At 47.4% G+C, this 144,179-nt stretch overlaps 3 protein-coding genes across 3 annotated transcripts; 1 reads left to right on the top strand and 2 right to left on the bottom strand.

Annotated features, from left to right (window-relative positions):
* Positions 1–370: 370 nt before the first annotated feature.
* LOC128272472 (MICOS complex subunit MIC27) lies at positions 371–1,379 on the bottom strand. Its single transcript, XM_053010290.1, has 3 exons — positions 1,312–1,379; positions 907–1,230; positions 371–836 (listed from the first exon to the last, which is right to left on the bottom strand). The coding sequence occupies exons 2-3, from the start codon at positions 1,226–1,228 to the stop codon at positions 469–471; spliced, it is 690 nt and encodes a 229-aa protein (XP_052866250.1). The 5' UTR covers positions 1,229–1,230; positions 1,312–1,379; the 3' UTR covers positions 371–468.
* Positions 1,380–13,281: 11,902 nt separating this feature from the next.
* Positions 13,282–80,962, top strand: LOC128275454 (amyloid-beta-like protein). Its single transcript, XM_053013954.1, has 11 exons — positions 13,282–13,391; positions 24,441–24,611; positions 45,837–45,975; positions 48,770–48,991; positions 76,092–76,582; positions 76,627–76,800; positions 77,668–77,817; positions 79,051–79,778; positions 79,890–80,034; positions 80,113–80,283; positions 80,368–80,962. The coding sequence occupies exons 1-11, from the start codon at positions 13,323–13,325 to the stop codon at positions 80,467–80,469; spliced, it is 2,562 nt and encodes an 853-aa protein (XP_052869914.1). The 5' UTR covers positions 13,282–13,322; the 3' UTR covers positions 80,470–80,962.
* Positions 80,963–86,782: 5,820 nt separating this feature from the next.
* On the bottom strand, positions 86,783–89,050 carry LOC128269914 (tRNA-dihydrouridine(20a/20b) synthase [NAD(P)+]-like). Its single transcript, XM_053007317.1, has 5 exons — positions 88,893–89,050; positions 88,689–88,810; positions 88,558–88,633; positions 88,093–88,490; positions 86,783–87,312 (listed from the first exon to the last, which is right to left on the bottom strand). Exons 1-5 carry the CDS (start codon positions 89,048–89,050, stop codon positions 86,783–86,785), a joined length of 1,284 nt encoding a protein of 427 aa, XP_052863277.1.
* Positions 89,051–144,179: the final 55,129 nt, after the last annotated feature.

Here is a 144,179-nt window from a genome sequence, read left to right on the forward strand (position 1 = left end):
AACATGCACCTTGTCTAAATAAATTTGTGAGCCTCTACGGAATTGATACATGTAAATATTTAAATTCAAATTCAGGCGCAGACTCTGCTATGCTGTCTTGTTGAATTTCTCAGTTCAGTAACTAGTTAATTATCAAGCGAGCATTTTAAGCAAGTATTTGAATGCGGCACAAATCTTGCTCACTCAACATTGCGGTATATAAAAGAATAGAAATAAAATATGTCCTTTTTTTGCGATGGTTTATTTGAAGCTTTCGTGCAGATTGGATTGAAAACGTTATTCTACAGCATTTACGTTTGGTTGCCGTTGGCCTACACCAGAGGAACTGTTTTGTAATTTTCTAAGAGTAAGTAAAACGCATTGGGAGAGCTTCATCTACAATGTACCGGTATTGTATTTCACATTAACGATGGAAACGATAACAATTTTGTTATGTTACGCCGCTCACCACAAAACGCTGCCATTAGTTTACTTTTTCTCCGGGAATACTGCGTCGTACGCCGACTTTGCCAATCCGGATACACTGTCCTTCAGGTCACCCAGGTTCGTTGGAATCTTGGGCAGTTCCAGCTGCTTGTCGCCGGGTTTGACGCCGTACACGAAGTTGTAGCCAATCGTTGCATACTTTTTCGCCTCGACTAGTCCATGCTGAGCGTACATTTCTGCCTCCTGCGGGTAGCACACGGACGCAACACCACCGGCGCCGATCGAGGTGTAAATCACGCGCTTGAAGAAGCCTCCGCGAAGACCGAAAATCAGACCCGCCAGACCACCGATGGCAATGGCACCGACCCGGGGCATCGTGTTGTCCTCCTGGTTCAGATAATCGTGGACGACTGTAAAAAGCGATGTTATTACCGAGATTAGTGCTTGGATGATTTTACGGGCCCGATCCGGATCACGTACACTTTGTTTGTTTCTTTCCATCCTCGTAAAGGGTGACTAGTTGCTTTTTCTGATCGGTGACTACCTTCGAGGCTTCCTGCACTTGGATGCGCACCGACCGGAAACTCTCCTCAATGACACCCACCGAACCGGAAGTTTTGTCCTCCTTCTTGTGCTGACACTCACAAGCTATTTTCTGTGTCAGCGAACGATACATTGGCAGATCAGATGGTTTGCAGACCAGTTTGTTTTCGGTGGCCGGTGGTTTCTTCGAATCGGAACTCGCCACAGCCGTAGCGCCGAGCAGAACCGGCATTGTTTTCCTGCTCACGTTCCGGATCATTGCTGAAGAATGAAAAGCAAATTATGGAATACACTAATGGGACACGGATTCAACCGTTTCACTAAACAATAGATTGAACTTACGGTCACAAAATTATATAATTTTCACCAACAACCACCAACCAACAACAGAATGAAATGGACAAGACAAGTGGTGGTTTGTTTACAAAAATAATACGTCAAAAAGTGCGTTCAATTCGATTGCACAAAATCTAGATCAACATTGAAACGATGAAATTCCTTACTCGTGAAATATTTCATGACGATAATTTGTTTACGGAACAAACAAAAAAATGCGCTAATCTAGCTCAAACAAAATATGGCCAAACCTGCTCATGTAAAGTACGGCTAATCTAGCTTATGCAAAATATAGCCAATCTCGCTGAAAAACAAAAACAAAAAACTTCCCGATTTGACGTTTGATTCCACGCCTGGTCGAAATATTTCAGTATAGGGTTTAGATAGGTGAAGTATTTCAATGGCAGCTTCACCACTAACTACTTTCAAATCAACAGTTGAAATGCTGATTGTGTCCCAATTTTTAAAAATAATTTTGAATTTACTCAATCGGTAAAATAATGTAAATATCCGATGTGTTTTATTTCTTTGGGTAAATTTAACTCTCTCTATTTAAATGAACTTGTAAACAGTAGCACCGAATAGTTTATGAATGCTTTTTCTTGTTGGAGGTAACGTTCATCGCCATATATTGCTTCCAAAGCACGGGAATGGCTCCTTTCAAATGGGCTCCTAAACAGACACAAACGAGATTCCCTTCAAACAGCGTCAAAACAACGAGACAAATGAAGCTTTTTTTCCAAAGCTTCAAGTGCGCATGAGCTCAGAGAGCTCTGATCGATCGATTTTTCCGATATGGACATACCACATCAACACAAGTCATAGCCCGTGAGAGTAACAAATATCGCTGCCCTAAAAGCACGTTAACGTGAGTTAATTCGCAGTAAGAAACAGTTTTTCATTTCGGTTAGTCGGTTTAGGCTATGGTTGGCTGAACAATCGCTAACGCAGTGCACTTCTTTCGCAGTGCACTTCTTTCGCAGTGCACTTCTTTCGCAGGCAGTGAAGCTTCTGTACAGAAGCTAAATTGTTCGGCATGCTCGACCAGCATCACAGAAGGTCATCACAGAAGGATGAAATCGATTCTCCTGAGGGAAGTAGGGCGTTTGTAGATCATTCGTAGCCAGCAGATTATGGTTACAAAACAGTTATTGAACCACATCTCGGCCATTTGTCGTCGTGTGTTGCAGTTAACTTAAAAGTTGTATCATTTCAGCTCCACGTTCCAACGCGTCATGAGTTCTGTGTGAATGTGTGCGAGTGTACGGACAGAATGTAGATGTGATGATAATTAGCTTAGACATAAGATGGGGCTGGGCAAATGAATGTATCAATTTAAAGCAAATCTAGCCCATCTGCTCCTGGCACGGCCAAGAAATGATGGCAGCACCGGTCTGAAACTAATCGCCATTTTTGTTCTGCTTTGTTGACGCGTTGCGAAATTACAGCAAAGTTCCTTCGCCTGCTGGCTACCGCTGCAGAAGCGCATCTACATGGACGAGACGGGCTGGACCATCCTGCGCATCCTGTCGCAGCGAAATAACGACGAGATCGCGAAGGAGTTCGTCAAGCTAAAGTCGGAGGCACGGCAGGAGATTGCAGCTCAGGGTTAAAATGGCAAAAGTTAAACAAATAAGACAAACCAACAAACAAAAGAAAACAAAAACAAACTTGTCAGTGTTGCGTGGACCGAACAAATAATAATTCGTTATAACTATTCGTGCAAAAAGGAAGGTGAAAAGTAAACAAAAAAAATGACAAAGCACACTCTATCCAACTAATATGAAACGTAATCTTATCAAGCAGAAAGTGGAAGGCAATCTTCACATGAAGAGTAGATACAGGAAAGGAATGGATGCACTAATTGTAGTGAGTAAGTGACCCACAGCACTGGGCCAGCGGTTTGGAGAGACCCAAAGAAGAAAAAAACAGAAATAATGGAACACAGAAAGTGAGAGAGGTCATGTAAATCAAGCAAAGCTAAACCCTAATCTCTAAATCTCGACTATATTTCTATTCCTAAAATCGAGTCGTCACTGTGTGTATCCAAAACCAAACAAAAAATCGCAAATGTATTGTCGTCATATAGCTCTATACAAAGTTATCGTCTCTAGGCGCGTCTCTGAGGCGGAAGGTCCGTCCGTTCCGTTTTCGATTCCCGTTCCGGTTCCGAACCGCTGTCTCTCTCGCTCTCTGTATCTCTTTCTCTGTCTGTCTATTCCCCAACCAACACACACACACACACGCACGCACACAAACACACACAATTTCTCCCGCCAATCATTCAATCAATCGATCGATTTTAGGAGTGTTGTGCCACTGGCGCCACTTCCGGTCACACCGTTCGTTCTAAAAGTATTCAAACTGAGACCTTTATCTGCGTTCCACGTTCTAAGTTCGTTCCTGTCGAACACTAGGTGGTTCCAGGTGTTTCCGTTCCGAGTAGAATGGTTTTTCCAGATTAGGCAGTTTTACGCGGTAAACAATAAAAAAAAGCAGTAAAAAAGAAAACAATACAAACGCCAAACAAAATCCGATCGAGAGTAGAAACAAGTAGGAAGCGAAAAAGACGATATTCGTTCGTTAAGTATTACTATTGTTTTTTGGATTCGATGTACATGTACCCGTAGTGCGGTACGTTTGTTGGGCGGCCTCGACACGGGTGAACAAACTATTAAAAGACTTGTTGTTTTCCATTCATGCGCACAGAAACATACAAACATATACATACGGAAAGCCGCCGAAAGGAGGAAAGGAAGGACAGTGGACACAATGAATAATCTACTAACAAACAACTATTATAAACGTAAACACAAATCAATAACAACTATCGTTACGATATAATACAAAACATATACAGTCATCACACTCGCGCACCACATTGTCGAGAGCATCACGTATAAATATCATTAATCGCATACGAAACCTACCTAACAGTCCTACCTACCTACCACCCAACAACCTACCTTAAACGAACACGTACATATGCACGTAGAACAAACGGGGGACATACCAGCGGGCCAAGGGTCCCGGATCAAGAGTAAAAGTAATACAACTGTTGAGCAACATTATTACCGAATATCCTCACAGCCTCTTACCATGTAGCCACGTAGCATCAGCCACGGAACAAACGGTGTGTACGAAACCCGGCATCATCATCAAGCGTCAGCATCATTGTAAGCTAGGATATGTAAAAATGTTATGCACTTAGCAAAACCAGTTGATAGAAGCTAATACAATTTGATTGTTTATTAACATATTTTCTAACAATTCCTTGCTTATAGTAAGATACAAATTCCAAATAAAGAAACAAAAAAACTTTTGCAAAAACAAAACAAACCACCCGTGTCAAGATTGGGGTTCTTTTTCAGCGGCTTGACAAGTCGTATTGTTCTTCCTGATGCTCGAACTTTCACAACATTTCAAATCATAGTAATTCTCCTAATTTTTCTTCATCTTTTGTACTGTTTATACGGGATTTTATTAGTTCAATTTGTTTGTTTCGCAATTCGGAAAGATTCGGAAAAGCCTTCCTTATTTCATTAGAACATTATTTAGAGCCACCCAGCCACCCAGCATCGGAGCATCGGAGCGGGAGCATCGCGCGCCCCATAAATAGAGAAGATTAAGTTCGAGCGCACATAATACCGTTATCGCGCTGCCGGAACGCAAGAGGGCACGTTGCAAATAAAAACCCCAATTCCATCGTTATCGAAGCAATTCCAGCGCCATATTGCACATTGCTGGCCCCGTTCTGCGGGAACTGGGAACCGTGTCACGAGCTCCGAGATGCGGGCCTCGTGGGCTAATGCACGAAATGGACCAAACGCTAGGCAGGTCTCGGCTGGGCCTGGTTTTCCATTAGAAAATTGAATTAAAAATCCGAAACATAAAATAGTCCAGCCCCGGTGTATTCTGTCCCGGGGCAGACATCAGGACACCAAATGGACTCGCAAATCGAATCGAACTCTCGCGGCGACCCCATCAAGCCCGCCAGCCAGAGAGCAAGAGAGAGAGAGAGAGAGAGAGCGATGGCGTGGACTAAAGTGTGGATGAAATGAAATAAAAGCGAAATGCCAGCACGTATCACGGCGGCAATTAGGATGACGGCGACGGCATGTACCCGTATTTGTGTCCCATTATTGCGTACGCTCGCTGTCCCGCCCGGCGACTGACACCCGGAAGCTGGGGCCACGTTTGGTCCCGGAAATACCCGGCTGAGTGGTCAAGACATGGCCACAGCACTTTTATAGGGCAGACATCTAAAGCGCCCAAAGATGCCGTGGCCGAGGGCCGTAACAAATGGACGGACGGAACTGCATAGCAAACCGCTCCGATGGTTCCATTCCATTCCGTTGGTGCAACTCAACCATCCTCGACAGCGTTCGAGTGAACCCCTTTCAGAACACAGAACAACGGCAACGAAAGTTCTCTATCTCTGTCTCTTGCACTGGCCGTCGAGGTCACAGAAGATATGTCGACGATGGTGGCGACGACGGGTCGCTCCAAGACATTTTCCTTCGGATGAAATATGCTCGCAGCGTGACGAAGATAACTATCTTTTCATGTTGCTGAAAGTACTGCCGCAGGCTGGCGCAAGAAGCACTGATGGGGCGTCGAGTCAGCCACAATGGTCGGTCAACGACACATATGATTGGTGTGTGGGGACAGAGTAAACTCTCCGATAGGTGGTGGTGCTGGCGGACACGCGGGAAGTAAAAAGTTCCGAACCCAATTTACGCTCCCGGCAATTGTCAGCATCAGAGGTTCCGGTTTTTGCCCCGGCAATGTCCTGGTGTCCTGACGAGGATCGACAGGAAGACAATGATTCAATAGTTTGGTACTCTATGCAACAGAATGCAAGGATATGGAGAGTAGATGGTTTGGACGTCTTTGAAGATTGTAACTGAAGTAGGTCGGTTGAATCAAGTTGAGTATTTTGAGTTGAGTCTCTGTTCAGTTTTGTTTCTTATGTATTGTTTATGTGACGTTGAAAACAGAAACTAGAAGATCTAGAAACAGGACGACAGGTACAACATTAGCACACAAAATAAAAAAAGAACAGATGTAAGCATAAGTGACACCATAGAACCGGACACCTTGTCTCCATGAAGGTTAACTAACGCCGACACACAAACACCTGGCGTGACTTTCGTTAATTATACCGTAACGGGGCTAGATGCGTGCTTCAAAATCTGGGAGCTGGCTCCAGGATGTTTTACACTTCACCTTGAACGCATCAAAGCGCACACACAGACGTGAGAGGCCAACTGGCTTGCATGGCTGAGAGTTGTTAGACTGTTTTTGCTTTTCGCTTTCCCAGCATGTGGCTGAGTTTTCGCACTTGGACTGACGACATGTTGCGCCTGGTCCTCGAGAGTGGCTCAAAAAGTTACTCGAAACACCAAAGTTGATTGCCAAACTTGAGGTTCGCTCACTCGGAACTTTGCTCCCACAAAGTACAATAAAAAATGCGATGTGCGTGCGTGGAATCGGATGGGTGTGCTGTCAAATGACAAGACAGTCGAATTGAAATCTGCAAAAGGACCGCTAAGGTTGCTCAAAATTCCAGTTATTTTTGGAAGAAAGAGTAAGGTGGCTTTTGTACTGAGTCATCGACAGCTTGTGGGAGGTCGGTTCGAATGGCTAACGTCAAACTTAATCCGCTTCCGCTTAGTCCAACGACACCCGGTTCCCCGCAGAGCCTCAGCCGGGTGGAGAACGGACAGGATTGCAGGAATGGTGATGCCAGTGATGCCTGCCAACGCCCAATCCGGATGGTGCTGTAAGTCACCCAGCTTTTGGTTGAAACATTCGAAACATTACCTTATTTGAATCCAATTAACATAAACCGCCGTAAATCTTTGGGAAGGCTAGCAATCAATAGAAATCATCCATTCGGATTTAGTTTCGAATTCGCGGGCGGGTGACTCTGCAGCACCGTTGCTGGGTGGGCCAAAGAAATCGCTAATAAATTGAGCTTCGAGTGACGCTCTACAAAGTTTTCCAGCTGCAAAACCCAGACTACGTGTGCGTCTGTGGAAAGCTATCGTCAAGTTAATAACTGGCTCAAACTGCAAGGCAAACAACAGTCTGTCTCTCTGCCACGCTTTCGCTCTGTGTCTGTATCCTTTTCCGTAAAAAGCCATCAACGTGCTTTATGTCTACTTCCCGCCTAGCTTCTGCTAAGCTTCCTGCTACCGGTCTGGTCTGGGAGTTATGATTTGGCAGGTTTTGTGTATGGTGCTGGCTGGTCTTGGCGTCGGGATGGTTGCGGACTGTGTGGCTATCGATCACAGTGCTAGCGTCTGGACGACGAAGTAGCTGGAAGAGAAAAAAGCAATCTCTAAAGAGACATGGCATGATTTGTGGAACATGTCGAAACGTTGCCAGTGGAGGAAGTATGCACGGGTTGTCTAGTCTGGTTTAAGAGTCGGACGAGCTCTAAGTTGTGGAAAAACATTTTATAACGTTTTCTGGTTTCCTTTTCCCTTACTATATGGGGTTGTATTGTTTCAAAAGTAGTTTGTTGCTGAATTTCGTGGCTCATCCGTGTTTGAGTTGGAATACGGATGATCTTTATAATGTTTATTTCAGTTTGGCATTTTTTACATTCACCATTTCTTCAACTATTTTCTCAAAAGAGAAGCGCTTGAGCTATATCAAGATGAAGAATATTGTATGTGGGAACCGACTAATGAAAATCATTCGAAATAACTAATTTGGAGAAAATTTGTTCCAACGACAGATGTGTCCCTTTAATTGGTGGACCAGTATTAACAACATAAAATTTAGTATTATTGGGTACCAAATTGTAAGTGACACTTTGCAGATCGGTAACTACACGTCGGACGGTGGCAGGATTAGGAGTGGATTTGAAATTTCAGTAATGAAAGTCTTCTTTTTGGGCTTATGCTTTGGAATGGAACTTAATTAAGAGTAGAAACCAAACCGTTGCCAGTCATCCTAAATAGGTCGCGGAGCTCCAAATCAAAGCTGCCAGTCACAGGGTACAAAAATCTCCTTCTCCGATAACATGATTCGACATAATTATGCCCTGCTCGAGTAAACGTAACGTGCGCATTGTTGGAGTAATTATTGTCCCTCTCAAAACCATTAGTTAGGTAGCCAAATAGTAGAAAAAGCGAAAGCCCACGATCGGAGCTTAGCGCCGGTGCGGCCTGTCGGGATAGTTCCGGGAGTACATTTCGTATTCCACCGGTGCCCCATCGACCCAATCGCCTTGCGAGGAGCGTGTTATAATTATAGCCGAGGCTACATTAGCATTTTCCTGGCTCCTTCCGGGGCCAGCTCCGCGCCGAGGGCGATACACGGCGACACCGTTTGTTCGTTTCCGGGTGTTGTGCTGGGTCCTGACAGGATTGTGTCGGGATGACTTCTTCGCCATCGGGGTGCCGATAGCGCTACCCAAATCCCACCAGTCACCCACCACCTTGGGTATCAGCTGAAGTTTAAATTAAGTTACTCCTCGGGCGCGGGTCGGAACGCCACCCGTCCTCGGTGAGTCCTTGCCACAGGCAAATGGGCGATTTGTTTGTTGGCTACAACAAACCAACCGAATCAAACAGGACGGGTTCGAACGGATCCGAAGGTCGTGGCACGGCACGGGAATCGATACATGACGTCGAGGCTCGGGTGACCATAAAGGCGTTCGGTTTTATTTACTGCAAACCACCACCCCGGTGGCCCCGGTGACCAGAGCCAGAGCTGGAGGTTGTCTGTTGGGTTCAATTTCCTGACAAATCCTTTCAATACGGCATAAGCGCCCTGGGGGTAGTATTGCTGTAGCTTCGCCACATTAAGTTCGCCCCAACGTTCGCCAGTGGGCCATGCCCAACCCCCTTTTCTAGTTCCGCCGGCGGATCCCACGGACGTTTCGACATCCATTCCGTATTCCGTGCACGATCGACCACGCCGAGGACGACGTCAGTGGGGCTTGCAGTGTGTAGTGTTATATCGATATTTGCCCGATGCTTTGGCGACTCTCACCTCGAGCCCGGTCCGCCAACTCCAGCGAGCGAGTCCAGAAACAACGAGAACTGTGCTGTTTTATGGTCTACCAGAGTCTTTTATAGCTAGACAAGCAGTTCCATATAGCGCGTTCAGATAAGACCGCGGGTTTCAGCGTTATTTGTACGGTTCCTTTTTGCTCGCAAAACGACGGCCATTGTGTTGGACTTGAAGCAAAAGTTTCCACCAACCAAAACACCCCTCGGGAGATGGCTTCATCCGGTTTCGCAGGAAGCGAACCGAGCGTCTCGCACGCATATTCCATATGCCAGCGAGCGTTCGAGTCCGGTTCCGATGCGAAGCCACGCGCTAAAGCTTATCATAATCGTATCCTGATGGCCGCATTGGTCGGCGTCGGCGAATTCTCCGCACCGTGGCGATGGGTCGACGGCAACGAAGACCAACGGAAGTGCTCCGTTTGGGCACAGGAAGAAAACGAAAAGCACAAAGGGAAAAGGGCGACGAAAACGTCGATGGAGTTTTCCGGCAGAACCGGGAACCAGCGAGAGGGCGCTCCTGGGAAACAAGGAAAACCCGAAGCCGAGAGCGGCGTAGAACACATGGAAATAAAATGGAATCGCCATAACGCAACCGACGCCCGTGCGCATGCCCTTATGCTAGAGTTTCGAAATTTCATGCTCTATGCTCTGGCCATCCTTGCGCTCCTTGCGGATCGCGAGAGTCTTTCTCGCTCTCTCATTCTCTCTTTGGTGCCAGAATTCTTCTCTTAATTCTTCCTTCGGAGCCTCTCGCAAAAAGGTCCTCCAATGCTCGGGGCAGTGGGTTTGTGACTCATCAGCATTTCCCACTGCCACAGGATTTCCACCACCCGAGTGAAACGATGTACCAAACATTGTTCAAGAGCCTTGAAGGTAAAAAATGGAAACAAAGTTTTATCGAAAAAATGTAGATTTACTTGGAATAATCGATAAAACCAACCGAGCCTTTTACTAGAAAAATATTTGTTACTTAACTATAAAAAAATTAAGCAAAACCCTTATCATACACTTATCTTATGTTCCTTAAATTCAAACAAAGCCGTTGCACTTAGGACCGAACCAAGAAAATGTTGGGTTTTGTGGAAGTATTTCAAATCAATTGCTTAACCAATTGGTGTCATCATGTTAGGCAAGTTTCATAGTATGAAAAACTACACTACAATACGGCAGCCATCCCGAAAATAGAAACAAATAGAGCGACTTTCAAACTAATTCGTGAGATTGTAAATGAAAACACATGGTGGGCGCATTGGGCATCGGCACATCCGTCGACTCGGGCGCGGTTCCACGCTGTCCGCTCGTTCTCCACCAGAGTCCTCCGCAGCGGATCAATGGTTACACCTTTGTTGTGCTGCCGACACACGGGAGAGCCGCCCCAATGGCCGGTCCGGTTTACACTTTCACCTCAGCCGAACGGGCTCCAAACGCACGACGGCAACGGTCAGTCTGTCCCCGTTTGGCGTGTACGGTCATCGAAGCTTTCTGAGGCGTCTCTTGCTCTCCATTGGTCTCTTTCGTTAACCCTCTCTCCCACAGATACTCACGCGTCCGTTGACGCATTCTCTCGCCGCATTCTTACCGTTGCTTCTCGCGCTACATCGAGTGGCCGCGAGCCGCGAGCAGAATCCCGAAGAAATCCCGTTTTCGCCGTTCGGCGACAGTTTCGATTCGGTGCCGTGTGCCGTACGCAGTCAGATCGGAAATAGCTGCCCAGTTCCCAGCAGGTGGTGGTCGTCGGCTCCAGCGCAGGTATCACTTTCTCGAAGCATCCACTTTGGTCACTGTGCACGCTCCAGCACTGATGGCAGAGCTTTCCCTCGGATAGACGGCCCAAAGTCCGTTGCGTGATTGCGCCGTGAATTACGTGCCAGAAGACTTGGAAGTTTGCAAAACGTGGTCCCACTAGTCCACCGTGTTGGGGGCTCGGCTGACGGTAAAGGCCGATGGTGTGATGGTGGTAGGGTGAACCAGTTCGTGCGACAAATGCACAACTGCACCCGGTCCGGAGTTCGCGATAGTGTGACAATCCCGCGGAGTGTGGTGTTTATTGTATTAGAACAACTCGAATTCAGGAGATCCTCAGGAGTTATCGGGTCGGACTTGTTCCAAAATCAGTGGACAACAACAGCACACATACACACACGCCAAAAGTGTTCCTAACTTGACATTAGCGATGTTCGGTCGCGGTTGCAGTTCGCGGAGTGTGTGCTCGAATAGAGCTACTGTTTGTACAGGCAAAATAATGCGTTCCTTATTAGAACGCTGTGCAGCAGAGTAGTGCGGCCATTCTTAGTACACAAATCGATAGGCGCTGCATGAATCATCGTCGGAAAGTACTGCTGCTACTACTCCTCGGCGCCATTGCGCCATCGTGTGCGTGTGCGTGTCTGTATGCGTGGTTTTATACACGAATGTGTGCACGCTGGCGTACATGTGTAGGTGTGCGTGCGTTTGTAAGCCGCTGACTCCGTGCGCAAAAGTGTGGCAAAGGAACCTGGCGTACGAAATACGTGTGTATGCTACGAACGTGACGAGTATATGCGCAGCAGTTGAGAGAGAGACCGAACACGAGAGAGCGAGACAGCTGCTGTGTGTTTGTGTGTGTGCGTGTGAGAGAGAGCGAGAGCAGCGCCGAACCAGAACGAAGGACGTCAGGACGTCAGGACACACAGTGTGTGCATGGGGGGGTGTAGTCAGGTTATTCTGTGCCCCCCGCCAAGGATAACGGCATGAAAGGATTTAATATCAATCGACCCAAATCGTGGTGCTTGCCGCCGTCCACCCGAATGCCGAGTCCGGTGCGGCGGACACCATCCGGCGGTTAGGGATTGTTTTTGTGCACACATACTCCCACACACACACACACACACACACAAACGTTCAGCAGAATCGCCTGTACAAAGCGGGCCAATAGGTGGATGTAATTTTTATCGATTTAGACAGTGGCACGTCCAAAGGCCGGGGGAATATCGGGAACGGATCGTGCCAGAAACGGGAGCAAAAAAAAAGGAAAACCTAAATCACCATTACTACGGGGCAGCGGTAAGAGTGTATGTGCGCCGAGGCCGTGGAAACAAAAACCGAATTGTGCACCATTAAGGTGGGATTAAGATATTGGATTACATTCGATTTGGGTTCGGTGATCGAATCGGGTTCCATTTTTGCAATTTCAACGCTTCCATGATCCAGGCCATCAGCGCCGAACATGATGTGCCCGTGTGTGCTGGGCCCGGCCATCGCCGTGACACGCTTCATTGCACTATTTATTTTGGGTTCGGAAGATATGCGGATCCCCAAATCCTACGGGTTCCAGTAGATTTAGTTCATGGATTTGCCATACATCCTTTGCTCGTCTTTTTGCTAGCCCACCAACCAGGTTCTGTTGATGTTTTATGGGCTACTGCGACACTTACTGTCACCTTTTTGGGCTGGTTTGCGTAACGTTGGTGAAATGGTTTGTGGTGGATGCGTTCAGAAGAATTGGCGTGAAAATAGAGAAGCACACAGAATCTGTTGTGTTGTATTCTGTTCTTGCCAGGATAGCATAGCTCCACAACCGGGATGCGGCATTTCAAAGGTGCTGATGTTAGTGTACTTGTATGTGTGTGTATGTGTGTGTGGGTAAACGCAGGATGCGACGACAAAACAACGTAGTAACGCAAGGATATACTAACCACCTTTTTCACTGACTACAAATCGATCCATTTTAGCTGAAGTAAGTTAAACAAGTGTTAAAAGTCACGAGCAGGACAACTTCGTGGTCCGCTACGTTTGCACTCGTGTTGCATCGTATGCACTGTTCGCTTGTCGCGTAAAACCGTGTGTGTGTTTTTGTGTCCGTGAACTGAGAGTGAATCATAGTGACCGTTGCGAGGCTTTCTGCCGTAAGCCGCGAAAACATAGTTGGATAAAACTCAAAGGATCTGCTGAAGTCAGAAGTCGAGTGGAAAGTTCCAGGCGGAGTTGCCGAAACAGAAAGTGTTCAGAATGGTATCGATTTGGCCGGTGGCGCTCGCGTGTGCCCTAGTGGTGCTCTGCTCCGCGCATCAAATTCAGGTAGGTACCCGTCAGGATGCTAAGATTGCACCGTGAAAACGATCCTTGCTTTCTTTGTGCCTGCGCCGACTCCAACATGGGGTAAAAATAGCCCCCATAAAGCTGCAAGTCTCCGATGACCCTCGGTGGCAATACCATAAATTAAGACAGTAACTACCGCCGTATTGTGCAAAATTTGAACTTCAGGAAAAAGGCTTCTTTCCGTCGCCGGATAGACTTGGTTGGGGTTGCCGTGCCAATCCGTTTCCCCCCCTAGGGGGACTTTCGGCGGTCACGCGAACCGCCCCCTCCAATAGGGTCTCGCATTTCAAATTGCATGCAAAAGTTGAAATGTCAACTTAGTTTTTATTCGCTCGCCCACCGCCATCTGCCGCCCGTCTGGGCAGTCTGTGGCAGTACAGGCACGGACGGTGGCGTACCCCACGTAAATACCGAGGTGCACATGCAATTGTTTTCCACTTTATGCAGAACATCACACTTATGGTACGCTTAGCAGGATCGAATTACGCCGAAGGAAACCTTTCCAGTGGTCGCCGTCGGCGGGAATCGATCAATTCGTCGGAAGTATCGGGTCGCCGAACGTTGCTTCTGACCTCTCGGAATTCTCGCCAGTCACCTAAAGGAAGAGTTGTACTGGGTCGGTTAAAAAGTAGTGAGAGTTAACTGTAGTCGGGCTTTAGCCATTTGATGTTCAGATGTTTCGCATTATGATTTCAGGTTGAGTTCAATGTTGACTGTTGGCGAACGAATCTCTTGTTTGGAACCAGTTCCTTTCGGTTTAAACATAGTTAATAGTTAGTATAATCAAGGAAAAATGTAGCTGATAAGAGAACAACGCAGTGAATCCTGAACAAAAGGATATCGCGCTACAGTTTTCTCCCATTGCAATAGGTTTTCTGCTCCGGAGTGAAGAAATGAGTTCTTGTTGACGTGATGAAACGAATAAACAGTCATTCTGTGTCGTCCTTGTTCCTAAAACCTTCCACCGACCGTACACAAACGTTCTGAAGTTTTCGGCGTTCTGAATTTGAGACAAAAAATGGTATGTTTGTGTTCAGCATACCTCTAGGGGAGTTTCCTAGGCCATCAGCGTTAACCCCTAAACGGGCTGTCGATGCGTACGGTGAACTGAAATGGAAAAATCGATACCGAAGCAAATTATCTTCGTGGGTTTCGCTGCCACACAGCACCGGGCGCGGTGCTGGAAGGATCTGCCCCCCGCCGCATACCTCACCGCTCACACCTTGGCACTCGCGTGGGGGTGTATGTTTACAGGCCGCTTGTTTATTTTTTTGGCCACCATGGGGACACGCACACACAAGCGCGCCCCGGAAAACTGATACACAACGTTCACCCACACCATCGACTGGTCACCACCACTTGCCGCCGCCGATGGCCCTGCGCAAAAAGAATTTATGCTTCTTCGCCACCGGGCAGCTGGCCCAGAACTTTGCCCACAACTGACAGCCCGACGAGGGGGGCCACCCTCTTGGCTGTGTTTCGAAGAAAGTTCCACCCCACGGCGCGGTTTGGTTCGTTCGCACGGTTTAGGTTCTCCCCTCCTTCGGCCACGGAGCCTTCGCATTTTTGGGGTGACGAAGGATTTTAATATGCAGCGTGAGTCATACGGCAAGGCCGGCCCGGCCTGGCAGCGGCGGCGGCGACGGTGTGTCGCTCGCCCGCAAAAAAGTGCCTTCCATGGGCACGGACAGCAGCACAACCACCTAAGAATTGTAAGACGGGGCTTTAGCATTCAGCTTTCGGGCCCGGCTAGCTTTGGGAGCCGTTTGCCGCACCCCTAAAACCCGAGAGTTATGTAACAAGGCGGCCGGCAGAATGTTAAATAATTTCGACCACCGAAAGCTCCCAGCATTCCACTGTCGGCTTTAGACAGCGATCGGAGGCCAGCGACGACGGTATCAGTGAATCGGTTGAAATGCGATTGCCAAAATTGATTCTGTTGGATCCGTTTGCGAGAATGTTTTGGGGCACGTTGTTCAAAAGAAGAACGATTAAGGACGCGCGTGTTCAACGGTCACTGCGTTAGAATTGGCCTACGGAAGGCCTTCTTTCAGATATGATGATCTTCGATTGAGACGTTTAGTATTAGGTGATTGAACCTGAACAATAATATCATAATTTAGGGTCTCAGTAAAAGCTGAACCACAATATGATAATAAAATGGTAGGACTAGCAAATGAAATGCAATGGAAAAGGGTGGGAAGGACACAAATGAAACGCCCATCAAGGGAGCGCGAAATTAAATTACAAAACTGTTCAAACCCGGGGCTCCATTTTTGGCAAACTGTTCAACGGAGGGATGATGAATAAAGAATTAAGTCAGCAAACCTTGCGAGCTGTGGGGTGAATACCGTTGCACCCTCGGCTCTCGGCGGTCGTGTCCACACCATCGGCTCGATAAGGCGTGATGGACGAGAGTTGATAATGAAAAATCAATGATTCCAGCGAAGGTTCGGTTCGTCAAAAGCGAAACCCCGTGAGGAAAAATTAAGGTATCCAAAAAAAGGAGGCAAAGTTGGTTGGTGTTGTGGCAAAAAGGGTATTCTTTTCGGCCGAAAAGAAGGGCCACCGAAACAGCAACCGTGCCCCCCCCCCCCCCCCCACGAGGGAAAGGTCCCGAAGGGTGTTCCGGACGGACGGGCGCCTACAGGCGATAACGGGCCAGCCCCACGTTTCGGTCGTTTGTAAAACGGAAGTCATTTGACAACCGACCCGCCGGCAATGTTGCCGCGGCTTTTTGTAATTTCTATATTTCTACACATTTTTCTTTTCTTTCGTTTGGGCGACTGTATTTTTTGTGTTCCGTTCACTCGATGAGAAAGTATTGTCAAATGTTCGGCGGGTTCGGCCACAGGAGTTGTAGTCTTGGATTTTCGCGAAGCCATCGCAAGGGTGTAGTGTTCGCGTTTCGAGCGCTGCCGCGCGTTAATGTCGTGCGATAATGAAAAAAATACGGCGGTACACGACCGAAGAACACACCATTTTGTGACCTCCTCGCGGTCACTTCCGTTTTCCGATGGCACCGCCCCTGCTCGCTCGGTGGGCGCCACAAATTTTATCGCCGAGAAAAACTGTCCCTTTGAATAAATTAAAATCTGTCACGTGATAGCGAGCGCTCACGGACGGGAAGGACTCACGGGAGTGAAGCTAAAAGCGAAAAAAAAAACCGGACCGGAAAGGACCGCTAAGGCAGAATGCAAATTGCCAAGGGCCTGCCGGCGGGTGTGTGTGTGTGTGTGATCAAACCGGTCACTCTACTTCGTCCCACCTAAAAAGGGCGAACATCTCACACCGAACTGATGCGTGTTTATGGGAGCTCTGGATTAAAGGAAGCAAAAGTTTCCACTCCGCTGATCTTCATAATTCAGTTCGGATCGGACACTCGCCCGTCCGTCCAACAACAAAAAAATAGGAAGAAACGTGACCCAAGGAAATGCGTAGCAATTTTTCCGTTTGTTTTACAACCACGCAATCTCGATCGGCGAAGAAAACGGGACCTTCAGGCGGAGGGGCTTCTCCGTTGCGTGGGTTCCGATTCTGCCCGCGAGCCGTCAATTTCGTCGGGGGGTCATTTGCAGCTTAGCAAAAAAATATCCTTAAGACCCCGAGACCGAAGCGATACAACTACATCATCACCGGGCGCAGCGGGAACCGGCCGAAAAAGGACCAACTTCTTGGGTTACTTAACCGCGGGCATCGAGCGTTGAAGCCAAAAGCGCCGCTTCCACTGCACTCGGCTCGGCCTTACGTTGTGACAAAGTTGTAATGAAAATATAAATAGCCATCATCATTCTCTTAATGTTATCTTTGATGAAACTTTCGTCTGCCGCACTCGGCCAGCCCGCGGTGGAGGCACACCTGGGGACCACGGGAAAGTGCGGGCGTCCAGTGTGTTAAAGGCGTCCCCGAAGAAAGCGTTTTGTCACCGGCTCCGGTGGTGGCTTCAAATTGGAGTTAAGGTCCCAGTGGAGCCACAATAGCCGGAGTTATTCAGACTGGCTTCTGGACCATTGAAAAAAGGGTGCCTCAAGGACATGGCACCGTTTCGGAAATGGAAACGGAGCACGCAAAAGAGAGAGGATATTTCTTCTTTCGAGCCATTAATGATGTTCTAAATTAAGGCCACTATTGTGGCGCGCTTGTACATAAATTGGTTTTGATACGCATTCGCAAATTGCTTTTGCCAGAGCCTCAACGAGGGAACAAGTCGAGTGAGCCGTCTAACTTTACGCCACACTCTCCGAAGAATTCGCCGAAAGAAATTTGCTCATTTATTAGCCCTCCGCTAAATGGATCACCGGGAACGGAACCGAAAACGATAAAAATTCTTCGAACACAAGCCCATTTAATACAAGCGAGCAAGAGAGAGAGTGCCAAATAAATTGGCTTCGCCATTCTGGAGATCAAACGGAACGTATCGTTTCGTTGTGATGTATTTTCGGCAAATTTCCACCAGAAACTTTAAGACTTGGGCGGTCTCCTCGGGCACCGGCTGAAGCTGGCGTTCCTATCGCTCTGTTGTGCGTGAAGAACCTGCCAGGTTCTCCCAATTAAGGCGGACGGGCAGGCTTTAAGGACACTCCGAATCCCCTGGCTGCCCTCGGCTCGGCTCGGCACGGCATATCGGAGCGTGAAATCGAAACCTGGGACAAACATTTCCTGGCACTTGGCCTTTCGCTATGCGTACCCCTAGTCCTGCCGCTAGGTTCTAGACAGTCTCTCTCTCGGTATGTGTTGTATAATAAACCTCTTCTCGGAAGTTGCGCGCGCCTTGGGCACACGATATCTCCGTAACGCCCCGTGAACGTTCCGGCACCGTTATGTGGCGGTATGAATTTCTTCCATTCCGAGTCGAGCCGAGCGCTTTAATGTTCTTTATTATTCCGCCTCGGGAGTTATCAGCCGCATGGGTTTCCTTCAGCCGCGGGGTTTTTGCCCTGACGGTGCGGTGCCGGGACCTTATCATAGGCGAGTGTAGTTACGGATGAGGTTTCCCTGCCGAAGGGACACTATTATGGGAGCCCCCAAAACTATCGTCCCCGAGCCGGTCGGAACCCGGAATGGCTGCGCGGATATTGCACGCGGAACCAAAACGAAATCTTGCGCGCCTCACCGTTGGGCGCTGGCTGCCAGACGGGCTGTGAAAACTAATTGCAAATGCGTGTGAGGAACCAACGTCGCGTCAGGGACGACCGTGAGCTAGAGGAGAGGCAAAAAAGCTTAATATCAAGACACCATTTCATATTATAGCTAAACGAAATTACCTCCACAAAAGGATCCGCAATGGGACGCTAAGCCTGCGAAGGAGAGTACGTACCAGCACGCGGCGTAGGAGCATCGGATGTGGGCCCATTTCTGACACTTACTCCGTTTCATTGCCGATTGGTCGTAAAGTTCACTCGCTTTCGCCGCCCAGCCAAGGGCCACGGCATTTGCATAAAAACGGGCGGCGTATGCTGCCAAACTTCGGCACTCGATCCACTTTTCTGTGTGTGTGTGTGTGTTCGAATCGTGGGCCGCCCCGAAACGTGACCCGGGATGGGGAATGTCTTTCGCCGAGCACCATTGGTGTGTCCCAGGAGAGTGAAACGCGCGAACATCGAGCATATCCGTCGGGTTCGTAATGATTGTGGGCTCAAGATGACTCTTTCGTTGCGCGACGAAGGTGTACTAGCCTAGATACGCTTGTTGGGGGACGCGCGCGGGGGATCTCCCCAACGGCCTCTAGCTGTTTGGTCCTTTGCATAATATTCTCGACAAATACCGCAAAAACATATTCCGAGTCAAGAACTAGGTAAACTCAAACAATAACCCGCTTTTTAAACTGTTTCGTGCTGCAACTGTTGGCAAGAGTCTCCCGGAGTCCGCTTTCGAGTTGGAGCACTTTTTTTGGATCAAAACACTCAAGAATTGGGCACAATGTCGCACAAACGACATTCTAGCCGAGAGGACTGCAGGGATTCTGCTGGAGCCTCTCAAGGTATCCAGGATACACGATGGCCGTAGGCGCGCCCATCCGAAAGAATTCAATCAAAGACCGGTCCGGTTCGGTCTTTGGCCCCCCGTGACCCACAAGTGACATTGCAGGCACAGTGTCAGAGATTCAATTAATTTCCTCTGTCAGTTTTTCTCTCTTTCGAACCAAAAAGAAGGAAAAAAAATGAATATACCAAGTACGGAGAAGAACCATAATAGAACTCTCGCTCTATCGTTCCCGGTGGGGCTATATCGTTGGAACAGTAATGTCCGACTGTCACACAACCACACACACACTTGCGCCATTAAGGAGCCAGTGCTTTTTACCAACGCTTCACGCTTCACGAACCATTAGCCAAGCATAATGTCACAAAAAGTCCCGTGGAGAGCACCGTACGCGGAACGGCTAATTTTTCAGACCCAACTGAACCTGCCCACTGGCTTACTGGATCTCGTGCTCGTGCGGGCTGGAGTGGCTGTGGCCATCGGCTCACAAAACAGAACCGCCCAGAACCGCACGACGCATCAAGCAGCACCGTCAACCTAAACGATCAACGTTGGTCATTAGGATTTCCATAAGCGTCATCGTTGTGGTCGTCGTCGTCATCGGGGCATCGCACGGCGTGAGTCGGATACGAATGCGAATTTAATGGGCACCGTTGCCGATAATCGATATTTACGTCACGCACTGTAGGCCCACGGGCATATTATGGTGTGCTGTGATGTCTCCGGGAAGTGGTCTATCAAAGGTTCTTGCGCAGTTTTTCTTCACTGGATTGATAACGTACGGTCACTTCGCCCAAGTGGCCATGTGAGGTGTATCCAAACGTCATAAGGTCATAGGAAATGCTCTGTTGTCTGTTGTCCTACATAAAATCAATGGTCACAAGATCAAAAAGGTTCTAACAAAATGTCAATTAAAACCTTCCAAGAAAATGTAGAAAATACAAATTACGGACCTCAGAAGACAAGTGCTTGAGAGGAAAAGGGTGTGCCGGCACTGGCGCTCGTAAATTGCTTCAAAAATTGAAGATAATTATAATAACTTGCTCACCTTTGCGTTTGATGCCTACGCGAAGGAATCAATTGGGAACCACAATGGTGACGCTCTGGTGACTCTGAGTTTCCAACCTCGCTGCCGCGAACGTCTGCGGACGATCGATCGCCACATTTGAAGAGCAGGGCGTGCGCGTATGTAAAGAAGCCACTCAAAGCCACGCTCTCCTGCCTTCGGTGTGTGTGTGTTAGGCGGGCGGCAAATACGCAAATATTGTCGCCCATAACATACAAACGTAAAGAAAACAACGAGCCGGAACATAAACTGCAGACCCAAATCGGGACCCCGCGTACCTCGTGGACACGATTCCGGTCGGCACTCGCAGGTGGTGGCCACCAGAGCCACACGCTTCACGCCACGGCAGCGGCTTCCGGCCTACGCCGCACACCAGGCCAACCGGCATCCCCGGACCGGCAATCGATCTATTTCTTCCCACATCAATCAGGTCCACCGATCCGCCGCCAGTGGGCTTCACTTTTCGATTTATTCCAGGGAAATTGTTTGAACGTGAAAAATGTCCTTCAAAGCACCATTTGCCTGCCAGAGTGCGCGTGTGAGTGAGAAAGAGAGGCACACATGAAAGCGACGAAGAAAGAGATTTGTTTCTTTCGCCCGGGGCTCGGGGGGCGACATTCGAGGACAGCCGCCCACCGCCAATCCTTAACGTGTGTCGTGGGCCCAGCTGAGCAGAAAATGATCACTTTTCTTCGCATCAAGTCCCCGGCTCTTCAACATCCCGCGCCGCGCGGCGAACACGAGTTCCACCGCAGCATAAGGGCAACCGGAAGCGCGTGCGGGAAGCCCGTCAACAGCGTGCCACTCGTGGCGTGTAAATATCACACACACACGCACACTGGGGCGGCGGGCAGATAAAGCGTTCTCCCGAAAACGCACACGGATCCTTTCATCCTTTATCCTTTCGCATTTACTTGCTTTTCTTGCTGTTGTTGTTGTTCAGAAACCGCACGGGAGTTTTTGTGCCCGTGCGGTGCCGTAACTGGCGCCACCGACAGTGACGCGTTGCGTGAGTGATTTCCGGTTTCCGCCCGGGTTTCGTTCTTCTGCTTACGTCAAAAAATCACCTTTTTCACTCTTGCTCTCTACGTCATCGGTCCCACCAGCCCACCTCAGCATAAATACTGTGCACACACATACACGCAATGTATAATCCCTTTGGCACCCGGAAAGGGTGCCGGCTATGGGGAACATCCGGAGTGGGGTGGACCAAGGATAACACCTACCCTACCGCAGCCAGATGAAATGGGAACGGGTCCTACATTTCTCTCGGTCCAGCATATTGAAAAATGCTGGCAGTTTCGGACGGCTTACGGTGTGACCCCTTTCCGTTCCGACGACAGCCGACGGCCGACCTACGTCTTGTTCGCAGGCGACGGAGCAGGGCACACGAATTATGATGTACACAATTGGGAAGAGGGCCGTTGTGGGAGCGATAGAATGGACCAATCATTGGCTGTGGGCCCTCTTTTATGTAACACAATCTTCCGAAAATACTTCTTTCACTTTGGACCGGTACGGGAGGTGTAGTAGGTGTCCGCCTCAACACGGGACGTCGGCCTTTCTGGGCCACTGTTTGGAATGTAGGACACCCGTTCCTGTTTTGCGTAAGCGGTGCGACTTTTGCACCGAACCGTAACTTTTATGGACCCGGATCCGACTTGAGACGACGATTGACAGAATGCCACCCGGAGCCGGACGCGGGGAGATATCGAGGCTCAGGCTCAAAGCCCACACACCGAGTACGGCGAACGCTGCAGCGCGCCCCGGGCAAGGTAGAATGTGGTATCCCGTGAGGTTCAAAATGTTACAGGCATTCATATCCGCAAGCCCTCCTGAGACCATGATCTTCTCGGGCTCGAGTGTGAGTTATCTGTCGCCCTTATTCGTACGCTTTGAAAAGTCTTCCCTCGGTGCCGGTGTCGTCACTGTTCGGCCTCGTAGGCACCATTGGAGCCAGCACGAGCCAACCAGCCACCCAAGCGGGACGACGAGTACTTTCGAGAGTGTTCCGTCCCGTGCCGAAGTTAACTCTCCAAGGACCTTCCGGCGGGTAATCTATCCGGGGCGTCGTTCCACAGTTGCGCTCGCAGAATGGGAAGAGTTTTAATTAAAAAATGTCAAGACTTCATTCTCCATGGATTTCAACGTCCTACACGTGTCTAGGCGTCATCACAGTTCAAGTGGGGGTTTCATATTTTTAGAATGGCCCCGTGCTCTGAAGGGCGCATTCAAACGGAGACCTGCGAAGGAGGGCTTGAAGCAGTAAACTATTGTGCCGGAAAGAGGCCCGGGACCTTTCATAGCTGGCATAAATGGTGGGCAACATCGGAGCATGTCGAACGGGGTTCGGTTGACTATCGATTGCAGTGTTTATGATTTATCCTCACTTTTAGCTATTGAACCCAGAATTAAGAAGGTACCCAGAAGGTATTGGACCTAAAAAAGTCTTAACTATCGCAATCAAAACTTTAGTAATTTAACAAAATAAGTTTTACTATGCGGCCTTATCTCTTCTAAGCGTGAACATTGTTTGGTTACTTCCTGCAAAATTATTCTTGCGAACCAATTATTTAATTACTATTGTTTTTCAGAATTATCTTTGGCAACACAAGTGAAGGTGATATTCTTCCATTATTTCGATTTATTCTTCAATTTACATCAGCGAAACATTACTCAAATAAAAAGTATCGCACATCAAACAGTTGCAAAAGTGAAACATAACGAGTCAACCGTATTTGTAGATGTATTGCCAGGACTCAACTTTCAGTGGCCACTCGAAACCATTTCAGTTTATTTTTCCTTATTACTTTCGCTGATGCTCCATTCCGGGTGCCATTCGCCAAATTAAATAATCACAATGATGAGCATCTGGCATTACAGTAATGGCGAAACATTGAAACGAGAAACGAGATCGGTTGCAATTGGTGGTGCTGGTGACCCACAAAAAAACCCACCGACAGCCGACGTCCGGAGCAGCCAGCCATGTTGTTTGACAAGAAACAGCCAAACCCCTCAAGACTCCGGTAGTCGTCCGATAGTTACCGGGCCGGCGAGCACTCCGACGCTAGGGCATTCCGCAAAATAATTCCGAAAAACATGCAAACATGCCATTACAGAATTAAAAGTCACCGACGAGCCGGGTGGATAGAGCCGGGACGACGGCACGATGGCCATTGCTGCCGGCTGGCTGGCTGGTTGGCTGGCTGGCGTTCCAGCTGCTGAGTTTTCTCACTCAAGAAGATTAGTTGCTGGCCTCGGCACTGAAGCAGCCTTAGCAAACTCAGCTGCGAGCTGTTTCTAGATGGTCCTGTTTCTTGTTTTCTACCCTCGGTCGCCGGTCGTTGGAGAGTTATTGCGCGACTGTTTGACGGTTCTGTCACCCGCCATTTTGTGACATTTTCGGGACCCTTGTCAATGCTTGCAGGACCGTCAGACAAATAATTAGTGACCATTAATCATAGGCCGTTCGTTTGCCATTCTGGAGGACGGTTTTGGAGTTTTAGACCAAACAGCGAACGTGTCAGCCAAATGCGCGCTGTCGAGTGGCGACGTGATGACCTGCGGAATGGCGAACGGTGTCAATCATTACAGGCCATTACGAGTCCTGGTGGAACAATTGGTGGAGTACCGGGTGATGAGTTTCACCTGCTCCTCGGTGGCCTACAACTTACTTACTGGTTTCCAAATCGATCGTAGAGCGATTAGGGACGACCGCCCGGTTCGGGTCAATATTTGCGTTCAATTAATCTCTGGCGCCGCTCCTCAAGTTCGCCCTCGCCAAGAAGGGATCAGCTTTCGCCAAAGTCCCAGCAACATCATGTGGATTCATCCTACTGCATGTTTAATGAATCCGGAGTGTGGCCTACGGCCGTGTTTGCTTCCAAAAATCATCGGCCGCCCGTTGCGTTAATGAGTCGTTTACTCCAGCCACATCCTGTACTTACCGGCCTTGCGCCATCCATTTGCTTCATCCGCAGGCGGCCTCACCACGATGGGAACCACAGATTTCGGTGCTGTGCGAAGCCGGCCAGACATATCACCCGCAGTACCTGTCCGAGGAGGGCCGATGGACTACGGACCTGAGCGTGAAGGTGCCCGGCTCGACCTGCCTTCGCGACAAGATGGATCTGCTGGACTACTGCAAGAAGGTAAGTGTGTGCGGTTAGTACAACAAAAGACTGTCGTGCGCGTGAGTGTTGGTGGCGATTGGGAACGATTAGTTCCGGCTCGTCCCAAAGTTGGGCACACCTACTTTAGCCCGCTGTTTGAGTCTCTGACGTAGGGCGCCAGCAGCGATAACCCGACGACAGTGTGGAATCCACTAATCAATGATATTGGATGCCGTTCGTGTGTTCCACCATTTGGCACCGGTCTTTGAACTATTCTGTCCAGGAATTCGAACATCACCGTACAACAGATTACGATGGCGTCCTCCGGCAATTATGGGGAAAGGGGGTCGTTCTGTGTTGCTCTGAACAGTACTTAACCCCGAACAAGGGCATGCGGCCGGCACCAGTGGACCAGAGCCCTGTGCCGGGAATTCCGGGCCAACCGAGGCAACAATGTGACGATTCCAGATTGTTTACCAATGTCAACGCATTGCAAACGCTTTTGGAATATGCCTTGCGGGAATTGTTTCGTCTGCTCGATGGCGAAGTCGCTCAGCTTCCGTTGCAGCGTGTTTTGAAGTCCAAAGCTCTCTTTCCGGTGCCCGGTACCGTGGCGTGGGTTCGGTGCCTCCGGGGCAACACATACCATGGTTGGGCTTCCGACCGATAGCAAACTTGCGTCGCTGATAGCATTACAGCAAGGGAGTAATTAGATTTTTCAATTTACCATTCAACTGCAACCGACCCGGGGCCTCAGGTCCTCTGCGGACGGTCCGAAACGGTGGACCGGTGTATCATCTGCCCGTGTGTGGCGGTGTGATTATTAGGTTACAAAGGTAGTCAACGTTAAAGGGTGGATGGTAGTTAAATGGAAAATGGATTCCCGGACCAGCAACTCTCTGTACCCTTTTTTCATTCCCCCGATGCTACCTCTAAAGTTGAGCCCGTTATTGGTCACATCGGCTCGACCTTTTGGCTCGTATTTTAATGTCCAGCTGCAGCTCGTTCGTTGTTCGGCTGCAGCCAGGAATATAATTCTTATAATTCCATTGAGGCACGGGTGTCTCTGTGTGAGCCCAGCCCAATGGCGTACGATTGCTTTCGTAATGTTCTAATTTCGAATCGGGGGTCCATTCCGACAGCCAGTCCGGTGTTGTCCAGTAATGAATTACATGTTGCAGATATCATAAATGTCAATTATCTTTCATGCTGCAGTTGCAGACTGGAGGAATCGCTTCCAGACAAAGCGGCAGTTGAAGGCGACCGAAGTAAGATGGTAGCCTCGCCATCGGGGAGCGTCTGCCAATTGTGGCTAATCCTATCGACACCACCAGGGATACATTGGGGCGTAATTGTGTCTAACCTGTCGCAATGGTTCAATAGAATGCAATCTGGTGAATTTAAAGCCCATTGATTAGAGTTTAATCGATTGAGTTGCTTGTATCGATTACGAACGTGGTACTGGAACTCGTTGAGGGGGAAGTTTTCAAAAGCAAAATAAAGTTAAAAATAAAATATTCTTTTTATTGTTCCGCATTTGAACAGATCGATTCAACTTCGGAACATTCAACCATCGAGTCACTGCTGGATAGTATAAAGCGATAATATTGTTTAAAAACCGACTATATTCAAAGTCCTTTCGAGTTCCATTCGTTCGGAATGCCAAAATGGAAGATTGTAAACTTTTCCCAAAATGGAAAGAAATCATGCGCTGACTTTTATTCACTACGCCAGACCCCGGGCCCTGGCCCTTAATTCACCACGGAGTGCCCAACAATCGCCATCTAATTGCATCGCACCATCGATAAAAGGGGCGCCGGTTTTGTGGCCCGCAAAAATAAAAAAAATGGCAGACAACTCAATTGAGCAATCAAATAAATAACACCACCATCGGCGGTATCTCCCGCGGGAGGGGCCAAATTTTTGAATAGGGCCTCCCGGTTGCGCCTCATTGAACGATTCATCTGTGGCCCCCGGGCTGCATCATTTTTTTTCCCCGGAAAGGATTCTTTGGCCCCCGGAGTGTGTCTCTTAATTGCTTGCGGGTAGGGGTAGCGCGCCAGGAGTCACGGTTTAAAAAATGAGCATAAAATGAGTGGTGTCCCGGACTTCCCGGTTCGCCGAAGGAATGCTCTGGTACTATGATTGCAGATGGCGCTAACCTCGCCAGGGAGCGTAAAAACGAAGAACGCCCCTCCGCGGTGGTACCGAATGGAAGGAAAGGTATTTCCAATCTTTATTTCGGCTCCTCACCCACCGTCCCACCGGCCATCACGCCTCACGTTGGTGAGGAATTTTTCGCTTCGCCATCTATTATTTGCAATACATTGTGCCCTCCACCGCTCCGGTGCAGGCGGCGAATCCGTGCAAACATCCGACACTGGCGCTGTTCGTGGCCACGGAGGGCACCGTTTGGGTGCATAAGCATAATGACTGCAAGCCAGCCGGTGCTAGTGGAGGCTGCACACTAGCGAGACAGTGTTGCCAGTCACGAGCCAAAAGTGTGCTCCGAAGGAACGAACCCGGGATAGCCTGGGATAGAGAAATTCGTTTCTCGTTTTCTCGGTCTTATGGCCTTCTTTTTTCACTGTTCTTCCTCTGGCCATTTTTCAACTTGTTTCGTTTTGTTTGTACTTCATTTTCTCGCACCGGTTCCTGGGGTGGTGCAGCATTATTTTGCATTCTTGCACGGCGAACACTTCGTCTTGCTACGGAATCGAGGATACCCACGGGCGCCATCTGGTGAGCGCGCTTCGGAGCTTGTGTTCGCGTTTCTCAAAATCTGGTTGCAAGGAATCGACACGGCCGAAGTCGATGGTCGTCGCCGCCGTGGGTGCGTTAAGAAGAATGGCAAGAATTTTGTATTATCAAGACGAGCAAACGGCGAGCCAGGAGCGTTCGCGTTTGGATGCGCCCTCTTCCTGTGTGCTTCGCGAACATTCCAATTTTCCACATCAAACAACGCGTCCGCCACACTTCCCAACATCGGCCCAGGTCTTCGGAGGGTTTCTTTTATTTTGCGAAAAAACTAGTGCACCGCGAAGACGGTTGTCACCTTCTGTGTGTCTCTCTCTCTTTCTACCCGAAAGCCATTGTAAACGGGTGTGGTGCAGCGTGACCTTCTGCTATCGCTTGTGCATTTCTCAACTGTCATCACAGTCCCGCCCGGAGGACCATCTTGCGGAAGTCCGGGTTTCCAGTTTTGCGCTTTGTTCGGTTTCGAAAACCGGACCGACCGAGAAAGACACCGGACCCGGAGACACTGTTGGTGCAAGAGTATCCATTCTATCACCTCGGCGAGGCGAGGACCGGGATTTTCGTTTCGGTTCAATGCAGACGCCTCGGGAAGGTGGCACAAAAACCGGGCCGAGTTCACACCCCAATCAGGGTAGCACCGGTCGGTCGGCAGCACAAGTAACACCGTCTTTGAGCAAACACTCCTGGCCACCACGCCTGGCACGCCACCTGCTGGCGCTTAGCCACCTTGTTCCTCTTCTGGGCGACCGAAGGAAGACGCCAGCATCTGGCGAATGATAAAAGGAGTCGAGACCGGTGAGCCACTACCAGCAGCATCGTAGGACAAAAGTCCCGAAAGTGCACATAAACATCGCACGAGAACGAGCGTCGCGTGGAGCACCCAGGGCCTGATTCTTCTGGAGCAGCAAACAAACGATCCCTCCACCATAATGGACGCACGCAGTCTTCGGGGGCTGGGGGTTGGCTCTTCCTGGCCACGGCCACGACAGCCCGCCACCGTACGACTATGTTTCTCGGGTGACCTCGCCCTCTCTCGGGGGGAAGGAAAAGAAAAATACCTGCATCCTGCGGGCCAAACGTGGTGTTGCTGGCCCCGATTGTTCCTAGGTAGTGAAGCGAGAAGAAGAAGCGCACACACAGGTCCTTTCGTGCTGAAATCTTAAGATATACGGTAGGCACTCGTGGCAAACAGTGGGACATATTTGCCTAAAAGAACATTAAGGTGGCGCCGAGGTGTGGTGGGCCCCCTTTTCGCGCTGCGCCTAATGCTGCTACCTGGCACACACGGTCCGAAGGCAAGGCATTACCGGAGACACCATGGGGCGACCTGTGCTCGGGCCACATTCCTTTATTTAATTTCAAAAGAAACACATATTTTCAGCCCCCGCGGAAAAGGGACAATGACGACTGACGGGGGGACTTGGCCCCACCCCCCACAACACATGGTGGGCATGATTTGTTTCCCGCGCACACAGATAGGAGGAAACTTTGGCACGCTCGAGAGACCGAAAACCATCCACAATAACGGCGTAATGCCGAAAGTTTTTGGGTCTCTTCGGAGACTTCGGAGACGCAAAACTTCCCGACAAGAAGCAATTAAACCCACGCGCTCTCTCGGCAACTTTCTGGACGATTGTGTATTGGAATTGATTGTTATTTACGCTTCGCTCTCGGTTTTCGGCGAATCTGATAGAGAATACAGAACCAGTGACACACACACTACAGCTCGAGGGTTCTGGGAAGAGATGTGCCCATCGTCGCCGCCGTATGTCGCTTGTGACGTAATGCGGGGCTGGCTCCTCCTAAGCACGTAACGGTACCTCGAGTCACGCCCATCCGACCGGGCTGCGGGTCACTGACGAGGCTAGAAACAGCGTTGGCTCAAGTGCCATTATTGAAAATGGATGAAAATCTGTCGATAGCGGAAAAATACCAAGTCACCAGCGCAGACACGCCTAGCGGTGCCAGCGTTGTGCTGCCAAAGAGGCCACACGAAGAAGCTGTGCTCTGCTGTGTTCGCTGCAGAAGTAATACATATTTCGGTTGTTTGGTTTGATGGTCGAATCAACATAAGAAATGTGTAGGCGTACGCTATCGCACTCACTAACGCGAATGGCAAGCAAACAGTACGAAGGCCCTTGGAGAAGGTCACACAATGTTGCTAGTAAACTGTAAAATACTTACCGAGTCTCATTGAATACAGTCACGGCGAGAAGCAATATGTGTAACTAAATCTTATAAAAATTGTTGGGGCTCAACTAACAGGAGAACATTAAGATTGTATTTGCAATTACATTGCATACCTTTAGGCGCCTTCATTTTCTCTTTACCTTCGAAATTTATCACACTCAACAATATACAGAAACTACAGAAAGTTTCACACAGAATTGATTAAATCTTCGTCAAGCGCGCTTTCAAGTGCAATGCGGTCTTTTTTCCAGTATGCTCTCCTGCTACTTTCTCTACAGCCGAGCACATCTCACGATTCGCGAACCCGCTCAGCGTTTCTGATAGAACAGTTTCCGATCATCCTTGTTTCACGTTTTTTTACGCACCTTTGAGTTATGTGTTTCAATTCCAAATTCCGACGAAACCAATAAACGAACATGCCGCTGAGCGCAGCGAAAATCTTGAGCAACTCATGGCGTAAATTGGTTGGGCGAAACATTGCACTCACCATCATCACCTAGCGCAGTTCATCGTGTAGTCTTCCGACGCGTAAAAGGATAGATGTTGCAGTATGCAAAGTACGCATTGTAATAAATTACACCCCAGTGTAAGCCGCAAACGAACCGAACGGCTGGCCGGCCAGTCAACCGGCGGTGTGTGGTGTTTAGTGTGCACCGAGCAGGACAATTACCGACGCAGGACGGCGTTTCGAGGGCCCGGGTCCGTTTATTGCATACCCATTAGAGTGCCTCTCGCTCAACCGGAACACCGAGGACATCATAACTCTGAATTGAAGCGAAAGACGGCCGCCGACCTCTGACCACCGTTGGCAAAGCAATAAAAAAGAAAAGTCGCCACAGTCGCGCCGGATGTTTAGTCCACGAACCTGGAACCTGGATCCCTGCTGACCGGGCAAAGACCGACTAAATTATGAAACAGGACAAAGCACCACACATACAGCGCCACGCCACCAAAAAAGCAACCACGACCGGTGCCGCCACCGTGGCCATGTTTTATCGTTGCCAGTCGATCGGCCGCGACCCTACGCGGCGGGACGACACCACTACAGCTCGGCGCAGATCTGTGGTCCCAGAAGGACCTCTCGTCGTCGTCGTCGTCGAGCGGCTTCCCCGGGCCTGGCTCCGAAAATAACTGCGGATAAATTTGTTCCTTCTTCGGTCGAGCTCTGCGCATTGAATTTTCATTGCAAAACGGGATTTCCACTCCAGGGCCCCAGTGGTGGCGCGCACTGGTGCAGGACCTCCGCCCGGCTGCCTCGTATCATGCGACAAAATGCCATTATATTTCATTCTTCGAGCCTCCCGCTCCAGCAGCGTGGCAAAGAAATGAAACCCCACGGATTTTTGGCATGCATAATAATAACTCAAACCTCAAGTACACAGCGCCTTGCTGCGCCGCTCTCTCTGTGGGCCGCAAGGACTCAGGGCCCTAAATTCGTCGCCACTAGGTACGGCTTCCAGGCGGGGAAGTCAAACGGGCGCAAGCGAGGCGTCGGTAGCGACCGAGACTTGGCACCGGATCTGGTTCCAGTGCACGTCACCGAGCGGAAAGTTGTTCTGATTCGACCAGTTTTGAAGTTGTAAACCTTTGTGTCAACGCAAGGGTCGTTTTGGTTGCTTCCTGAACTCTCGCTCTACACCATCGACAGCTGAGTGGTATTTCATTAAAAGAAGGTTAAAGTTCACCCTCCGCTGCGAAACGTCAAAGTGTCTATGAGTACATCATGGTCGAGGATCGAGATTCCACTGCGTTCTACCATCGCGATACTTGGGTGGCCATTGAGTTTATTGTAATATCGCCCAGATATTACACTCTAGTGACAATAAAGTCGGGGTCGGCCTTCCCAGCCGAGGGAACCGTGCGACGAGCCAAGACGCAGCATCCTTCCCGTTTCGGTATTTGATTGTGTGATAAACAATTTCCGGTTGAGCCGAACCAGCGAGGCACAGGAGAGGAGAGCGAGAGGGAGGCAGCAAGCGAGGCACAAAATATTGCGCCTCGTAGACCGCAGACCACCGGCATGATGAAGTGCAGTTGCCTCGCCGCTGGTCTGCTTAACTTTGCCAACATAGTACTGCCCGGAGGGGGATCCGTAGCGCTTGCGCCGGGTCGGTTTTAATGTTGTCGTCAGATACGCCAGATAGTAGCGAAATGAGAACGAAGAAGTTGAGGGTTCGAGTGAGGCCCCGTCATGAGTCGTTCGAACAAATAAAACATTGCCGGCCCGTGGCGGTTCCGAAGCGGGATCATCATCAAGATCGAGCCCTTCGCTGCCTAGCCGGGGTTTAAAAACTGCTTATCACCCTTCCACGTCAATTGTTGCCCCGGTTGTGGCAGGCATCTTCACGCCACGCAGTGGAGAAGCACTGAATTGGGGCGGATCTTTTGTGAACAGGCCCTTGTCGGGCTCTTTTGCCGAGCCTTTGCCCCGCGCGATAACGTAGCGGCAAAAAGTCGTCTGCTTTTTGTCCGATTAGTGGATGGGCGCGAGTAATTGGACGCTGTTCGCGTGCCACGGTGCTATCTTCAACTTTGGGGAAGCATGAACTCAAGGACAAAGAAATTCAGAAATAAGTTTAAAGGTTTTCTGTGACTATACAAGAACGAAGACACGCAGAGCTTACAGCTTTTTTAGGTAAAAATAAAAATTCTGTAAATTGTTAATAAAACAATTTCTCCCATTTTTTAAATTATATTTAATTATAAATTTTATTACAATAGAAAATTACCAACCAAAATTTTGACATTCCAGCATTGATCGAAGCAACGTTCTTCTAATAATACCACAATTACTTTTTCATTCTGTCAACCTTCAAATAAAATGCTGAGGGCTGTTGACAGACTTTTCTCGTAGTTTGTCGTTTCGTGCTGGCCTCAAGAGTCTTCAACATTAATATTAAATTGAAAAACCAGTCAATTAAGGGGACATCATCCGGACTACTTGTAAGATAGGATACTGACAGCAACTGATAATTTGAAAATAAGCGCAAACAATCTACAAACGTCTAATAAATAAAGTAGATCTAATGAATAAAAGTAGGACCAACTCATGAGACATTTTAAGCACCATTATCCAACTTGTGTGAAACCCGAGATTAAAGAGCTCACCCCATTGAATTCCGTAGGGTTCCGCTTTACGATCTGGCAGGACTCGGAATGTTACCAAAACTTCTTTGGAAAATTGATAGGCACACCGTAGAATATCGTCCCCAAAATTACCACCAAATCTGGAACTGTCATTGTTAAATGAAATCATTGGCCATTAACGGGCCAAGCTCTACCACAGAAACCTTAGGCCCCGAAACATTTCGTGCGTGTGTGTGTGTGTGTACAGCTCTTGGAGATCCGTCCGCAAAACATTCGTCAAAACTTTCCCCAACAACTCACCCATGGAACGATAATTAACTTTCCCGGTTATGAGCGCAATCACTAACCCTCTCGGCAGTCAGTCCCGGCACCTGCGATGAGCAGGCGGTCCGAATTACGGACCAGTTGCCCGAGCACACCGTCATTACTTTGACCGGGGTATTTCGGAGCACAACCGTATTGCGCAGCAGTTTGGCATTGCCCAAAACAAACCTACATATCCGCTCTGTAACGAGAATTTAATTGAGAGCAGCCTCGGTAGCCTTTCTCGGTCTAGCAGGGGTGTATAGTCTCATCATGATCAGCCTCCAAGTGGACAGGCGTCCTCGCGTCGAGCTTTATCACATCAGCCCCGAACCGGTTTGGAGTCTGGTGTTGGCGATATCAAACGCGCACCGGGTTGGGCCGGCCCGAGGGTTGTTTGCCCGAAAAGGGACAGCTGGAAGGACCCGGTGGGGGCAGGCACCGCTCGCCGGAGCTGCCATGTTGGACTTTCCGGCTTGCCATCGGGTGATGCGGAAGTGAAGTAAATTAACACATCACACGGTCGAATTTTGCATTTCAAATGAATGTTTGCTTACATGGATGAGCTCTCCCCGGTTGCCCATCACGTTGACCGTGTAAAGCGGAGCTGGATTTCAAGTCCGAGTTCCATATTCAACAGGGTCCGCTGCTTCTCCGCGGTGCCCACGGGGCAGGAACGGGGTTGTGATTGAGATTACTTAGCCCAGGACGGTTTGCAACGTCAAACTTGGCATCCCTGAGCTGAGCTGAGGTGTTCATATATTACTGTGTGCAGCTGGTGAAAACGAGATAAACTCCTTGGCGCGGCCGCTGTGAAGGATTGCGACTAACGCGACGCGCAAATATCACGTCGTGAGAAAGTCCTTCCAGTCATCATCACTCCGAAGATCGCGCGTCGTGCTCGGATGACGCTTTTAGCGGCCTGTCACAAATGAATGGAATGGTCCTCGCAGGCACGCGGGACGTTATTGTCAACCAAGCAACTACGGCGTCAGCTCGCGGTGCTCGCGGACCACACGGGAGGTTCATTTTTTCCAACTTTTCACATTCCACGTGGCAGCTGATTGACGCAGCGTGAAATGAAATTTCGCTCGCTACGCTCGGCTGCTGGAAGGACACTCCATGGCACACACACACACGGTGACTGTTGGCCAGGAAATTGGAATACTGTTTCAATTCCAGCGCGCAATTGCCCCTCGTCAATGGCGGTAAACGCGGCGGTGTGGAGCGCAATCTGGCACGGTTGGGTGCATCCATTTCCGCTTCCGGCACCTGGAATCGCATGCCCAAAAGCAGCGGGGTCGTGGGTGCGGGTCGGGTAATTCGAGTTCGACGCCCGAAGTGCGCGCGAGATTGATTGCCTCAGCTTTTTGTTTGAAATTGGATCCAGGCTGGGCGGCTCGCTCCATGTCCACAAATAATCCTATCGCCTGCAAGGTGGGCACCGTGGGAGTATATTATTGGCCCGAAAGCCCGCGATTGACAGGGGCAAAGTGAGCGTAAAACGAGTCGCAAAACATCGAAACCATCAAACGGGTTTCCAGGGACAGACTCTGACGACTGTTTAGGTAAGAAAAATGGCACCATCAATGTGGTGGGTCCAACAGCGCGGACTTTGTGTCGCTTACTCAAGTCGCGGACATTAACAGCCGGTAGAGCTTAAGCTATCAAAGCTGACTCCCGGCACTCCATAAACACACCCGAAGCCCGGAGTGTGAATCTCTGACAGCGATCTGTCAGGCACCTTTCGCCGGGTTGATGGTTTCACGTTTCAATAGGGTGTCAATATTTGCATATCTGCCGGATAATCACCGGGCGGCGGCCCAGACAATATGGTAAACACACGCCAGGCACTTCAGCCCGTGGCTCTGCCGGCTAGCCACCCGTCAGCCAACCGGTTCCGGTGGCGCAAGAAGCACAACAAGCGCACCCCGGTGATTAAAGAGTGCACCTTCACAAATAAAGGCCTCGACGTCTGTCAGAAGAGCGGCGCAAAGAGGAAGTAATCGAAAGCCGGTGTTTGTTCACTTCGCTTGCTTCACATTCCGGTTCCCTCCGCGAGGAGCTCAAACCTGACGACTCCATGTCGGACCAGTAAGATCCGACGGCCCATTAAAACGCAAATGAGCATTGCGTAATGCTTGTAAAAAGCTGCTACAACGGTGTGTCAGAGATAAGGTTCGCCCAAGTGCCCGTCTACTAATCCCCGATGTCGCCGTAGTTCAAGCGTAATCTCTGTCGCGCCGAAGGAACGCCATTTTCTGTTACGATCAATAAGCGCGGCAATCGATCGCGTTGTTGTTCCTGGCTAATTGTCCGTTTAGTACGAGCAGCAGCACTGGCGTTGACGCACGGTTCCCGTTTTAGGTCACCGGTAGTCAACTAGCCGGGGCCGTACGAGACCCAGGCAGGTTGTGCGGACTGGCCCGGATACGGAGTACGCGTTTAATGAAATTTAATTTGTCAAACTCAATTTATTTCCACTTAGGCGCTGGAATCGCCCGAACCACGAGGGCGATCCGGAACGGTCCGTGGGCTCGACGTTGTAATAATGGAAACAGACATCAAGACCCGACCCAAACGGACCGGTCCGCTGCTACCCTACCCTAGTGGGGCCCTCTCAGGATGACACTCCATCGCTCCATCGTGGAACGTCGCCGGCCGACCGGGAGGCCTGCCTGGACTTGGGCATACGCGGGCGTACCGGAAGGTTTTCCATTAAAACCATTACACGACAAAACGCGCTCTCGCTTCCCGATGTCTCCGGCGGAAAGGTCCAGAGTTGTCGCAGCTCTCGTCTGACGGTTCGCTTTCGCTCACAAACAACATTTTGTGCTGTCAAAGCGGATACTTCTCTGCAGTCAAATCAGATTACAAGAGCTTTTGGGTCCCTTCCCGGCGCGGTTCCACCGTTGGGCCACGAAAAGTCCACCACGTCAGAGCCAGGGGTTTCAAGCGGCGACTGTAGTAAACACAGTGCCCAAAACTGCTGAGTCCAGCTGCGGTGCGTACTTGAAAGGTAAAAATATGACAGAAGGTTTCGGAGACCTCCTTGGATCACATGGCTTTCGGAGGCTCTCTGCAGAGCAGGGACAAACTTAGTTTGCGGTGCGAATGGAATGCTGATTCGAAGCGAAGTAATTCTATTGCCGGAACAACATCAGCACACATTCTTTGCCTTAGCCTTCAAAGCATATGCTTTTCGTGGTCATGGTTCTCGCTTCAGTGGGCCGCCGGTGACAGCATATCCTTCACATCATTTTACTACTCGACACCCACACGTGGACGACAATAAACCCGAAATGTCATAACTCCATAAAGTGGACATCTTGTAAGAAACGTGGCCCAACACTGGACCCTTGGTTCCGGTGTGCTCTAGTCTAGGGTCAGGCGGCTATGTACATTAAAAACTATTTGATTCCATTCAAATTGGCCATTAAAAACCATCGGAGCATCAAAATTCAATTAGTGACACTTACGGGGCCCTCGGCCTCCGTGGGGCGTCATGTGGGGGGGGGAGTGCAATCAATTATGCATTATGCCCGGGTTCGGCGGGGGTTTTTCCTAATGCTCCCACTTCGGCTTCGGCGCTAGCTGACCCTTCCGGTGTCGGAGGTGTGAAATTAGATTAGCAGGCGTGGATCTATCGCACCCCCGAATGGCCACAGCAACCAATCATACCTCATTCGGTGGATTCAAAATTTAATAACCCATTTCCGGAAGGGTTCTGGTTGGCCGGGCCGACCGAGTCGGATGCAGCGAGTCTTCAAATTGTTGCCATTTCGGTGCCACTGCTCTCTAATTGGGGGGCGGCGATGAGAATGTAGTGCACGAAATCATTTGGAGCAAAGTCCAAGTTGTTAACCTTCGCATTCGACTCGCTAGACACCTTAGACATCCTTGACTGATGGACCCGGTTGGTTTAGAGTGAGCACTCAAGATCAATGGCGCAATGGACAATCAATGTTGGGGGAATGTGTCCGATGTGAGAAGGGAGCATAAAAGCGAACTAGGAAAGCATGTCCAAAGCAGACCGCAGAGCTGCTGGCCGCAGTGCTCCCATCGACGAGTCCAGTGGATCGACAGTGAAGTGGATCCATGAAAGCCGCGCTAAACTTCATCAACTCATCAGCTGTAAATGACATTCTCATGTTTTTTGTTGGGTCGATAATCAATGTCAGATCAGACTGGCGGGGGCACAACCACCATCAGACACACACACACAGACACGGACACGAGAGCTCGAGCCGTGCCGTGCGGTGTATGAATTCGAAATGAGTTTTCTGCAACACACGCGGCCAGTCCCGGTCGAGGCCAGATGAATAGTTCCAATTTGCATACAATTATATGCATACACCGGTGCGAATATGATTAGAATGCGCCGCCGCCGTGTGCTGTGCGCGGGCGAAATGTTCTAACACGGACCACCATTTTTCGAGCACCACCGGCACCGGTTGTCGGCTGCAGAACGGCGTCGCTCTCTCTCGGTCTCCTCCAGGAGTCTCCAACGTCTGGAGGCCGATCCCCACCCGCCAGCGGTGACCGATGGCGTGCCGATGGCGGGTTTGTAAATAATTTGGGCACTCATTAGTATTCGACGGTGGTGTCGTTCGATACTGGCGCGACGGGGCCGGAGTCGGGGCCGCGGCCACCGCCGGAAACCCCTAATCCGTGGTCGCCACGCCACGCCACGCCACGGTTGTTGAGCGCCGCCGAGAGTGCTTTTATAGTTCTGCGGTTTGCGGTACTCGTGGCGTGGCCGCTGAAATTTGCCGAAAGCATGAACCGAGGGAGCGTCCCGCGAAACTCGAGAGCCGCTTCTGCTGGCGGAGTGGTTGTGAAATCTCGATGGTTAGTGGTCGATGAAGTTGGTCCAATGAAATTTGAGGCTGCATATTTACCGCAGACTTTGCACTCGAATGCACCGATCGGTGCTGACCGATGGCGGAACGATTATCGATCGATGGTATCGAGTCGCGTAACGGCTAAAAACATAAATGCAAATTTGAACAACGAATTAACAAAGAGGAAGGAATGTTCACGGGGAGTTCGTTAAACAACTTGTCCCCTTGCTATAGTTGGCCTACCGTCATGTACTCCTTTTTTGAGTTTGCTAAATGTGACTGACAGATGAAGGGCAACTGAATGTAGGAGCACAATAATGAAGGTTACGTAAAGTAGATAAAATCCTTCCGTTTCTAGACCCGCCATTTTGACGAACCCACCGGTTCGGATGGACCCACTATGCCTACTGCTCGGGCAACGTCAATCAATGCGCCAGGAAAATCTCTGCTCGATTGCTAAATCCTGATCGATTGGAACAAATGGCTCAACAGGCAGCGATTCGTTTGGCTCTGATCTATTTTGAGCCACCCTGCTGACAACGTGTAAGCTGTTTTAAACGAGCTATGGTGGGCTCTGAGGCGCTTTTGGCGTAGGTCGCCGTTGTGAGCAACTGCTGTTAGGGACGACGGACTCGAATCTGGTTGTCGGCGAAGCGACACCAAGCGCTGGTCTAGGTTTTTCTAAGCTTCGCGATGAAATCGACTTTGGTAAGGATACAAAATCTGTGCATTAGTTTGTGTGCAGGCTTCAATTTCTGCGATAGAAAGCAACGCGCTCCAATCAATTAACCGCGCCACTGATGTAATGGCTGAAACATTGCACCGACTCCGGAGCTCTCTACATTATCTCATCAACATTTGCGACTTTCCGGGCGGATCGTTGAAACGCAGTCCGAGTCTGCCGGCTTTCGGAAGATTTGTTATTTCCTGCCCAAGGTTTGCTGCAAGATGGTGCAGCTTCGCATCAGCATCGTTCAATTACGCAGTCCGATAAGCTCTCTGCCGTTGTCTAATTTCATTGCGGAACATCACTCCGCCCGTAGTTTCCGTGGACTTCTGGGCGGGTGTACCTATCGTTCGTGTACATAAATCTTGCGATGAATTCATGATACTCTCTTGCGCACTGCCGTACGGAAGGTGTCCAACCGACTTGAAGGAGGCACAACGGGAGCGCCAGCTTCTAGGCCTACCAGCGATATTGATACATTAGCCAACAGACATCCGGTTGTGCCCATCATCCACTGGTTCCGGTGCCGGTACTCTGGTTGCGTGAACCGTATCGGATGTCCTGCAAGAGCCAGATAAAGGAAGAGCCTGATGGGCTAGCAACCCGAAGGCTAGCCGCTCTTCGCAGCCATCTGGCAATCAACAACTGATTACTGCGCCCGGGAGCAAGGATCCTTCGTCGGCTTGGTAGCAAGAAGTTGTGGTCCGGTTTGTTGTTCGGTCAAGCATCGGTTCCAGCGATTAGATTGAGAACGCTGAAGGTGCGATTGTTAACGAACGGATCTCTACCCCCCAACGCTCACGATCGACCGCAACGACGTCAGTTTAATGATTTATTACTGACCAAGTCCCGTGCGGTCTCTCTACCCGGGGGCACACTGGTGTAGCGGGTCGAGTTGTCAGTTGTGTTACAACCTGCTGACCCATCGTGGGCCGGTGATATTAATTTTCTAACCTCTACAATCGACGCCCGACGCCGTAAATGGGCAGGAAAACATCAAAGTGCGAAACATAAACAGTACGAGAAAACATGACGCCGGGCTTGATATCATGCCGCAAAATAAACGCGCATAATCTACGCTCGACACGGCCGGCCACAACCGCGCACCGTTCACCGGTGGTCCCGGACTCGTCCCGGAGGTCCCTACGACTCGGTTGATCGCACGCGCTGTGGCAAGTGTGGGTAAATAAATCATTGTTGAATTCTAATAAACTTAAACTCTCGCTGACTCGGGACCGCCCATCCCGGGCCGGATTTGCGATATTACGCGTTCCGGCTGACGGAACGCGTAACCATTGGCCCTATATTGCCCAGCTCGTTCCGGTGTTTGGCCATAGATTTTCCGATTCCGAGCAGAATGATGCCCAGAGTCTGGCGCAGGTCCCCGTCTGGCTGGCCCGTGTTTGGCATAATTTATACTACCTTCCGTTTCTGAAATTTATACCTCTCCGGACTCGAATCACCTGTGGGAAGTGGAAACGATTGAAATCGGGATAGGGCTTTCGGGAACCACTTTTATCGTTTTTTTTAACTGTGGAAAAGAGATGCAAAATTTTAGTCAAATTGCCGGCGCGATTCAGGAACTCTCAATTAGTTGCCTTCGTTCATAGTTCTGGTTTCGAAATCGGACTTTTGCCGATATTTTCATAATGTAGCACCCCCTATTCGGCTAACAATTTTATTGATAGTTATTTAAATTGAGCATCCTCACCGATTCCAATGGTTTTGGAAATGAACAATAAAGAGCATATCGCGAAAAATGGTTTGCATTTCGCAAACCGTCGGCCAAAACGCGTTGTTCAAACGAAGCGCTATAGTTTCTTCAGTTTTTCCCACCAAACATCAAATGATCCTGACGCCCAGTAATTTGGCTTGATTTCAGCGCGGGTGTTGCGCAACGAGGCACAAGGCATCGAACCGTTTATCACTTTTAAATGCATTCCATACAAATATGCAAACATATTAATCTCCTCGCACGCGCAAATATCAATTGCCATTGCGTCACTGACCCAACTACTGTGTCGCGGGGGAGGAGGGGGTGGGGCTGAAAATACTTTCAACAAATTTGCTTTCGACTCCGACGCCACGCCAAAGTGTGGGCTATTTTGGAATAAACGGCACTCCACACATAATTGCCCATCGCTGCTGGCCTCGCGCGGAATAACCAGTTCGGTGGCGAAATTACACCAAACTGCATGGCCCGATTACTGAAAAGTATCTGTGTGTGTGTGTGCGCGCTTTTTGGAGGGTATTATTTTTGCGTAAATTTGCCGCAAAATACTGCAGCACATTACATAAAACCATAAACCTGGTGCGCCTCGTGTGTGTACCGACGGTGCGCCCCTTTATTTATTTATATTTATGTGTGCCCCAAGAACCGAATGATCCAAAAATAGAAGCTCGCTGTTTGTGTGTCTGTGTGTATGGGTCAGGCTGAAGTGCCTCAGGCTCTGGATCGCACACCAACCTGGCAGGGGGCTGGATCAAAGGCTCACCGACCGTAAACTGTTCCGCATCGGACGCACACTAATGGTTCGTGTGTAAGCCTTCGTGGCCCAGTGGCTCCCTCTGGGGCCCCACGGAAACTCACACGCAGAATGTTTTCCAGCCGGGCTTTCCGAACGGGAAATAATAACTCCAATGGCGCTGCCCCAAAAACCCACTGGATCAGTGCCAGGCATGGGGCCGGCGGTAACGGTGATCGGCAGCGGAGTGTTCGTATGTGTTTTGGTGCGCTGTTTATCATAAAACAATAAATTAATCAGATTCGCATCGGATTTATGGCTTTAAAGGCTTTCATGGTCTGCGCACTGCTGCCCGATGGAAATTGACACTCTCTCTGCCTCTCGGGAGGACCCTGGAATGGACCGCATCGGTTCGTTTCTGGAATCCCGTCCTGAACCCCTGATTGGACCAAATTTAGCTAGCCACCGGGGAGGCGGCACGATTGAGCTCTCTTCCGGCGGCTTACGGGGCTTAAAAATTGCAAGACGATAGCCGCCCCGGGTCGTCCCCGAACCAAGCCCGAGCCTCAAACTCGCCGTGGTCTCGCCGAGAAGCTAAACGATGGAGCAGCATCCTAAAGTGGCCTCGATTACCCCGAACACTCGACACGTGATACCATCTTTGACCCAGCCCAGGCCCGTCCAGGGAGCGGGCACAATTTCATTTTGCTATCGTCGACCGTCCTGTGTCCGCTTTGTATCAACAACCGGGGCTTTCCTCCGGAGAGTTCCGTTCGATATGTATTAAATGGCTACATATTGTGTGCAGCTTTGCAGTGCTACAATTTGGTGTTGGTTGGTTTGGGGCAGTATCGACCGGATATTGGTCAGGGCGCAGGGAGCCACAGGCAGGGCAGGTGTGTGCTGGCCTCCGACGTCTCGTTTTTTGAACATTCCTTTCTGATACCAATTAGAGGCGACTGGAAGAGCTGCACGTGTTTGCATACCTTCGCCTAAGAAAACAGCTTTTGTTGTTGTAGGTTTTCGATTGTTTATGCATGAACCCATTGTAGAATCCATTGACTTACGGCGAACATGTTACTAACAGATTGTAAGAGGCTATTTTTGGTATTGAGCTGCCTTCTGCAATTCGCTTGATGAACGAGCAGCTGCTTTTGCATCTGTAAATCTGGGCATTGTTTAAAACGACCATAAACTTCCTGTACAGTGTTGAGTTTATGCTATCATGACACAGAAAGTCACGTTTGTGGTGCACATGCACCCGGACAGAGTAAATCTTTATCTCAACGAGCGTTAGCAGTTGCTTGACAAATTCAGAATGCTCCATTTGCAATTACTTAGACATTATCGCAGTGACAGCAACAAACCAATCCTTGCATCAGGAAGATTGGATCGTTTCCTGAGACCATTATTATCTTCTTGGCTGTCTGCTGGGGCAATCCGACACAGCCCACAAGTAACGGGATTGCCGTTGGGCGTCGAAAATGACGTGCACTGTCTATCTACAACTTTGTGCAACAGCAGAGACGAAAAAATAAGACATCGATAAGAACAGAGAAACACCGGCAGCGCATACTGGAAGAAGGACTTCATTGCAATCAGGGTGGGGTTCTTACCCAAATGCGCCACCAACACCAACAGCAGCATCACACACACCAAGTTCAATCACCTGTCGATGTCGGGGACGGTCGGCTAACAAAGCACTGTGCCACCGTGTGTCGGTTTTTTTTTCTTTTCCGTTGCCTTTTGCCTTCTTCGGATGCCAATCGTTGAGCATAGATTATGCAACATGCTTGCACAGGAAATTATTCACCAGCAAGATTAGTTTTTCTCGCCCTCGCTCGCTCTGCCACGTTCTGGCGCGGTGGGCATGATTATGAGTCTTCCGATGGCGCCCCGCAACATGTTTCGCAACATATTCATCAAGGCTTTGAATGACTATTACGGGGGTGCCGTTGGCAGCGTATCGGCCGGAAATTTGTCATATTCCGGCTTCTTCGGTTCGGTGGCGGAACCGCGCCACCTCGCGGTGAATCGACATCATCGACAGTGTGTCGACAGTCGAGGGGCAGGGGCGTCGTCGAGCAGATCGAGCCCGCCTAGCGCCGAACAATCGTTGATTAAGGAAGCGGATGTTTATTTATGTACACCGTTCCGGGACCGACCGACACGTAAGTGCTGCGCACCGGAGAGAGAGCGCGGTTCATACATAATCAAACGCCTTTCAGTGTGTTTGTGTGTGTGTGTCGTTCCCGTTGAACTCTGCTCGTCGAACGTACCGGAAGTCGGACGGGCGCCAATGGGAGTGGTGGCGGCAACATAACACCCGCAGAGCGATGCCGACCAATGATAGAGAAAATTCGCTCGTGGTGTTTGCTAACGCGCGAATCATTTGCCACAACCGGGTGGCACAAGGCACCGCGAACCAATGTTAATTTATCGACGAACTTTCGCGAGAAATGTGTAGCTGTCAGACTAACGAACAAATCAAATGACTTTGATATTTTTACGATTGCAAGAAGCAGCGGGGAACACGGGTCTCCTTTTCGGAGAGGAAGGATGGTCTCCTAACAGTATATCCAATTATTTGCTCTATTATAGTGTTATGGTACTGGCAAGTATTCGCCATTACCTGGTGGAGTTTCGTTGTTTTACTGAAAGGGCTTGAAACTCTTCTGGATGTTGTAGTAGTGGCAAACCGTCACCCATTAACTGTAATTGCCACCACCCGACGAATCTGCGTGCAACCCTTCTCCGTTGCATTAAATTATGCTCGCCGCTCAGACTTGGCAGCCGTGCCTCGGAATTTAAAGTCACTTTAAGCGAACCTAGCGACACACAAACACACACCTTAATTACAGCTCTACAGTAAACTTTTAGTGCCTGAATGTAAGCCAACTGTACGCTGAGCCCTCAGGGCGCAGACGGGGCCGGATTCCACCCGTAAAAGCATTACGTTTACGCTAAACCTCATTAGCACGTTTCCCCGTTTCCGGGAAGGTCTTCTCGGCATCCGCGAGGACTCAGCCCATTCCGATGCAGTCAAAGTAATGAAAAAAAAGACAAAAACGCGTGCTGTAGACCGGGATCCGATCCATCAGGGCGTTAGGGCGGCGCTTCCGTCTTGGATTCCATCTTTGAGACTGAGATGCAAACGGCGAAGCTGCACACCTGACTGGCTGGCTGGCGGGATATCTGTCTCGCAGGTGTGCACCGAATCGGGTCGGACCGTTTGGGCCCACTGAAGCGCAGAAAGAACGCCAAAGAGCCAAAGAAAGCACCGACCGACCTGGGTATGCCCAGTGGCAAATTGTGATTCTCTAATTATAATTGCTCATTAGCATAAATCCCGCGCCCAATCTCGGCCGGCAGGGCAACAATCGGAACCACCAGCCGACGTTACTAGGCGTAGCTTGGTTCCGGTTTTAATTTCCACTGCGCGGCGATTGCACGCGAAGAAGCTGCCGATTACCGACCGTGCGTATTTTCGCGTCTTCAGCTCTTTGACGATGTGTGATACTGGCCAAATGTGTGAACTGGAACGTCTTAATGGGACTCCTTGACTCCTTTATCGTGAGCTTTCGCACCAGATGGTTCGTGTAGATAAACGACGACCACCGCTTCGGCATCGAGCGCTCGACTTTGCGTAGGTTTCTTCTATGAACCCTTTAGAGCTTACAAGAAAACTAATAGTTAAGGAGTTATTTGATTTTTTGATGATTTGAACATATTATTTTCAAAACATAAGAAAGTTCCAGAAGTTTTGGTAAATGTTTTTAAGCAATTTTTGAAAAAGTTATAGGCTTAAACACATGAGACAGCAAATCCTTTTCACAAAACCAAAACAAATTGGCCCCCAACTAAGCGTGAACCACCCTTTATCGGTTTCACGTCATTTTTAATTATAAATGTGTAGGATTTCACAGAAATTTTATGTTCTTCTAACTTGCAATCAGCAAAGGCTGTGTTCCAAAAACCCATCGCAATCTCTAAACGTTACCTCACGGCTAAATGAACTACCATATTAACATTAACTGGCAAGTTAACTGGTCCACTGTTCTATGGCAAGTTAAAGCCGCTTAGCGTCGGCCAACGGTTGCCGGCCACAGTTTAACCATATTTCACCGCGTGCTCCATCCCTGAAGGGACCATTATCTTGACGAGAGACAGCAAGTAAAACACCATTTCGAAGTGGAAACTCCAAAATCTCGCCTCGACTTTATCGCGCCCGGTACAGCCTCGCGTAGCAATGGTGAAACGGCGGTTCACGGCGCCAAGCCGTCAAGCGGCTGATTCAATTTGAATTAAAGTGAAAAGTGGCGTGAAATTTTATAATCGCAACGACGTTACACGACGCCCGTTATCACGCGCCCACCAGGTGGGCCCAGGGCACGGAGCGAACCACAATAGACACCGGAAGTAGCACCGATTGCCATTGTTCGAATGGGGTTATAGTAAAAAAGTTGTTTCCCAGTGCGTGTGTGTGGTTCGAAAGTGTTTTTTAATTGTTCGAAACTGGATCGTGGGCGTCAAGGATGCTTCGCTGCTCGACTCGAACCCCAGGCAGCAACTCGAAACAAAACAGATCAATTAAGAGTAAATTACTCTCCAAACATTATTTTTGTCCAACGGCCGGGCTGCTCCTTACCGTTTGCAGCCCTGATTGAAACGTCTGCCGGCGGGCTACCGATGGTATCTCGGAGGAACCCGCTCGAAGGACTGCCCCGCCGGGGCTGCTATGCACAATATAGAATTAATTAATCAACTCCAGCGCCTTCGCACAACCCGGACTGCCGGTCGGGTTGCAAAAGGGTGCAACTTAATTGAGCTCATTCTTATCGTCCGTTTGTTGATTTTGCCTCCCACTTGCTTCTGGTGTTTTTCCTTCAAGGTCTACCCGGGACGGGACATTACGAACATCGTGGAATCATCGCACTACCAGAAGATCGGCGGCTGGTGCCGGCTCGGTGCACTGAACGCAGCCAAGTGCAAAGGCGCCCAGCGATGGATTAAACCGTTCCGCTGTCTCGGTAAGTACCTGCGCAATCAACAGCAACAGCCGGCGATTTATGCAGATAAACGCGACCCCCGGCATTAGTCCAATCCCGACCGACCCTTATCCTGATGCGATGAGGCTCCGCTGTTCGCTACCTCTTCAAATGGGAGTGCATTTTGGGCCCAACACACCCGACCGACCCGCCTTTGTGACGACTGGCCTTCCTCTGGTGACCGGTAAAAGAGAAACACATTTAAAATTAAATTCAATTTATCTTGCCCTCTGATCGTGAAAAACGCGACCCAGCACGCGGCAAAACGGACGGGGGTCGGTCGCTCTCCGGTGGCTCGTTCTTATCGTTTCCAAAAACTTTGATTTGCTCTCGGCCACCCTCCTGCGAAGACGCTTTCAACGCCGCCCCGAGAGTGTCCTTGCTGGCGCTCTTTGCGAAGATCCGTGGCCTTTTACGCTTTCTTTTCCCCGAAAAGCATCACGCAAGGACTGTAAATATCGTGTTACCCCTCGCGCGACCAAACGCGCTATCGTTGGGACATTAATTCTTTTGCTTTCAACGATTTCAAGCAGCGCTCCGAAGTGTTCGGATGGAAGACGGTGACCGTGTCTTGGGTAGGCAACGCGAGATCGGAAGCTTCCGGGCACCACACGACGAGATACGACGTCTGGCGTGCAATATTAAATTAGTGATCCGAGAAAAATGTACTGTGCGAGTTTCCCGAGTTTTTCAGATGCGAAGAAGGATATTTTATTTCGAATAAATTGTAGAAACCACCCCACGCGTATGCGATGTGGTGGGAATCGGGAGTGAAATTTACATCACTTTAACATTGTTCCATACTACGGTTCCGCGGTTACATTAGAGCATCGTTCCCGGCTGATTTGTGCCACTTACAGTAGCAACAGGAACCCAGTTTTGTGCCGTCTGTTGATCAAATGTGGTGAGATGGTATTTTAATAGAAGCAGCCCTATCCGGAGGCTAATTTAATTAGAGCCGATTTTTTTTGTCCAAACCGTTTTATTGACATAGCCATCAGCAAATGATTTGTACAACCCCAATCCCGGCAATGATTTTGTGATTTCCCTGGGGCGGATTAAAATTCTGGAGCGGTGTTTTATCGCGAAACATGGGAAACCGTAATGGGCGGCCGTTGTTCGCTAATTGGAAATCATAATCGCATAAACATATTAGCGTCGAAAATCACACTCGAAACATCATAATCTGAGTCGCGTCGCATGGCCCGGGGGCCGATCGCTACCAGGGCAATGTACATCGCTGTAACGGTCTCATTATGCGTTTGTGTCATTAACGCACACTTGCGCATACATTTTGTATTAAATACACTTCCGACCAAAAACAAACCCCCCGCGCGTGTTTTTGTATGGATCGTCCACGGGAACTGTTGCTCCGGCCGGGAGCGCACCGCCGCGTCCGTGGCTCATAATTGGATTTTAAACGTGTGAAATTAATTTTGCAAACACTCAAACGAACTAGTTATCCTCTTTCGCGCACGGTGACGGTCAACCGGAAACCGGAAGCCGCCCGATTGGCGCTGATGAGAGCGAATGTCGTTGACGATGGCTGACGAAAAAAAGGTAGAAGGCTCGACCGTTCGTCCGTTGCCGAGGCTTTCCGTACGCGTGTCCTATGCGCGGCACTAGCGTTGGATTTCGACATACGACGCACCATCTGTCGGCCGGGGGCCACCGATTCACACCATCGACCGGCGTCCGTTCGTCGAAGGCGATAACGAACGGCGAACGATTGATTTTTGTGCGTCGTTTTATGTTTTCTCCTGTTTTTTGGCATTCGCCACGGTGGCTAATCACTGTACGGTTCGGGAAACTGACTGGCCTGGTCGACTTGGTAATGGATAGCCGCGATTTGAGGTGGCTGCATGTGCAAGGCCCGGCGCCGGGTCAACGAGTCTACAATCGGCTCACACGGTGACCTAACGGTGCCGGGCCGAGGCTTAGCGACAATCCGCTTTGCACCGATATGACAACGGCAGCTTCAGCTGCACGTTGAATGCATGGCCACTGGGTGAGAATGCAGTGTGTCGGATAGAAATGTTAGGGCAACCCGAAAGTGGCGACTTTTTCGACGTTCGATCGAACACAAATCGGTTGAGTTGCTCATGATTTTCGACGATAACTGATTGAATTTTATTGATCTACAAATGAAAAGGCTGTCGAAACGACTTGTTTATAACGAGAGTAATAGCGTAATTAATCGGCCGCAAGCGTCATCTTGACCAGATTAAATGAAAATGTTTTACGTTGATAGAACGACAAAATAAATGACACAATAAAAACGCAACAATAATATGGTGTTGCAATCAATTTGATGATGATAATAAAATTGCTAAAAATGGTGGCAATCAAAATCGACTTCGAAATGGAATGGAATACTTTTCGGCCGACCTAACATTCAGTGGCTCACACAAAGCCCACAATTTCCGTGTTGGAACTTTCGTCCCCCCGCAACATTGTACGTGGTTCCACGCAAACCAGCCATCACCTTCTTGGCAGGTAGACATATTCAGAGCGCCTCGGAACGTGTGTTGAGAGGCTTAACGTTAAAAAACGGGTCCCATGAATTTAATATGCAATTAAAAATGTATTTCAAAAATATTCATGAACCAAATGACGCAGCTTCACACACAGACACACACACACGTTCGACAGGAACCCGTGTGGCCAAGAGTTTGGTCGGTCGGTCGGTCGGTCGGTCGACGGTGGTGCCACTTTTAATCTTACCCTTCCGGACACCCCTCGCTCACTGTTCGTCGCCTTCCTTTGCCCGTTTCAGAGGGACCGTTCCAGTCGGATGCGCTGCTCGTCCCGGAAGGCTGCCTGTTCGATCACATCCACAACGCGTCCCGCTGCTGGCCGTTCATCAGGTGGAACCAGACGGGGGCGGCCGCCTGCCAGGATCGCAACATGCAGATGCGCAGCTTCGCCATGCTCCTGCCCTGCGGCATCTCGCTCTTCTCCGGCGTCGAGTTCGTCTGCTGTCCGAAGCACTTCAAAGGTACGTACCACCGGGATCGTCACACACATTGAAACGGGTCCGACGCGGGGGGGAACGGGTGGCACAGCGCCGATGGGTGGGTCCTTTTCATCATCGCGCTCGGCGCTCCGCCTTTCAACGAATGATTGTCCACACGCACATTCCACATTTCGGGCACCGCCGGGCCGAACCGGCGTGTGTGGTGTGTGAGGAAAACCATAAAAACCGGAAAACGGACAGCGAAGATAAAAAAAAACCAGAAGGCACTCGCACATTTCATCCCGAACATCGCACATCGCATCCTGACGCATTGTTCCGCGCGATAACGCAAATCCTAACAAATTGCGCCTCTATGCCATCCGGCCGAGTTCGGTGGCGGCGCTATCGCGAAAGATGTCCTTTTCCGGTTCGCCGACGGTTCCTGGTGAACGCATGATGAAATTATTGCCGCAGGACAGCCGCCGACACGCGTATATGTGTGTGTGGGGGGTAGCGAGGTGGGGTAGCGAGAAGGTGCCAGAAAACATCCGGAACAGATTCGCCTGATATGGATCATCGTCTCGCCGCGTCCTGGCGCGCGATGTCGCGTCCTTTTAGCCTCGATCGGTCGGGTGCCACGAATCGCGCGCACTCGGGTCGAAAAGTTGTTCCCGCCGACCCGGGCCACCATCGGGGAAGGAAGCAATTTTGGAAAGGGCTCCGAAAACACATACACCGACCCGAGCCGTGAAAGTGGCTTCACCCCGGAGTCACAACTCCCAGGCCCCAACGGTGATGGCTTTTTGCGGAAGGTCCTTTTTTCTGTTGCGGAATGAAAAATCGCTACTCCGCCACGAGCACAATGGCCCATCCCGTCCCCCCGTCCCCGCGGTCGTGGGGTATGAAAAATAAAGACAAACAAGGAGCGCCCGGCCTCTCGTCTCGGAACGACAACGAAAAACTCCAAAACTCAACCCACAGAGCCACAAGACGGATTGTTTGGTAGCAAACAAGGAACGCAAACCAATTTCGGGGGCCACTCCATGAGTCCTGTTTCGTCGTGGTCCCGTTTCTCTCTTACACACACACTTTTGGGGTCCTTTCCGCCAGCGGTTGCGCTGCGGGCTGGAAAAACTTTGGACCCGCACCCGCGCCGCGGATTGTCTCTTGAAAAGTGCCTCCCTGGATTTTTTTCTGTGCCGCGCAGAGTGCATCAAATTTGCATAATATTGTTGTTGCCAGCCCGGGTGGCAGCGACATCATTTAAAATGCCTCGGTCTCTCCGGGCCACCAGCTCAGCGCGCCAGCCAGCCAGCCAGCACACGGTGTGGACTACTTCACGATCCTTCCACTCGAGCGAGCGCAAGCGGCGCTTTTGCATATAAGCGATCGTTAGCCAGCGCCCCCTGGTGGCCCGCTTGTCACGGTGTGTGTGTGTGTATGTATGTGTGAGTGCTTGTCGCCATCCACTACCACCATCATCAGCGTCAGCGTCAGCATCATGATTGTGGCATTACACTCCTCGCACGCTTTTCCATCCGCCAAAAGGCGACAAGTTCGGGGTGTCTTGTCTATCAAGGGTGGTGGGACGGAGGTGCGGTCCCAGGAGCGGGGGTTGGTGTGTTCCGGGGTGCGATTTAAATGTTATTATTATGCAAATAAATCTCTGGAAAAGCTGTTTCTCCGTGGCGTCCCTCGTCGGCGGTTGTTTGTGCGGTGCCGTAGTTCCGGAGACAACACGGACGCCACCGAGCCTCTTCCCCTTCCGCAAGCGAAAGGTCATTCGGTAGGGCAACGATTCGAAGGTGGGTGGGTGGGTGCAAACGAGTTTAAGTAATGTTAATCGCACACTTTGCGGAACCAGACGCCGCCTTCAGTCTAATGGGGCGATCTTGTCGCCCAAAAACTCGGCCTCGGAACCGAAAAGTGTGCAAGATTTCGCACCAGGAAGGAAGTCGGGGACGGGACCGGTCACGTCACCCACACGCCCCCCCACTACCGGTAGCAGATTAAATTTCGCCGGAAGTGATAGCGCCCTGAGCGCTCTGAAATTGATGACGGTTGTTTAATCTACTCACACACATCGGTCCTCGTCACAGCACACTGTCACACGGAATCAGGGGCCGGTTGGGGTCACCCTTTGCTGTTCCCAGGCCGAGCTGGACGATTTCGGCTGACTCTGACGTTACTGACCGCAGACGAGGTTTCGCTGGCGGCGGCGACCCCAGTCAGTCAGTGTCCTTCGGTGGTTCCGACCTTCGGCACGGCACCACGGCAGCGCAGAAGAACGCCAACTCAGCAATCGGACCTGTGGCCTGGAGCGAATGCAATCGATGCGGCATTTCTGACGGCATTTCTGCTGCACAACTAACAAGCGGAGGATACCCGCAGCGTGCAGTAGTGGCCAGCTGACAACCGCGCGTGAAACTGTCAGCTTGCGACGGAGCTGGGCAGAGGATGTCCAGTGCCGTGCCCCGAGTCACCAACGTTGCAAAGAAGCGCTACATGTCACGGACCGTTAACTACATTTTATGCTTTCCAGCGAGCAACCCGGGGTGATGGCAAGCGACCGTTGATTTGTGGTGCGTACGAAACCGTACAAGGGTGAACCAAAAAGTACCGTGGAACAACGTGCAGCACGGAGCGTTGTTTGGGTATTTCACCGGTGACTCGCTCACAAGAGTTTGCCATCAACCGGATACGGTAGGGAAACTCACTAGAGCGGCTTCGTTTAGTTAGGGGTTTTTTGCAATTCATTTTACATTTCAAAATGTGTTAAAACAGGAGTTGATGTCAATTTCACTCTAGGAACATTTTATGGTTTATGGTTTAGCACAAGCGTGTGCTAAATCTGCTGCGGGGGCCCACCGCGACTGACAACGCGTGTCAGTCGCGGTGGTAACGGCGGTAACGGTCAGCCGTCAGCGTAAGTGTCATTGCGGACACGCGGTGACCGGATACCGTCTGTGATAAGGCCCGGGTGAGTGCCGAGTGCCCTGCGTGGGTGACTCGGGACTCACCCACGATCGACGCCGATACCGATCGGCAGAGTGTGTGTTCTGCTCGCGACCGTTCGAGGGTCTACGTGCGAAACCTCGACGGTCGGATAATATTAGAATATTAGAATTATAATTATTAGAATAAACGTGACGTTGCTTCGTGCAAAAACAGTTTACTAGGAACAATTAAGAACTGAAGGATGAACCGAGCCATGAGTATGACCTTCCTTTTTGTCAATAAGCCACTAATTTTGCTTCCTATTTTGTGCTTAGTACACTACATCAAAACGTAGCATGTAGCAGAATATCATTCTGGAGTCACGGTCACACACACGATGTTTGCAAAAAGCCATTAGAGAACGGGGATTTGCTAACCGAAGGCACTAGCTGTCAATTGAACCCTCGTCATAATGCTTTATTGGCAACACTGCCTTGTTTTGACATCTGGCACAGAGTCTGCCTTGGGAAAGACGCCGTCCTTTGAGTGCTTTAAAAATTGTGATTTTGAGGTGACGGACAAAGACCGAGGAAGACCTCCGAAAAATTTCGAGGACTCTGGCACCGGTTAGGACAAAAATGGCATCCCAAATGCAGCAACAACTCGCGGATCAATTGAATCGAATGACACAAGAAGCCATCTCCTTACGTTTGAAGGCCATGATAAAAATCCAAAAGACTGAAACATGGATTCCACATAAACTGAACGAAAGAGAGAAATATGTTTTACGTGGTTATGGTAAAAAGACTTATACGAAAAGACATTTCTATTGCTGACTTCATCCAAACCTTCAACTCATTGGAGGGTTGCTGGATTGACAAAATGTTACTAAAATATTAAAGGCTAAATAATGCATTAGAATCATTGAAGCAAAACTCTTAACTATATTTGCTAGTGTTGTAAAAGCTCAGGGGAAACACTAGAATAACGTCCCTGGTTCACATTGTAATTTAACTAGAGTTTGATTGTTTACCTCACTGTCGTCAAGGGCCCGTGCGCGAATCATTTTGCCATTTGCCAACGGAAAATCTGACGCATTTCGCGCAACAGGTCTATTTTTACGACTGAGTTCTCGAGAAGCGCGGCTTCAGAGCGGCCACCACGCGCCTCGTCGAGCCTTTCGCCCAGCTACACAACTCCCGACCGACCCTTCGGTCGCGTAATGTTGACAAAGGACCCCAATCGACTCGATTCTCGTAATTGTGTGCCGCCGAGCCGAGGTTTTCGAGCACCCTCTCGGCGTCAGCATAAAAGCTCGCCAGACGCCAGCTCGTCGGCTGCGCGTCACCGTGGTCGTCGGCTGGTCTCAGAATCAGGCTCAATTCAATTCCGGCGCTCGGTTAAAAAATTATGGCCCCATTCAGAAACTCATTAAGCGGCCCGTGTAACCGTACACTGTGCACCGTGCGCTATGCGAGCCGGGTTCATGATTTCATTAACCCACCCCGGCGGGCGGCGAGTGGAGTCGCGAGCATAAATAGTTGGATGATTAAATTTCTCGTGGCGCATGGCATGGCTTCACGATGTTTGGCAGCCGAGCGCGCTCCGCCAAGATGCCGTCGAAAGGTCACATCTAATCGCGGCACGCGCAGCGGCGACGGTTCTTCGCCTTGCTATCTATTTCACCGCCCCCAACCGCATACCGTCCTCCGTCCTGGTCACCGCAGGATACATTCTGGTTGGGCTGCGGCGCGCCGGCCGCAGAAACCAGAAACCCGAGGGCAGATGCCACTGTTTAATTGCTCGTAATTTTCGAATCGAAAGCATCATTAATTTTATCGGAAATCTGCTTTCTTTCCCACGTGGCGCCGCCGTCGTCGTCCTGGCGATCGATTGGCGGCCCCGAGTGCTGTCCCGGGGGCTGTCCACCATCCAGTGGCTGGCTGAAGAGCTGTGGCCATCGGCTGCTCCCCGGGGACCCCAGGCACCTCCCAGGCCACGGAAGTGGAAGCTTTCAGTCGCAGGAGGTGAAAACGATAAATTGTGTGTGTGTGTGTGCGGGCCCGGTGGAAACGAGTGTCCTGCTGAGCAATTAATTTTCGCTCTGACAGCGCCCCCGAGTGCGGACACCGGAACCTTGCCGGGACTCAAGTGTGTGAGGGGCCCACCCTTGCGGCCGAGCCGGAGTTAAAAGTTTGCGAAAACGATGATGAAGCGTGTCACGCGGGGTGGGGCCGGGCCGCACGCGGATTACACGCCCCGTTCGTTTCGGTTTGAAACATTGCAATCATTAGCGGCAGGCAGATTGTTGGCAGAATGTCCGACACCGGGAGGGAATAGCCGGAACAGAAAATGAAGCCAGTTTTGGTGGGGTTGGACATTCTGTGCGGGACGTCCTTCGCCAGCGCAGCTGTGCAGTGGCCACGCGGACGCTGGTTTTTTTTAACTTCATTTTCGATGTCAAGTTCGGCGAACAATTGTGGCGGGATCAATTTATCATTTATCATCCTGTTGCTGGTGACACTTTGCTGATGGTCGGGTTCGGGTTCGGGTGCGGGTTCGAACGGTTGCTGCCACCGACAGCCGCCGTCCAGCACCGACGCACCGCAAATCGTAGCCCAATTACCCGTTTCGGTTACGCGAAATAAGAAGCATGAGCCAGCGCTTGGAGCTGCCACGTGCAATGGTTCGATAACAATGGTTCGGCCGCGTGGCTCGGTTTAGTGCGCCCGGCCGGATGTAAGCACTGCTATCGATTCCAGGGCGGCGTGCATATTTTATCACCCTTTGCAACACCTGCAATCAGCGAGGCGGAAACCTCGGACGGTGGGCATGAATAATGAACCGCGGACCACGTCAGCTCGGCCACAGCGGCTCAGCACTTTACGGCTGTCTAGTTGTCGCTAGGTCGCAGACCCCCCGGGCTCTGGCCTCTATTGCGATCTCAACGGCTTATGCACTCGGAGTCACGTCATCGAACATTTGTTCCAAGCATCGTTAGGGTGAGGACAAATCAAGAAACCCTGCACAGGCACACAACGCTTATGGACGACAGTCATGCGACGCGGTTGAATTACCCCGTGGTTAAGACAACGAAAAACGGAAGAGCCATTTAGTGTTGACGGATTACTGACAACGCGTTTAAGGTTTTCCTTTCGAGTAATCAAACTCCGGACACTAGGCGTCTCCACTGCAAGCTGAGGCTGACCTGGCGCCTCCATAATCGTTCATCACTTCGGCGCGTTCAAAGGCAAGTTTTACGGCGATTCAGATCTGGCACCATAATGTTTTAATAAAATATTCTTCTTCTTCTTCTTCTTTTTGGCGCTACAACCGCTGCGCGGTCTTGGCCTGCACCAGAGACAATGTTAATCTCTGGTGCTCTCTCTAACATTTCATTTTTACGGACGGGATTGTTAGTCCCGCGCCAACCCCCCTCTGTCACGCCGGTATCGGGAATCGAAACCATGGCCGGTTGAGTTACAACCGATCCCGGGATTCGAACCACGGCCAGCTGCGCTGACAGCGAAGAGCGTTACCGACTGCTCTATCAGCGGGGGTCAATATATATTAATATATTAATTAATATATATGTAATGTAGATCTGCTCTCTATTACGTTTCTCTCGCGACTGACTCTTTCGCGTTTCGCCAGTTCCGTGTTGCCAGTTGAACAAGCGCCCCATCCCGCCGCCGGGTTGCCAGTCCAACTTTACAATCGGCCGTCCTGATCAGGCAACAGTCCCTGATGCCTGTTCTCCCGCTTCTTCTTCTGATGCTTCTTCATCCGATAGATCTTCGTTGTTCTTACTATAGGCCCACAACCTCATATTATCCTCACTGGTTGCCGTGACGTTTGGGCCTTCACTTCCGGATTCCTTCAACCTCTCGACCTTGTACCGTCCATTCCGATTGACCTGTGTCACTCTATACGGTCCTAGGTACTCGCTTGCCATTTTTCGTCCCGCTACAAACTGCGTCCTTTTAATGGCCACTAAATCGCCTACGACGTATCCTCTAGCAGGCTTCCTTTTAGCATTGTAATATTTTTTATAACTTCCTTGAGCCCTTTCAATCGCCTGCTTAGCTTCTTGTCGTAAGGTGTCCCTCTCACTATCAAATTCTTCAAACATTTCCTGCTGAACTAATGAAGTTATCTGATCATCACTCTGATTTAACATCTTGATTCCGAATAATAATTCGAATGGAGTTCGTTTTGTTGCACTGCTTACGTTAGCGTTGATGGCTCTTTGAACTCGCGAGACGTACTTGTACCAATGGGTGGAATCATCAGCAGACACTTTAGCTAGCAATGATATTACGGTTCGATTCATCCTTTCAACCTGCCCATTTCCTCGTGGTACACCTGTAGTCGAGACAACATGCTCGATATTATTTTCTCGAATATACTCTGCAAACAGATTGGCTGTAAATGCCGCTCCTCGATCTGTTATAATCCTAGCTGGGTTCCCAAATATTGCAGACCACATCTTCAATTGCCGCAATGTCTCTTCGCAGTTCGTAGTTTTAGTTGGGTAAAGCCACGTAAATTTAGAAAACCCATCAATCATCGTTAAGATGTACTTATACTGTTTGGACGTTGCGTCCATCGGGCCAATGTGATCGAAGTGTAACGTGTTCAATGGCCTGTCGCCTTTGTCAATACACTGCAGAAATCCTTCCTTCCGCCCTAGTTTTTTACTAAACATGATGCAACGCACGCAATTATTCACTATTTCAGTGACCTTTCTTTCTAAATGCGGGATCCAGTACTTCTGCCTAATGTAATGGATCGTTTTCTTATTTGCAAAGTGTCCTTCGTTATGCGCGTCGTAAATAATTTGTCTCTCCATTTTTCTAGGGACTACAATTACGTCCTGACCTTCTACGTGCTTATATAATAAATCACCTTTCATCTTGTAAGCTTCATAGGGCCTAGTTTTAAGCATTTCTACTATAGCCTTTACCTGTTCGTCATCTCGCTGGTTTTTAATCAAAACCCCCGTTATCCCTGACATTATCGTTCCAACAAAGTTAGGGTATCGGCTTAGACAATCTACATGTTTCATTCTTGCACCCACTCGATGCTCTGTCTCAAATTCAAAATCTTGTAAGTATAGTACCCAAGGTACCACTTCCTTAGGCACGTCCGCCTTCTTAAGGGTTTGTTTGAAAGCGCTACAGTCGGTTACTAGCTTAAATCGCACTCCTAACAAATAATGTCGGAACTTCCTGATTGCCAAATAAACCGCTTTCGCCTCCAATATGTAGCTGTGCAGCCGCTCTTCCGCTTCCGTCGTTTTCTTACTCCAATAGAACACTGGGTGCAGCTTCCCCTCTGCCCATTGTAGTAAGGTGGCTCCAAATCCGTCTTTCGAAGCGTCAGTGTGCACTTCCGTCTGCGCGTCCCTGTTGTACATCTTCAGAACTGGTTCGCGCACCAGCATCATCTTCAATTGTTCGAACGCGTCGATCTCGTTTGGTCCCATGATGAATTCACAATCTTTGCGCAGCAAATTAGTCAGTGGTTTGGCTACGACCGCATATTGTTGCACGAACTTTCTAAAATATCCGGTTAAGCCCAAAAACGCTTGTACGGCTCTCACATTGCGTGGAACTGGAAATTTACTTATGGCGGTCGTCTTCTCGGGTCCAGGTGAGATCGTTCCGTTTTCCACGTAGTGTCCTAAGAAATGGATAGATCTCTGCAGGAACTTGCACTTTTTCCACTTGATTCTCAATCCAAATTCAGCTGCTTTACCAAACACTGTTCTCGTCTTCATCAAACATTCTTCGACACTTTCTCCGTGTACAATAATATCATCCATGTATAAATCCATAACATCATCATTTAGCAGTGGTTGAAACACATGGTTCACATATCGTATGAAGACTGCAGGCGAGTTGCAAAACCCAAATGGTGCGCGGTTGAATTCGTACTGGCCTCTTCTGGTTACGAATCCGGTGTATTTCTTACTGCCCTCTGCAATGGGAACATGAAAAAAATCCATTTTCCAGGTCCAAAGCAGTAAACCACGACGCCTTGTGCAATTTTCCCAGCACATCGTCCACCACTGGGATTGGAAATCCATCCTTTAGCACCATGGAATTTAACTTCCGAAAGTCAATGCAGACACGACTAGTTCCGTCCTTTTTCTTCACAACTATCACTCGGCTTGCAAAATTCGATGCTGACGGTCGAATTACTCCCGAATCTAGCCATTCATCCACCTGCCGGTCCACTATTTCCGCTTCACATGTTGCTAACCGCGATGGCGATTGCCGGAATGGTATCATCTTCTCATCCGGTATAATTTCTAATGTTACCGGGCATTCCTCAAGCGTCTTATGATTTTCATTGAATTCATCAATGATTTCTCGAATCTCTGATTTCCACTGTGGCGGTACATTCAGTTCACTCTCGTCGTTCACCATCATTATTGCCATTAATTGTTCTTTTTCCTCGTCTTTGGGGTTGGCAATCTTCTTGTTAATCTGAATGCCGTCTTCTGTAAACTGCACCTCTACTTTGTGTAGTGAATCCATACCCAATATAGCGTCATAACTCATGCTATTCGTTGGGACCACGTAAAATGGCATTTGTGGAATTATCTCGTCTTCTATTGTTATGTTCAGTTCCAGCCTCCCGTAAGGTTTGGTTACTCTTGCACCAAAGCCGCTGAATACCATTTCTGTCGTTGTCAACGCTGGCGACCCGATCTTATGATACACGCTTTTGCTTAGTAAATTGCATCCGCTGCCGGTGTCAAACAATGTACGACACTTCACCTTACTTATTTCAACACTGATGATCGGCGTTTTCCATACTGTATTTACTTGCTCCGCGCGTGTATCGTCGCGTTGGTCACACCGTTTTGCTATGTGGCCAAACTTGTTGCACTTGAAACATTTCACGCCATTTTGTTTCTGGAAGCATTCCCCTGCGAGGTGGCCCTGCTTCCCGCAACCGAAACATTGCTTTGTTGTGTTTCCACGTACTCCAGAGCCTTTGTTTCGCTGCCCGCTCTGAGTTTGGTCTTTGTGCTCGTCTTTTGCTTTGTCTGTGCGCTCGACTTTCACGTTCTCTTCTTTTGCCCGTTCGTAGGATCGCAATTTCTGTTTAAGTTCGCTAACAGTTTTTGCTTCATATAGCGTTGCGCGGTGAAATTCACTTCGCGTAATTCCATCTATGATATAGCCGCAAACACTTTGTTCGTCTAGACTAATTTGCTTGGCTATTCTCTGCATCTCGTAAACGTAGTCGAGGGTAGACTCGGCTGGTTTCTTCCGTCTATTAACCAGCATTCGGTGCACGTCGCTAGCCCTCAACCTTGGGGCAAACTCTTCAATCAGCGCCATCTTTAATTTCATGTAGCTGGTTGTGTTTGTTTCAGCGAACATGAATCGTCTTGCCGTCTCTATCAGCTTTTTTCTGCACATGATCAATTTTTGTTCCTCGTTCCAGTTGGCCGCTTTCGCAATTGATTCAAATTGCGTGAGCCAAACTCTCACATCTTGCCCGTCAGTGGCTCCGAAGGATTCTATGCTGTCCTCTACATCTCTAAATGTGTAGGGACGTCGTTCCATCTTGCTGCTTGATCGCTTCAGCGGTGTATAATATCGCGATGTACTTCCTTCCGCGGGGCTATCTTCGTCGTCTTCGTCGTCGTCTTTATCGTCGTTATTGCCCACGATGCCTCTGGAAGTACCCTCGTTCGCACTATCTACTACGCCGCCTTCGCCGTCTTCGTCGTTTCCGGGAACATCGCTGTTCACTCCCGGCTGCATATGCTGGATGATCCGCTGGGCAAGCGTCTTTTTGTCGCCGTCTGTCGACAAACCTAACCCCTCACACTTGCGAATCAATCCCATCTTCGTCATATTTTCACAGAGTTCTTTTACTTCTTCCATGATGAGTCGGTTTTCTTCTTTGAAACGCACTTCTATCCCGGCTTCTGACACCAAATGTAATGTAGATCTGCTCTCTATTACGTTTCTCTCGCGACTGACTCTTTCGCGTTTCGCCAGTTCCGTGTTGCCAGTTGAACAAGCGCCCCATCCCGCCGCCGGGTTGCCAGTCCAACTTTACATATATATTAATAAAATATTGGCATTATGAAAAACCAAATACAACATCCAAATTGTTCGAAAAACATCATCAATATACGGCGTTAGGCGTCGCTTTAAAGCCTGTTCGTGACGTTTCCATTGAGCAACCGTAACCCAAATCGCAACAATTCTCGGCATGCTGCTGAGTTAAGAAAATCCACACTTTCGCTCTTTCGTAAATTAATTTTCAACGAACTTTGCAACCTCCCCGGTTTAGCCGGATCCTTAGCTCTCCCTCAAACAGCAGCCGAATGACAGATGTCGAACCGATTTCGGTTTGGCTGTCAACCGTGTACACCTGCCCGTTGGGCTGGCTTCTCGGAAAAGCGTCTAAATTGTTTTGCTCCGTGTGTCACTCACGTGTGCTGTCGGTGAAGGGAGGCCCCTCTTACGAGTGCGAGAATAGCTTTCCGGCGAACGGCATACCGAAACGTTACGCTTTGGCAACGGAAGTACTTCTCGCTAATCAAACCTTCGCTCAGAAGTCTCGGAACCAGAACGATGTTTCGGGGAAACCGGTCTCAGCTAGCCCGCTTTTACATGGTTTCGTCCCGGGGAACGGCTCGGTTCGAACACTTAACGATCCTGTACCATGGCATCGGCATGCACTTTCGGAGTCCTCTAAATGTCAGCACTACCGGCCATCATCATCATCAGCCCATAGTGTCATATGTTTCTCGAATTAGATAATGACATAACGGGCGCCAGCTTGATAGTGCTGGCGAGAAGGTTCTTTTTTCCGAAGAACAGGACATTTGGTCGCCTAACCTTGTCCGCGTGTCGCAGCGTGTTTGGACCAAACATATTCTCCATCCCTGGACTCTGTGGGTGGAACCTTTTTGACCGCCTGCTGGTGATTTCAAATCGGTTCTCGTGTATTGCGTCCTTTTTTGTAGGTGCCGTCAGCAGTCTGGAGTGGTTCCAGCGGGGGACCACGGACACGAGGGACGGCAACCCTTGGCACCCATGCGACACACGCACCGGACATAGATTCTAAACGGAAGTCAATGAAAGTTTCATTTTACGTGCGGGATAACAACGTTTTCAACAAAAAGAAGTACGTTTTCTTTTGTGGCAAAGCGGAGCTCTTACATTCACATCTGCCGTTGCTTGGACCGAAAGACCTTCCGAGGTTTGGTAAAAAAGTTTGGCCAGCGATCCTGTACATTAGCATTCCGTTCACACAACGTCTTGAAGGTTAGGGATACACAAAAAATCCAATGTAACGGTTATGTGTTGAGAGAGTTTATGCTTAGTAGCAGTGTTTTTTATCCTGGGCCACGACTCGTTGGGTTGGTATCGTACGGTCCCTAACTCCCGTAGCCATTCAACGTCTCAAACAATAAATTGTGCTCCTATTCAACAAAGAACCTCGACGGTTTGTTGGTTTAATTAAACAGCGGCAACCGTCTCCCGGGGGAAAACTTTTAGACAACCCGTCAAGAACGAATAGCTACCGTTTTGGGGGCCACAGATGAGATGTGGCAGTGGTGTATCTTTGTGTTACTTCAACCCTTGCTCGGGCGCAACAAAGCCACAATTTACTGCAAACAGGCCCCCAACATGGAAACTATGATCCCGCGAGCACTATCAATCAGCCAGCTGTGTGGTTCTAGCTCTAGAGTTCAGCGAGAACGGCGAGCGCTTTCAGCAATGAGTGGGTCCCGCACGGCTTTACACATTTTAGTCCTTATTTTAAAACCTTCTTATGAATATTTTCTAGTGATGTTGAATCGCTACAACTAAATGGGATCCCTTGCGCCGACTTCTGAGCATGTGGCCGGCACAATATCGTGAGATGCATTTATGGAAAGTGTGAAACATTTTCGATAGTCAGTTTTGCACTCACAAACTACATTAAACTTGTTGAAAATGTTTCTATTAAACCAACCAACTAATTTAATATATACAACATTTCAAGACTAAACGACCTAATAGATGAAGCAGGTTCCTCGTTTCCACGACAGATAGACGTTGAGGGCGAAGCAACGACTGGCTTAAAGGATTTAATAACGTTCCTTCCTTTGCCCAGTCATTGGACGTGAAAATCCGTCAACCTACTGCCTTTCGCATCATCGTACCGTGAAACCAACGGAAAGCGTGCTTCTGGCTGGCCGAGCTTTCCTTTCTTCTAATTGGTTAACGTTCGCATTTAAGAGTCCGGCTGCGGCGATATCTGTCAATCGATGGGGGATCCAACACATCACAGGCACACCGACCCGTGTATCGCGCTCGTGAGGCTAAGACTGTGTCCTCCCATCGGGGAGAAGTCGAAAGTTGCCGAGCAGCTTCACTTACTGCCAGCTTAATGCCAGAACCCGGTTCACCCGGTTCGCGGAAGGACTTTAGCAACCGCCACTAGCCAACGGTTGACTGACTTGCTGACAAAAAGTCGCTTCTTCTGGTGGGCCGCCCCCGTGCCGTATCGATGGGTCGACCGACTAGCTCCTGCTGGCTGGCTGGCTGGCTGGCTGGCTGGCTGGCTGCCTTCGTCGTTTGTTAGCTTCGAAAAGCCTGCGGTGTTTCGTGTAGCGCGCAGCGTTTTAGGAGCCAAATTTGCCAAACGGAGGAGGAAGCCGGAGTCGACAGGAAAGGAGGCCGAGGAGTTAATATTATTAATGATCAGGCTTTCCGCCGTTCGCGGGGCGGATTTGGTAGCAAATTGCACCGTTTCCGTGCTTTCCTTCCGTCGGAGGAAGAGCGACCGAGCGGGACTGGTTTAAAGCGAAAGAGCGAGACAGATACTCTGGTTGGCTGCCGCGTCCTTAATTAGACCACCGAGCGTCTCGGGCCCCGCGAGAAGCGAGATGAAACGGAGAACGGCTCCACGGCAGGATCCGGGTCGCCCAGAGGGAGTGAGAGGGAGTGTCGTGTTGTGTCGTATCGTGGCAACCCACGGGACACGAAGCGCGTTACTTTTTAACTATTGAATTAACTTCCCGCCGATGGGCGTTTTCCGGGAAGGCACACGAAACTAAGTAGCTCGTTGTCTATGGTAATGGCGAAATAAAAGCGGCGTTCTGATGAAATCATTGCTCACAAATTGCCTCCGACGAAGTGTCGGCTCCCCGCCGTGGCCGTGTGGCTGCGATGGGAGCCTCCAGGAGATGTTGCGATAAATTTTCTGCGCCATCCCAACAAGACTCCGCGAGGAAACTCCACGTTTTGGTGACGGCTTCTCGTGCTCGGGTGGCCAACCGGGTTCGTTTTGGTTCTGGTGTGCGTGCCTTCAACTGGAGTCCTTATCGGAGCGGAGCTGATTGTAGCGGTGGTGCTGTGGTGATTTTTACCCAGCTCCACGTTCATCACCGATGCAACGTTCGCCAGCTTTTACGGCCGGCAACGTTATTAAAGTGGGAAAGGTATTTACGGCGTCGCCGTCAAGTCCGGGCCGCGGCGATAACAGCTGTGGTAAATGCCAGATGCAGCTCTTGCTGAAACTCCTCTCTAAGTGGATGCAAATCGGTGGACTGCCAAGTGTGGGTTGAGGACTTGAGTGGTTTTTTGGGGGCTGATTCTTCGGCACTTTTTATGCCAACTTTTCAACCACAAAAGCTTGTCAAAAATAGTATTTAAATATTAAAAGAGAGCAACGGCTTAAGCGTCTTCTTATGAAACCCAAGCAATTTGGCGAAGCGCACCTGCAAGATAGCATAAAGATGTAACAAAAGGGGTGTATCCTTTCTGGCACAATGGAAGCTTGCGAAAATAACAAGAGAACATCCAAGAAAATGCACTGTGTTTGCTCATTTGAAATAATATTTAAATTAAATCATTGGAATTGGAAGAGAATCACCATTTGCATCTTATTAATTGGAGTGAATTGCAGATGAAATATTAATAATGGATTATTCGAATGGAGTCGCTAAGCGCTAAAGCGAGCGCCTCATAAAGCGATCGGAAAATTGGAGCGCTCATTCTGAAAAGCGCCATTTATATGCCGTCGTATAAAGCCAAGTGAGTGATTTGATGACCTTACGCTAACCTTGTTCCATTTATTGGACGAACTCTAGCAGGTTAATTTTGAAACGCTTGAAACGGCCGTTGATCTAAAAAACGCCCCAGTAGCCTTCGTTGTCTCGATAGACTCGAACGCATCGGAAGAGGATGCAGCAGCCTTCGTTCGGCACACACTAATCGTCGGGCGTGAATTAATGATGTATATTATGGCGCCGCTTAAAGCCACGCCGAGAGCCAAGCCATTTTTTGCATCTGCCAACCCATCACTCAGCTCACACCGAGTGACGCCAGAATGTCATCAACCGGTCAGTGAGCGTGTGTGTGTGTGCCGGGAATTTCGAACGAAAGGGGTTTCGGGCTCGCTGAAGCTCAACAACGTCCTATCATCATCATCGTCGCCGTCCGTTTTGTCGCTGGCGAAAACCTCGCAGATGTAGTTGAAGGCATAAATAGCATCAATCACTCGCCTGGTCGACCCCTGCTCGACTCTCGGGTTAAAACGGGACCGGGACTTGCGCGCGGGGTGATATGTGCGATGGGGCAGCCTCGCATAAAGCACACATGCACACGGCGGACAGCATCCGAACGGGGCGATCCAGAGAATGGGGTCAGTTTCATCGAAGCAAGACAACACCGGCCACACCAACCGACCGACCGACCGACCGACGTTGACCGACGTGAAGCCTGGCGTGGCTCGCTCCCCACACACCCCACGTCCCATCGGGTATGCAATGCATGCGCACCAACATTATGTTGCACATTCCGTGCGGTGCCGATGTGTGGACCCTTATAATCTTGGTCCACTTGGTGGTCATGGCACTTGGCGCGCTCGTTGCGAACTAGACGCGGGATTGTGTCGCCCCTCTCTCCCCGTGTGCCCGCTTCTCCTCCGGTCTAACGGGCAGCAAACCACTCGGCACCACGTGTCTGTCGCCATCGGGCGAACGCTTGACGTGGAATGATTAATTCGAATGCAAAATGGAACATAATTGCACATTGAATGTGTCATCAGCAAACGTTCTCTCCCGCCGCACCCGCGTTGTTGTCCTCGTCACACACTCCCTCTCTCTCTCTCTCTTCAAACATAACCCACCGAACGCAGAGCTGTTTGTTTTATGGTGTGTGAGTGCAGTGCATAAAAATTGTTCCCGGCACTGGCCGTCCGCATTTTTTCCAGTTCATTTCATTTTCTCCGGATGGTTTTTTCCACTTTTTTACACTCTTTTTTTCGCTTTACCCGAACAAACATCAACCAGGAGTCTCGGTGAGACTCCGTGGACCGAGCGTGTTGTGTTGACCCATCTGGCCCGGTCGGAGTCGGCAGCACCGATGTGCCTTGAAATTGGCCGCCTTTGCTCGAGGGACACATTACGTTCGTCGGACCGTCCGGACAGCAACACCTGCAGAGGTCCCGTTTTGGGGTCGGCCAAATCCTTTTCTTCCGCTTTGTGGCCAGGCCCGAGTGAGCCCCATTGCCTATTGGACCGTTTTGTTTACGCAGCAACCCCTCGAGGGACCTCTCACCGTTCGGACGAGCCAGCAAGGACCTCTTCAAAAGGGCGCCACAGCCTTCGGAGTCTTCGGTTGTCGGTAACAAATCGGTTGCCCACCCCGAAATGGGGCTCCCAGGATATCCCCGACACTGGCGAGGTGACGATCCGGCAGCCGTAGTATGGGGAGGTTGAAATAAATAAAACAACACGGCCGGGACTGCGCCACAGCGCCCCCCCCCCCCCGATGCTGTGGCCCTCGTGCATGCTCGTGCTAAATCATGCCGTTTGCGAGATTGGCATCGGGCTGGACAAAATGTTGTTTCTGTTGCTCTGGTCCCACATCCGTCCACCGACCGGGCGCACCGTAAGGCGAGCAACAATTCTTTCATTTGTTTTCCATTAATTGTTTTTCGCCCCCCACCCCGCCCATCTCGTCCCCCATTGTAACGCGTTGGTTCTCGGTTTTGGCCTCGGCCTCCTCGGTGTGTTTGATTTATTCATTTCATGCCCTGCCGGGAACATGGCACCGACCACACACACACAACCCTGCCCTTTTGCTCACAACCCGTTTGCCGAGCTTTTGCTGCAGAAGAAACATGTTGTGTGCATTGTGCGGGAAAAACGAACTCCAAGGCGAAAGAGGCTCTTTCGTTGACTTTCGTTTGTTTCTGCCGTTTGCCATCGGTCCGACATTCGACATCCGGTTGCCGGTGATTTTTTGCCTCGCGGCCTTCGTGCTTTTCGACATAGTTTTCGCCAAACGCAAGCCACGTTTCTGCAACAGCTTTGCAGTTCCCGGGAGGAACGGAGATTATGGCTCGCCCTCGGAAAACGCCAGCGTTACGCAGGCAGCCGAGCGTGAAAATGGGCACGGGAGTTGATTTTATTTAATTCCGGTTGTTCGTTTTCAAAGCCAAGCCAGGAAAACAAAAATGAATGAATTTCCCCCCAGAAAGGTCCCGAAAGCGAAAGGCGAAACAAAAAAAAATGTTTTCGCCGCTTCACCGTGTGCGGACATTCGGATGCGAAATGACCCTGTTTTCACGCAATGCTTGTGCAGTGGCTACAATGGGGCCGACGCATAAAAAAACCGGCGATAAATTATTTTGTTGCTTTTAAATCGTTTTTAATTACCATTTTGTGCCGCGGGTTTCGGGTTTTTGTTGCATCGCCCAACGCGCTTAACCTCCATAGCATAGCGCAGCATCAGCCGGTGGTGCATTATTACGCACTTTGCTGGGTGCGACTGCCGGCCGGTCTGCCGTTAACGTACATTAAATTGAGTAATAAAAACAAGGACACAGCAACCGGGCCCGGCTGCTGCGAGAGCCGGTCCTTAGTGTGTTAACGCGGCCAGCCGGATGATTTCAGGGACGTTTCCGTCGGTCGGGGAGCATGCACAGCGAAATGCAACCATGCAAAAGGCACATCTAACCATAAGCGCGCCATAAGTGGTGGTCACAAATGGCTTATGTGCTGTAAAAAGCTTTAGCTAAACTTCATTGCCGTTGTGTGGATTTAATTACCAGTGCCGCCTGCTCGGCCACCCCGGCATTCAGTCAGTCGTTTGGTGACGTGTTTTGTTTATTCCCATTTGTTAGTTGATTAATGAATTAGGTTGTTGATATGAATCGCAGGAATCGGGAAAAAAGGCACAGATATTGTTGTTTGTGACCGTTTCAATTACTTCTAACCCGCTGCCGTTCTGGCCGTTTCTCTGCCACCGATTGACTCAATTATTATTCAATCAAATGTGTGCGAAAACTTGCACACCATTGACTCATAATGCAGGATCTGCGACAGAAAAAGGTACAAAATAGAAAATATAAAACTAATGGAGTAGATCATAAAACCGGGCGAACGTATTTAACATTTTCAGATGACGTTTGACTGGTTTTGATTACAGCCCTTGGCCGTAACGTTGAGATCCTTTCATTATGATCTTTTCGAATGTTAGAGAGAATGTTTGCAATTTATGATCCAATTATTTTTGTGTATCGATTATCGACAATTTTAGATGAGGCTCGATTCCTCGTCAGCAACTCCATTGAACTGCGTGGTGCTGAAGGACCTAATCGAAGACAAACAACCGGCCAAATGTGCAAGGCGTGAAATGTGTTAGTTTTAGCGAACAAACCATTAGCGAAGAAGCCTCGTAACGCCGTTCAAATTTGCCTGATGAAGTAGGTGGTGGCCAGGCCATATAAAATGATCCGCCTTTCGGAATGGAAATCGTCCCAGTATCTTCAGCCTCTCAGCAGAAGGCCGGGCAACCAATGACAGAGCTCAATTTCTTAGGAAGCGCCATAACGAAGCCCGGCCACCCGGCCGCCCGGCAGCTAAACGGACAGAGGCGGCACCGTAGGATGAGCGACGACAACGACGACAGGTCATCAATATTCCGAACCTAGAAACTTTTGCGCCAATAAGCAAATGAGCAAATCAGTCCGTTGCGAGATATTATGCTTGACGCAATTGAAAAGTTCGTTCGAGCAAATCAAAATCGAGCGCGCAGTTTCCTAGAAACGTTGGAGAGCTCCTCGTGCCCGATTGACGTCATAGGAATGGATCTCCGCAGCAGCACCAAGGACCGATCGGACCATATTTTTGTATCGTTTCCGGTCCACTAGACCGGTGGGGTCACTGTTTTATCTCATTTTGCACCATCACATACCTGATTATCTCACACCGAATTTGCTGTCGAGCTGCGCGAGGCTCGGCCCTACGGCTAACGTCTATAAATTGGCCCAAAATCATCGTAATCACTGCCACTGAGCACCGTGGCCCATGCCAACCACCACCTCGTGTGAGCTCCTCGAGTGGATTATGAAAACGGGCGACGGGCTACCACCGAGTGGCCACCGGCCACCGAGAGTGGGTGGGATGGAAAATCGATTCGGACCAGAGCTCATTGCCGGTATCGGTATCGGCTCGGCACTTCCCGCTTTCGCTTCTCTTCACGCTTCCGTTCCATTCAGACAAACGTTTGAAGATCACCGACACAATGGGTTGGTGGAAAGCGAAGCAGGAAAAAAAAATGGCTGCAGGCGAACCATCGGGCTTATTTTGTGTATGTGTGTCCTTGTGCTTCAATCTGCGCTCTAGAGGCGACGGGTCGCTTTACAGAAGCCTGCCGTCCGTGCCTTGGAACCAGTAATGGAAGAAGGAAAAAAAAGCGTAACCCCAGCGGAGCAAAAAGGCCGTGCATATAAAGGCCGGCCGCTGAATAGCGCGCTGGGTGCTTTCAATAAATGGATGGAACTGACGTTCATGACACTATGGCACTATGGGGTACGGCAGATAATATGCAGAGGGGGTTTAATAGCAGCCTGACAGGGGGATGGCTTCGTGGGCGCCTCCTTTTCGCTTCCTTTCTCTAGTTTTAACGAACATTTTTAGGTCACAACAGACACCGTGGTGGGCACTTCATTCATCGAAGCGCGCGCGCGCTTGTTCAGGGTCCTCTCTCGGTTGCGCCAACCTGACCGGATTGAGGCTCTTGAGCGCCGCTAGGTGCTACATTTACGCCCACTACTGCTGGCAAGAGTAGAACGTGAAGTCAACTCGAACCACCAGTCCATTGAACGCTATTGCATATTATTCAAGCCGTGTGTGATGGTGAAAAGCTCGCAAGAAAAATGGTGGATCGCGAATACCCTTTACACTGTGCGCCTTTAGACAAACAAAACCGCTGTAAAGTGTGCCAGAAAACTTGCGTCCTTGTGGGAAGAAGCGCCTTGCTATCGATTTTTATTCATGACGAGCCAGCGACCCACCTGCCGAGGTACCCTTTTGGTTTAAATATTTTTATGCTGAGCTTGCACAGAACGCGATCCCGGCGTTGGCTTCACGCAGGGCTGCAGGTACTACAGCTCGAAACATGCCACCTACCGGTCGGTGCTCAGAGAACCTTTACTGTGCCGAACTTTTCTCACCTCACCGGCTGACTGACTGGTGATGGCGATGGCGTTGGCGTTTCGTTCGATTTTGCACTCTTCATTAATTTCCACTCGCAGCCCGCAGGCAGGCAGGCAGGCAAGCAGGTCCTCAAGCCACCTGGCGCCTCCACTGGCACCGGGGCCGGAGTTTTCGCCACAAAACCACCGAAAGAGTTTTCCGATCCCGCAACTAATGAGGGTTCGAGAACGGCGAACGGGCTTCGGCAAACGGGGAGAAAGATTTGGAATACAAATTATGTTGTCGATGTACTTTGACAGCTTACTGGCACACTGGCTGCGGTTGTGGCTTCTTAATGGGTTAATTTAATTACGGCAAAACGGCATCGCCGACGCGGCCCCAAATTTGCATATTGATTGTGATTGCTAAACAGTAATTCGAACGCCGTTGGCACCGGCGAGAAGCGATCACAAGTCTCGTACGTTCGTCACTCTCTCTGGGCCTTTTGTGGGCGACTTAAGTTTTCCACTTACGGAGGATGTTATCGATATAAGTCACTCCAGGTCCATGCAAGGCCGGTTCTCTGCTGGGTCCCGGCTATCTCGCCAGGGCCATTCGCCATTCTGTCGCAAGTACATCATAGAAAAAAGTGGACACTCACAATATTGAATTCCAATCAGAAAAGTTTCTCCCAGATTCCCGGGCTCAATCGGGTGGCGCAAGTCGGTAACTATCGCCAGAAATCGTCGCAGCGCCTTTCGGTGGCTTCGAAAGTTTTCTGAACCGAAGGAAGAAAAAATAAACGGAGGAAAAACTAATTCTTAGCTCTCGGCCGTTGCTTGGGAAAAGCTCTCTCGCGCACCACCACGCCTGGGGCGCCTGGGGCTTGTGTGCTTGGCGACCGGATGGGAAGTTTTCGTGAAGCAATTTACTTGTTAATATCGGGCACTGGCACCGTTAAACGCGCCCAACTTGGCAACGAGCGATTTTTTAACGTTTACACAAAACGAATTACTCAACACGCGCCCAGGAGAAACGGCGGCGTACACGGAACACGACGGAACGTGTTGGGGTAACATTTCAAACTTCAACATGTGTACCAGCCGGCGAACGGGAGAGAGAGTGTTTGGGAACACGGACAAAACAGGGCGGAGAAAATGCAGGAAAAGTTATCTAAGTTTCCCCCATAAATCACGCACCGAGCGAGATTTTCCGAGCGTCGTTCGGCGCTCATGTGAGATTTGGAGGTTGGTGTGTGCGGAGGGTTATGGCATTTTTCATTTTCAAAAGACCACAAAAAAAACAGCACCCAAATTCACCCAAGAAACGCGGGGCCGGCTTCGGGAAGGTGAAGCGCCAAGAACCGAACAGTTTCTGGCCGCGCCTAATGGGCTTAACCTTGCAAAGATGGGCCACACGGGTGAAAATGTATAAAGTTGTAATCCACACAGACACACAGCACGGCCTTGGCCCGACGGGCCATGAATCAGGCCCCTCTGTAACTGGTGGGGTTGCCTTCCGCTGAATTGATGTGCATTTATACTTAAGAATTCATGACGCAAGAGTTCCCGCGGGGTGGTCCGCAGGTGTCTTCTGGAGGCGCTACACAGAGGGCCGCCCCGCAAAGCGCGCCCTATAAAGAGAGACGGAGAGAGAGAAAGAAAGACACAGAACATGCCTCGGAGACCCACGAAGAAGGGAACAATTTTCGTGACCATGATATCCTGAAACTACCACAACTTAGGGATGTACACACTACGACGGTGCACCTCGTCGATAATGGGGCCGCGCAGGTTGGGTTGGTGGGCGTCAACCTCCGGAAATGAGACGGTGATGGTGTACCGGAGTACCGAGGCGCACACAAAAAGGACACCCGAATGCTTCGGTCCCGAGGACCCGATATCTCATATCGAAAGGACTGGCGGGGCCAGGATTGTGGTTTCTGTGGTCGGTTGGTGCAGTAATTTAATGCCATAAATTTTTGCCCCTGACCCCGGTTCCCTCTAGGGGGAACCAGTGGCAGTGGTTCAGGATGGCAGGACGTCTTAAAGATGCTCTTCAATTCATAAGATCCGATCGACAAGCGCGGATGCAAGCGTGCGCACCAGGACACGACCATGCCGGAAAGACATTTTCCTTCTGCTGCTTCTCTGGCGTTTCTCACCCAATGGAACTTCGCCACGCACCGCGCATCCTCCGAAACCGGCGGTGCTCCTCCGGTGTGCGCCGGTTTCGCAACCGCAACACGACGCTAATGTAATCCGGAAGGTAGGAAAGAAGGAAAGCGGAAAAAGTAGCACCGGAAGGACGACACGACTGGTTCAATTATTGTCGGTTAGTTCTGCGTCGTGGGTCAAAAACGGATCGTTTCGAACAACTTAAACGGGGGCAAAATCCAATTTTAAACATTCAACAGTGACCACCGGAGCAAATGCCATACTTATCGGAGCGAGCCTTCTACCTGAGCTTTCTACGTCGCCTTCAATGGCCTGCACTAACGAGCAGCTTCGACCACCGCTGGGATTGCTGCCAGACCCGGGGTTTCCCGGGGAGCGCAACAAAACGGATCCGATAGCAATCTGCAATCCGATTTGGTCACCACCGACCACCTGACATCGGAATCAGCAGCGCACGTGACTTCGTTTGCGATAAGTTTCCATGGAGTTAGCGCGTCGCACAAAGGAACCACCCTAAAAGCGACGTAGTTGTTAAGCTCTAGACCAGTCTAAGTCTAAGCTATCAGCGACATGAAGTTGTCACGTTAATGGTAACAATAATATTCATTAATACACAAATACCTTCATTACTTGTGATTTAAAATATTTGGACAGAACGGGCGACAATCCCTTTGGACCCGTGTCATCGTATGGAAGCAAATCTTAAATTTAAATAATAAAACGCCACCCGATTCGAGCGCCACATAAACGTCAATCGGCACAACGGTTTCCGCTAGACACCAGGTTCCTTTGGAAATCACCTCCCCACATTTCCATTGAATTCCGTGAATCATGCCTGAAAGCGGCGGCAGCACCACGGGCGCCCACGGCTTCCGGTTCAACCGCGACCTCCAACGCTTCGCTCACTAACGGACCGATTTGTTGCTGTGCCGAGAACGCATCGCATTGATTTTATCACGAGCCCATTTCCATTTTCCCCTTTGGGTCCACCTTAACGTTTTCCTTGAAAAACGAGCGTAAAAATACGACGCCCCCGGATCCGGAAGTGGGTACGGAGCGCTCACCGTACGGACACTCCCGGGCACCCCGGAAGTGAAAGACTTACGTGTTTGCGGTTGTTGGGTCTTTCTTTTTCGCCCCACACGGCGGCGTAGCAAATCAAACGAAGTTTTTCCGAAGCCCAGAGAAAAGCAGGGCCCGGGAAAACTCCACCCGAGGGTCCTTGAGGTGGCCCGGTAATGGAACCGGTGCAACTTGCTCCTTTTACAGCGGTGCGCCATTTGCTCCAAACGAAGTGAAGCTCGAACGTAACTCTTTTATATTTGTTGACCCTCAACTACCCGACCCGAACTTGCCCGCTCCACAGGAACGAGAAAACGCGTGTGGCGGCATGCTATGCACCCCGTCAATTTATGTACTTTCGAAGCAAAGCTTTTTATTTTCCCGTGGCCGAAACTCTGGAGCTCACCGAAACTTCCCCCCCAATGCAGCAGCCGGGTACCGGGGTTGGTTCGTTAACCGTCAATCTTGCCATGGGTGAGGCTTACACTCGCTTCCCGTACGGGTCCGGGAAGCGCCGCACTGAAAACCGCTGAGGCGAGGAAGTAAAACTTTCGAGAACACCAGAACGCCGGAGTGGATGGAGTTTTCTTGTCGTGAGCATTACCGGAAACCGGAAGTTCCAGATTTACCAGATCGGTGCTGCAACACCCATCCGACGGGGGTCCGGTGGTGATTGTTTTTGTGCACAACCCGGTCGACCCCGCAACCGCAGCGGGGCGCTCTGTGAGCGCAGTTCAGCGCAAGGTGCAGTCCTGCAGTCCTGCAGTCGATGCAAATCAAAGCCCGGGCGGCTTTCGCTCGGTTGGGCTGTCAGTGCAGGGACTTCAAAACGTCCGGCTGACCGATGGAGCTGCGAAAGCGTGCTCCTTTCATGTAGGTAACGGAATTTTCCCCGCTTTAACCTCTCTCTCTCTCTCTTTCTCATGCCAATCGAACAAATGCTGTGTGATACCCACCGTGGTATGCAATGCAAACGAAAGTGCAATGAAAACTCCTCGACTACGATTCGACTGATGCACAAACGGAAAGCATAAAAGTTCAGATAACGAAAAAGGGAAAACTCTTGCGAATCGCACGAAATGGTGGTTATTAATTTCTTATCAATGCCATGGGGCAACCATTTCGGAAGAAGCAAAAGTCGAAAAGAATGGCATCACGGTTTTCGGTGGCACTAAAAATTAACACACCACCGCCAACGGGTGTGTAATGATAATAAAAACCGATATCCACTAACGATAGCCATTGATGACAGCACACACCAACACACCCACACACACACCGACAAACCGGTCGGTTGTAAAAGTTTGACATTCGCCCATTTGTGTGGTGGCAGATTGCTGGCGAATGTTTTTCACCTCTCGGCGGGCACCACCGTCGTTTGTGGCACACGACATCTACGCCCGCGGGAGGTCATTATCATCAGCCAGTAAAACTGTGGCACGCGAACGAACTCACCACAAGCCGGGAGCCCGTGGTTAGACACCGGGAAATCCATAAAACGGCGGATGTGTCCTCCGTTTTTTTTGACCAACCCCAAGCGCTTTGGCCTTAGCTGAGGTCCCGAACGGTCTGGTGTGGATGGCCAAACAAAAAACAACAGATATCATGTAGATTCCCTTTTCCTACATGCACCGGCAAATATACAGTGACGGTCACAACTTTCAGACCACTGCTTCTGTTGACGTAATGAACAGAGGTTAAATGCTGCAGAAGGTTTTCGTGCTAAGAAAAATTATTTACGGCTGAATATTAGTTTATCTACGTAGGAAAGTAACAAAAGGTGGCATAATTATTCCAGCCATATTCCAGCCATTCAATGCCATAAAGGACCAATTCGTAGAACAAGAAACAAGAGTGAGCATGCGGATTGAATCGTCTGTTCAATTAATTGTAGTGGAGTAATCGATATTCTTAGTAAAGATAATAATTAACGATAAATGACAACGTGAAAGGGACATCCAACAACCATTTATGCTTTGCGTAAAGAAATTCTTCCATAAAGTAATGAACCATAAAACAACCATCAAAAGCCTCTCAGATCTGAGCCTCTGAGATACAAGTGAGTTTGTAGAGTTCTGACTTTTGCTAACTGGCAAGAAAAAGCACGTTCCGTTCAATATAATTGGAAAAAAATTAAATATTACTGGGGCATTAGAGGGAATCCAGTTAAAAGAGGCTGTTTTTGGACAGTACTCCGTACAGTAAACTAACGAACAAGGAATATTCCATGAATTAAGTCCAATTTTCGTATACACATTCACTGTAAAACGGCCAAAACGTTGGTCCAAAACGGTCCAAAACGTTTGACCTCCACTGTAGGTAATCGATCGAGAAACGATTGCCCTTACCGTTTGGCGGTGCGAGGACTCTACCGAGGTCCTTGGTTCTTGCCCAGAAGCGCCCAATGATGATGGCTAAAATTCTGAGCACCACAAGAGCATGAGCACTCGGCTGCCGGCTTCATCTTCTGCCGGCCCATTTGGCGATCGTAAAACGACTCGCGCTATCAGTCAGCGAGTCTCTACCAACGGAAGGAAAAACCCACACTTTCTGGCCAATAAAAGAGGGATAAATAACAAATGTGTGTTCACTTTTCCGAACCAGCGGCTCTGGGTCCAACGAGAAAACAAAATGGACGACCATCTCTGCAGGGCACGGTTTAGTTGCAAAGGCGGACGAGCAAAAAACAAACCTATGCCAACCAACTACACGGAACCAGCAGCGCAACGTGTTCCAAGTGTCCCAAGTTGGTCAACTATTTTCTAGCCGAATGACCCGCAACCCGGGTCGCCAGGTTCGGTCGCTTCCGGTGCGCCCCGCCTTAAGCCTAACGAATCGATTGGCGATAGATGGGCGGCGAGGCTATTTGGTAGGAAAAATCGACCGATTTTCGCCCAACCTGACCTGCGTGGGTCGGTTCCTCTTTTTCACTCTTTTCCGGTTCCGGGATCGGGGGGTGAAAACGATTAATGGGCTTGACATTTGTTCGGCTTTTTTTGGGTTCGGCTTGCTCTTTGGCTTGGGATCCGCGCCACTTTGTCCGTCATTTTGCGCCAATCCACAGCCATTTTTTTTCCACCCGACGCTGACACCGCTGGGAAGGTCATTAGGAAAGGGCAAGACCTGCGGTGGAAGGTTATAAAGACATTGAATCCCCTTCGCGCCGTTCCGTGGGATTCCGCGTGTTTATGAGTATTGTGTATCAATCGTGTCAGGGTTCTGGACCCGGGGGGACTTTCGGTACCCATCCCCACCGGACGGGATTAATGACGAGCGGGTGACTGATTAATGGTCAACACTTTATCGCTTAATCGAAACCCATCATCATCATCATCATCATCATCAGCGTCTTCGTCGGTCTCGTTGGGTTCTAAATTGGGAGTGCGCTCTCCGCGGGGTCTCCTCCAAATAGTGATTTGGGCACGTGATTTTAAAAAGGGGGTTTCTGTGCCAGGCAGACCGCAGTTACTAACCGTAGATTATGTTGTCTTCGCTAACCGATCCGCAGTGCCGATGAAGGTGAAGAAGACGGATCTGCCAGTGCTGCCGCAGGACACCGATATGTTGCCACCGCTCGACGATGGGTCCGACGGTTCGGTCTCGTCGGACAACAACTCCGAGGACGAAGAAGATGACGACGATATCGACGATGAGGAAGACGAAGAGATGATGGGCGATGAACCGATCGAGAGCGATGACGACGAGTACGATTCCGAGGAGGACTTTGACAGTGGCAGCGATAAGCCATCGGACGCCGGGTCGGCCGACACTGGGTCGGCGGCCTGGGACAGTTTCACAACGCCGCCACCACCGAAGGACTCGAAGAAACAGGACATCGGTGGTCCGATCGGTGGCAGCGTGTTGTACGGTGGTGGATTGCCCAGTACGACCGAGAAGGGGTCGGCTGCTGACCTGATAACTACACCCATCACCGCCATCCCGACGCCGGACCCGTACTTTACGCACTTCGATCCGCGCAACGAGCACCAGAGCTTCAAGGTATGTGCGAGCCCCGGAGTTGGCGTTGTATATACTGTTCGTAGAATTTGCACGCCGAATTTCAGGAAGCCCAACAGCGGCTCGAGGAAAGCCACCGCGAGAAGGTGACCCGCGTCATGAAGGACTGGTCCGATCTGGAGGAGAAGTACCAGGACATGCGGCTGGCCGACCCGAAATCGGCGCAAACGTTCAAGCAGCGTATGACGGCCCGCTTCCAGGTAAGAGCTGTCGGATGTCATTCGGATTACGCCCCGGGCCGGACTTGCTGCTGTCGGCCATCATCTCGGTCCCTGCTGCATGCCTCCGAGCGCTTCCGATGGCCGATGCAGTTGGTCCGGCGTAGATTGTACACGTTGGTGTGTGTAGTTGCCAGTAAAACCATGTCATGATTTTTCATTCTCTTCTCCGATCATATGTCGCACCGCTTTTGGAGATTCGGACCGGCGAGGCGCGGATCCCTCGATCCCGTAACCTCCGTAGAGTCACTCAAAAGCGACACTTTGGACACGAGAGCATGCGACATTCGCGAAGTAGTGCACTGCCGATAGAGACATATAGAGCAATGAGCCGTAGATAGAGTAATCTGTTTGGCAAACAAACGAATGCTTCACTTGCGCGCTGTCCGTAGTCCATAGCTGGGGCTTGGGCCCAATTTATCGTCCACCGTGCGAGCTTCGCTTTACGCGAACGCCTTATCCACATCACGGATTTCGTCCAATCTAAAACGCGAACGGCGACCAAAGCTAACGATTATGTGGCGATCATATCCGAACGATTCGGTCGTGCTGGCTGAGCTTGATGGTTGCATATTTCGCACGTACGCGGCCACCGTTTTTTTTGCCTGTTTCGTGAAGTGTTCGTTCGTTTGCTCGGCATGTGCTTCGTGCTAGACATGAGCGCGGTGTGTTAGTTTCGTAGTGGTGCATTCCGTCCGACGGACCAAATAGTAGCACATCCACACAGATTTAGAAAAAAACAGAACAACCTCAAAAAAATGGTGACATGAGTTTAACGGTCCCGTTCGTAACTAAACTCTGGCCCCCCCGCAATGGTGGCCCCCTTCTGGTTTTGGTGTAATATTTTAGACTTCTGTGCAGGCACTGGAAGAGGAAGGCAACTCCGAGAAGCACCAGCTGGCGGCCATGCACCAGCAGCGCGTCCTTGCCCACATCAACCAGCGCAAACGGGAGGCGATGACGTGCTACACGCAGGCCCTCACCGAGCAACCACCGAGCGTGAGTATTACCGCACTTTCACAAAGCACCAACAGCACCAGCACCAGTCCAGCACCAGTCTTATCCCAGTCCCAGTTTTGATGAAGTTTGAAAACATGTCTCAATTCTAAGAGACAATGCCGTGAAGAAATTAACAGGAGACCAGGCTCTGTTTTTTTGCTTTTTCCCTCTGCATACCTTCAGGCGTTTTTGGGCTACGAGAAGCTTTGAGTACACTGATTGCTAAGGCTACCGGCTTCTGCTGCAAAAAAGTCGGTCCAAAAAGTTTCAGTGTTTGCAACACACTCGCAATTAGGTTCCCAAATTCAGTGACGAGTTTGTGCACTTTTGTTGACGGCGAATACATAAGCCCCTTGAACCGTGGTGCTTGTAACGGACCAAAACGTAGCCAATCAAACCTCACATAACGCTTTCCCTTGTCCTGTATGCAAAGTGTCCGTTACATTCATTGCAGATAAAAAGATGATGCTTTTCATAGATATGGAAAATCCAAGTTCGGAGCTGAGACACTTGCGATTGCAAAACTTGGTATCCAACCCGCGGTTCCCGTGGTGTTGACCAGATTTAATTAAAACTCGAAGAAACAGAAACGAAATTTTAATTGTAAAACAAATGATTACTTTTTCCGCGCCAACGATAATCTGCGGCCCTCTCAGCGCCATTAAAATGGCAACCGGTGGCGCATGGTGGAGGATTTTCCCCCCCGGGGGACTGCTAATGGGTGGCAGAAGTTTTCGTAAGCCCCCCGCTCGTGTGCGCAATTTTCATGTGACCGTCGGTGGAGCTCGTTGGGTTGGTGTTCTTTTTTTTGCGCGGCGACACCAACACACACCATGCACATGTCGCCCGTTGCATCGTCACATATGATGCAATGGCGTTTGGCGAAATTTTAATGAACTTTGTCGGTGGCCGTGTACGTGGACCACCACCGAACTTTCCGGATCGAATCCGGGTCAGATGGATGGGTCACGTTCTCCGTACGCATGCTCCCCGTGTGGCACGTGTCCGTGTGGCCGTGCCCGAGCCCTGCGCCGAGTGTGCAAACTTTGCCATTGTTTAATTATCTTCGGAGATTGTTTTTGGCTGATTGCAGGGCACCGTTGCAGGGCGGATAGCAAGATGTGGCTGCTGACATACTTTTAGACTGCAAACAGTAACGGGGTTTGCCAGGCCGGCAAGTATTGATTTTTGCTTCCTCTTTCTCGGGCCACACCACTCCAACCCCGCATCCAGTCGCATCGCGTGGAGAAGTGTTTGCAGAAGCTGCTACGTGCCCTGCACAAGGATCGTGCCCATGCCCTATCGCACTATCGCCATCTGCTGGGCTCGGGCGGCACCGGCGGGCTGGAGGCGGCGGCCTCCGAGCGTCCCCGTACCCTGGAGCGGCTCGTTGACATTGACCGGGCCGTCAACCAGTCGATGGCGATGCTGAAGCGCTACCCGGAGCTGTCGGTGAAGCTGTCGCAGCTGATGGACGACTACATCCAGGCGCTGCGCTCCAAGGACGAAACGCCCGGTTCGATGCTGGCCATGACCGAGGAAGCGGAGGCCACCATCCTCGACAAGTACCGTGCCGAGATCGAGCGTAAGGTCAGCGAGAAGGAGCGCCAGCGGTTGGCCGAGAAGCAGCGCAAGGAGCAGCGAGCGCAGGAGCGCGAGAAGATCCGCGAAGAGAAGCTGCGCCTGGAGGCGAAGAAAATGGAGGCCGCCTACAAGCAGCAGCAGCAGCAGCAACAGCAGCAGGCTCAACAGCAACAACAGCAACAGCAACAGCAGCAACAACAGCAGCTGCAACAGCAGCAGCAGCAGCAGATGCAGATGCAACAAGCGCAGCAACAGCAGTCCATACAAACCCAGCAGCCATCGCTGTCGGAGCAACCGCAAACTCAGAAACAGTCGGACGTGGACGTGCAAAAGGAAACCGACACCACGAAGGATTACAGCGAGGATGTGGTCATCACGTAAGTGCGGGGCTTGCCCCCCATAATGGGCAAACGATTGACGAACGGGATGGGGGAAGGGATTCGTCTGTTCCATATGACTAATTAATGGTGTCGATGGTTGTGTTACAGAAGCCCACAGCCGACGGCACTGCCGACCGTCGACGACGAAGCCGTACAGCGGGCCGTGGAGGAGGTGGCCGCAGCAGTCGCACACCAGGAGGCGGAGCCAAAGATGCAGCACGTGCTCGCCCACGATATCGGCCACGGTGAACCGGTAAGTTCGACGCGAGGCCAGCGAGGGCGAAGTGCGCTAAAATGGAAATTAATGATCCCTTTACACGCCCCCGGACAGAGCTACTCGGTGCGACGTGAAGTGTACAGCTCACGTGACAGCAAGAACGTCTACTTCACGGTAGGATTCGCCGGCGTCGCTCTGATGGCGGCCGTCTTCGTCGGTGTGGCCGTGGCCAAGTGGAAAGCCTCCCGATCGCCGCACGCTCAAGGCTTTGTCGAGGTTGATCAGGTAAGCTTATCGTGGCAGTCCGTGCCCGCCAGCTCACCCGACCGTCCAGTATGACCAAATTATGACTCCCTCTCCCTCCCGCAGGCTGTCGGAGCACCGGTCACCCCGGAAGAGCGACACGTGGCGAACATGCAGATCAACGGGTACGAAAATCCAACCTACAAGTACTTCGAAATTAAGGAATAAAGTGTGACACCGTCACGTCGTTACACGTGGGAAGCTAAAGCGCAGCCGGGAAGCGCCCGGTAGGTGAACATCCTGGTGAGACAAGAGCAGCAGCAGCAGCAGACAGCGAAAGACAAAACAGAACACGTATTAGAAATCAGCGGTAGGCGCGCGAACCAAGCGAACAACCAAACTACTGTGCGTAGTAGTACCGCGGACACACAGAGTTAGACAGCCGGCAGAAGAGCGTACTAAAAATCGGCTGGCTGGTCGGTACCACAAAAACTAACACAACCAACCGAACCAACCAACCAAAGTTCCAGGAAGTACCGTTGTACCCCGTGCGGGAGAGCGCGCGCCCAGCGGGTGGCAAACATTTTGACAAACGGACACAGCTAAATACGGCCATTTTTTGTATCCCCCCCCAAGCGCCGACGAGGCGAGTATAAACAAACTCTGCTTGTACTAAAAACCAAGCTACAGCAACGGAACGGAGCGTAGAATTGAGTATCAATGTGTGGTGGAGGTAATCAAAGGATGCATTGCCTGCAAGTGAGACGCGTTTGTGGCATTGTACAACAGCACACAACGAGCCGGCACACAAACTCACACAGTTATCTAAGTAATGTAATGACTAAAATCTAAGTAGCCATCGGTCAGCCTGGAACACAGGTGAAGCGGCCGACGACGCGGACGGTGATTTGGTTCCAAGTGTAGTCTTTTGTGTTTCTGTCAGTGTCCTGACACGGAAGACGATAGAACCGGCGGAGGTGAGTTGTAAAGTTTTGTGTGATGAGAGTGTGATTTTGTAGCAGCATGGGAGGCAGAACCCTGCGCAGCACCCCGTTACGATTCCGGTGCTGGTAACACCGCTGCACACGCTACTTACGCTGCTGCGTTTTCTGTTTCCTTTCCTTTTCCGAGTCTCGTCGTAATCTAAGAGCGCCCACAAACGGCTCCAGTTTTGTCTCACGCATCTCGCGGCTGTCCTCGAGCATGCAAAAATGTAGGGCCCGATGCTACCAAAGAATATGAAAAAAGTCACAGTCACTAAGTATAGTCGAAACTCTTGTGCTGCTGCTACGTTAGAGGCTCTCGTTAGTAAGGAACAATAAGGCGAACACACACACAAACACACAAACACACGCATACTCTGTTTCTTTTACTCTCTCTCTGAATACGCATCCTCTAGTCCTGAGAGCAATAGAAAGGCGCGGTTCTGTCCGGCGACAGAAGGCGTGTGATCGATGGCACACACACATACACATACACGCAAACACGATACACGGGATAGTTATATAGCTAAGTAGCTAAATAGTTATTAATTTTCTACGGTCGACTCCACACACTCACACACCTCACGGGGGTCCAGCGCTTGCAGCCGACTCTCCTACAACTCTCCGCTCTCTATAGGCAAGTTGGTCACTCGCAGAGCTCTAGCGTAACACTAGCGAACCGATTAAGGATCAGTCGCATTCGAAGCAGCAGCCGAGCAGATAATAAAAAAAGCCAACCGCAGCGCAGCAACGCTTACACACGAAGCCAACACACACACGAACACACGAACACTACTTCTCATTTGATAAGCTTGTAAGAATATACATGCATAAATAAACGTATATATACAACAGAAACCACATTAGAACATTATATATTCGCTTCACACCACGATTGACGATGCGGCCGGAAAACTCAAGGCCGCGGTGGAGGACCCTCGGGGCGACCCACTCCGGCAAGGAAACAGCAACAGTGGAAAACAATAGCAAGCAAATGCAAACCGAACAACCGCAACAACCGATAACATGTGACGTGGCGTAATAAAGCAAAACACAACTATTTGAAGTATTGTATACATATATTTTTTGTAATACACACCCGCTATACGCTTTCATGAAATTTCATATTTATACCTACCTAACAAACAAAAAAAACAATAACAAAAAGCGGACGAAGAAGAAGTGGAAGACATTTAAAGAAAGCACGAAGCACGCAGCTGCGCTACATATATATATTTACAAATGAACAAAAGTGTACCAAACAACAAAGTGGAAAGCGAACAGCACATGCAACCAACAACACATCACCAAACACACAGCACACACACTCACACAGCGAAACAGATCACCCAGAATAGTCAGCTGGCCGCGCCACGGACCGCCCGAGACCCGGGAAGGTGGTAGCCACGGCACGACTAGTGCCGTGAAACGCCCAAGCGGACTTTCGGCTTTGGCTGACCCGCAAAGCACCGTAAGGACCTCCACTCCGAGCCACCAACCGGCGGCGTGGTTTGTGTGTGCCATCCTTTCCCCAATAAAACAAACAAACGAGAGCTTCTTCCCATCAACATAGCGTAATCACATCTACACAGTCACGCATCCACACGACGGCAGGCATCACTAGCGAAGCATCACCAGCCACCAACCGAACACACCTGTCAGGTTGCCGGAAGCCAGGGCATAGGGCTTCCGGAAGAGCTAGGAAATAGTTCCACATCGCGGACAACTAGTTTTAGACCACTCTCGCGCTCGCTCTTTATAGCCCCAGGTTTTTTGCTTCCCGCGGCCCTGCATTCGTCTGCAAGGAAAATCATGCGCAGGCACAGTGGTAGAAGAAAGGCAACGGGAGAGTGAACAGGTACACGCCACAACCAAACAAACTAGGGATAGCAGAAGGAAAAGGAAACGAGGAAGAGAAACAACAACACAACCCACAATCACTCCGATCAGCAACCGGCAGGCGTGAGGAAGGTCGGAAAATTGCATTCCTAGGCAAAGAAAATTCGTCCATTTTTGTAGGATTTTGCGACGCGCGTTAAAAACATAGGTGTTAGTGAAACAAAAGAAAAAGAACAAAAAGCAAACAAATCTTATCGATAGTGTGTCATTTGAATCCCCGTTCTACCACCACCACCACACATCCCCAACACGTGCAACCGTCGTCCGTCGCGCCATTGGCGAGGCGGACCAGCCGGATGGATAGGCTGCCGACACTGGAAGCAGTCACTGCTACACGGTCAGAACTGGACGAGGTTTCCGCACATATAAAACCCCTCCATCGACACACACGCACCACACAGTGCACCATACATAGGTAGCTGAGCAGCGCTGAACAATCGTACACCGAGGCTAACGTTTAACAAACCAACATTCTACTCAATACTCAATAACATCGCTTCGAGCCAACATGCTTCGCTTTCGTTCGCACGACGCTCTCTTAGTGCTAAGGTTTAAGGGGCAGTGTCTCTCCCTGGATCTGGTTGTTGGCCTTTCCGCTGGGGTACACGCCAACACCCCACGACGTTGTTGGTCCTCCTCTCCTGTATGGGGTTCTCTGCCGCGACGAGATCACTATCCTGCTCCGGGGCGGATTGTACCTTTCCCTTCTTTTCCGAAATCCGAACATCCGCATTAATGATTAAATGAAATTTGGAGAAAAAACAAGGTTTAAAAGAAAATGCCCTCTGCAGAGTGCGAAATAAGCATAAACCAACCAAGAGACGTACTAAATGAAGCAAAACAGCAAGCAAGCAAGCAAAAACAACATATAATCTATGTATAAAAGACCGAAAACGGTAGAAAATTTAAAGCAACAAAAAAAACTAAGAAAGAAACGTAATCAACAACTACAGCAAACACTATAAAGCATACAGACACAACCACACACAGCCACACAATAATGAGATGAATCGTGGGAATGAAAGAGCAAAGAAGAACACTCGAGATGCGGAGAAGGCACCGAGAGAAGGAGAGACAGGGAGGGAGAGGGAGAGAGAGAAGAGGAAATGGGCGAAGGAAGGAAGTGGGACGAGTATGAGGGCAAAAGAACTCAGAATGGAGACATAGATTAGATTATATATCATGTAATAAGTATGGATATATTTATATACAACACATATAAGTGTAATGATGTAAACATTTACATATTAGTTTTAATAGGTGATCATACACAAAAAAGAGAGAGAAGTTATGAATAAAACTGTCCAACCGGTGTAATTAAATTAAACGGCAAGCGAACGGTGAAAGGAGCGCCATGTCAAGCCGAAGAGCCGCAGGCGAAGCAGACGTTGTTTGTAGACGCGGAGCCCGATAGTATAGTGTTTGCGCACTGTCTATAGTTAAACAATAAGGCGGGACACATGGCATGATACTCTACTTTCCACAGGTTGAGTTTTTCTCCGACGAGACCCGACACTTCGCTTACCGTCGTCAGGTCAGGCTACACACTCCCGTTCACAGCACCCGTTCTTAATCCTTTCACACACACACACAAACACACACGTGACACTCGTGCTCCTCACAGAGCCACAGGAGCCAGCTAGCCTTCTAGGATGAAAACAAAACATAATAATTGAAGTCTGCGCCATCTAAAGTGAAGTAGTGCAACGTGAAAGGTGAAAAGTAAAGTGGAAAACCCGTACGCCGGTGCTTAGTTTGTCCTTTTTACAACAATCTACAATACTCCCCGGGGGCATACGAATAGAAACCCGAACAATGGAACCATGAAACCAACTTAAGACAAAACTCTATACTCAAAAACTCAAAGTGTTTAAGGCGAACGCAAAGAAGAAGTGCATATAGAGAGCGAAAGAGAGAGGGAGAGAGCGCATGATGCTAAATCAAAATATTCCGCTTGGTTTTTGTGTTTGAGGTTGAGAAGCGCATACAAACGGCATACTAACTTTTTCCCAGTTTTTTGATGCTACACTGTTGTTACACACTCTACTACTACTACGTAAAGCGCGCCGTAAACGGTGCCGAGAGCACTTAGTATTCCCGTTTTTGATAGCCAGCAACCGAGGGGATCGAAAATCGCTGGAGCGCTCTCTATGTGGCCCGGCGCGGGCCTGACTTACCACAAACACTAGGTGCCCACGTGGCCGGAAACCGGAAAAGTGTACACGCACACACCCATACACACACATACAGATACACCCATTTTCATTCACATCTTTGACCGTACAGCAGCTACCCTCCCGGTGTGGTGTCTCCCCTTTGGTTGAGTATCCTTTTTGGTGGTGGCAAGGCAGAGCCATAGAGAGACAGACAAAAAGAGAAGGAGGGAGAGAGAGAAAGAGAAAGAAAGTTTGTGGCATGGCTCTGGAGTGAAGGGATTCGGAAAATCGTTAGGATTGCGATACACTCTCAATGGCAATCGGGTGACGAACGGAGGAAGAAAAGTCCAACAACAACAGCAAACCAATAAACAACAATATCACAACGTCCCCCGATTGGGCGTGGACGAGTGTTGCGTGTGTCCGACGATGTACATGTATGGAAACAGCAGTAAAAAAGATGAAAAACCAATGTTTAAATAAAAAGTAAAATAAAAAACCAACCGAGGTGACGCTCTATCGGATCGCTGTCGTTGTTGTGTTTGCGTGTGCGAAACTAGTTTGAAGAAAAACAAATCTTGAGTTTGTTCCAAAAGCAACAGTCATCGTGAAGGTCAGAAAAATAGTAACGTTTCAAACATTGTCGAAAGAAAAAATTTACATACATGAAGGAAAGCCGTCTTAGTTACACTATTCATATCTCAAGATCGGCTGAACCGATTTGGCTGGAAATTGCTGGGGAGGTAGCTTAGAACCAGGAGACGGACATAGGATTATCCCGTCCGACCACGTTCCCTTGAATACGCAAAAACGGAATAAGTGAAAAAGTATGGTTAAAAATTTGACAGTTATAAATTAGTAGCTGTTCTCGACGTGCGTCGCCACGCTTCATTTCATTCTCATTTATCGATGATCCGGAGTTTCAGGGGATCGGACTTCGTGGTGACGTATCCGATCGGCTTCCCTTTTCGCTTTCCGTTGGGTACATGCAAAACTCGCGATAGGTGAATTTGGCTCACATTGCTTGAAAACTATCCGAGTTTGACTGAAATGTATCCAGATTTTGTATGGGAGCCCCCTTTGTACAAGTTTTGAATGGGAAGATTTGCGTACAATATTGCGTGCAACATTGCATGCAAGTCACTACCAGTCGCTCTTGTTCTTTTCGTGTTTTTGCAGCTTCAGAAAGTCGATTTTTTTCAAGTCCGTAACGGCAGCTTTGAGGAATTTTTGGAGCGAATTTTACCGGTAAAAACGCCCAAGACACTGGAATGGCTAACAAGTGGTGCACTATGCGAAAACCTGTGCGGTAGGCCGAGAAGAAAAGCGAGAGTAGCGTTTTCCCTGAAGCTTCCGATGGGAACTGATTTTCTTTAGTGCATTGGTACGAGTCTTACCTTACCTTACCAAATGCTAATCGGATTGCTTCCTTTACCGTACAGAATGTTTTGAAGTCGCTTAGAAAATCGCAGCAACCTCGACGGTTTCAGGTCAAACAATTGTTTATTCGTCAAACAGAATACAACCTCCGTCCATAAAATCAGCACCATCATAATCGAGTGCGCTTGCCAACTGACGCTGGTGGCCCAGTTCGTCACGTTTGCTTTGGAAGAAGCTTCCATCCGTTGCATCGGCGTTGTAGTTCTCGTTGTCATCGGCGCGCTCAGTATCTTCCGCCGTCCGGGATTCGCGGCTTCGACCTCGGAACTTGTCTTCGCTGTAGGTGCAACATAGTTTGGAGGGGAAATCGAACGCACCTCCTCCGGGAGCTTCTTCTGGAAGGGATATGTGCTTCCGGATGAAATCGTACACCTTACGCTTGTCCTTTCCCAGATTGTTCAGCACCACCCGTTCCCGTTTGGCAAGCAACGATTCGGTCATGAAGGAAAAATGGTGATGCATACACTGGAACGTCATATCGGTGTCGGCTTGCTCGCAAATGTTCAGCCACCGTGCCACGCACTCGGGCGGTGTTCCTTTGCTGCCGGAAAACAGGGCCGGATTCGATAGTATGCCACGCGCTGCCATCACACCTGCAATGGGAGGGTAAAACACAACCTCGTTACACTCGGTACGATTAACAAACTGTTGTTGCTACTACGACCCGCATGTTTGCGTTGCCCCTGGAAACCAACCACACCGTCTATCGATGGCGACAATAAAAAAGGGTGGATCAGAGCAAACAATGTTCTTTGAGTCGGTGTCCCGAAGGGTAGCAAAAATGGACACCAGCAGCGAAACGGGCAAGGAAGCCTCGGTCCGTTCGCTGCTAGAATCCGGAATCGACAGTACGGGCGAAGATTTAATCCAGCAACGGATCAACGACATACGGATGCAGCTGGACGATACGTACAACATTTTCGTAAACGCCCGCGAAGTGCTTTCGTCGATATCGTTCGAAAATCTAGACGAGCATCTGGGGGCGGCCACAACACTAGCGACCCCTACGGGCACGGTGCCACAGGATTTCGTTATCGTGCGCGATGGCAACAACCGTGTCGATCTGGGAAAATCGATCAAGAAGCTTGAAACCGTGCCGCAGGAGTTGGACTCACGTCGGAGCATGGAGGACATTCCGGAGTTGGGTAAATTTTTTCAAGTGCTGTCCAATCTGAAGGAAGGTATCCGCAAGATCAACGGACACCAGCAGTCAATCACGGAGCTCAACCAGGACATCAGCACTCTCGGTGAGCCAGCGGAGCAACCATCCAGTTCGGGCCACTCGTTGGCGTCGCAAATGTCCAACATGAGCATAGATGAATAGATTGGAGCGGGTTGTTCCGCAATACTTTCCGAGTTTCCATTCGCCTTACCATCGCATCTGGTCAGTAGGTGCATTTCCTGAGCGTCCTCAAGTGTGAAGATATCACCGTTCGCTACCAGCGGCACCGTGAGCGACTGTTTCAGTTCTCGAATTGCCTCCTTGTGGACGGGAACGTTCGTTTTCTCGGCCGCCGTTCGTCCGTGCACGGTCAGGAAGTGGATTCCCGTGGCCTCCAGCTGGCGGCACATATCGACCGTGTGTTTGATCGTTTGATTCGAGAGCAATCGCACTTTTACCGAAACACTGAAGCTGTTTGGCATGTTGCGTCGTACCGTGGCGAGCAGATCGCCAATTAGTTCAGGTGTCTTGAGCATTGCACTTCCGTAACCGTCGGCCATCGCCCAACGCTGCGGACAGCCACAGTTTAGATCCACCCCGTCGACATATCTGCAGGAGAATGTAGATATTTGAGATATACGCCGAATGGGTTTGAAGCGGTTTGCCACTAGCTTACGGATAAACCATTTCGGTGGCGGACAGGAAGTCGATCGCATTGTTTGCCGCGAACTGTGCTATCAACGGAGTATCGTCTAAAAAAGGTACTATGGTAACTATCTTACGTAGGTTTTGGAATGCCGGCTCTACCTTTGTTGGTTGTGAATTCATTCAAACGCGCCTTTTCGCTCCGACAAAACGAGTCCGCCATTATCATGCTGGTGAACGCAAGGTCAGTACCAAACGAGCGAACCAGATTGCGAAACTCGAGCCTTGGGTGGAGTGCAAACTTATGTTAGATTCATTTTCCGACGGGAGAGCATCATCTTTTCCGGGGGAGCATCATCATCTTACTTGCTGTATCTTACCATCGGAGCACAAATCTTCAGAAAGGTTCGACGCTCCGCTGCCGACTCGAAGAGGTCACGAATGTTGGTTTTCATTTTATTCTGAGAAAAAAGATTTATAATCGGTAAAAGGCAAACCATTAAAATCCCATCGTTTACCTCCATCGTGCGGTTTTCGGAACGACAAATGACAGACGTTTGTTTACATCACAAAGCGTCCGCCATGCTGCTAAACCCGCGCTACCACTTACTTTTTTCTTCCATTGCGTACAACTTTGACCAGATAGTTCGGAATGCGTGCAAGATTGAAAAGAACACATAGTTTGCAGCGCCATCTACCCGTGAGCGAGTAAATCAACATTAAAGTTACCTAATTTCAAAAATGATATTTTAAATAACGGTTTAGATGAATAACGCTCTGAAGTACAGCGAGAAAATACTTTGTTTCACTCGAGAGATATCCACCGGCCATCCAGGAAAAGTTCAATAGCCTGTTCGGATCAAAAGCTTTTTTTCAGGAGCTCTTACGATACGTGAGCAGAATAATTCGCACGGCGAGCTCATACCAAATCTAATAGGTCAAAACTGTGTTGAATGATGACTACGCTTTGACAACTTAAAAGTCGTATCAATAAATATATAAAAGTTGGGGAGGTTGTGATTTAAAATAACGAAGACTTAACTAACAAAATCGTGAAGTGCGTTACCTCTACTGAAACCCCAAACAAAGCGCAGTTTAACTGCGCTACGTGAACGGAAAGTCAGATTTCAAAGCAACCGTAACGCTTAAGTGAAAGTGCCGCTAAGAGCAGCATAATTAGATAATGAGGCTGCCAAAATGTTGAAAATCCCAGAATAAGATTGATTGCTCTCCGGAGCGATAAGTGATTTCTCTTTGTCCACTGGAACTTTCCAAGCGAATGATTTGAATCGTGATTTTGAAGAAAATTGAATCAACAGGATCTTTTAGCCAGTCTATGTGAGATATTCAATTAACGACCATTTCAATGCTATCGGTTAGATCCGGACCATAACACAATTAATATGCAAGGTCCTGGCAATTAGTGATTAAGTTACTCCATTCAGATAACATTCTTAAGTTCGCTCCCGCACAATGGTTGATTAGTGTCTTTTACCGCTTGAACATGGTGCTAATGGTTGCAGCCAATTCGTAGAGAAAATGGGGAACATTCTATTGACAACAAGCTAACTAAGAATATCGTTTCATGTTTAACATTTAGCGAAAGTCTCGTACAGTGGCACTGGGCACCTCTTGCTTCCCTTTTTCCAAAGCTGGACAAGCGTCCAAGAATGGACACTCTAGTCGGTTCTCATTATTCTTCTGAAGCACCGGGAACATTGTCTAATTAAATTATGACGAGCTTTCGACAAATGCTCCCGACTTTAACAAAGAAACTCAGTGCCGCCGGCCGGAACCGTGCCCAAGGCCCAAAGAGCCTTCAAATTGATTTTGAAAACCATTATCAAACGTTTCCGTGCTGCAAAGAGTGGCTGATGGGGCTTTTTGGGACGGTGGTGTTCTTAGCATGGTCGGTTTGGCATCAAGCATAAATTAATGAGCATTAATTAGTGCGGAGGTTATGGTTGAGTGGTGACTGCAATGCAAATATCTTACGGCACGTTTACGGCAAATATCTTACGGTGGGTTTCTGAAATAGTCGTGAGGTCAAATGGGTTATGATAATGGAGTGGTTCAAGTGGAATGTTCTCGATGAGAAAGGCAGGAATTTGGGTGTTGCATCAAGTGGTTAAATCATGGTTTTGTGAGTTCAACTTTTGAGCCAAGGTTTACGAGCAAAATCAGGAAGTTGCATCAATCGTGGGCTTAAGATTAGTGAAGACTGTGTAGCTTCGATGTGAGCAGTTGATTTAAGGTCTTTCGCTATTTTGTGGAACAGGAATCTCTACCAAAATGACCACAGCACCAAAATCAAGAGTGTATTAAATGAGAAATCGAATAGTGATAGCTGGCAAGAAGCAGAAAAAAGCTTTTACTCCCAAACCCAAACCAGCATCGTTCGATGCATTCCCTGAACCGTTAAGCTAGACTGGCCAGACTGGCTAACGAGTGCATCGGGCACCGAATAAATCATGCAGGAACTTCATTAATATTTTGTAAATGGATTTTCAAACGACACTTCGGCCATCGTGGCCAAGGCTTGGAGGCCGTGGAAAAGGTGTATTTTTTAACACTGGTTGCAAAGTTGACGTTTTATTTTATGCTTGAACATTTTCGCTCTCTGTGAAACGTTAACGAGTATTGTTTTCGTGTCAAGGGAAAATTATTGAGGGATTTGACGCATTTTCCCCAATGGTACTCTCTACGAACGATCGAATAAATAAGGCTATAGCTATTTGTATGGAAAAAGTGTGCCCTAGGCAATTAATCGACTTGTTTTTTTTTATTCTAATTTGACGTGGGCGCTCGAAGTTACTGCGCGTACTTTTCACTCAGACGTGTACAAACAGATCGAACCGAACATAGATTTTTATATATTGGAGTGCCGTAACAGGTCCTCACTATAACGATATGTTTGCCCTGTGCTTTGGTGCTTGGGCACAGAACGCTACTTCTTTGGTGATTTAGTGAAATACAAGTATGAAGCATTCTATGTACTTATAGAATTCATTTTTTTACCTGTTGATCTGCGCCATCGCCGTGTTCATCCGGACTGATCGACCGTTTGGAAAATTGAACAGGGTTATTACACCATCGTTAGGGGATTGATTGATTTTCCGCACTCAACAGATCAACTTCGAATAAGCCTTCGGCCTTGAAACATCTTTCTTGTCGGTATTTTTGACGGATGGTCCCCATAACATCCAAGGTCACGGCTACCGTTGCTCCTGAAGTTTTGTCCTTGGAACGCATGAGGATGAGGATGTAGCTGTGATGGTCTAATCACGGACTATGCTGGTCCTTGATATCCTCGGGTAAGGGTATTGGCAGGGATATGAGCAGCGAACGCTGTCCTCTGTGGCGTTATTCGCTGGATCTGCGAGAGTTAAGGGAAAAATGGTAGTTATGTAAGGTCGTATGGTAGTTATCTAAGGGAAAGTAGTAAGATTTTGAGTTCCTAGGACAGAATAACCATTGAGATTGAGAGAATCGCACAATAACATTTCGAGAATGATGGTATTGCCCTGTCTCAAATTAAAAAAAAAAAAGTTTTTGCGTTGAAAAATCAGAACCTCACTAAATCTATTACTACCCATTTTCTAAACCTAATTAGAATTTTCCCTAACCTCGATACTAACAGGCAATTAAAATGAAATGTCGCATGGTTTGTACATTAGTTCTTCGTTGACCACGTAATCAGTTCTTTAATTATGATGACTTCATGGTGGCGCCTGTTGGAATAGTTCATTATCGTCACGCCATTTACATCGATTGCACCTAACGGCCAAAGAAAAGCAATAAGCTAATTCTTTCGTGCCCCGGTGTGGGGTGTGAATATGCAAAAAGGGTTCATAAAAAGGCACGGTCAACATATTAGAGCTGCTACTGATGAGGAGGTGTTGTTGCATGCATGAAACAGGCAAAAAGTGCGGCGTCCATATGACGCATTATGGCACTTTTAATTTGGCGCATGTACCAGAGCACGCGAGTGGCGAGAGTGAATTGCTAATTTTGTTTAAAAGAGCCGGACTTACGACGAATGAAACGCAACGCAGGATAGGTTTTGGTCCTTTGGATAGAATGCAATAAAAATGTTGAAACTCAAAACGCCTGAACACCTAGTCTGGACATTTTGGCACAGCCCGGGGGGACACTGTGGGTGAGAGACCATTTTTCCAGTAATTTGATTTCATTGATTCTGAAACTCGCTGGGCCGAACGTTGAAACCGACCGGTGGTTGCTTTTTTGCTACTCACGTCCGGGAATTTTATCTTTTCACACTTCCCGGGATGGTGCGAAAATGTGAAATGGTCGAGCGCGTTATTGGAGTCGGGCGCTTTTGTGGGTGACTTTGGTGATATAAATTAACATTTACATATTCATGAACCTCACGTACGTTGGAACTGTGTCCTGTGATGACCACGACCGCTATCTGCCTGCTCTACAGGAGCGGCAAATGAGCCCAGAGCCAAGGGAACCATTCATTGGTCAGCAGCATCGCGGCTTGGTCCTGACTAAAACACATCCTTTTCCACAGGCCACGTTCTCGCGATTCTTACATGGTGCGTTTGTTTATGGTTGCAGGCCGTTTCGTTCGTCCGGAAGTTGCAACCGGAAATATGAGCACAGGTAAGAGATGATCAGATAGCACAACGGGCGATGTGCACCCGCAAAGGATCATCAAATTGAGCGACGCATTTTTATGTCACTGTGGGCACCGCATTCGCATTTGACCCGCTTTTCATACAGCAAAACCCCGAACCTGGATGCATTTTGGGCGATGCACAATTGCATTTCGGAGGTAGATTTGATTGCCAAAACCTGGCACACGCGGGATTTTTAATTCGTTTTTCAGGTCATCTCTGCCGTCATGTTTATGTTGGTTTCGAGTTGAGTTGCACGGAGGGCATGTTTGGAATAAGCGCAGCACATCGTACGACTTAATTAGGATTGCGGGTGGAAATAAATTATCTCTCTGCCACGCCTGATATGGAGTTGCACGAACGAACGTGATGCGCTTGTAAATTTGATTAAACTAGGAACAATGAGCAACGCCGCAATGAATGAGGTAGGAAAATAGTAGCACAAACAGTGCGAAAATAATAATAACCGGTTTAAAACTAAATTTTGAATTCCAAACTAAGTTCAACCAATATGTAAAAGTTCATGAGAAATAACAAAAATATTTATGTTTTGCAAAGCAAAGCGCATGCCATACAAGAATAATGATAATGAAAACAGATCGAAACTTAATTAAAAATGTGTCGTCCTCCACTGCGTGTCCCGTGACGCTGCTGAGTCGTATGCTGACGAGAGGGATTTTTTCATGCTGCTAGCATCGGAACAGCAGATTACGTTATGCTGATTGTAAGGGGCGTGATCAATTAGACACTTCGATCGTACTGATAATGAGAGTCATCGGATAATTAACGGAAGAAATCGATTTCCGATTCTGAGATTCCGAGAAAGGCAGTTTTATTTGGCCACCACCATCAATGGCGTTGGTCGGGGGAAAAAGAAACGGAGATACAACATTGGGAAAAGCTTCTAAGGCATGGCGCATAATTCAAAATAATAAAACCAATGCCATATGTTTCCATTTCAGCAATCATAAAATGCTGCAAAATATGACGCAACGAGAAGTTGTGACACACGAATAGAATTTCTTTTTGATATGTTTCACAGTAATTATGATGTAGACAAAGGTTATCTGCCCAAGAACCAAAGAACCAGACTAACGTTGCTAATTGTACCTCTATCTATTTTACATTTTTATTCACCAAACCACTCGCATACCTAATGCAAGTCCGGCGTCTGGAGTCGGCCACCAACGGTCGATAGAAAATCACTTTATTAAACGAGAAAACGCGCCAAATGAACCAATCGCCGATGGGCGACCAATAACTCAGTCGATTTTATGTGCCGTGCGCGTTGTATTTGACGCAAAACAGTTGTAAATAATCCTTCGCGCGCACATCAATTGTGCATAAATTAACACTAAATTGTCTGATGGTCTATCCGAAGAGGTAAACGAGGTATGAATAGGTAAACTAACTATGGAAAACATGGCCACAGAAGTTTAAAATATTACTCCCAAAAACGTCAAAAAGGTTGCAAAAATTAAAAATAAATTAGACCTCTGCGGCATGGTTTCTAGGAACCGTGTTTTAACGGAACGAAAAATCAAACGTAGAAACACCGACGACCGAAACGCATAAAGCTGGTTGATTGACTGCCAATGGTAAGCGGTTCGGTGTTACGACAGGTGATTTGACGCTGTCTGTCAGTTTGCGAGGTTAGTTTTTTGTGTAGAGACGTATGTCGGTTTGGTAGTGCCATGTGAACATCAAGATTTGCTGCTTTGATACTTGTATAATAAGTTGCCAGAGTGTAGTGCCGATTAAGGTGGATGGGAGGGTTGAGGGGGATCGAGAGAGCGAGAGAGAAAGAGGAAAACGAGAGAGAGAGAGAGAGAGAGAGAGTGGACAAGAGAAAGAAATAGGAAGATCCTGTGGTCTAGGAATTCGTATTATGACGGTTTAGGCAGCAAAAATCGTAACTTACAGTCTCTCCAGCGATATCAGATCATGAAGAGCGTCCTTCTCGATTGTGTAAATCTGGTTATCCGTCAGTTGGCTGCAAAGGTAGATAAAAGACACTTACGTAAATGTGTTGGACAAACATGGCGTTACACAAATCATGTAAAATTATGTGATTGCTTAGACCGCGAAGGTGGCAAAATGGAGGTTGTATATTCCGTTGGATAATGAATGGTAATGTAGGCGGCGGTAACAGTAATTTATTAAGAGTGTCATTCGTTAGCAAAATTAAGTTGTTACAAGAGATTAATGCTAACTAGACACAGGACTAATCCTTGAATACGAGACCCAACCATGTCGTTAGTGAATTTGAATAAAACAAAATGAAATATTCAACCAGTTTTTCTGTTTTGGGTTCAAACTCCTGGTCTTTCAAATAAAGTAAAACAAGTAAATAGTAAACAAATGACAAAAAAGTTCACGTTTTCGAAAATGTCGACTGTCTTATCTCAATATAAAAATTTGATATTCAAATAGAAAATAATCGTCCATCAAATGGCGCTTCTCGGCGAATGGTAAAAATGAAACCAGTAACACGCTTTGCTGGATAAAAATGGCGAAAGTAATACCGCTAATTAAATTCATCGTCTCCGATATGCGATACGTTTTCACACCACATTGGGGCTCATAAGTAGCCACGATGTCGCATTTGAATTATACATTAATTGAAATTGGATCTGCAGACAGACGACGGCGACGGAAGCCCGAGCAGGGCACAGTATGGATTCGGACCAGTTCGATGATAGTAGCCTCCGGAAGGGACTATCTTTTACGAATAAAAAAGATCGTTTTAAGAGTGGTAGTGGTTTCATGTGTAAACGGGTTTACACTGAAGCTAGTCGCCGTTTCCGGTCGTAACCGAAAGGCGCCAAACGACAACGGCAAGCCTTTGACACTTTAACACTCTCGAAAAGGAAACACTAAAAGATCGAGTAAAAGCGGTTTTGGAGAAAAAAATGCATTGGTAGCCAGCTTGACCGACACCGTTTATGTTGGGTTGCGGTCGGAGTTTACTTTTTAAACAAATTTCTTACGAAATCGGACCAATAAATACCAGGAAATGGAGCATATAAAATGGCAGATAAGACCAAACTACAGGTAACATGTTCAGAGCGAGGAGATGAATCGAAAATTGAGTGTCACTCGTAACCACTTGAACCGACAAGAAGAGAAGTTCATCTGAAGCAACATAAGAGAGACACGGAAGCGACCAGAAATGTCTCATATTCCACTTATGCAAATTAATGATCCTCAAACGCGGCGCATAACACATCATCGTCTCCGCACCACTGAACGTTAGGCGAAAGTGGCACAATTGCCTTTTTGGTTTAGTTGTTGGACGCTTGCCAACGGCCAGTCGCAGCCATAATGACCCCGACTGGGACTGATTTAATCGATGAAAGTAAGGATACGATAGGAAATCGATTAAAATGATAAATAAATGAGAAGGGCTTATCCATCGAAAGCGAGAGCAGGCAGGGTGCTCTGATTTGGGATCGTTTCTCGTTTCGTTAGGTATTTAAATCACACCACAATTTGAATAATGTGGTACCGGTTTGATCGTGGATCGAAGATGAGCTGGAAAGTGAGAGCTCTTAAGCATAAATCACTGGCGCGAAGGGCGACGAGCAAGACTGGTGGTGGGACACTTTGATGGTGACATTAAACAGTGTCATTCGGACACGTTTGGATCTTTCGTCGCCTGGCTTAGGATTACATGGTGAAGGGCTGATCAACGCAGGTTGCCAACTATTACGACCAAATCCTTACCGTTTTGTTTACAAAGAAGCTTTAATTTACACACATTCCGAATCACTATGTGATGTTCAACGAGACAGTGGTTCATCCAGTTATGATAAAATCCAATCCAATAAAAAGTAGAATAACTTCGTTATCCGTCCGGTTCGAAGTTGTAGATAGAAAAATGAAATCTTGATTTGTTTGGTTCAAAGTTGCCTAAGTTGGTGCACTAACTTAATTTCCTTTACTGCTGCGCCGGAAGCCGACTCAATTCGATCGTTTCAGAGGCTGACGTACCGTGGTATACTGACAGGGACGGGCAAGTTTAGCAAAGTACTTCGCGTAACATTATTAAAACCATCCTCCGCCGGATGTAGTGCCGTCGAACGGAACGACACATTCCCATCGGTGGTTTCGCACCACACGCTCCAACCGTCAGCGCCACAACCGAACCCGTTGCCGGTGCGGTCGTTGTAATTAGTTTAAAATGTCGTTGTCGTTGCCATCCGGAAGTGGCTAGTGTAGCTGGAGATTGTGTCGAAAGAGTCGCAAAAGTCGATGCTTAGGAGAGTGATAAAACCTAGCGGCAGTAGCCCTTCGTGGCGTCCACCCCTTCTTAGCGATGAAGGTGGTGACCGAATGTCTTGAACGTGCACGGGTCTTGCAGTTTCGTGATTTTTATGAACTTTATATTTAATTGCTACTACGCGAGCGCGAGCGAAAAAGGGGCCACCGACACTTTTGACTTCATTCTACAATTTATTGAGCAACCATTAGGAAGGTAGAAGTTGAGCTTTACTTACAGTATCCGCAGTTTTGCCAGCCCCTGTAAATCGGATTCGTACACAACACTGATGTTGTTGCCTTGTAGATCGCTACAATGAAATAAGGAAGGGCGTAATGAATTTAGAGGGACCAATTGGAACCGCAGTTATGCTTTGATCTGTTCGCGTGTGAACTGTCGTGATTAGATTGGCTGAAATGATTTGATAAAGTTGTGCGTGTTTGGTTGTCGGAGATGAGGCATCTTTAGGATGCCTATTTATCGTCATTCTTTAAGTGTATACGCCAAGCCAACCAAGCATCCAGTGAAATCTTCTCCCTCCAAAGCCAAAACACAAGTCGTTGACGAAAGTGGCAAAATTATACTAAGTGGACTTGAAGGTACATCAGTCCAAGTTAAATCGAAGGTGAAGTGAACCTTGTCGCTGACGCATAAGTGCTTCGGTGTTTACATAAGGTCTATCTTTCCTTTGGGCATTGCTCGTTCTTTTCCGAAGCCCTAACAGCTTCCCATCCGATAGACGTCCATCGGTATCCCTGAAAGGCGGTTCAAACACGCAGACCGTTCGAGATATCTCGAGACGTACAGTATCCGGAAGCGGCGGACTGATTGGCTTTGAGCAAAGTCGGAAGTGAAGGCAATCGGTACCACATTCCTGCTGCTTGTCGTACACGATGGCTTATCTAGTTACCTCAGGTACCATGCAAAATGAATCCGAAGCTTCCCGATATCGGATACCGACGTCAAAGTTTGTTTAGAATTGAGGCTCGAAGCTCTCAAGGGAAAAAACTATTTTATTATCAACATTAGGTTTTCTTTGGTGATGCATGCAGAGGTATGTTGGGGCCATCTATTTGAGCAATGCTTGCAGTTGGCTTTGGCAAACTGAAGTTGCATTAAACGTAAAAAAATATTCATAACATATTAAAAACAGTACGTTAATTTAAAATCCTTTGTTGAAATATGGTCAATACTTATAGACATCGTCAATTAAAGTGCCCCATAAAATGTGGATGCCATTGACAATTAATTACTAAGCAGCAGGAGTCGGTCGTAAATTTTGTGTAAATTTATTTCGACCCCGGCGCTTCCCAGGGGGTTAAACTGAGAGCGCTCCCAGTGCACAACACCAATTAAGGAATGTTGTCAAACAAGAACCAGGTTCCAGGAGGTTCTCGAAGGATGTTTGAAGGTGCCTCTTCGGACGACACGAACCTGTTTGTTGATGGACTGGTGGTGTGTGCATCTCGTGCATGCACGTTACTTAAACTTAGCAAAACCACATTTCTACTTTCGCACTGCATCAGCTTTCAAACGTCGTTTAACGATTGCTGCCCAAATGACCATCTTCGTCGCAGTTTGGAAGATGAGTTTTGCCGCACTTTTTGTACTCTGTCTGCCCAAACATTTTGGCTGGCAAATGTAGAAATGTTTACAACCCACAGAAAAAGAAATTTCTAGTTCGCATCGTCACACATCTTTCGCCAGCTGTTACTGTTCATGACATATTGGGGATCGATAGCCATCCAAGTCATTCACACCTCGTCTGGACATGGCGCTCCTGGCTGCAACGTGCAGTTAACATGTGTTTGCCGATGTGTTGGTTTGCATGTTGCCATGTTGCCGACCCACGGGAAAGGCCGCTTCGAAGCCACGCGGGTCTAGTGAACTCTGGGGCCATTATTTAGCCGCCATTAGCATCGAACATCGAGCAGTGCAGTGCACTGTGTCACACGGCCAGTGTGCATAAACCGTGACAGAAACACATAAACGCCCGGCCAGCGTGGCCAGCCTCGCAACACGTTATCAGCACATCAAATTCCATTTTCAGTTAATTTATGAACTCATTCCGAGCCCGACTCCATTGTTAGTGTGTTGTTGGGCCGCCCTCGACGAAGCTTTTGATCAGAGGATTTGATGATCCTCATCATCCGCGACGTCGTCGTCGTCGCGGATCTAATGTGCATTAAACATGCATATGCGGCACCTGTCACTATTGGCGACGTAACCTCCATCGCGTGTTTGACACGACGATACGAAAAATTGCATTCCAGGTCGGCGAGTGAAATATGCTAATTTATTGTGGCATTGCTTAGGCGGTCACGAACCTCCCGGTTGGTCGGGTTGCATCTCCGTGGGAGGTATTTTTGAGAAAATGTCAAAAAACATAACAAACCATGGCGAATGACAATTATGGGAAATTTATACCAAAAAGGAAGACAACAGAGACAGCCCCATAATTACCTTGATTGCCTTGGACCTTACAACCATTTGTCTGACACGTGCGTCGCGTTATAAGAAAATTTCCCGAAGTATTTTGGTTCGTTCATTCATTCATTCATTTGGTACTGTTACAGAGTTTCATACGGTGTGAAAATATACTACGAACTTTGGTTTAAAATTACTCATATTTTGCTAAGTAATAAAACCAAACTGCTCTAAGTAACTCCATTACAATCACTACCGAACTTGGTTCAATTAGTATCTTTTCAAAGACGACGCAGCAAGGCTTTTAAGGGAACACACAAAGAACAATAATTATTAAAAGTCACAGCCAAGCGTGCATTGTTTCATCTTCCTTGTACACTACCACAGCCAGTTTGCCTTGTGTTTGGTGACTGCAAGAGTCAGTAGCAGAGGCTCGCCTAAAAGAGGAACGTGATAATTAGCCTCTATGTTTGCACAACTAATTAAGAGAATTTCCATTTGCCCCTTGAACGTTGTGGTCTCTCAGCGCCCCTACTGGGCCGGCGTTTACTTCTGTAAGTGAAGTGTAAAAAAATGGACGATTTTAACTCGCCTAAGAGCATGGCCTTATGGAGGGCCATCGATAGGCAATCGGCTTATGATGGCAATGGCAATCGACCCTGCCACTGATGCATTGTCACCAGAAAAACGTTGAGCAGTCTGGTTAAACAAATATGGTCCACACGTTGTAACGAAAATAGAATGTCAGCATCACCACAAACTAGGCGCATGGTGAATGGCATAGAATCAGAAGTTGATGCTGCATCTGTCTTTCACCGCGACCAAGAACTCCCCAAGGGGGACTTTAGCAAAATGCTCGTGTTATGGAGCGAGACAGGGATTGAAACGTCTCCCCTGGTTGGCTTCGGATTGCAACACGCCGCCCAGTAACTGGGGCTTTTATGAACCTGCCGCGTTGACCACGTTCTATGGACCTTGTTAATTATTTCGTTCAACAACCTGCTCGGTTTTCAAAGTTATGCCGACAGATGTGTTGAAGGCAGAGAAGCCGAGTAACCCCTTCGGACCGCGATCGTGTGATTAACGTCCAAACTATGCCCCAGAGGGAAAAATCATCACCGAGATTAGATTAATGTTTTGAGGTTTTACGTTACGACCCGGCAGGTTCCGACTTTGTAGAGAGAGCGTAGACGTTTGTTTCTGAAATCCGACTCGAAATACTAGGGACGCACTCGGGTTGTGTGTAGAAGGAATGATCAAAACTAGGAAAACCGGACCATCGGATTTACGGAAGCTCAACCAAATTGAAAGATTTGACAAACAGTGACATGGCGCGGTTCGGAGAGTGACACAAGAGTTTTGGAGACTGCCAGCAGGCCTAAGTTAAAAAGACCAAAAGAATCTGGAGGAAACTAAGGGGATTTGTTGCGATTGGTTTGGGCATCAGATTCGGGCAACACATTTTAGACCATTGACTGCTTTCGATTCGATCGGGATTGGCATGTTTAGACGCATTCTTTCGCTGCGGTTACCTTCCATAATCTCTATTTAATTTCACCAAACAATCTGGTCGGGTGCTTGATCGAAAGCTGTAAAACTCGAAGCGTCTAGATTGAGTAATCAAATTATGACATCCGCCTCCGTAATCGCTTTTTGACAGGACACAACCAGAAGGGACAAATCCATCGGCATTTACGGCGGCCAAAAGAAGGGTTATCTCCTAATGTGGATAAAAATGTGCTTTGAAATACGTTCCAAATTAGGCGCGTTTAGGGTGTTGGTGGAAAAGTTTGACGCCGTGTTCAGCTTCAAACCGGGGCAGAAGGGCTTCATAAATTAGATAACAACAATGACGGCAGGGATGGTCGTTGCAACAGCAGGACCATTTACACGCCCTATCTCCCAACACGCTAATGATGAAAGGTATCTGTAACTTTAGGGTTTTGTGTCCGCCCATTGGCAGATCGTTCGAAGCTCGGACTCCCTTGGCTAATCGACCCCGGCGCTGTGTGTGGGTTACTTCACCCGATGGTAGTCAAAACAAAAACTTTTGCTTGATAAGCCGAAGTCACAAAAACACGCACTTTACTGCTTCATCCCTTTTTGGGGCATCCTTTTGGTCCGTGAGAGGACAGCCCGGGGCGTTGGAAGCTTGGAGTATTGACCAGTGAAACATCCTACTCCTCCCATCCTACATCCTGTCCTACGAACTACAATCGTGTTTGGGACACGGTGACACGGGGCATAAGCGGACGACCCCGGGAGCTGTAAAAAAGCGTAAATTTCAAGTCAAATTGATTTCGAACTTTTCGAGAGTGTCCAAAAGAGGTTAACTACTTAATCTGATTTATGCCTGGCAGATAAAATCATCCTGTTTGCACTCCCGAGGGTAGAGATTTCAACACAGTCCTCGGTATGGCGTGTTGTGGCCGTCGCTGTGAGGGGCATCTGGTGGTTATATTTTCGGGTTTCCTTCACGTTTTACCGCAGTTCACGTGACTTTGGAAGTGGCGACCAACACTCGACCGGAAGCGGTTGTTGGTTAACGACTCTAGCAAAGATCGAAAAGGCTCATGATTTTACCTGCAAAAGACAAAGAGTGGAGAGAGCAAAAGGATACGGTTAATTGACAGATTAATTATCGCCGGTTGTACAAGGTCAACGACAGGGATACAGACATAAAATCCAGACACTACTCTCAAAGTAGTGAAGGTGAAGCTAAAGTGAAGTATGAAAGTGTTTCGGGATAATTAAGATGTTGGACAAGATTAAAAGTCCCATGTTGCCAGCGTTTGTTCTTTTCCGGTGTGGCAGACCGAAAGTAGAAAGATGGCAAAAACAGGTAGAATTAGCTTCTACACAGAAATATACGTAAACAGTAAACGTATCCATTTTTGTTAAAACTTTTAAAATCCGAAGGTCTTTTTCCTTATATCCTTATATAGAAACATTGTCGACCCGTCGTTTCAACTGTAGGTTCTGGTAAGACTTTGGCAAGGTATGTGAGTTTTAGAATGCCAATAAAGCAATTCTGCTAAGCACCATCCTAAAGTCGACAACGACAACGCAAGACAGGACGCTACAATGTTTTGGATGCGTACGTTTGGGGAATAGATCCAATAAATTACGTTCTTGCCTCAAATCAGCGCACAGCGTATCACCAAGACCATAAATCTCTGACATTTCGGAAACCTTTCTGCCCACTGTCGCTTGGCGGCCATTTATTTCACTTCCCGGTTCCGACTGAAGAATACTTCTTCCAGTATATGCGGCTGAGTGAGAAGTCACCGTCTACGTCATCAGGAGGTACCACCTTCCCAGGTAAGACATGGCATGTGTTTCGCCATCGGAGACCATTTATAAACCGATTAGGGCCTATATCCGGAGACAGCGAGGCCACACAAGACGCCACACCGTTGATTCATTCTGCCTTCTTCCGTGTTGTGTGCACATAAATCCACGGATCTCTACGCTCTCGGGCCCGATGCAGGATGTGGAAGAGACTCATCGATTCGATTTTTTGTCTTCCTCAACCATTTTTGGATCAATTTCCCCGTGATCCGGGATTTCTTCGTAGCCCACCAGCGGAGAGCCTATGGCAGCCAGTCTTCGATGAGCCACCATCGGAAACCATGCTGCATCGTTCGACGCCGACGTCGTCGCCGATGTGTCATAAATTGTTTTGGAGCGAATTTAATTTGGCTCTCTGTGTGTCCCGAAAGGGATCGTGCGGTTTGGCGGCTTGAACTTTTAATGGCCGCACCGGTGATTAATGGGACCTGGGCTACGGTTTTGAAGGGTTGGACTTTGGTGGAAAAAACCGATGGACACAGTTTCGCATGTAGAAAACTTTCCGTCCTGGAAGACGTATGCGTTTCGACTTCTCCGACGTTAATCGTCCGACGTTAATTGCTCTGGCGTTCATAAATCGTGCGACGCGTCGCAACAATAATGCGTGGCGTGCGTGCGTTGGCGTAAGGATTTTTCTCTATTTCATTTAGTTCAACGTAAGGATTTAGGTGAATTATGGACACCTTTGGTTATACAACTTTTGACCCGGCCACGTGAAAAACACAGAAGCCACGAGTAACATAATTTTTTATTGTGCGCCATTGGCTCCGCAGACCCTGTATTGCTTTTGCTGCTGGGCCCGATTCGTCGGCGAAACAATATGTCAAATTAATGGATTCTAACGAGATGATTTGATTATGCAAAATAGCAGCAACCGACGGCAACGGGAACGATACGGCTAGGTTCTGACGAGGTGTGTAGCAGCAAAAGGCGACAGACTTTGCTGGCGTATAATTGGATCCATTCTTCACAACGCAAATTAACTTGCTGCTGCTCTTGGCGGCCAAGAAGTGGAGCATTAATTTTGTCGCTGTTTGACAAGGAAAAACAATGTGCCGGATATGTTTGACATTTCTGGGAAACAAACTGCTCAAAGTAAAATGACACGTCAACCATCAGCAGCGACAAGCAGCCAGTTTCCTTCGTGGAGGCGGAATTCGTGATCAGCTGCACAGAATTAAACTCGAAAAAGTAGTGTTGATGGTTTTAATATACGATTTTATGTCGATGTAAATGTCTTGTAAATAATATGTATCAATTTAATAATTTCACCACCGATTGGAGTTCACTTCTTTTACACTTTCATTTGAAAGAACGCTACAAATTGCGCCTTCATCTACCAGGTTTTATTTCCATATCATGTCTGCACTTTATCGTGCTGCGTCGTAAGAACACAGTAAGTGATTCTCTTTGCATACAAGTCCATACACGAAACATCAAACAACAGTTTGGAGTTTCTTTTTTCGCTTCGCATTAATAAACAAGAGCATGTCCAAGCTATCAGCAATAAATCTACGACTTTGAGTACTCATCAGTCCATGCCTCGCTTAACATATCTGCGGGCGACGTGGCTCTTCTTTAAGGAGTCTGAAGTGCACTTTACAAGACTCGCAGCAGATATGAGCAGACGCCACCAGGAGGACCAAGAAAACAAATAATGCTTCGAATAAATTACTCATTAGTTTTCTGGCGGTATCAAGATCTTGCGAGAGGTTTCCCCGACTCCGATGACCAACGTAGATCGGAGCAAATGATCGCTTCCTGGCTGGAAACTGTGATCGCTTACGGATTTGGGTTCATTTTTCATAATTTGATATTTCAATAAATCTTCGCTCAAGAACATCTCACAAATCAAAGCCAGACGATCCTAAGCGGAGTTTGGTAAACCATGGGGCGCGACCGAGGAGTCCCAAACCCTTCGAAGTTGTGTCTTGAAACAAGACAAGGAACCCAAAAGGTGCCCCGAATATCTCGGATTCCGCTTGGCGAAGTCGAGCATAAAAAGGGATACGAAGACCGATGCATCTGCCATGTCGGATTTATGATAAAGACGTTAAGGACCTTTCGTTTCGGTGGGTTTCCTCTTTTTGTGCAGCAGCAGCGCAGACGCAGGAATAACACAATCAAAACTACGGAAGAAACGGTAACAGGAAGACAATTGAACTGAAAAGAGATGAGAAAAAGCTTCTTCCGTTAAAAATAAATGATCGTCGCTCTCACTCTTTCCCGAAAAGTTGATGAATAATTTAAGCCAGTGTCCGCAGAACCTATGGTCCCCGAGAAATCGAAGAGACCCATTAGGTCCCTGGCTAAGAATGACTCTATAAAAATAAAAATATTTATAATTTATGTGGTCGAAATCCTACCGTCCATGGATCGAGTGGAATGTTCGAAGATTTCGGTCTCACCAACCAGGAAGTGTGGTATACCACGAAGGACCACCAAACACAAAAAGTAGATCGCCGGAGGGGGCATTTTTCCAAGAAGCATTAGTACCAGACATTTTTCCCATCAGTTCCACATTCGAAGAGGATGCTCGGCATTTTTGGCTTCTCCGTTTTGTGACTTCGCTGGCTAGTATTGGATCAACCTTCATTTCGGAGCCGGTATTTTGGGGTGAGTTCAGGCTTTCCGAAATTTGTGAGGAGCACCAGATAGCTGGAAGACTCCTGAAGTTGGAAAGAAACTCGTTAGCTGCATTCGCCCAAGTCTCTTGAAAGTTAGTGCTAGTTATTGTCAATATATTTTCTACACATACACATAGACACTTCCGGGTGGTCCCAAGGCAGAAAACTTCAATTTTGTGTTTTCTTTTTCCTGGCGATTCTTCCGCCATTTTGCTGTTGACCATTCCTCTGTATGTTGCGATGCCTGTGCGCTATCGATGCTTTTTCTTTTCCTTTTTGCTTTTTCCGCATCATTTCCGATTGAAAATATGTTTGACAAATAATAATAAATATTGAAAATGCCTTCACCAAGAACCCCAGGGCTTTTCTCCATCTGGGTTTCCTTTCTTTCAACTGTGTTTCCACCGCATCGGGTTCAAAAAGTAAGTGTATGTCAAGAAAGAAGAAGTTTTGTGTATTATTTATGGGACAGTGCAAGTAATACTCGGTGGTTCCAAAATGCAACGGTCTGGCTTGAGATGGCCACAGAATATTGTCGGCAAATGATAAATTGATTTCGAAACGTTCCCATTGCAAATGTGTTCATGTGTATCTGGTTCGCTCACAGAACAAATGAATCAATGAGTAAGACATTCATGTCTGCCCCGAGACTTGTATGACCATCTCTAGGCTGGCTCTAGACAATCTTTTGCTCGGAGTGTGTGCTGTCAGTAGAAATTAGCTAGACCATTTATCCATTTTACGAAACCCTGCGGGGCCACGTAGTACGATGACGAACACCACCTACGGAAAGCGCTACAAGATATCCGAACGAATTGAAATCAATCTCCTCTCCGACTCCCGGCTTTTAATGGATCTGGGAGATTCATGCCCTTACGTCGTAATGTTTATGTTTGTGTTACCGACTCTCGTAATTGCTGGGCAAACATTGAATCACTTACACGAATGGCTCGACATCTCTGCGGTCGGATTAGTAGCGGTCTCAGTCCTATTATCACATCAGGCGAACGATTTCTTGGTTTCTTTTAAAGCAAATCTTGTTTATATGCCGCCCGTTCCGGGTGCTAATGCTCTTTGCACTCCGGGATGCGGCCTTTCCGGATCTTCCGGTAGTCAATTAAAACTGTATCAAAACAACGATGTTCTTGTTGGTTTTACATTTCTCAGTCTTGATTCTGACGAGGATGAAGTGCACAGGAAAACCCCCAATGTAGGGACAGATGATGATCTGCTCCGGCTGGCTATACGCTACCAGAATCAGAGACTATGATTCATAGAGGATTTCAAGTCGAACAAGTTCACACTCTCAACGAACGCTCCATAATGTTGCTGGACTCTACTTTGTGTACTTAGTCTACCAGAGATTAAGAGGGCAAGAAAATGTATTCCAACCTAAATAACGAGCTGGCTCAGTGATGCTTGAACCACTTATTCAAAATTCCGATATCCGCCTTCGCGATCTCGGAAACATCCAAAGTTCGTCATAAATTCCTCACGGTACCAAAATAGTTTACCCATTTAGGAGTCTGCCTTTTTCAGTTTTACTTTTCTCGAGTTATTATTGGAGATATAGGAGTAGAGTAGCGCCAACTCTTCGGCTCTTTCATCCACGCGGAAGATTGTCCGTCTATTGGAATACACGGAATCTTCGCACGCACTTCGTCGGTGAGAAAGTTAACTAAAGGGTCGTCTGATGAATATCGAACCCGAGGTTCTGCATAGTAGTCGCACGTAACTAAAATGAATTTCAATAACTTTAACAACGCAATGAAGTGATTCTATTAGAAATAGCGCGAGTCAGATATTCAGATGTCTATTGCGAGTACTACTGTTATCATTCGAAAAGCGAAACACAACACGTGTTAGAAATATACCACAGCCTTGACATCTCAAAACGTACATTTCTATCTTCGCGTACGGTATATAAAGCAATCATAACAGCGGAAAGGAACTAAGGAACATTCCATTTTCTAGCCTCAACTCTGCTGTCTGGGGCTCCCGAATGTAAGTGAAACATTTCTCCTTCTCGAGAGCTACATGCCCGATGCAAAACGGTGGCACTTTTATACGTCTTGATTCTGACATAAATTTCGTTCCAGCTTCCACTCTTCTGTTTTCCCATTTGTTTTCTTTTTTTTCTTTTCCATTTCTTTTCTATTCTATTCACGTGTCTACACTTGGCATGTCTATTTACAGTTTGGTTTCAGCTTTTGTATTGTTCAATTTCAATCACCAACATTTTCCCAGCTTGGTGAGACTCCGTTCCTTCAGAATCACTCAAATCGCGTGAGGCGGCGTGAAATATGATTATGTGAGGGCAATCCCCAACTGTGCACTGGAGCATGCCAAAGTGGGGAGAACACACTGTATTTTTTAAACAAATTCTTTTAATGTCACTGTATGAAACGGAGCCCATTACTCGCCAAGGGTATGCGCGTTTGCATATGTGCGGTGTCCTCGTGTGAGGATTAAATCCACATCTCTTGAAGAAAGAAATCTTTCTCGACATTTCTCGCTTCACACAAACACGTTCAAGCGTTCAATTCCGAGAAAAGTTTTGTAAGGCTTTGGTCTTCCTGCTTTGCATTCTGTTCAGAACTTTTTTCAAGAAATGGAGAAAAAGAATTTCTCTAATGCATTCGAAAAGGATCTCATTTGCGTATTTGCACTCGTTCCTCCAGGATCTTGTGTATGGTGCACATGATACCTCGTCCAGGGTGAGAGAATTCCAATAAAACTTTGTTTTGTTTCGCAGAATGGGATTTGTAAAAGGAAAATTGGAATTCTTGGCTGTTAATAGAATTCCAGTTGTATTGCCTCGATTTGTAGATCCATGTGGGATCCTTGGAAAATCGTTTTGCTCTGTATTGTGACATTCAATTGTGGTCCGTTTCATGTCATATTTTCTACCATGAATTACAACACACGAATCAATAGTCGTTCAACGCATAATTTATGATTCAATTTGTCCCAGTCATCATAACCATTTCGTTCGAGTGAACAAGACAAACGGTGAAATCCCAATCCATTTTATTGGCACATTTCGAAAAACCAATAAAATCAAATCAAAACGAAGTAGCACTCAGCACTGCTCCTGGCACATCGTCCTTGGCAAATGAACCGGAAATTTATTGACAAAAGATTAAAATGAAATCCAATAATTTAACTTCATTATCCACGTCAGCTCCACGAGCACGCGGGAGCCATCATTCTTTTCAGTCAAAAAATTATCTGAACTGTTTTCTCACACACGGGTATTTATGTTTATCGTCGAGCTCCCATTGTTTGTTCGCATCATCCGTGAATTGGCGACCTCCCTCTTATTTTTACGCCAAATGCTGCTTTCGCGCAGCACTTGACCAAAAAAGCAGCCACTAGGATCCCGGTCGCGAGAGAGAGAGCGACAATTTATCTGTCACCTGTCACCTTTGTCACTTATTATGACAAAGTGGATTGGCAGCACAGCGAAAGTGGTTAAAATCCAGCCTATCTGGCCACGTACTTTCGTGTGTGTCACAAATGCACAATTCGTGAAACGGCACAGTGTAATGTGGGAATGGACTTGACGTTGATTGAATGTGTTGCATGATGACTGATTTTATGAACATCATCCTAGCGAACTGATCATTGCTGCAGTTGAGAATGGATAGTTGAAGAACATATATAAAATATGAGTCTCGAAAAACCACACAAGATCAGGGATTAACATACTTCGTATTTCGAGTAGTACTGTAGATGTTCGAGTGTCAAGGGACGTCGAGTGTTCTAGGTCACATTTTGTGACACCATTAGACTCATTGACGGCAAATCCTCATTTACAATATATGACAGTCTCGAGACACGATAAGCCTGGGTAATGGACCCTTTTTGTGTTCGATAAAAGCATTCCGCGTAACTCCAGCTTTTATGCTCTCTACAGGTTGTTAGGCACTCCACGTGTCAACTGCAATGGTAATTCTGGGTGCAGCAACTGAAATACTTTTGTTTCAACCCATTCAGGATGCATTACTTCACCGTCATTAAACCCATGACTCACACAAACGGGGGACTCTGGATGGATTATCATGCGAAGCAGGAGTTCGACAACTTTTGAAAACATCCCAGACGCTGAACCCTTACAGACACCGCCGAGAAGCGTCTCGAGAGTCGGGTTCGTAGACCATGACTTACCTAGTCCATTCCTTTTCTGGTGAGTATTCGTGTTATTGAATCAAGACAACCATTTATTCTGGAGCCAGTGAATGGATTTATTTTCGGGTTCTGGTAATAGAAAAATAAGACGCTTGCGTATGAATGCCAAGATCCACGCTCGGCGCTGTTGCTTCACGTAAGGGCTGACAGCCACCACGAGCATTGTGCAAATTCTTCCCGTGGGGGAGAACTTTTATGGTCCACGTACGAGTGCCAACCCCGGACAATGTGGATGTGTGTCTTGGTTTTTTGTTATCGAAAATGGCCGAGGACAGTGTCGGCTGCATGGAGATGAGTTAGAATTTTATTTTCCTCGCGCTGACAACGAACTGTTTATGGTTCTCCGCCTATGTTATGGCAACCTGTACCCTGTGACACTGCGGACGAGTCGGTCTATCAAGGGAGACATTACTTTTTATTAACCGTCTATTTGCTTCCGTTTTTGTAACGAATATGTATTATAGCCGCAAACTTTTGTCCGGAACGACTTCCATACGTGATGTAGCCGGGAAGCTAGTGGTCCTGGTGGTCTTTAAATTAATGTGGATCTCCATCATCAGCCCCAGAAGAAAACATTATGTCGCTCCGCGGCCGAATGAACTCAAAATGACAAACAACTACATTGCTTTTATCGTAGGTAGAGCCGCTACGGGCCAAATTGAGATAGTTCATGGGCAGCCGAAATGTCAGGGAACAAACACTAATTGAACCTTTTCCCGGTCCCGCTGTACCAATAAATTTCAATTTTCCTCAACCTTGGCCCACCTTAGTTCAGGAAGATAGGGAGGCAGAGATGGCGTACGCGTTAGTCTTGTTTATTACCTCCGTCACCGGTCGCCTGGAATGGTAGGTCTCCCGATAGTGTCGTCAAGTTTTTCGGTGGGTAGGTATCAATAAATAACATCGTATTTGGAGCCTTTCGGTAGGTTCGTTACCCAAAATGAGTTCTCGAAGAAATGACGAAAAATTACTAGTGAGAAGCTTAAATATGGATGGCAGTCACACTTGTAATTGTTTCTGTTGGAAATCTTTTTCGGTGGGCTACAACATACGTAACTCGTTGTTGAGTACTCTTTACTAACCTCGGTATACGATGCTTCAATCGCAAATCGACTCCTTCTCATCCGAGGGAGTCGTCGTCCTCGTCGCGCAATCAACTTGTTATTTGCTACATCAAAGCGCAAAAGTTGTGCTCAACGATCCCAAAATGGCGTAAGGTAGCTCCCAACTGGCCCCCCAGAAACGGAGCAACATAAAAGAGAGCAAGCAGCTAAAAAAATTTGTCGAAAGGCGAAAAATGCGAAACGAAAATACCGCGCACCAGACCGTGATTAATTACACTTTCATGAAATTTTGACATCATTATATGATTTATGGTTCCTACCTTCGTTTTCTCTCGCAACGCCCAGTGGTGTTCCGGATCCATTAGGGATGGAGTTTGGGGACCGGAAAGGACTGTTCCGCAACCCATTTTTCGTTGCAAATTTCGTTAGTAAACAGCTTCGCTGCGGCGATGCAGAAACCCTCGGGCGAGGGTTCCAACACTCCAGAAGGATACACGTGTGGCCTTGACGGCTGTGTTACGTTGACCAGCAGAAAGGAAAGGATGCAGTGCGGCGAATTTCTGGTTCTCCCTTTGCCAACTTCAATGAATTGTTCGAACTGAAATACATTTTTTCATATCGACCCGTTTTCCATGCCATTGACTGACTTATTGGTAGATCGAATCGAAAGATCGAAGAGAAACGTTTAACAAATCAATAAATTGCCCTCAAGGACGGAAGGATGTCGATTCTACAACAAACAATTTGTCGTTCGGGTTGGTTCCTTCGGATCGGCAACCCTTCGTTGCGCTTCCAGCCAACGGGCATTTTATGTTTTGTTTCACCATTTTTGCGTTGCTTTTTTGCTGCGAGAATGACCAATTCGCATAGAATCGATGGCCAAGACCACTCCGGAGGGCATAATCAATCAGAAAAGAAATGTATCATGAACGAAACGGCAAACTTGGTGCTGTTGCATGCGCACAGTCAGCAGAGCGCCTCAAAAAAGTGCCTTCAAAAAGAATTTACGAAGCAAATGGAATAAAAACTCTGGGCCACTGCCGATGTACGGCAAATGTGAGTGAAATAGAGCAGCGTGCTGCAGTTCGAAGTGCATCAAGCCTTCCCACGCGAGTGAGGAATCCTCGTGATGCTCCATAGAATGACGATGGCGTAAACCGGCTGCCAGAGGAACCTACCAATGTAGGTCGCCGAGAGAAGGGTAATGCATATTCCAACAACAGCACCGCCAACTGGCAAAGTTCGGAAGTTTATCGGTTTTCGCTGGGCGGTGGTTCGAAATCGAATCGACGATTACCGTTAATTTATGCAAACCATAAACCGCGTTGCGGTGCGCTTTCGGATGCGAGGTGTTGTATGCTCAGTGGTTGTCGAGCGCGGTGGTTCGGTTTTTCGGTGGTTGATGGTGAGGTATTATGTGTTTTCGTGGTCGCAGCCTCGCTGTTGAGAGCAACATCATCAAGTGGCGCGAAAACGGGTCCTTGTTTTCCGTTTCGTTTCTTTATTTGCATCCACGACGAGTGTGCGATAACGTGTTTGCGAAGGTGCTTGAACGACGACAGACGAGGGTAAATGGCGCACGTCGCTAGGTGGCTGCATTCGCATAACGATTCGCATTTTTTATGCAGCTCATAGACTTCGCGCAATAATTGCTCTCGAGTATCGATTGCGATATCATAATCCATTTTATGCTTTTTGATTCAGAACATTTGTCATTCGTTTCTTTTGCCTTTGGGGTTTGGCTTTCCAGTTTGACTACCGCCATAGAGGTGAACTATTTTTGTGTAGCTATGTATATATTAGTTTTCGTAGTTTCGATGATGCATTCGTGATGTTTGCAGTTCATTTAATGTTACGAATCAAAAACATTTTTCATAAAACAAAACATCAAAAATTTTGGAAGTATGTCTCATATTCGTTTTCTATTTTGTTTCATTGATCAGCTTGTATTTGACTTTAGTTTTCGAATGTGTTCGAATCACTTGTATTATATTATGTTCGGCGGATCTCCTGTTTGGGTTAAGACTTTTAACTTTCTTTATGTGTAAATTATTTTTGTCATTGATTTAAGTAATCATTTTCTTTACTATTCGGTTGTTTAATAGAACCTAGTTCTTTAGTTTCTTCTGCTTTGTTGAATAGTATTACCAGATTGTTTGATAATTATGATAAGTTCGTTTGGTTCACCATATAAATTACTGTAATTTTATCTACATTGTCAAATCATTGGTAGAAGTGATCGTTGTGGTTATTATCCAATAAACAGGTTTCCAACCGGAGCCCGATACATTGATCTTATGTCAGGAACCATTGATTCACCAACAGCTCCCGCTGGAACTTCTTTGATTCATATTGAAGACCGCGACGAAAAATAATGGTCCGACGTACCCCCTATAAGAACCTTATGTGTGGTCGTAACGCCAGTAGGGAGCATGGCGCTGCGGGAGTTCGCGAGAGGAAGTAGACAGTTATCGGCGCTTCGCTTCAGGACCGAATGGTTGTTCACAGACATCGTCTATGGCCACAATAGGCCATGGTGTAGCTTGTTGGATCTACTCCGGAGGTCTACCTGGTAGGTCGAATAAATTTTTGTGTTCTTTTTAAATTTGATTTTATGCTTCGCACACACCCTCGAGCCTCGTCTTTCATCTTGACTCACCTTTCAAGGAACGAAAGGTGTTATCGAGAGGCGTGCTGCGGAGGAGAGCTTCTTCGTGTACACGTATTCGTGATTTGATCGTGCTGTTTAGACACGTTTCGTATGTTCGGCCTTGGCACTCCAACTCGATCCTCCAATTCATACTCCCTACGATCAACGGTCGTCGCCCGTCTCTGAGGTGTGCGCGGCAGCAGCAAAAACTGAATGTCGATGTTGTTTCAGGAGAACAAGAAAATTTTGCCGTTCCATTTCCGAGCTCTTCTTGTTCGAATCGAAGAATTTCTTCAAGTTCAGCCATTCTCAAGATGCCACCGTTGCCATTGCTGTGAGTTGCAAGTGTTTCTTCCCTGTTTTATATGTTTTTCCATTTTAACATGGGATGTTGTTATGTTGCAAAGATGTCGCTCTTGGATGTTGCTCATCGAAGCTTCGTGTTGTCGTTCTAAAGCACTTCACATAATCTTTACCAACCGGCAGTGGAAGTTAAAAAAATCTTTGAAATGATTTCTTAGGAGACAATTGTTTCATCGAAAGAATGGATTTGTTCGGCGAGATTCCTTTGCTAACTGCTTAAAGGTCACTTCACATGGATTTTTTTTAAAGGTGAACTAACATTGACGTAAAAGTCAACGACACGTCGTCCATATTTTGCCAATGCTATCTCAAAATGGGCTCTGGTAATCGCCCGGAAGAAATTCATTAACGGCGCATAAACGGCATAAACGTTCCGAACCATTTGGAGTTCAATGGCCAAGTTAACCTGGAGAAAAAACGTTCTCTAATTTCCTAGCTCGACATCATCAAACGGTGCTACAAGCAAATCACAGATCCATTCTGGATCAACTAACAGCAGTATCTCAGGCCACGCGTCTCGTCTAAGACTAACAAGATTCATTGTAGCAAATTTGTAAAACTCATTTCTAACAAATGACCCCAACGTCCGGTGGGAAGCGGTCACTGTCTGACGGCGATAACCGTTGGCGATGTGATATGCTGAGACATAAAAATTGCTACAGCATTAATTAACCGTATCCATCGTCGTCTCCGTCTTCTGTGCGGGATAGAAGATGTTTGTCACTTATGGCGCAGTGTACCACAACCGCGCAGAACTGAACCGTTCTCATATCATCCTGAACTGGTTTGTGACTTTCAGAGGTCTCCAAGAGAGCCCAGAGTCACAAGGTGACTTGCCCACCAATGTGAATTCCAGTAGCACTACGATATCTTCTTCTCTGTCCCGCCATCTCTGAGGAGCAGCAGCTCTTAATGTTCTATTTTACTCTCGCCATCGCTTTCATCTTACCAAGGTTTTTGCCGCATCTTACCTTAGCGGCAGCTCGGAATCGTTTCACATGCAAACTGGGTGCGTAAAAGGCAACCATTGGCTGTGGCTATAAAACACATACGATATCGCATCATTAAGACCGATATAGCCACAAACGCGAGGGCGCAATAAGAGCTGTCTTATTGGACTTGGGTGAGCGGTGAGAGTGAGAAATACAGCGAAATTCATTTATAGAAAAGCTCAATCCCAATTACAGCCAGCACTGCGAAATCTCTGACTTTCTATCGATCAAATCGATGCTGCCAAAAATCGGCAGTACTATAATTTAAGGGTATTTATTCCCGGGCTGGTCCGAGCGGACTGGACCTTACACACATCAACTCCCGTCGATAAAACCGTTTCCTTTTATGATTTGCCGACACGCGGCGCAAAACTAACATCACAGGGTCTGCCTTACGCACGCAATGTAAACACAGTAGCCAACCTTAATTACCAACTGCGCCGAAAAGGATCTCTAATGAAACCGCGGCACGAGCACACTCAGCAGGGAGTGACAAAGACCGGCGACGAGAAAGAGTTGATGATCTCTCTTTGGAATGAAAATCACGGGCTATAATTTCGAACGAGCTGAGAGTTAGATTTAGAGTGTTTTCTGTTTGACCAACCTCACGAGCGAAAGGTTGGTGCTTGCTGGCGAGTCTAACCCTTTTTTGCATGATTGAGATTTTCTGCATTTGGGGATTACAATCTAATTGCCTGAACCAGATCTAACCAATTGACAGGTTGTCTTGGATGACTTGAACCTTAGTGTTCAAAATAAGAACTATGTTTGAGAAGGCAAAGACATTATTTTTTGTAGAATGCTAAGACGAAACAGATTCTTCAATTAATTTTGATGATCGGTCCAAATTTTAACCCTACTGTGCGTTGCAGAACGATAGTGAATGCTCAACAATATCTTTTTGTTGAACGAATAAGCGTGTTTATTCTCGTTATCATTCATCAATTTTATAACCAAATTATCATAAATAGCTGATTGCTTTATATTGAGTAGATGATACTTGTAGAACAATGAATCGGAAGAGGAAACATTATTGCGAATTGACGCAACCATAACAGGTCAGCACTAAGAGCCTTGTAATATTGGAACGAATTACATACTTATTTCGGATTCCATTGTTTCTTTTCTCATCTCCACCGGGCTGTTCCGCTAATTGCCGAACGTTACGCTTCACCTTGTGGCCGCGAATCTGTGCCAAGGGAAATCTGCTTTAAATCGAACCGTTAACTCGCCGACTGCTGCAGGCATCTGGCCCTGCGACAAACAACTCTGTGAGTATCGTTAAACCTCATCTCGCACCGTCGCATTGGCGGAAGTTGCTCCGAGTAGCTCGAAATCATGGAAGGCGATTTTCTTTGAACGATTTCTGCAAGACATCCGCCCTCAAAAAAGCGCAGAGATTTCTCGAAAAGTAAACGAAGAAACTGGAGCGAGCAATATGAGGGGAGCACAAAAACCAAAAGCACCACTCAGGCGTACGCACCTCACATTCTTCGCCTAGAGTCTTCGAAACGAAGGAGGAGGGTTAAGTGCCCTCATTACTTTAACGACTCAATTATTCTGTTTTTGCGAAAATCATCGTCATCATCGCTGGGGCCAAATGCTCATCGGAAATGAAAATCTTACACCGAACCCAACTTGGCGGGTTTCGGCGGACGTAGAGTAACCGCCGTGTGGTTTCTTCGGTCGGCACGGCGTACTATTTACATTGTGGACCTCTTGAGTGCTGATGATGCTGAGAGAGTGGTTAAGATCATTTACACTAAAAACACACACGCTTTAACTCTTTAGCCAAAAGTGGGCCCTGCATTGCACTCAAGATGAAGCCGCGCGAATAAAAGTCGCGTGCGTCGTACGTTGGGTGATAATTTTGTTTATCCTTTAACAATATGTCGGTGGTGTAATGTAATAAGTGTAGAAGTTGATTTTATAATTTCTTTTTAGTATGAAACAAAATCCAAATGAATTGCTTTTACATTCTTACGAGTTTACTTCGAAAGAGAAAAGCAAGTCGAACCAAGCAAGAATCGTCAACTCGTTACGGAAATGAACCTTATTAGATACTGGCTCGAAGCGTGATTTAATGAATTGGGTTGCTCTTACAGTAATGGCAATTAACATAACATAAAATTATCAAAATCAACAAAAAAAAATCCATAAAATATGTATAAGGCTTCGATAAAATACTAAACAAGGACATGTATGTAAAATATGTGCTTCGAAATATAACACTTCGAGCAGAAACTGATTCGAAAGATGATCATCTTAATAGAATAAATTCAAATTAGTGTACTCACTTTAAATAATAACAAGAAGATAGCAGCAGAGACATAGATTTATAAAATGAAGCATCTGTTATTTTTGACAGGACTTTAGAAGAATTGACTCGTATTTATTGTCACATACCTTAATTAAGAGTTAAGTTAAAACAAGTTACCAGTCTTGCGGAAAAAAGTCAAAACCTTCGAATTAATCAACTACTTAAGAATTTATTTAAAAGGAATATAATGGTTTCATTAGCATTTACAACCTCCAGAGCATGTTTGTAAGACGTTTTCCTGTATGCACTACACGAGAAAAACTGAGCTCAGATAATGGAAGCGTTTTAAGAAGGCAAAGACCGCAGTTGCATGCCGCTGAGAAATGGGTAAACATTAAGCACCAATTTTGACAGCTAATGGGCAACCATTTATCCGGAGTGACCGCGCGCCTCTCGATCAAATCACGCTTCACGACGCTCAATATGTCGGCGGCCGCGGCTGATGGAGGGACCCGACCGCCTTCCGCCAAGGGTTCGCATAATGATGATTAGTTTTAACGCTTCAGACTTAAATCCCGGTTGATCTGGTGCGCGGTATTGAACTCCCGACGGCCGTAGGGTTGTTACCGGATTATTGGTCATTTCGCTGGCCAGCCCCACATGACGGTGAGAAAAGGTGGACACGGAGTTGGGGTGTTTTTCAATTTCGTGATTAGCTCCGGTTGTTTCGTTATCCGGTTTTCACATTTCCAAGTTGTCCGTCAGACTACTTGGCTTTCACCGATCCACCGGACGAAGTCCATAAATCGGGTTAAAAGAGAAGCAAAAAGACCCAGGACTACCAGGGGTTGTCTGACCAACTTTGTCGGGCCCCACTACTGCAAGTCGCTCTGCACTGCACTGTGAACAAGACCCATTTCGGACGAAAGATGATTGATGGCTAATCATCTTATCCAGAACCGTGAAGAAGACGAATGTGTAAATGCCCTTTGGATGACTTTTCGTAATCCGAGAGGCGTTCATCGAAGTATAAGACTTTTGAGAAAGCCACGCAACTAGGCCCTCGAACCTGCTCACAAGGAGATGCGATCGATCGATTATAGGGTGCCGCCGGAACTGCGGCCGAGAAAGTTGCTAATTTTCAACGCAGCACTGGTGCGGCAACCAAATGAGCGTGGCGATTTATGCAAACGGAAACGGACAACTAACTGCGTTGACTTGCGGCCATTATGGAGGTCAGCACTGCGTTGTTTCGCAGGCACAAAATGCCCAGATGTTGTCCGCTCCACTAGTAGCAAGCGGCGCACGAAAGAACGGCAAGATTAATTGAAAGCTATAAAATATTCATACACGACATTCAAATTAACCTGTTGACTCTCTTTAGAAGGCTGTTTGCGGCGGTTTACATTTCGCGCCTTCACTTCAGATCTGGTTTTGATGTCTCCAAGGGGCGCAAAATCGTTCTATAAAAGCATTGGACTCGTTGGGGAATGGATGGCGGGGCCCCAAATGCAATCAGTGCTTTTCGCAGAGATGATGACAGCATAACAAGGGCGAATACCGGGCGCTGAGGCTTTGCGAACAAATTTCATCAACAACTGCCCCGCGGACTGTGGGATGGCGCGATTATGATGGCATGGTGAGGCTGAATATTTGAGAAGCGCAATGCTAAGTCGTCGCACATCATCGTCGTCGGGGCGGTCGATGAATTTATGAAATGGCCGTCGGTCTTGACACTAAAATCACCGCTTTGTAGAACCCTTCGCGATGCACAGAGAGCCAAGCGGCAAAGGGAAACGTGCCGTCTGCTATCAACTGTCTCAACAGCTACAAGGCTTCGCGGGAGAAATTAATTAACCTTTCCTCGGGTCTGGCCCATGACAGGCGAGTGTTACTTTCAACGCCTTATCTGAAGGTGCCAGCATCGCCAAGTTAACCTCATGTTTGATAATAGTATAAGAGTTCAGTAAATGAAGGCGTGTGCTTTGCGTACTCTTTGGTAGCGCCAAGTGTCCGCCTTCTTCACGCTTTTAATTGCTTCGCATAATTGTAATTTATGTCCCGAAAGTGATGGATCGGCGAACGGGTAACGTGAATGAAGGACTACGGAAATTAATTTCCATTCACGCCCACGGTTATCCATGGTTCTTTTGATAGATTTGAAGACCGAGAGCTGTAACTTGCAAAAAACCTCTTCTGAGGTATAAATAAGGGAAGCCTTGGCATTAATAAATGTATTAAAAGGAATAATTTTTACGGTTCGATGACCTAAGTTTACATATTAAAACTTTATGGATGTATTCATTTACAAAACTTAAAATAATCTGCTGTAAACGCGAAGACCAATGCACCAGGAACTCACTTCGAACTATCTGCGACTCTAAGGTACATCTGATCGATCATCTTATTCTCAAGACCCAAACTTGTGTCAACTATTATGAAAATACGTTAATTGACCATTGGGGTCTCGCCCTGCAGGCGCCAGACATGCGTTTGGCATCTTTAGGATGAAAGATTCTTTTGTAATTGGCCGCTTCTCTGTAGACAGGGAAATAAAGTAAGGAAATAATATGTACTGAAAGGGCTTTCTGGTGAGCTGGTGAGCAGCTACAAAATGTAATGCTTAGGGCAATCGGAGATCGGCCCGGACTGCTCAATTTCCAATACATCTTATTCATCTTTCGTGTGCTCACCAACTTTTCCGGTCTCTGGGAGTCCTTCAGGTCCGCAATCCACTGCATTCCTCGGTAATAATAGTAACAACAATCACAGCGCATGTTGTTGATGGTAATAATAATAATAAAACACTAATGCTAATAACAACAGTTCTAATAGCCCAGCATCCAGCGCCATTGAACAATGACCATTTCCTTGTCCATGTTCACGGAGGGCGTCTTTCATGAGCCTTTATTCCCTATACAAATAAAATAATTTCACTATCCACTTCACCGATTCGGTCGCTGGTAATTTGCATGCGACGCGCGTCCAGCGCATCCAGAGCGCTATTGCTGTAGCCTAACCGTGGCGTAGATAGGAATCGGATAGACCTTCAGCCCCAGACTCGGGCTCCGGCCTAGTGCGCAGCGATTATCGGATAGAATTGGTCAATAAATTAGAGAAATGGCTAACAACAGCATTACCGCGTGCTATCCACCCACTATCCAGTAATTGCCGCAGGCGACGCTACCACTTCGCACTACATCCTTCGATTCGCTTTTGACACATCAGTTGCTGAGACCACGACTTTCACGAGTCGCGATTTGTAGTTCCAACCCAGGCTCGCGATACCCACGGCGACGAGTTGGAGAGCATCTCAATGCCTGAGTCATTTCCTAGCGTTGGTTTTGTAGGGATCCCTGCGTGCCTGTGTCCGAATCCAGTTCAACTAGCTCGCCAGCTTGATTGCCGGTAAGATTGTTGTTTTTCTCCGTTCACTTCCTTGTTTGTCCAGGGGTCTCTCATTGGGTATACGTGGTGGGATCTCTGAAGGGTCTCCAACGCCCAGCCGGGTGTCCCAGACACCCTTTCGATCAGAGGTCGCCACCGGTCGTCAATGAAGTTTTAGCAGCGCCAACTCTCGGTGGTCGAACGCAACTCCTAGTATGGTAATGTTTTTCCACTCTATCGCATCTCATACCGAATGAACAATAAACAATCGGGCCTCTCCAACAAAATGGCATCGGCGGGAGTCTTGATGTAGGCCGAAAGAGGAGATACTTCAGCAAAGAAAATGGAATCAGTGTGGTCCGGATCCAGTCAGATGTGCCATTAGGTGAAAGTTTAACCACATTGTTTGACACAAAGGGTAGCGAAGTAGCCCCTAAGGTTTGAACTACAGCTAGATGTTGTGGATAGAACACTTTCTGCTACCGTTTTCAGTGGCACAGAGCCTACAGTGATCTTTCTATGTCCTAGGCAGCGAGTGTAGATTTGGCAAAGCGTATCTTCGCGATCTAAAGCTAGTTGGTAGTTATGAAGGCGTTTATTCGTCCTAAGTGGTCCAACGTAAAGCTTATCGGTCATCTGAATATATCGCGTGGACCAACCAATACTTTTGATGCTGTTTCTAATGCTGAAGCGATCGAACTCCCACATTTCATCGACTAAACTTGAAGAGAAACTGTTTTAAAACCATCATTTACTCTTCGATCGGCATGAGGTTCGGGTCGCTTAAATAATTTCGTCCATACACGAGGATCTCGGTAATGTAATTCATTAGCATATGTGCGCCTCCAGCCAGGAAATACTATAACGGTCGAATGGCATCGAGTTTCTGCCTCCTCACATTAACAACGGAGAAGAAACACAACGCAGATGATAGGAATCTGGACTCAAACGACCTACTGAGAAGATCACACCGGCCTTATCTCGAAGCAGGCGAAGTTTCAGTTCATTTGAAACTCGTAAAAATGTGATTATACACAGCTGGTCAATGAAATAGGTAATTGTGTGAAGCTGATACAATTTGAACTGTACTCAAGCCATTACTAAACCAATGATCACCAAACTAATACTGTACTTAGATATACTAGTTTATGTCATTTTTTTGCTATGTTGGTGATACTTATGTCAAAAGTGACAGGTGTGTTACCACTTATTTTCACAGCGGTCTGATTTGGCCTGGTCAATAAAATAGGTAATTCGTTGTATACGATGTGATTTCACCAGACTTCTTGAAAGGAATTGGTTTATTTGATCTTGCTGCAATCAATGTTCAATTGTGAATCTAAAAAACATCGGTTTTTGCAGGTAGAACATCCAGAATGGGCAGATGCACTCATTGCAGCCCTGGGCAAAGAAAGATTGTGAAAAATATGCGTAAGGCAGGCGCAACGTACGAAAGCATCGCCAAAGTACTAGGAAAATCACTAAATTTTGTGAGAAATGCTTTGTTGTGGATAAAAACAAAAGAAACGCGAGATAGACCAAGAAAAATCAAGCCAACGAGACATCATCGCATAACATTTTTGGCCAAAGCGGATCCGTTTGGTGCATCTAGAGCGATTTGCTCAGTTATAAATAACATTATTAGCCCAAAACCTGTCCATAGGCGGTTACAAGAAGCTAATCTACCAGGGCTAATTGCAAAAAAAGTGCCACTATTGATTAAAAAAAAATTACAGATGAGGTAACAGTTTGCTGCTCAATATCGTTCATGGGAAGGTACCGAGGGCTACGAAAAATTGGCATAATATTTTATGGAGCGACGAAACCAAAATAAATTTGTTTCGTTCGGACTCTCAGTGTACTGTTTGACGACCTGCTAGCAAATAATTCCATCCCAGGTTTGCAAAAAAAAAATTAAAAAAATAAAAACATGTAGGGTGAAGTATCATGATTTGGGGATATTTTTCATGATCTGGTATAGGTCCCTATTTCAGAGTAAATAGCACCATGCATGCTCTCGAGTATAAAACAATTCTGGAAGACGTTTATGCTGCCTTACGTAGAAGAAATCATGCCACTGAGATGGATATTTCAACCAGAAAACGATTGCAAGCATACGTCATAGCTTATGAAATCGTGGTTTGATGGCAATAATGTGTCAGTTTCGCCTTGGCCAAGTCAGTCTCCTGACTTAAACCATTTTCAAAACTTGTGGAATACCTTGAAGCAAAAGTTAGCTGGACAATAGTTTTCAAACAAAGATGAATTGAGGCAAAAATTGCGGCAGGACTGATATCCCATTCCAGTAAAAACTTGTCAGGGTTTGGTTCATTCACTGCCAAGAAGAATGCCTGAAGTGCTCCAAAACAATGGTGCATATACGCGGTACTGACTAATTTTGAAATAAAATATTGACTTTTGATAATAAAAAAAGAGTAAACCGTGTAAATTCATTAAAATTTGCCATACACGCAGAATTACCTATTTTATTGACCAGGCCAAATCAGACCGCTGTCAAAATAAGTGGTAACACACCTGTCACTTTTGACAGAAGTATCACCAACATAGCAAAAAAATGACATAAACTAGTATATCTAAGTACAGTAGCAGTTTGGTGATCATTGGTTTAGTAATGGCTTGAGTACAGTTCAAATTGCATCAGCTTCACACAATTACCTATTTCATTGACCAGCTGTGTATGTCCAAATGCTTAACTAGGGCTTGATATGGTCATCAGCAAACTATAATTTTTTCTCTCGGCAGCGCGTGTGATCTCTTGCCAGATATGCGCCGGCACCATCCTGATGGGCCGGAGTAGATAACCAAACTCGGGAAGTTACTACCGAGAAATACGCCTCGAAACAGCTCTACGCCACGAAACAAACACGGGGCGGATGCACCAAGCAGAGCCGAACGCAGTGATGACAAACGCGGTGAATCGTTCCATGATGAACTTTCGACCTGAAACGGCCCAATCTAACGGTATCGAATATCAGAAGAAAGCCGCAACACTTACATAAATCTTCAGGCTGCAGGTAAAAGCAGATTGTACACAAGAAACATTTCTACCTTTTCCTCACACTCTGTCGAACATCGCGCGTGAGAAGTTCGTTCGTTCCCGTTCTCGGGCCCGGGGAACGAATGAGTAATTGCTGAGACCTTCGAATAGCAAACGATGATAGTGATATTGGTCAGAAGAATTGTTAAGGTCAAGTGTTGCCCGAATTTGAACGGCTAATTTGTGGCCATGCTTCGTCTTCTCTTCTCAAGGTATATCGGATGGTCGGTTAAAATATTATTTCGATTTTGGTGCATCGTTCGGGATGTTGGGGTAAAACTCTTCTGGGTTCTGAGCACCTAAAAGACCCGGAACTCGTTGCTAAGTTTTCCATTGTTGCGACCTATTCTTGAACATTTTACGAGTCAACAACCGTGATTACGTCGTACAAGATCGTGATTCTGTGCCTGAGGGCTACTTGTGCTCAACGATCGTTATGTATCATAATACCTGCCTCGCACTGGCACCGCCTATTAACAATTTTCAATGCTCTGGCTGCAGACGATCGATCGCTTTTCGTTTTCACGATCTCGGCTTGATGCAGATTTTTTGTGTTGAGATGCTTCAATGTCAAACATTGGGACAGCATTTTTCTTATACCTCCATGGGAGCGTTTGTGAATGTTCCGCAGAAAGCACTTTGTTAGCACTTAAAATAAAAGGGTCAGAGCTATTGGGGTGATATAATAATTTTTATCAGTGAATAAAATTAAATGAAAAATTAAAATTTGAATAGAATAAAGTTAGAATTCTTTATTTATGAAACATAAAATGTAATCAAAATGAATCAAAACTTTACACAATATCAATATAATAAAGAAAGTTTTATATGTTTCTAATGTAATGTCATAATGTTAAGAAGGAATTCAGACAATCCGTAACCAACGCTTCTTGGGTGTTCATTAAAGTAAAAGTAGCTGCCCTATTTATTGTCCATAAAAAATCCACAGCACCATGTTTAAATAAAACTCCTTCCCGTGCGCTAAACAACCCAAAGGTCCGTAGCAAACTAACCTCCGGCAAAGTAACGAGCAGTATAACAGGACAGCAGCAAAATAACGAGGGGTTTCCGGTATCTATCCTACAACGACAGGAGGCCCACAACGAATGGTGTCACCTCCGATTTGACGACGAATGTTACGAAATAATGTTCGCGTTGCTCGACACTAGGTACAGCAGGGAACCACCACACACAGGATACCTTCCCAGGAATCCTTCCCTCGGTCCATCGGGATTCAATAGTCTCTCGCCAACGATGAGTGCGGTGCAAATGTTGCTTATGCCTCCGTTTTTATATATCCACGTCATTTGGAAGAAATGACGATGAACACCCCCAAGGGACAGCGTAGGTTCGGCTGCGGTGGGAGTGATGCAATAAGCAAAACTGGCCCGGGGAGATGTTTGAGCGGCCACGGACCAGGAAACGGCGTGGATAATGCGGTGTGTAATGTAGTCCAAATTAAATGGAATAACATGTGCGAATGATGTCACGAAACAGTTCGCCATTTCTGCCTCCCCTTAGCGTAAGTAGACACAAAGCCAAAGGGACATCTCCTTGAAAGAGTCCCATTCGAAGGGCTTGCCCTTCGCACGCAAGAGTAAGACTCTACGACCCATCCGTAATCATATCGTCTTTTTCTTGCCCAAAAGTTAGGGGACATTTTCGAATCCCCGTTGCTGCCAGTTTCTACTTAATACGCTGTCAACAAGAAAATCATCTTCCTCTAATTTCCAGGGAGGTCCACAGTTTCCACAAGGCACAGCAGGACTAGATCCTGAATTGGGTGTAATTTTTAATAAAAAGGAACAATGTCGAGGGATGTTGGACAGAAGCAAATTAAAAGCAACACCTCCGAACACTCACTAGACCACAAGGTTTGAGGGAAGAGTAGTCTTCTTCGTGTTTAGTTGGTCTTTAGGCAAGCGTTAAGCATCGGGGGTTCTGTCGCCTTTCAGTCGTCATCATCCAGCACGCGCCTCATGCTGATTGTGATGCATTGAATTTATTGGCCCGAGTGAGAACAAAGTCTGCAGTGCTCAAAATGAAACATCGTCGCCAGCCAATGGCGAAGTGTTGTCAAGATGTTGCCAGGAAGCGAATGTTAATAAAATTATGAACTTTGACGGCACGAGGGTGGAAACGCAAGAACTAATTTATTTTTGATGAGCTGGGATTTGAGTCACATTCGCGCGTGACTGTCGCACGGATTGATGTGCAATAAGAAATGACATTGGCGATGGAATTGGGGTATCGAAGTATTATAATGGGAGAGTTATGTGAAGAGATGCGTATGGTCAAATCCGTAAAATGTGCCATAAAATGTGGTTTCATTTAGTGTACAAACATACGGACGATCGTAACTCTATTCTTTTTTACAGCTGATTATCTAATGTCTAAGCAACACTATGTCAAGAAAATTTCTATCACTTTGAAACAATGAAACGTTTGAGCAGGGAAAGTTATTTGAAAAAATCTCGACGATTAGTCGTTCCACTTCTTGTTAGACACGGAACCCCGATAGACTGCCAAGCCCCTTCGCTCCATTCCTGAACTGGGTAACCCCTGCTTTTTTCCACTGCAGCGAGCACTAATTTTTTGGAAACACACTCGGGTGCGGCCACGCTTTAATGAGAGAGGAAGCTAGCCGTCATCCGAAATGTTGTTGGGAGCCCGTGGTGATACCCCGATGCAATGCCGTCCCCAAGCAGCAGCTCCCTGGTCGACCGAAATCATTCATTCGTAGCGTTTGTGACGCCATCTTCGAGGGTGGCAAACCCATGATGTGGGAACCCTTCGTGCTCTGTTGATGAATGAGGGGTCTGTTGGTCCAAACGGGGTTGTACCAAAAGTGCAATTTGCTTAACAAGAAGTGGAACAACTAATCGTCGAGATTTTTCCCTGCTCAAACGTTTCATTGCTTCAAAGTGCTAGAGATTTTCTTGACATAGTATCGCTTAGATAGTAGATAATCTGCCGTACAAAAGAATAGAGTTACGATCGTCCGTATGTTTGTACAATAAATGAATCCAAATTTTAAGGAACGTTTTACGGATTTGACCATACACATCCCTTCACATAACTCTCCCATTATAATACTTCGATACACCAATTCCATCGCCAATGTCATTTCTTATTGCATATCAATCTGTGCGGCAGTCACGCGCGAATGTGACTCAAATCCCAGTTCATCAACTATAAATTGATTATAAGACCTAAAAGTAACGACCCGATGCGAGTGGAGTTACAAAGTAGACTAATTTTATTTTTCCTAGTTCTTTCCCGCAACCGATGTGTATGTGTGCTGTCAAAGTTCATAATTTTATTAACATATTCGCTCTCTGGCAACATCTTGGCCGGCGACGATGTTTCATTTCTAGTAGTCGCTAGACCCAACCAATTCAATGCATTACAATCAGCATGAGACGCGTGCCGTATGATGGAAAGGCACCGAGTATCATCATCATAACTGTCATTCTGCGAAACTCGATAACTGTGAGTGGCAACATTTGACAAGTGGCAACGGAAGTCACGTTACAATCTGTTATGAGCTTCAAAGTGTGGCATTTTTTTGTTGCCTCTTCTATGCTGACTTGCGACAGTGTCCCCCGACGCTTAAGGATTGCCTAAAGACCAACTGGGAACGAAGAAGGCTACCCTACCCTTAAAGTTTCTGGGCTAGTGAAAGTGCGGTGGCATTGCTTTTAATTTGCTTCTCTTCAACATCCCGCAACATCGTTCTTGCTTATTAAAAATTACATCCAATTCAGGATCTAGCCCTGCTGTGCCTTATTGGCATTGTGAACCTCCCCTTAGTTTTTGGAATGGCTTTTATTGCATGACGCCATTCCAGCAACATAGGCCGAGTTCGAATATGGTGAAATCATGGAAATACCATTTCCTTGTTGACAGCACATTAAGAAGAAAATGGCTGCAACGGGGATTCGAAAATGTCCTCTCACTTGTCCTCTAAGAAAGACGACTTGAACACGGATGAAAGAGTCTTACTCTTGCGTGCGAAGGGCTAGCCCTCCGATGCGGATACCTTCAAGGAGACGTCCCTTTGACTTTGAGTCTTCTTCATTTTTATGCTGAGGGCAGCCAAAAAGGAGGGACTGTTTCGTTACATCGTTCGCACATGTTCTTCCTTTTAATTTGAGGAACATTACACACCGCATTATTCACGCCGTTTCCTGGTCCGTGGCCGTTCAAACTTCTCGCTTGGCCTATTTGATTATTACATCACCCCCATCACAGCCAAGGCTAGGTTGTCCCTTGGGGTTTTTCATCGTAATTTTTCCAAAGGACATGGATATATAAAAACGGCGGCATAAGCAAGATTTTTACCGAACTCGTCGTTGACGATGATGGTGTAGAGCGAGAGACTATTAAATCCCGACGGACCGACGGAAGGATTCGTGTCCTCTGTATGTGGCGGTTTCCTGCTGTACCTAGTGTCGAGCAACGCGAACATTATTTCGTGGCATTCGTCGTCAAATCGGAGGCGACACCTTCCGTTGTGGGCCTCTTGTTGTTGTGGGATAGATACCGGAATCCCACGTTGCTGCTGACCTGTTGTATTGCAGCATGGGCTCGTTACTTTGCCAGATGTTAGTTTGCTACGGACCTTTGGGTTGTTTAGCGCACGGGAAAGAGTTTTTATTCAAACATGGTGGTGTGGATTTTTAATGGACAATAAATAAGCAAGCTACTTCCACTTTAATGAAGACGCAAGAAGCGTTGGTTTTATACGGAATTTCAGTATTCTTTCTTAACATTATGACGTTACATTGGAAACACACAAAACCTTGTTTATTATATGGATATTGTGTGAAGTTTTGATTGATTTTGATTACATTTCATGTTTTCATAAATAAAGAATTCTAACTCTATTCAATTCTTTTTTAATTTTTCGTGAATGACTCTATTTATCTAAATAAATTTTATTTTATTTTCTTTATGTTCATTTTGTGTTCTTTGGTTGTTGTGTTAAAATACAGTTTATTTCACAAGTATACAAGTAACATACATTTACACGAAAACGGATTAAAATGCGGATGCGTCCACACGCCGCCGTGGTCGGGAGTCGAGAGGCCGAAACGACTCGGCGCGTTCACCTCGTCCTCGGCTGCTTCGCCACTCACCCGATAACGGCCGTTATCGGGCGAGTGCGATTTCGCCCGACCAGGCTGGTATACACAACAGTTCACGTTCTTCTTATTGATTTTATCTCAATAATCGTTTCATAATAATTAATATAATATAATATAACTCAATAATAATTATCTTTAATATAACAATTAGTAAATAGTAGCCTTGTAGCTCCTTTCAAAAAACCATTTATAAATACAATGTTTCACCCTGAAGCATCTTAACACATGAAATCTACATCAAGCGAAAATCGAGAAAACGAAAAGAGCAGAGCAGTGAAAATTGTTAATACCCGATGCCAGTGCGAGGCAGGTATTACGATACATAATGATCGGTGAGCACACGTAGCCTTCAGGCAAAGAGTCACGATCTTGTACGAGGGTGACGATGAAGACGACGTAATGACGGTTGTTGTCTTGTAAAATGTTCAAGAATAAGTCGCAACAATGGAAAACTCAGCAACGAGTTGCGGGTCTTTAAGGTGCTCGGAACGCAGAAAAGTTTCACCCCAACAACCAGAACGTTGCACCAAATCCGAAATAATATTTTGAGCGACCACCCGATGCAGCTTGAGAAGAGAAGACGGAGCATGGCCATAAATAAGCCGTCCAAAGTCGGGCAACACTTGACCTTAGCAATTCTTCTGACCAATATCACTATCATCGTTGGCTATTCGAAGGTTTCAGCAATTACTCATTCGTTCCCCGAGCCCGAGAACGGGAACAAACGAACTTCCCACGCGCGGTTTTCGATTAACTTAGGTACAACTGTTTCTTGTACAGAGTCTTATTTTTCCTGCAGCCTGAACTTTTCTGTAAGTCTTACGGCTTTCTTCTGATATTCGATACCGTTAGATTGGGCCATTTCAGGTCGAAAGTTCATCATGGAACGATTCACCGCGTTTGTCATCACTGCGTTCGCCTCTGCTTGGTGTATCCGTCCCGTGTTTGTTTCGTGGCGTAGAGCTGTTTCGAGGTGTATTTCTCGGTAGTAACTTCCCGAGTTTGGTTATCTACTCCGGCCCATCAGGATGGTGCCCGCGCATATCTGGTAAGAGATCACACGCGCTGCCGATCGGAGAGAAAAAATGGAGAGTTTTCTGATGACCACATCAAGCCCTAGCTAAGCATTCGGACATAGAATCAGATTTTTACGAGTTCAAAATGAACTGAAACGAGATTACGCTTCGAGATAAGGTCGGTGTGATCTTCTCAGTAGGTCGTTTGAGTCCAGATTCCTATCATCTGCGTTGTGTTTCTTCTCCGTTGTTAATGTGAGGAGGCAGAAACTCGATGCCATTCGACCGTTATAGTATTTCCTGGCTGGAGGCGCACATATGCTAATGAATGACATCTCCGAGATCCGCGTGTATGGACGAAATTATGTAAGCGATCCGAACCTCATGCCGATCGAAAAGTAAATGATGGTTTTAAAACAGTTTCTCTTCAAGTTTAGTCGATGAAATGTGGGAGTTCGATCGCTTCAGCGTTAGAAACAGCATCTAAAGTATTGGTTGGTCCACGCGATATATTCAGATGACCGATACGTTGGACCACTTAGGACCAATAAACGCCCTCATAACTACCAACTAGCCTTAGATCGCGAAGATACGCTTTGCCAAATCTACACTCGCTGCCTAGGACATAGAAAGATCACTGTAGGCTCTGTGCCACTGAAAACGGTAGCAGAAAGTGTTCTATCCACAACATCTAGCTGTAGTTCAAACCTTAGGGGCTACTTCGCTACCCTTTGTGTCACACAATTTGTTAAAACTTTCACCTAATGGCACATCTGACTGGATCCGGACCACACTGATTCCATTTTCTTTGCTGAAGTATCTCCTCTTTCGGCCTACATCAAGACTCCCGCCGATGCCATTTTATTGGAGAGGCCCGATTGTTTATTGTTCATTCGGTACGAGATGCGATAGAGTGGAAAAACATGCCCATGCTGGGTCTAGGAGTTGCGTTCGACCACCGGGAGTAGGCGCTGCTAACACTTCGTTGACGACCGGTGGCGACCTCTGATCGAAAGGGTGTCTGGGACACCCGGGTGAATTACGATGGTGGTCTCCAGATAGCATCAACCCTGGGCGTTGGAGACCCTTCAGAGATCCCACCACGTATACCCAATGAGAGACCCCTGGACAAACAAGGAAGTGAACGGAGAAAAACAACAATCTTACCGGCAATCAAGCTGGCGAGCTAGTTGAACTGGATTCGGACACAGACACGCAGGGACCCCTACAAAACCAACCCTAGGAAATGACTCAGCCATTGAGATGCTCTCCAACTCGTCGCCGTGGGTCTCGCGAGCCTGGGTTGGAACTGCAAATCGTGACTCGTGAAAGTCGTGGTGTCTCGGGCGCGATTCTTTTCAATTCCCAACGCAGCCACTGAAGTGTCGGAAGAGCTTCGGAGGATGTAGTGCGAAGGGGTCGCGTGGCCTGCGGCAATTACTGGATAGTGGGTGGATAGCTGCAGCACGCGGTAATGCTGTTGTTAGCCATTTCTCAAATTTATTGACCAACCCTGTCCAATAACCGCAGTGCGCTAGGCCGGAGCCCGAGTCTGGCGCCGAAGGCCTACCCGATAAGTGTCCACGCCTCGGCTGGGCTACGGTAATACCGCAATGGTCGCGCTGGACGCGCGTCTAATGCAAATAATCGGCGACCGCATCGGTGAAGCGGAAAGTGAAGTTATTTTATTTGTATAGAGAATAAGGCCACGTGAAAGACGCCCTCCGTGAACATGGACAAGGAAATGGTCATTGTTCAATGGCGCTGGATGCTGCGCTATTGAAACTGTTGTTATTACTATTAGTATTGCTATTATTATTATCATCAACAACGTGCGCTGTGATTGTTATTACTATTATTACCGAAGGATGCAGTGGATTGCGGACCTGAAGGGCTCCCAGAGACCGGAGAAGTTGGCGAGCACACGAAAGATGAATAATGTATTGGAAATTGAGCAGTCCGGGCCGATCTCCGATTGCCCTGCGCATTACATTGTGTAGCTGAGGGTTCACCAGAAAGCCCTTTCGGTACATGTTATTTCCTTACTTCATTTCCCTGTTTCTATTTTATCTCCTTCTTTGGAGGAGTCTCCATCGCAAAAAAGCCATTGGCGAAGAATCTGCTCAGCGGCCAATTACAAAGGAATCTTTTTTCTAAAGATGCCATCCGGGAGAGGTCAAATGCAAGTCTGGCGCCTGCAGGGCGAGGCCTCAATGGTCAATTAGCGTATTTTCATAATAGTTGGCATAGGTTTCGGTCTTGAGAATTAGATGATCGATCAGATGCACCTTAGAGTCGCAGATAGCTCGAGGTGAGTTCCTAGTGCATTGATCTTCGCATTTACAGCAGATTATTTTAAGTTTTGTAAATCCATACATCCATAAAGTTTTAATATGTAAACTTAGGTCATCGAACCGTAAAAATTATTCCTTTTAATACCTTTATTAATGCCAAGGCTTCCCTTATTTATACCTCAGAAGAGGTTTTTTGCAAGTTACAGCTCTCAGTCTTCAAATCTATCAAAAGAACCATGGATAACCGTGGGCGTGAATGGAAATTAATTTCCGTAGTCCTACATTCACGTTACCCGTTTGCTGATCCATCACTTTCGGGACATAAATTACAATTATGCGAAACAATTAAAAGCGTGAAGAAGGCGGACACTTGCCGCTACACAAGAGTACGCAAGGCACACGCCCCCATTTACTAAACTCGTATACTATTATGAAACAAGAGGCTTACTTGGTGATGCTGGCAGCCTCAGATAGGGCGTTGAAAGTAACACTCGCCTGTCATGGGCCAAACCCGAGGTTAATTAATTTCCCTCGCGAAGCCTTGTAGTTGTTGTGACAGTTGATAGCAGACGGCTCGTTTCTCTTTGCCGGTTGGCTATCTGTGCATCGCGACCGGTTCTAGAAAGCGGTGATTTTAGTGTCAGGACCGATGCCATTTCATAAATTTTCATCGACCGCCCGTGCTGCTGCGCGTGCTGTGCACTTAGCATTGCGCTTCAGCGCTTATGCGCTTCTCAAATATTCAGCATCACCATGTGCATCATAATTGCGCCATCCTTCGGTCCGCGGGCCAGTTGTTGATGAAATCTGTTCGCCAAGCCTCAGCACCCGGCATTCGCTCTTGTTATGCTGTCAGCATCTCTGCGAAACGCGCTGATTGCATTTGGGGGCCCGCCATCCATTCCCCAACGAGTCCAATGCTATCAAAGAACGAATTTGAATGCCGCACGCGCTCCTTGGAGACATCAAAACAAGACCTGAAGTGAAGGCGCGAGACGTAAACCGCAGCAAATAGCCTCCTAAAGAGAGTCAACAGGTTAATTTGAATGTCGTGTATGAATATTTTATAGCTTTCAATTAATCTTGCCGTTCTTTCGTGCGCCGCTTGCTACTAGTGGAACGGACAACATCTGAGCAGAGACTGCGTTTTGATTTTGTGCCTCCGAAACAACGCAGTGCTGACCTCCATAATGGCCGCAAGTCAACGCAGTTAGGTGTCCGTTTCCGTTTGCATGAATCAGCACGCTCATTTGGTTGCCGCACCAGAGCTGCGCTGAAAATTAGCAACTTTCTCGGCCGCAGTTGGCGCCCCTTGGGTTTCCAGGTTCAAGGGCCTAGTTGCGTGGCTTTCGAAAACGTCTTACACTTCGACGAAGGTCTCTTCGATTACGAAAAGTCCTCCGAAGGGCATTTACACATTCGTCTTCTTCATGGTTCCGGATGAGAAGATTAGCCATCAATCATCTTTCGTCCGAAATGGGTGTTGGTCACGGCGTAGAGAGAGCGACTTGCAGTAGTTGGAGTCGCTGAGGGTTTTTGCTTCTCTTTTGACAAGATTCTTGGATGGACTTCGTCCGTCGGATCGATTAAAGCCGGGTAGTCTGACGGACGATTTGGAAATGTGAAAACCGGATAACGAAACAACCGTAGCTAATCATGAAATTGAAAAACACCCCAACTTCGTGGCCACCATCTCTCGCCGTCATGTGGGGCTTTCGCCGTGGCCACCGAAATGACCAATAATCCGTTAACAACCCTGCGGCCCTTCGGAGTTCAATCCCGCGCCCCGGATTAACCGGGATTTAAGTCTGAAGCGTTAAAACTAATCATCATTATGCGAACCCTTGGTGGAAGGCGGTAGGGTCCCTCCATCAGCCGCGGCCGCCGACATATTGAGCGTCGTGAAGCATGATTTGATCGAAAGGCGCGCGGTCACGCCGGATAAATGGTTGCCCATTAGCTGTCAAAATTGGTGCTTAATGTTTACCCATTTCTCAGCGGCATGCAACTGCGGTCTTTGCCTTCTTAAAACGCTTCCATTATCTGAGCTCAGTTTTTCTCGTGTAGTGCATACAGGAAAACGTCTTACAAACACGCTCTGGAGGTTGTAAATGCTAAAGAAACCATTTCATTCCTTTTAAATAAATTCTTAAGTAGTTGATTAATTCGAAGGTTTTGACTTTTTTCCGCAAGACTGTTAACTTGTTTTAACTTAAGTCTTAATTAAGGTATGTGACAATAAATACGAGTCAATTTTTCTAAAGTCCTGTCAAAAATAATAGATGCTTCATTTTATAAATCTATGTCTTTGCTGCTATCTTCTTGTTATTATTTAAAGTGAGTACACAAATTTGGATTTATTCTATTAAGATGATCATCTTTCGAATCAGTTTCTGCTCGAAGTGTTATATTTCGAAGCACATATTTTACGTACATGTGCTTGTTTAGTATTTTATCGAAGCCTTATACATATTTTATGGATCTTTTTTGTTGATTTTGACAATTTTTATATTATGTTAATTGCCATTACTTTCACAACCCAATTCGTTACAACACGTTTTGAGCCAGTATCTAATAAGGTTCATTTCCGTAACGAGTTGAAGATTCCTGCTTGGTCCTACTTACTTTTCTCTTTCGAAGCAAACTCGTAAGAATGTAAAAACAATTCATTTGGATTTTGTTTCATGCTAAAAAGAAATTATATAATCAACTTCTACACTCATTACACCACCGACGTATTGTTAAAGGATAAACAAAATTACCACCCAACGTACGACGCACGCGACTTTTATTCGCGCGGCTTCATCTTGAGTGCGATGCAGGGCCCACTTTTGGCAAAGAGTTAAAGCGTGTGTGTGTTTAGTGTAAATGATCTTAACCACTCTCTCAGCATCATCAGCACTCAAGAGGTCCACAATGTAAATAGTACGCAGCGCCGACCGAAGAAGCCACACGGCGGTTACTCTACGTCCGCCGAAACCCGCCATGTTGGGTTCGGTGTAAGATTTTCATTTCCGATGAGCATTTGGCCCCAGCGATGATGACGATGGTTTTCGCAAAAACAGAATAATTGAGTCGTTAAAGTAATGAGGGCACTTAACCCTCCTCCTTCGTTTAGAAGACCCGAGGCGACGAATCTGAGGTGCGTACATCTGAATGATGCTTTTGGTTTTTGTACTCCCCTCATATTGCTCGCTCCAGTTTCTTCGTTTACTTATCGAGAAATCTCTGCGCTTTTTTGAGGGTGTGTGTCTTGCAGAAATCGTTCAAAGAAAGTCGCCTTCCATGGTTTCGAGCTGCTCGCAGCAGCTTCCGGCAATGCGACGGTGCGAGATGCGGTAAAACGATTCTCGCAGAGTTGTTGGCCGCAGGGCCAGATGCCTGCAGCAGTCGGCGAGTTAACGGTTCGATTTAAAGCAGATTTCACTTGGCACTGATTTGCGGCCATAAAATGAAGCGTAACCTTCGGCAATTAACGTAACAGCCCTGTGGAGATGAGAAAAGAAACAATGGAATCTGAAATAAGTATGCAATTCGTTCCAATATTACAAAGCTCTCAGGGCGGACTTGTTGTTGTTGCGTCAATTAGCAATAATGTTTCCTCTACCGATTCATTGTTCTGCAAGTATCGTCACTTTAATAAAAAGCAATCAGCTCGTTATGATAATAGTCTAAAGAGTCTTATTGGTCTTAGTATTCTACACAAAATAATGTCCTTGCCTACTCGAACATAGTTCTTATTTTGGACAGTTAGATTCAAGTCATCCCGCGCATCATGTCAATTGGTTAGATCTGGTTCAGGCGATTAGATTATAATACCCAAATGCAGAAAATCTCAATCATGCAAAAAAGAGTTAGACTCGCCAGCTAGCACTAACCTTTCGCTCGTGAGGTTGCTCAATCAGAAAACACTCTAAATCTAACTCTCAGCTCGTTCGAAATTATAGCCCGTGATTTTCATTCGAAAGAGAGTCTTTGTCAGTCCCTGCTGGGTGTGCTCGTGCCGCGGTGCCATTAAAGATCCTTTTCGGCGCAGTTGGTAATTAAGGTTGGCTACTGTGTTTACATTGCCTGCGTAAGGCAGGCCCCGTGATGTTAGTTTTGCGCCGCGTGTCGGCAAATCATAAAAGGAAACGGTTTTATCGACGGGAGTTGATGTGTGTAAGGTCCAGTCCGCTCGGACCAGCCCGGGAATAAATAACCTTAAATTATAGTACTGCCGATTTTTGGCAGCATCGATTTGATCGATAGAAAGTCAGAGATTCCGCAGTGCTGGCTGTAATTGGGATTGAGTCTTTTTATAAATGAATTTCGCTATGTTTTTTGTCACTCTCACCGCTCACCCAAGTCCAATAAGACAGCCTTTATTGTGTCCTCGGGTTTGTGGCTATAACGGTCTTAATGATGCGATATCGTGTGTGTTTTATAGCCACAGCCAATGGTTGCCTTTTACGCACCCAGTTTGCGTGCAAAACGATTCCGAGCTGCCTCTTAGGTAAGATGCGGCAAAAACCTTGGTAAGATGAAGGTGATGGCGAGAGTAGAATCGAACATTAAGAGCTGCTGCTCCTCAGAGATGGCAAGACAGAGAAGAAGATATCGTAGTGCTACTGGAATTCGCATTGGTGGGCAAGTTACCTTGTGACTCTGAGCTCTCTTGGAGCCCTCTGAAAGTTACAAACCAGTTCAGGATGATATGAGAACGGTTCAGTTCTGCGCGGTTGTGGTAGACTGCGCCATAAGTGATAAATATCTTCTATCCCGCACAGAAGACGAAGACGACGATGGATACGGTTAATTAATGCTGTAGCAATTTTTATGTCTCAGCATATCACATCGCCAACGGTTATCGCCGTCAGACAGTGACCGCTTCCCACCGGACGTTGGGGTCATTTGTTAGAAATGAGTTTTACAAATTTGCTACAATGAATCTTGTTAGTCTTAGACGAGACGCGTGGCGTGAGATACTGCTGTTAGTTGATCCAGAATGGATCTGTGATTTGCTTGTAGCACCGATTGATGATGTCAAGCTAGGAAATTAGAGAACGTTTTTTGTTCTGGTTAACTTGGCAATCGAACTCCAAATGACTAGAACGTTTATGCCGTTTGTGCGCCGTTAAGGAATTTTTTCCGGGCGATTACCAGGGCCCATTTTGTGATAGCATTAGGAAAACATTGACGAAGTGTTTGGTATAATGGTGTTGTTAAAGGGGAATTAAATTGTTATTCTTCAAGACTTTAACGTCAAATTAAGTTCATCTTTAAGAATGAATCGTTGTAAAAGGAGCTTCAAGCAGTTAGAAAAGGAATCTCACCGAAAAAGTCCACGCTTCATTCCCAAATACTTCGATGAAACAATTGTCTCCGAAGAAATGATTTCGAAGAATTCTTGAACATCCACTTCTGGTTGGTTAGTTCTGTGTGAAGTGCTCCATCAGATCGAAATGCGCCAGCGGTAGACATTATTCTCCCATCAGCAGTCGCAACAACAGTCGAATCGGTTTTTCTTCATTCTGATTTCTGTGGCATAGGAGGAAAGACAACACGAGGCCTCGATGAGCAACATCCAGAAGCGACATCGGTGCAACATAACGACATCCCATGTTGGGATGGATAAAATATATAGATAAAGAAGAGGCACTTGCAGCGCACGGCAATGGCAACGGTGGCATCTCGAGAATCGCCGGACTCGAAGAAATTCTTCAATCCACCATTAAAAAGATGGCATCAACAAAAAGAGCACGGGAATGGAACGGCAAAAGACAATTTCAACATTTTCTTGTTCTCTTGAAACAACATCGACATTCAGTTTTTGCTGCTGCCGCGCACACCTCAGAGACGGGCGACGGCCGTCGATCGTAGGGAGTATGAATTGGAGGATCGAGTTGGAGTGCCATGACCGAACATACGAAACGTGTCTAAACGGCACGATCAAATCACGAATACGTGTACACGAAGAAGCTCTCCTCCGCAGCACGCCTCTCGATAACACCTTTCGTTCCTTGAAAGGTGAGTCAAGATGAAAGACGAGGCTCGAGGGTGTGTGCGAAGCATAAAATCAAATTTAAAAAGAACACAAAAATTTATTCGACCTACCAGGTAGACCTCCGGAGTAGATCCAACAAGCTACACCATGGCCTATTGTGGCCATAGACGATGTCTGTGAACAACCATTCGGTCCTGAAGCGAAGCGCCGATAACTGTCTACTTCCTCTCGCGAACTCCCGCAGCGCCATGCTCCCTACTGGCGTTACGACCACACATAAGGTTCTTATGGGGGGGTACGTCGGACCATTATTTTTCGTCGCGGTCTTCAACATGAATCAAAGAGGTTCCAGCGGGAGCTGTTGGTGAAGAAATGGTTCCTGACATAAGATCGATGTATCGGGCACCGGTTGGAAACCTGTTTATTGGATAATAATCACAACGATCACTTCTACCAATGATTTGACAATGTAAATAAAATTACAGTAATTTATAATGTGAACCAAACGAACTTATCATAATTATCAAACAATCTGGTAATACGATTCAACAAAGCAGAAGAAACTAAAGAAATAGGTTCTATTAAACAACCGAATAGCAATCAAAATGATTACTTAAATCAATGACAAAAATCATTTACACATAAAGAAAGTTAAAAGTCTTCATCCAAACAGGAGATCTGCCAAACATAATATAATACAAGTGATTCGAACACATTCGAAAACTAAAGTTAAATTGATTGACGAAACAAAATGGAAAATGAATATGGGACATATTTCCAAACTGTTTGATGTTTTGTTTTTTGAAAAATGTTATTGATTCGTAACATTAAATTAACTGCAAACATCACGAATGCATCATCGAAACTACGAAAACTAATATATACATACCTATACAAAAATAGTTCACCTCTATGGCGGTAGTCAAACTGGAAAGCCAAACCCCAAAGGCAAAAGAAACGTATGACAAATATACCGAATCAAAAACCATAAAATGGATTATGATATCGCAATCGATGCTCGAGAGCAATTATTGCGAGCATTAAGTCTATGAGCTGCATAAAAAATGCGAATCGTTATGCGAATGCAGCCACCTAGCGACGTGCGCCATTTACCCTCGTCTGTCGTCGTTCAAGCACCTTCGCAAACACGTTATCGCACACTCGTCGTGGATGCAAATAAAGAAACGAAACGGAAAACAAGGACCCGTTTTCGCGCCACTTGATGATGTTGCTCTCAACAGCGAGGCTGCGACCACGAAAACACATAATACCTCACCATCAACCACCGAAAAACCGAACCACCGCGCTCGACAACCACTGAGCATACAACACCTCGCATCCGAAAGCGCACCGCAACGCGGTTTATGGTTTGCATAAATTAACGGTAATCGTCGATTCGATTTCGAACCACCGCCCAGCGAAAACCGATAAACTTCCGAACTTTGCCAGTTGGCGGTGCTGTTGTTGGAATATGCATTACCCTTCTCTCGGCGACCTACATTGGTAGGTTCCTCTGGCAGCCGGTTTACGCCATCGTCATTCTATGGAACATCACGAGGATTCCTCACTCGCGTGGGAAGGCTTGATGCACTTCGAACTGCAGCACGCTGCTCTATTTCACTCACATTTGCCGTACATCGGCAGTGGCCCAGAGTTTTTATTCCATTTGCTTCGTAAATTCTTTTTGAAGGCACTTTTTTGAGGCGCTGACTGTGCGCATGCAACAGCACCAAGTTTGCCGTTTCGTTCATGATCAATTTCGTTTTTGATTGATTATGCCCTCTGGAGTGGTCCTGGCGATCGATTCCCTTCGAAGTGCGCATTCTTGCAGCAAAAACGAAACGCGAAAATTGTGAAACAAAACATAAAATGCCCGTTGGCTGGAAGCGCAACGAAGGGTTGCCGATCCGAAGGAACCAACCCGAGCGACAAATTGTTTGTTGTAGAATCGACATCCTTCCGTCCTTGAGGGCAATTTATTAATTTGTTAAACGTTTCAGTTCAATCTTTCGATTTGATCTACCAATAAGTCAGTCAATGGCATGGAACAACGGATCGATATGAAAAACTGTATTTCAGTTCGAACAATTCATTGGAGTTGGCAAAGGGAGGATCAGAAATTCTCCGCACAGCATCCTTTCCTTTCTGCTGGTCAACGTAACACAGCCGTCAAGGCCACACGTGTATCCTTCTGGAGCGTTGGAACCCTGGCCCGAGGGTTTCTGCATCGCCGCAGTGAAACTGTTTAGCCACGAAATTTGCAACGAAAAATGGGTTGCGCAACAATCCTTTCCGGTCCCCGAGCTCCATCCCCAATAGATCCGGAACACCACTGGGCGTTGCGGGAGAAAACGAAGGAAGGAACCATAAATCATATAATGATGTCAAAATTTCATAAAAGTGTAATTAATCACGGTCTGGTGCGCGGTGTTTTCGTTTCGCATTTTTTTGCCTTTCGACAAGTTTTTTTGCTGCTTGTCTCTTTTATGTTGCTCCGTTTTTGGGGGGCCACTTGGGAGCTACCTTACGCCATTTTGGGATCGCTGAGCACAACTTTTGGGCTTTGATGTAGCAAATAACAAGTTGATTGCGCGACGAGGACGACGACTCCCTCGGATGAGAAGGAGTCGATTTGCGATTGAAGCATCGTATACCGAGGTTAGTAAAGAGTACTCAACAATGAGTTACGTATGTTGTAGCCCACCGAAAAAGGTTTCCAACAGAAACAATTACAAGCGTGACTGCCATCCATATTTGAGCTTCTCACCAGTAATTTTTCGTCATTTCTTCGGGAACTCATTTTGGGCAACGAACCAACCGAAAGGCTCCAAATACGATGTTATTTATTGATACCTACCCACCGAAAAACTTGACGACACTATCGGGAGACCTACCATTCCAGGCGACCACTGACGGAGGTAATAAACAAGACTAACGCGTGCGCCATCTCTGGCCACCTATCTCCTGGACTAAGGTGGGCTAAGGTTAAGGAAAATTGAAATTTATTTGTACAGCGGGACCGGGAAAAGGTTCAATTAGTGTTTGTTCCCTGACATTTGGGGCTGTCCAAGAACTATCTTAATTTGGCTCGTAGATGGAGGTAGAGCACGTCGGAAGCGATGTAGTTGTTTGTCATTTTGAATTCATTAGCCCGGGGAGCTACCTAATGCTTTGTTCTGGGGCTGATGATGGAGATCCACATTAATTTAAAGACCATCAGGACCACTAGCTTCCCGAATACATCACGTATGGAGCAAAGTCGTTACGGCCAAAAGTTTGAGGCTATAATACATATTCGTTACAAAAACGGCAGCAAATAGACGGTTAATAAAAAGTAATGTCTCCCTTGATAGACCGACTCGTTCGCAGTGTCGGAGGGTACAGGTTGCCATAACATTGCCGGAGAACCATAAACAGTTCGTTGCCAGCGCGAGGAAAATAAAATTCTAACTCATCTCCAGGCAGCCTTTACTGTCCTGGGCCATTTTCGATAAAAAAAAACAACCAGGACACACATCCACATTACCCGGTGTCGGCAGCCGTACGTGGACCATAAAAGTTCTCCCCCACGGGAAGGATTTGCGCAGTGCTCGTCGTGACTGTCAGACCTCAGGCGAAGCAAAAGCAGCGAGCATGAATCTTGGCATTTATAGCCAAGCATCTTATTTTTCTATTAACAGAACCCGAAAATAAGTCCATTCACTGGCTCCAGAATAAATGGTGGTATTGATTCAATAACATGAATGTTCGCAGGAAAAAAGAATGGTTGAAGGACTCATTGTAGTGTAGGTGACTCATGGTCTACGAACCCGACTCCTGAGACGCTTCTCGGCGGTGTCTGTAAGGGCCTAGAGTCTGGTATTTTCAAAGGCGTTAGAACTGCGGCTTGGCTAGATAAGCCATCCAAAGCCCCTCGTGTGTGTGAGTCATGGGTTTAATGACGGTGAAGTAATGCGTCCTGAATGGGTTGAAACAAAAGTATTTCAATTGCTGCACCCATGATTGCCATTGCAGTTGACACGTGGAGTGCTTAACAACCTGTAGAGAGCATAAAAGCTGGAGTTACGCGGAATGCTTTTATCGAACACAAAAAGGGTCCATTCCCCAGGCTTATCGTGTCTCGAGACTGTCATATAGTGTAAATGAAGATTTGCTAAGCTGGCGTCAATGAGTCTAATGGTGTCACAAAATGTGACCTAGAACACTCGACGTCCCTTGACACTCGAACATCTACAGTACTACTCGAAATACGAAGTATGTTAATCCCTGATCTTGCATTGTTTTTCGAGTTTTACATTTTGTAAAAAGCTATAATATTTTTATCGCTTTTACGATACGTCCTTCACGATGTCCGTCGTCAACTGCAGCAATCACTAATCATTCAAAAACCTCATTTCACGTCGAAAAAGGTTCGCTGGGATGATATTCATAAAATCAGTCATCAAGCAACACATTCAATCAACGTCACATCCATTCTCACATTACACTGTGCCGTTGCACGAATTGTGCATTTTTGATTGTCGTTCGAGACATACGAAAGTACGTAGTCAGATAAGTTGGATTTTAACCACTTTTGCTATGCTGCCTGCCAATCCATTTCATCATAATGAGTTAACAAAGGTGACCGGCGAATGATTAATTGTCTCTACTATATCTATCCCTTTCTCGTGACCGGGATCCTGGTGGCCGCTTTTTCGGTCAAAAGCTGCGCAAAGTGTATAAAATCCAGAGGGAGGTCCTCAATTCACGAATGGTGCCAACAAACAATGAGACCTCGACGATAAACATAAATACCCGTGTGTGAGGAAACAGCTCAGATAATTTGTTGAGAGAAAAGAGTGGTGGATCCCGCCTGACGATAATTAAGTTAAATTAATGGGTTTTATTTTAACCTTTTGTCAATAAATTTCCGGTCGATTTGCTAAGGATGGTGTGCCAGGAGCAATGATTCTACATTTTGATTCGATGTTATTGGTTTTTCGAAATGTGCCAATAAAATGGATTGGGATTTCACCCTTTGTCTTGTTCACTGGAACGAAATGGTTATGATGACTGGGACAAATTGAATCATAAATTATGCGTTGAACGACTACTGATTCGTGTGCTTTAATTCATACTAAGATACTTGACATGAAACAGACCACAATTGAATGTCACAATACAGAGCAAACCAATTTTCCAAGGATCCCACATGGATTCGCAAATCGATTCAACACAACAGGAATTCCATTAACAGCTAAGAGTTCCAATTTTCTTCTTACGAATCCAATTCTGTGAAGCAAAACAAAGTTTTATTGGAGTTCTGTCACACTACACGTCGTATCATATGCACCATACACAAGGTCCTGGAGGAAAGAACGCAAATACGCAAATGAGATCCTTTTGGAATGCATTAGAGAAATTCTTTCTCTCCATTTCTTGAAATAAATGTTGATGAAAGCACAAAGCAGAAAGACCAAAGTCTTACCAAACGTTTCTCGGAATCGAACGCTTGAGCGTATTTGTGTGAAGCGAGGAATGTAGTGAAAAATTTCTTTCTTGAAGAGATGTGGATACGATAAATAAACCCTACACGAAACTGCCACACACATGCAAACGGGCAAACCATAGCTAGTAAAAGACTCCCTTTCATACAGCGACATTAGAAGAATTTGTTTAAAAAATACAGTGTTCTCCCCACTTTGGCACGCGCCAGAGCACAGTTGGGGATTGCCCTCACATAATCATATTTCACGCCGATTTGAATGAGAAGAAGGAGAAGGAGGTTTGAGTCTGAAGGAACGGAGTCTCACCAAGCTGGAAAAATGTTGGTGATTGAAATTGAACAATGCAAAGCAAAAGCTGAAACCAAACTGTAAATAGACATGCCGAGTACAAACACGTGAATAGAATAGGGAAGAAATGGAAAAGAAAAAAAGGAAACAAATGATAAA

The sequence above is a fragment of the Anopheles cruzii genome, chromosome 3 (genome assembly GCF_943734635.1).
Source record: "Anopheles cruzii chromosome 3, idAnoCruzAS_RS32_06, whole genome shotgun sequence".
Taxonomy (NCBI): Eukaryota; Metazoa; Arthropoda; class Insecta; order Diptera; family Culicidae; genus Anopheles; species Anopheles cruzii.

Bases quoted from the DNA above. Each gene is read 5' to 3' on its own strand.
- LOC128272472 (XM_053010290.1), bottom strand. From the start codon at position 1,228: ATGATCCGGAACGTGAGCAGGAAAACAATGCCGGTTCTGCTCGGCGCT. The intron at 837-906 runs GTACGTGATCCG...CGCTTTTTACAG, and splicing joins TGGAAAGAAACAAACAAAGT to TCGTCCACGATTATCTGAAC.
- LOC128275454 (XM_053013954.1), top strand. From the start codon at position 13,323: ATGGTATCGATTTGGCCGGTGGCGCTCGCGTGTGCCCTAGTGGTGCTC. The intron at 79,779-79,889 runs GTAAGTGCGGGG...GTTGTGTTACAG, and splicing joins AGCGAGGATGTGGTCATCAC to AAGCCCACAGCCGACGGCAC. The intron at 80,284-80,367 runs GTAAGCTTATCG...TCCCTCCCGCAG, and splicing joins GCTTTGTCGAGGTTGATCAG to GCTGTCGGAGCACCGGTCAC.
- LOC128269914 (XM_053007317.1), bottom strand. From the start codon at position 89,050: ATGGAGGTAAACGATGGGATTTTAATGGTTTGCCTTTTACCGATTATA. The intron at 88,811-88,892 runs GTAAGATGATGA...ACTCCACCCAAG, and splicing joins CCGATGGTAAGATACAGCAA to GCTCGAGTTTCGCAATCTGG. The intron at 88,491-88,557 runs GTAAGCTAGTGG...ATTCTCCTGCAG, and splicing joins GCCACCGAAATGGTTTATCC to ATATGTCGACGGGGTGGATC.